Genomic DNA, 144,179 nt, shown 5'->3' with positions numbered 1-144,179 from the left:
ATATTACATATTATATTATTATAATATGTTATATTTGTTATTATGTCATTATAATATATTATAGTTATTATTATGTTATAATATATTGATATTATATTATAAATATATATGAATTATATAAATATACACATTATGTTGTTGTAGTATATTAATATTATAAGCATAAATATATTATATAAATTATATATAAATGTAAATTTAAATATGTATAACAATATATTATGTTATATATCTTATATTATAATAAAGAATTAGAGAATTAGCACATGTGATTATGGAGGCTAATAAGTAACAAGCCCTGATATCTTGCAATTGCAATCTGAAGAAATAATAGTGTAGTTCAGGCCTGAAGGCTGGCAGGCTTGAGACCCAAGAAGAGCTAGCATTTCAGTTCAAGGGCAAAAGCAAACAAAACAAAAAGGTAACAAAAATAAAAGTGAAACAATGACCCAGATGAAAGGCATTCATTTACCACCAGGCTGAGTGACTTCGCAAACACAAGTCCCTGGTGATCTGGGTGAAGTTGTGTTCCTCACAGAAGACATGTTGAAGCCTTGACCCCCAGTACGTCCAAATATGACCTGATTTGGAGCCCAGTAACTGCAGATGAAATTCGTTACGTTGAGGTCATCCTGCCAAGGAAGGGCCCTGAGCCAGGATGACTGATTTCCTTATGAAAAAAGTAATAATACAATGCTATGCAAAGAGACAAAGGCACAGGGAAAGGCCATGTGAAGATGGGAGATTGGAAAGAGACATCTGGAAGCCAAAGAACGCTAAATATTGCCAGCATGCCACCAGGAGCTAGGACAAGGCAGGAAAGGATTCCCCTCCTCCCCACCTCTTTGTTTCAGACTCCCAGACTCCCAGGCCCTGAAACTGCACAACAATACATTTCTGTTGTTTCAAGACACCCGGTATGTGACACTTTACTACAGTAGCTCTAGGAAACTAATACATTGTCTTAAAAACATTTACTGACTTTCCATGTTGCATAGGCTTAAGTCCACTTAATAGTGTAACCTTCAAGGTCTCCTAACTGTGGGACACTATCTTCCATGGACAGACTTTTCCCCTCGAGCCAGTCAAGGCTTAGCTATGGAAGGCCCTTCACAGTTGCTGAAATGGGCCCTGAGTTGTCCTGGCTTCTGTCCTGATCATACCCTTCAACTGGCAAGGAGTCTATTCCATCTTCTTCCTTCTCACTGTCATGGCAGCTCACCTGTCAGAATCTTATTCGTTCTCCACAGCTGAAGTCAAATAAAATCATCTCTAGGAAAAGTTCCTGTCTGCCTCTGACTTCTTAAGAAGTAACCAGTCCTTCCACTGGTAGTTCTAAAGAAAATTGCCATTGCCTTTGATTAGTACTCATTTCTTCCTACTTTGTTTTATTCAGGTATGTAGTTACTACAGCATCAAGCAGAGTATGTAGTGCTTGGTAAGTGCCCACATATTTATTCGACAAATAGTACCGAACACAATGTTCTAGGCATTGTTCCAAGACAGCAGAGTCTAGGTTCATGCAGAACTTATACAGACTAGTGGAGGGCGGGGTACAGAGAGTAAATAAGTGGATACACGAATACATGAATTTTGGGCATGGAGAAGAAGCACAGAAATATGAAAGAAGGCTTTGTGGCAGAAAGTGGACGATGTGAGTGAGGCTTGGGGACAGCTCGTGGGGGGAAGAAGGTTAAGGACTTCCTCACTCCAGAGGCATTTCTGAGTGGAGACCTACATGACAAAGGAAGGGCAGCATTTGCAGACCCACTGGAGAGGTCCCCAGAAAACCATGGTGTGTGTGTGGGGGGAAGGGGATGAAGAGAAGAGTGGTGCAGAACTAACTTTGAGTGGGTAATGGTCACTCACGGATCTAGGAGGGTTTCTTTGTGAAATGGAATGAGAATGGAGAAACTTCAACTCATTTCTGGAGAAAATACAGAATTGGGAGGTAATCAGAAATTTCTTACTAGCGTTTTATCTGTGTTTCTTTTGCAAGTCACTGCAACATGTTTTCAGTATAACTGACTTCCTCTTTGTTAACCCCTGTCATTTAGACCCAAGCAAGTGCCAACTGAGCTTCTGTAATAAGCCTCAAGTGGTCTTGGTTAACCGTCACACTGCCCAAGATATGTCTTCTCACGTTGTGTGGGCCGGGTAGATCTTGTTCCTGTACAGAAACCGAAACACCCTGTGTCTTCATACAACTGAGGTGGCTCGTGTGTGTTTGCTCCTGCTCATGCTTCTTGCCCATCAGAAAGTGGGAAAGGCTCTATTCTACTCCTGCACCCAAGAGGTGAGGTTCCTGCTTCAGAACAGGCCTGTCCTCCACTTTGGGAAGGAGAAACACCAGGGAGTCACACTTGCTTGTCACAGTGTCAGTGTAGAGCTTGTCATGCAGGTGGGACTCACCTGCCTCAGGAAACGTCAGGGAGCAAAAAACTAGTGGGTGAGCATTACCATCTCTGCCCCGCATACTCATTTTCAAAACAAGTTGATGGGAGTCCTTGGTGGTTCAATGCCTCATTCAAAGTCACAACCCACAAATGTATCCTACCCTGTCTTGACTCTCTCTCTCTCTTTCTGTATACACACATGCATACATTTCTCTCTCATGGATGCTGTATGTGTATAATGTGTAAGTGTGTGTATATATATATGTGTGTGTGATGTACATATTATTATGTGTATTGTATATATTTACGCATATTTAAGAATTCTGGCAAGTGCCAATATCTGTCTTGTGAACAAGGGAATTAATCTACTTTAAAGGTCATCTTTAAGAAAGTTCACTAAGACAAACAAATGAAATCCCAACCTAAAAAAAAGTGAATGATTACTGTATTTGAATGCTGATCTTTAGTTTTTCTTTATTTTTTTCTTTTTCCTAATTTACTGTATTGTGTTTTCTTCGTATATAAAACTTAGAATAAGAACAAAAATAGTAAAGCTATTTTCATTAAAAATTAAAAATTAAGAGCTCTTTGAAGTCTACTAGCCATGAGTAATTCCTGCTTTGGGCTGCAGGCAGCTGAGCACTCATCAGTAATTACACCATGGCTACAGGGCCACGTTGCTATCTTCTTCCTGGTTAGAATGAAAACAGAGCGTGTACATGAATGCCTCACTTAATACCCACCTTTCCTTTATGCAATCATGAAAGTCTTTCATTTTCTCCCTCTACTTTGTTTCATCACACATGTTGTTACTCTTACGTTATATTCTTGTTTTACCTTGTTCACCTCTCAATGGAAGGTAAGTTTCATGACAGTAGGATACTACTTTTTTTTTTTTTTTTTTTTTTTTTGTCTGTGGTCTCTCATATAGCTGGAAGTTACTCGGTAAATATTGTGGAATGAATGGATGACAGAAAGAAGAAACTCAGTGTCCAATGAATAATAACTAAGATGTGTTAGATGGTCTGAATATGTCCTACATTTAGTCCTTTCCATTATGCAAGGACAGAGGTATGACTGTCTTCAGTTTATAGATGAGGAAAAAGATGATCAGGAGGGTAGTTTTCAAGGCAGGGGTGCCGTCTATCTGCTCTGCTGGACTAGGAGGTCCACAATATTTCTGTATTTGCACAATACCTTAGCTTACTCTGTCATGAGACTCGCTGCCATTCTCCACCCCATCTCCCCAGATTCTTAGAGCTGAATCATGGCTTTCCATAACAGTCTCCCACCTTAGCCCCCAAGTCTTAGCCCCCAAAACACTTGAGAGACTTTAATACTGCTTCCCTGTGATAGCTCTCCCTGCTGCAGACTATCCCCATGTCCCTCCCCTCCATTCCCCTTCCTTTGCCATGTGATCCCTGCTTGGTCCTCCAACATCTGCTAATCCACCCACAATGATTTCACACACTCCCAGCAATGCTAAAGACATCTGATCCCTTCTAGTCCAGACCTGAGACTGGCAAGATAATAAAAAATATGGCTAAGGAGGGAAGTCATAAAAATGACACACACATGCAAATACGTATACTATAAGCATTTTAATTATATGTTCTTTGGCCAATACTTTTTTTATTTAATACCATGGTCTGTTATTTGAACTTGAATATTGTGATGGACATTCTGTTTATTCTATCTTGAAAAAAACACACTCATAATGAATTTTTTCCAACTTGCAACTCCCATTCCTTTCAAGTATGTTGTACATACTTGCAAATCGATCTGTGAGCAGGGTTTAATGTTTGTAATTTCCTTCCAATCTTTAGCTTCCTCGCACTACATTCAATATGAATATTTTTAGTGAGTCATCTTTGATAAGTTCTTCAACTGAATTTTCAAGGAAAAAACATTTTCTTTTTATATTTATTTATACCTGTTTAAATAACATTTTATTAAATTTTGAAATTAACACAGAAGTCCAATTATCATAGATAGTTTAGGGAACAAGTACTTAGAACTCCTAGGAAGCATATAATTCAAGGAGTTAAGCAAAATAATATGATGTACTAGACAGTTGTCTCATTGCTTAACATTAGTGTACCACGGCTATCAGATATCATGTTTTTCAAAAGGTATCAGGACCTAGGTTTATAAAAGTGTCTACTGGAGTGGATTTTGCCTGCCTGACTGTATTTCTTCCCAAGCCATGTTGCTGACCATTATCCCCAGCTCTCCATACACCAGCTCCTCTACTAACATGTCAACTGTCTTGAGACATTTCTCTGCGGACTTCTAAATCTTTGCAGGTACCCTATCACCAATGTCTTGTTAGACTCCTGGCTCACTCTGATTTTCCAGAAATCTCAGGACATATTTTTCACAGAATCCTATCTGAAATGCACAAAGAGTGTCGCACACTAATTCCCATCCTAGTTGAGCATGCTGAACCTTGAAGAGAGAAAGCACATTTAATTCAGATAAATACATAGCTCACTCTCCCGCCTCCACCCAATCAGGCAATTACAGCACCAGGCCAGAATTTTCTTCCACATTTTGCACATAAAACATAATTCTGCCACCAGCTGCTCACCAACATTTTGTTGTCTCCTCAACAGACAACAAAATGACAAAACAGATCAGCAAAGGGTGATCTGCCAGCATAACCAATGAGATGCAACCCCCCTCCAGCCAGCCTGTCATTAGGAAGCCGTTTTCTGTTTCTAAAATAAACCCTCTGAAATCATTGCCTTTCTGCATCTGTGTTTCCACCTAGGAAAGAGAGATGTTCTCCTAGCTCACAGGTTCTGGAATGTGTGGAGGGAGGTCGAGGGAGCGCTCTATATCAGCAGGAAGGGCATGGGGCTGTGATCCAGGTAGAGAGTTCAGGGCTTACATTCTCATATGCACAGAATGAAGACCATTTTGATATTAGATATCAGGAGTGTTTAGTAATATGACCACCTGATCTGGTAACTTATCTTCTGTCACATCAGCTCTCAATAACATTTTTCCATGTTATTGATTTTCCTTCCGACTTGACCATACCCTCCATCCACATGTTCCTATCTTCCCCCTCAGCCATCTCTTCTAATATTCATCCAGGACCTACCCAGTGTAATATGCTCTACATGTGTAAAAGAAGGGCTAGGAAGGAGGCAATGTTTCAAACCAAAAGCAGAAGTTGTTGCTTCTGTCCTGCAAGGAGGTGGCGTAGTAGTGGGGATGCAAGTATTAGTGTCCCCTTCCTTGGCAGGGAAAAAAGGGCAGAGAAAAGGGAAGGGTATGTGGAGTCCTTGCCAGATCTACTGTGCCTCCAAAGTGCAAGCCTAGGGCAAGGTGGTCCACCACATCCTGGAGCTTATTAAAGAGAAGAAGAAATTAGGTTTTTGGGGACCATGGGCAGTGGGGGCCAAGTGCCTTTACCAGGGCATAGACAATAGCTGAAGTTCTGGATAATCCATCTGGTTCTGCTCCAAAATTCAATAAAGTCAACAGGCATCCACAAACCTTGCTGAGCCAAAATTTGTTGGGGGCTCAAAAGAAAAGGGCTGGATTTTACTGTGTGGCATGTGTCAACATGAAAGAGACTATAAGGTTATGGGTGAACATAACTCATTTAATGTGGTTTTAGGAACAAAGGTGACCCAGAAATTGTTTGTCTACTTACTCTCACTGCGTCCCAAGTAAGTCACGGGAAGTCTGAATCATGCATGCATGGATGTGTTGTAATGCCTGGCATGGGGTCAAGCAAATCTCATCTGAATATTTAAGGACTGGACACCACACCTGACATCTGTGCATACTCAAGAATGTCTAGAGCAGCTTTCTGATCCTGATTTGGCAGGTGGCAAAGCTAAGACTTAAGGAAAATGTTGTTATTAGCTCAAGGTCACAAAATTAAAAGCAAAGCTGTAGGGAAGCCAGGCATTTCTATTTCTACAGTGCCAAGATTTGTTAAGAAGATCTGAATATCAAAAATATTGCGGGCTCTTTAATATATATAATTATTATACCATACCACTACCTTCATTTTACCGATTAAAATATGTGTGTGTGTGTGTATATATATATACATATATATATATATATATATATATAATTAAGTGTGATTAAGCACTTTACTACATGCCATTTTTTTCCTATGATTTTAATCCATTTCTTCCTCATTACTAAACCCTGCATCCTTCAAGATGAGGGATAACTATGGCTGTGCTCTGCTTGTCTGGGGTCCATGTTCTAGAAAGAAGGCCCTTTTAAGGGAGGTTATAAGGTTTAAAAGTAAAGAAGACAGGTAAAATGAACTGTACTCTGAGAGACAGAAAAAGAAAACTAGAAATCCAAAAGGTGTCACAGTTCATCTCCAAAAGAAGTCAGGGACCTCAGAGAGGAAAACATAAAAGAGAGGACTTTGTGATTTTTTGAACCATTTTCCTCTCTCTCTTGTGATTATAAAGTCTATATGCTTATTTGCATGATTAAAAATGTTTATGAGAAAGTAAAAATGGTCCATGTTGTCCTATTACAGAGCAGTGTTAAAGTCTTTATGACATTATTCCATTATCCAGCAAGACACAGAAGGGAAAGAACTCACACAGATAGTATAGGTGGTGTCAGCGTCAAAGAGCAAAGAAAAACAAGACAAGAACTGGGAATTGCAGCATAGGAGAAGGATGGCACAGTCCTGGAGAGTGGTCCTTGGGGTGAAGGAAGGGACGTACACGCTTCCCTGGTATGAATATCTATCCCTTCCCCCTGTTTTCTGTAAGTCAATGCATATAAACAAAATTTGTAACTCTAAGTCCTCTTAATAAATGGCCTTGGAGTTCCTCTTGGAAGGAAATACCATTATTTAGCAAATGAGTAGATAGTTGACCACTTAGATGTGAAAACACGGGATTCAGAGTAGAATCTAAAGGAGGGCCAAATTGTTATGCCCAAGAAATTGGACAGGATTTGAAATGTTGTTGGATTCCCATAGGACAGTTGGCATGAGGGGAGGGGATGCAGCATTGGCTGGCACAGCTTGGCTATGGGGATTCCTTGGTCAGGGAAACCCGGAGATCTCCACTGGGTGGCTAGGAAGAGGTGGTCCTACTACTCAGTGTCCACTGTGACACTGGCTTCTGAATCCCTCTCTTGCCAAATTCTCAGTAGAGCTGGCTTTCTACAAAGAGGCCTTAAGAAAGTCATTTGAGTTGCTTCATAGTTACCAAAATCCAGAGTCAAATTAGCACTGCCTACCTAGAAACTTTAATATAGACAAGATAAGAACATTCACCGTGGTAAAAGGCACACACGAAGGCCTTCAGGGAGTGTATGAACACAGAGGCGTGTATGAACTTGAGTAGTTCAGCACCCTGGATTTTGCAGACATTCATTTGAAGGGAGGGCACTGGACTTTCCACATGTCATGAAATCAAGTGTTCGAATCTGATTTTTTAAAAAGATTTTATTTATTTATTTGCAAGAGAGAGGAGAAGGAGAGAAAAAGAGTATAAGTACAAGTGGGGGGAGGAGCAGAGGGACAAGCAGACTCTCCTCTGAGCACAAAGCCCAACATGAGGGCTCAATCTTGGGACCCTAAGAACATGACCTGAGCCAGAGTCAGAGGTTTAGCCATCTGAGTCACCCACGTGCTCTGAGGCCAATCATTACTTAGCTCCTAAGAGATTGGATCATTTTAGCTGACATTAGGATTATATAGATTTGAAATACCCCAAATCATTTCACAGACTTTTTTTTTGAATGTAAAGTGTATGTATTATTAAAACAAATATGTAAGATGAACAAAAAGTGTATTATTAAAATAAATTATGGCATGTTTATAGAATGGTGTGCCATTAAAGTTTAGGAAGGATGTTACTGGGATCTTCCTCTAAGTTGCCTTAGCTTGTGGCCAAGAAGAAGCAATACCCAGTAGTGTCAGGGGATTGTGCTCAGTTCTGTTTTTTTTTTTGTTTGTTTGTTTGTTTTGTTTTGTTTTTTTAAAGATTTCATTTATTTATTTGACAGACAGAGACCACAAGTAGGAAGAGAGGCAGGCAGAGAGAGAGAGAGGAGGAAACAGGCTCCCTGCCAAGCAGAGAGCCCCATGCGGGGCTCGATCCCAGGACCCTGGGATCATGACCTGAGCGAAAGGCAGAGGCTTTAACCCACTGAGCCACCCAGGCGCCCCCTCAGTTCTGTTTTGACTCCTTGCCTCACTGCATCAGAAATTCTATCAGTTCACCTAGAACCCTGTACCTGGAGTTGGTGAACAAACTCCCATGGTCATCCTTGAGCATTCCACCCAGGTGGAGAGGACCTTGAACTGAGCTAACTCACGGATACAGAACCAGAGCACATTCTGTGAGGCTTCTACTATATACATAGATCAATCTATTTATCATCTTAATGAAAACAATTCATTTGGTAGTGGACTTTGAAAGGATATTTATTTTATCTTTTGGTTACTCTATATCATGTTGTCTCTCTACAATTATTTACTTTTGCATTTTGAGATGCATCAACATATGTTATTTTTAGTGTTGTTTTGGGGTTCTGTGTTACTGGGTGGTCGTTAGACTCTGAAGGAAACAAAGAACGTGGTGAGTGTGGTGGAGTGACATCAGTGTATGTGTCCCTATGGCCTGCCTGTCACTATTGCCATTTGTCAAACAGAGCAATGTATCCAAATCTTTCCTAAAACAGTTATTCCAAAACATAAATCTGCCATCAGAAAATCACAGTTGCATTTCCATTTCTGAAAGAGAAAAGGAATTTTATGCCTAAATGTTCAGGCTGGGCATACCAAGGGAAGCCCAACACATGAATTATGAGCCATTTCCCATGATACAATACAACATGAATCTCCTGGAATATACAGACTTCAGAATTACTTGTGAGTTATATGGTCACTTGCAACTCACAGAAATAAATAGTTTCATTCTAATATCTATATTGTCACCCTGTCTCCTTCATAAAGCTGGCCAGTCTAGCTATAAATTTGACAGTCAATACATTTCTAAAGATTATATGGACTTCCAAGATTTGTTTTGAACAATCTTTAGCATTTTTTCCCCTCCTCAGGTTGAGTCAAAGTAAGTGTCATTTGCACTGCAGGAAACAGAGACCCAAATTAAAGTAAATAAGTTGAGAACTCATCAACCCATCCACTCATAGATCATTCATTCACCCATCCACCTACTGAAGACTATTTCTGAAAATGAACACCACCTCTTCAATTTACTTACAATATGCCAAAGACACTTTAGGTAGACCATCTGAAAATGTAGCTTATATGTCCATATAAAGGATAACTCCTAGGTCACATGTTATTCTGGGCTTTGAACTTTCCAGTGGCATAGTTGTTCCTTACTCCAGTTGCAAACCCTGCAGACAGCATTCTGCATACCAGGATCACCTGAGGTGCCAACTGCAGGGACTACTTGTCCCCTCTGCTTCTGAGCCTGTTGGGCCCAGATACTGCCCTGTTGTGTTGGCAGCCCCTCTGATTCCAAAAGGAGAGAGATGGGACCCCCCTGCTGCTTCCATCCACACCTGCCACCAGTTTTTGTTTTTGTTTTTGTTTTTTTAGCAAAGAGCACAATGTCTCTTAAGGTTATAAATAGTTTTATATGTGCACCAACATATGATTTTCCATGCTGTTACTTTTCCCATTGAATATAGTCTTTTTCTTTTTCTTGTTTTCAGTATTCAGTGCAGTGACATTAAAAAACAGATGTGACTGAGAGACTATGGACTCTGAAAAACAACCAGAGGGTTTTGAAGGGGCGGGGGGGTGGGAGGTTGAGGAACCAGGTGGTGGGTAATAGGGAGGACACGTACTGCATGGAGCACTGGGTGTGGTGCAAAAACAATGAACACTGTTATGCTGAAAATAAACAAACAAAAAAAAAAGAAAAAAGAAAAAAAAAGAAACACAAAATGCTAAAAGAGAAATATAAAATAATAAAAGAAAAATCTAACCAAAAAAAAAACTCAGATGTGACTAAAATTTAATCCAATAGGCTTTGAGAAGATTGCCTTCCATAATGTAGGTGGGCCTATCCAATCAGTCAAAGGCCTGATAGAACAAAAAAAAAATCAAAAACAAAAACAAAAACAAAAAAAAGACTTCCTGTGAGCAAGAGGGAATTCTGTCAGCAGATGGCCTTCAGACTTAAACTATAACACTGGCTCTTCCTTGGTTTCTACCCTTCTGGTTCACCCTCCAGATTTTGGGCTTGTCAGCCTTCATAATTGCATAAGCCAATTTTTAAGATAAATCTCTTTCTCTCTATATATACTTTCTGTGTTTTGCTGCAGAGCCTGACTAATACAGCGGGTTGGTCCCATCAAAAGAAGAATGCCAGGTAGATTTATGGCATCACCACACTGGAATAATAGTGCATCCAACCTATTTCAAAGGATCCTGAGCATAAGTAAATGCATTTGGAAAGGGAGGCAGTCTTTGAATTTTGATCCTATGACTCAGCCACATAGCTCTGCCACAGACTGTGATCTTGAGTAGGCTAGTCTCTTTGAGTCTCAGTCTTAACATCTATAAAATGGAGATGACAACAGTGCTCACCACATAGGTTTTGATGAAGATTAATGACATAGTAAATGTAACACCCTGGTAACACAGCCTAGCACTTAATAAGCACTCAGTAAATGTGAGCTTTACAAAAGAATATTTTTATAAGGAATAGAATATCTCATTCCCAGGATGCTTGCTGGATGTTCAGTCTCATGCTTAGTGCTATATGTGTATTTATTCATATAATCAACCTTCATAACCATTTCCTCTTTTATTGCTAACAACGAGGTGATGTTACCTGCCCTTGATTATATAGTTAATAAAGGACAGAGCCCAATGCCAAACAAGTTTTATCTTCCTCCAGAGACTATATCCATTTTTAAAAGTTTTTTTTTTATTATTGTGAGAGAGAGAGATAAAGCGAGAGAGCATGAGAGGGGGGAGTGTTAGAGGGAGATGCTGACTCCCCCCGAGCAGGGAGCTTGATGTGGGACTCGATCTTGAGACTCCAGGATCATGACCTGAGCAGAAGGCTGTTGCTTAACCAACTGAACCACCCAGGCACCCAGAGACTGTATCCACTTATGCCACACTACCTAAGCTAGTATGTGTAAAACCCTTAGCTCAATGTTTAGGACACAGTTGGTATTCATTAAATGCTTCCTAGAATTGCCATTATAATTTACTGGCTTGAGATTTATTTTCATGTTTCTTGAGAAAAAAGAGTCATTACATTATGGAAAACTATTTGTGAATCTAACTGGGGCCATGTTTTCCTAAGACAAAATAAGGACATACTGTTTGATCAAGATGTACTATTATTATCATTATTGTTGTTACTGTGGTTAAGTATGGATGTTTATATAGGGAAAAATTACCAAGTTGTAAAAGTAATATTGCATGGTATTTATGGGACAACAACAAAGACATGTGTTAAATTCAGTACAAATGGATCATTTTAATATAATATGTGTAGTTGACATTATAGTAATGAAAACCTGAAATACAGTTAGGAAATAATAAAGAGAGCCGTACTCAGTGTAAATCAGAAAACATTCTGTTTATTATCAAGGACCCTAGCCAGAGTAAAACAGGGAATGCAGATGTGATGAAGCCAAAACCAAGGTCCTTCACCTTCAGAAACCGTTTATAAGCCAAGTGAAACCTTAGGCAAGAGAAGACCTCTAATTTCATTGGTTCAACAAACAGTTTCCTGAAATACTCAGAGCTGAAGCTTCTGTGGCAGTTTTAAACATGCTGTTGATATTCCTCCTGTTGAGAGAGGACTACATATTCTTCCCTTTTCATCTGGGACAACTTTAATGACTAACCTGAAGCCAACCGAATGCAGCAGATGTGGTGGTGTGTAACTTCCATGGTGGAGTCATAAAATGTAATCCAGCCTTGGTCTGGTTTCCAGCTTATTTGCTTCTGGCTCCCAAAGTCCCATGTCAGGGGTCTCACTACTCTGAGTACCCCATGCTGTGAGCCACACAGAGAGGCTGAGGGCACAGTGAAAGTCTCAGCCAGTGCTGAGTAGGTAAAATCACCACCCTATGACTCCAGACCCAACCACTGAGTCACCTCTGAAGCTGAATTTCTGAGCTGCAGCTCAGGATGTCACTGAAGCCAGCCATTCCTGTTATGCTCTTCCCAGATTCCCAACTCATGCAATCAAAGGACATATGGGGATGGTGGCTGAAGTGGCTAGGTTGTTGAGTAACTTGTAAAAAACCTGAACAGCACCCTTCTCATCACATGGTCCAAAAGACTTCCCTGTAGAAATTGTCTAGAGAAGTAGAACAATGCCCTGGGACAAAGTGAACTCAGATCATTAGTTTGATCTTCAGTTTCTGATGTGAAATGTCTGTATTATCTGGAACCTTTCTAAGGCATTTTCAAATAAATGTCTCAGTTTCAATAGTTTTCAAGTATTGTTATTTTTTTTTCCCCTTTTTATTTATTTATTTATTTTTTCAGCGTAACAGTATTCATTCTTTTTGAACAACACCCAGTGCTCCATGCAAAACGTGCACTCCCCATCACCCACCACCTGTTCCCCCAACCTCCCACCCCTGACCCTTCAAAACCCTCAGGTTGTTTTTCAGAGTCCATAGTCTCTTATGGTTCACCTCCCCTCCCCAATGTCCATAGCCCGCTCCCCCTCTCCCAATCCCACCTCCCCCCAGCAACCCCCAGTTTGTTTTGTGAGATTAAGAGTCATTTATGGTTTGTCTCCCTCCCAATTCCATCTTGTTTCATTTATTCTTCTCCTATCCCCCTACCCCCCCATGTTGCTTCTCCATGTCCTCATATCAGGGAGATCATATGATAGTTGTCTTTCTCCGATTGACTTATTTCACTAAGCATGATACGCTCTAGTTCCATCCACGTCGTCGCAAATGGCAAGATTTCATTTCTTTTGATGGCTGCATAGTATTCCATTGTGTATATATACCACATCTTCTTGATCCATTCATCTGTTGATGGACATCTAGGTTCTTTCCATAGTCTGGCTATTGTAGACATTGCTGCTATAAACATTCGGGTACACGTGCCCCTTCGGATCACTATGTTTGTATCTTTAGGGTAAATACCCAGTAGTGCAATTGCTGGGTCATAGGGTAGTTCTATTTTCAACATTTTGAGGAACCTCCATGCTGTTTTCCAGAGTGGTTGCACCAGCTTGCATTCCCACCAACAGTGGAGGAGGGTTCCCCTTTCTCCACATCCTCGCCAGCATCTGTCATTTCCTGACTTGTTAATTTTAGCCATTCTGACTGGTGTGAGGTGATATCTCATTGTGGTTTTGATTTGTATTTCCCTGATGCCGAGTGACGTGGAGCACTTTTTCATGTGTCTGTTGGCCATCTGGATGTCTTCTTTACAGAAATGTCTGTTCATGTCCTCTGCCCATTTCTTGATTGGATTGTTTGTTCTTTGGGTGTTGAGTTTGCTAAGTTCCTTATAGATTTTGGATACTAGCCCTTTATCTGATATGTCGTTTGCAAATATCTTCTCCCATTCTGTCAGCTGTCTTTTGGTTTTGTTAACTGTTTCCTTTGCTGTGCAAAAGCTTTTGATCTTGATGAAATCCCAATAGTTCATTTTCGCCCTTGCTTCCCTTGCCTTTGCCGTTGTTCCTAGGAAGATGTTGCTGCGGCTGAGGTCGAAGAGGTTGCTGCCTGCGTTCTCCTCAAGGATTTTGATGGATTCCTTTCTCACATTGAGGTCCTTCATCCATTTGGAGTCTATTTTTGTGTGTGGTGTAAGGAAGTGGTCCAATTTCATTTTTCTGCATGTGGCTGTCCAATTTTCCCAGCACCATTTATTGAAGAGGCTGTCTTTTTTCCATTGGACATTCTTTCCTGCTTTGTCGAAGATTAGTTGACCATAGAGTTGAGGGTCGATTTCTGGGCTCTCTATTCTGTTCCACTGGTCTATGTGTCTGTTTTTGTGCCAGTACCATGCTGTCTTGATGATGACAGCTTTGTAATAGAGCTTGAAGTCCGGAATTGTGATGCCACCAACTTTGGCTTTGTTCTTCAATATTCCTTTGGCTATTCGAGGTCTTTTCTGGTTCCATATAAATTTGAGGATTATTTGTTCCATTTCTTTGAAAAAAATGGATGGTATTTTGATAGGGATTGCATTAAATGTGTAGATTGCTTTAGGTAGCATAGACATTTTCACAATATTTATTCTTCTAATCCAGGAGCATGGAACATTTTTCCATTTTTTTGTGTCTTCCTCAATTTCTTTCATGAGTACTTTATAATTTTCTGTGTATAGATTCTTAGTCTCTTTGGTTAGGTTTATTCCTAGGAGAAAAACTGAAAGCTTTTCCATTAAGGTCAGGAACACGGCAGGGATGTCCATTATTACCACTGCTATTCAACATAGTATTAGAAGTCCTAGCCTCAGCAATCAGACAACAAAAAGAAATTAAAGGCATCCAAATTGGTAAAGAAGAAGTCAAACTATCACTCTTCGCAGATGATATGATACTATATGTGGAAAACCCAAAAGACTCCACTCCAAAACTGCTAGAACTTGTACAGGAATTCAGTAAAGTGTCAGGATATAAAATCAATGCACAGAAATCAGTTGCATTTCTGTACACCAACAACAAGACTGAAGAAAGAGAAATTAAGGAGTCAATCCCATTCACAATAGTATTGTTATTTTTTAAGATTTTTTGTTTTTCATCCACGTCGTCGCAAATGGCAAGATTTCATTTCTTTTGATGGCTGCATAGTATTCCATTGTGTATATATACCACATCTTCTTGATCCATTCATCTGTTGATGGACATCTAGGTTCTTTCCATAGTCTGGCTATTGTAGACATTGCTGCTATAAACATTCGGGTACACGTGCCCCTTCGGATCACTATGTTTGTATCTTTAGGGTAAATACCCAGTAGTGCAATTGCTGGGTCATAGGGTAGTTCTATTTTCAACATTTTGAGGAACCTCCATGCTGTTTTCCAGAGTGGTTGCACCAGCTTGCATTCCCACCAACAGTGGAGGAGGGTTCCCCTTTCTCCACATCCTCGCCAGCATCTGTCATTTCCTGACTTGTTAATTTTAGCCATTCTGACTGGTGTGAGGTGATATCTCATTGTGGTTTTGATTTGTATTTCCCTGATGCCGAGTGACGTGGGGCACTTTTTCATGTGTCTGTTGGCCATCTGGATGTCTTCTTTGCAGAAATGTCTGTTCATGTCCTCTGCCCATTTCTTTTTTTTTTTTTTTTTTTTTTTTTTTTTATTTATTTTTTTTCAGCGTAACAGTATTCATTCTTTTTGCACAACACCCAGTGCTCCATGCAAAACGTGCCCTCCCCATCACCCACCACCTGTTCCCCCAGCCTCCCACCCCTGACCCTTCAAAACCCTCAGGTTGTTTTTCAGAGTCCATAGTCTCTTATGGTTCGCCTCCCCTCCCCAATGTCCATAGCCCCCTCCCCCTCTCCCAATCCCACCTCCCCCCAGCAACCCCCAGTTTGTTTTGTGAGATTAAGAGTCATTTATGGTTTGTCTCCCTCCCAATCCCATCTTGTTTCATGTATTCTTCTCCTATCCCCCTACCCCCCCCATGTTGCTTCTCCATGTCCTCATATCAGGGAGATCATATGATAGTTGTCTTTCTCCGATTGACTTATTTCACTAAGCATGATACGCTCTAGTTCCATCCACGTCGTCGCAAATGGCAAGATTTCATTTCTCTGCCCATTTCTTGATTGGATTGTTTGTTCTTTGGGTGTTGAGTTTGCTAAGTTCCTTATAGATTTTGGATACTAGCTCTTTATCTGATATGTCGTTTGCAAATATCTTCTCCCATTCTGTCAGCTGTCTTTTGGTTTTGTTAACTGTTTCCTTTGCTGTGCAAAAGCTTTTGATCTTGATGAAATCCCAATAGTTCATTTTTGCCCTTGCTTCCCTTGCCTTTGCCGTTGTTCCTAGGAAGATGTTGCTGCGGCTGACGTGGATGGAACTAGAGCGTATCATGCTTAGTGAAATAAGTCAATCGGAGAAAGACAACTATCATATGATCTCCCTGATATGAGGACATGGAGAAGCAACATGGGGGGGTAGGGGGATAGAAGAAGAATAAATGAAACAAGATGGGATTGGGAGGGAGACAAACCATAAATGACTCTTAATCTCACAAAACAAACTGGGGGTTGCTGGGGGGAGGTGGGATTGGGAGAGGGGGAGCGGGCTATGGACATTGGGGAGGGGAGGCGAACCATAAGAGACTATGGACTCTGAAAAACAACCTGAGGGTTTTGAAGGGTCAGGGGTGGGAGGTTGGGGGAACAGGTGGTGGGTGATGGGGAGGGCACGTTTTGCATGGAGCACTGGGTGTTGTGCAAAAAGAATGAATACTGTTACGCTGAAAAAATAAATAAAAAGGGAAAAAAAAAAAAGATTTTTTGTTTTTCATAATTCCAAACCTGCTTTCTACCAGGCATTGAACTCGGCTCTCAGACATTTGGCCTCTGTCCTTACAAAAAGCTTGTGAGGCAGGTACGATTGTTCAGGTTAGCAGATAGAGAAACTGGACACTTATAGTTAATATTTATGGAAGCCCTACTATGTGTCATGCAGTCTCTAAGTACTTTGTGTGGAATTTCTCATTGTATCTTCACAACAGCTCTGTAAGATAGCTACTGTCTATGCCACCCCCCCCCCATTTTATCATTGAGGAAGTCAAAACACACAACAGTTACATACCTGAGTTTACCCAGTCAAGAGGTGGTCGTTCGGGGCAGCTTGGGTGTTAGCCAGTTCAGACGGCTAGAACAAAACACCACAGACTGCGTGATGTAAACAGACATTTATTTCTCACAGTTCTGGAGGCTGGAAGTCCAAGGTCAAGGAGCCAGCCAGTTCTGCTCCTGATGTGAGCCTCTTCCTGACTTGTACATGGCCTTTTTCTTGTGGTATGCTTGTAGGCCGGACAGAGGGAGACAGTTTTGGTCTCTTCCTCTTTGGGGGGCTTGACCCTCATGACCTCATTCAGAGCTACCTCTCATAGTCTTTGTTACATGAGGGGTTAGGTCTTCAGTATATGATTTTGGGGGAAATAAACCTTCAGTCTGTAATAGTCTGCCTTCAGAAAGTACACTCCTAACAACTGTGTTGCATTCATTGAAAATACACCACAGAACACATGGAAAATGCATTTTAAAAATGTGTTAAAAAATCACAACATTATATATCCTCTCTGATTAAAAAGTAATGTTTGGAAGTATGCATAGGAAAAAGCAGAAAGGAGATATCAAAAAGAAACAAGTGAGATTATTCATATATTCTAATCTTACTTCCTTTCTTTAATCTTTATTTAAGATTTTCTGTCATTCTGTTATCTCTACAACACATAAATAAATCTCATTATAGTAATTTTATAGGCCTTACCTCAAGAGTTTACACATAAAAGACAAATCACTGTTTTTTGAGCAAGAAGATGACATTCCGTACTTCCATGGCACCATTCATGTTTGATCACTTGCTGTATACATGCTGCTTTCTTGAAAGGTCAGAAGGGTACATTCCACCTGCATGCAGTAAAGCAGAGGACTTCCACAGCCACTAGTATTTTGACATAGGCAAGGAAGGTCACATTCTGGACAGTGACAAGGACCAAGCATGGACCCTGGGCTCCTTACGGATCAACATGTCCATGTTTTTCTCTGAATCTTTCCAATTTCACGACCCAAGGAAAGAGAACAAAGAAGAAGGAAGATGAGACATCTCTCCAGACTCATGGCAGAATTTGGTGCTCAGGCATTTGTCCGAGATTTCACAGACCAGTGAGGCAGGGCGGTATTAAGAGAGAGGGGTGGTGGAAATGAGCCACGGTACCTAAAAAGCAAGCCCCACCCACAGAGCCTCGCTTTACTCCCATCTCCCAGTTTGAGTATCTGTGCATTTTGAGATGTGGGAGCTGGAGGTGGAAACCAGACTCTGTGGCTCAAGGTCATCTGGGAAAGAAGAGGAAGGTCCTGTATTCGAATTCAAGTCTGTGTGGCACTTTAGGCTTTGTCCAGGGCAGCACAGAAATGCTCTGTAGAACAGTCACAACATCTGAATTCCAGGCCTCCTCCTAATGTAAATTAGAGATATGAGGTGGTGGGCAAGGGATTTTACCTTTTGATACCAAAGGACATCAGGAAGTCACTAGAAAGAATGATTTCTTCTCGTCTAGAGAATGTTTTTGAGAACCAAACAAGATGATGTCTTGGGGTAAGAATAGAAACTTTGAAAGAAAAGCATACTTCTCTTAATTTAATTTTTAGCTTCCCTGACCTGACCTGACTTGACCCTAAAAGGGAGTTAGTGTATCGCCTTCAGGTATTACATGAAGTATGAATTTCCATGGGTTTTTTATAACAGAAATATTAGTGTGTTTATGTACTATGGTCCCAGCCCCTGCTGGCTGAGCTGCACAATGTTGGAAGTCACAAAATCCAGAAGTCCTAACGCATATTTAGCTCTTCTGCTTTAAGAGAAGGTATTGTGGACATCTATTTATTTCCTTTTTAGAGCGGGGTGCAGGGAGAGGGAGAGAGAGAAACGTAAGCAGCCCTCACACTCAGCATGAAGCCGTCATTGGGCTCCATCTCATAACCCTGAGATCACAGACCTGAGCCAGACTCAAAGGTCAGATGCTCAACTGATAAGCCATTCAGGCTCTCGGACTGTGATCATCTATTGCTTTCATTTATATATCATTTCTTTCTCTCTCCTGGCCATATGGCAAATGTGGCAAGGTTTTTATTTACTGAAACTAGTTTTTGACTGTGGCATTTAACAGGGATTTTTCAGGGAATACTGTGTGCTCAGTATCCAAAGAGCATCATTCTCCACTAAAGGAAGAGATGGAAGAGAAGGATTCTTAACCTTCCCCTCAGAGAGGTGGTTTGGACAGTGGTTCTCAGGAGCTACATGTGATTACAACTATCTTCAGGACAACAGAACATGAGAAGATACGAAATAAAAGATTTAGGAACTAAAAACAAACAAAAGAACAAAACGAACCCCTTGTTTCGGGATGAAAGAAGAACAAGCAACAGTTTGTGAAACATCCAGATGCTGTCATCATACAGACTTGGGTTCAAAACCTCCCTCTGCTCTTTTATCCTGGGCAATAGAGTTCAGCACCTCTAAATTTGTTTCCCTAGCCTTTAAATGGGAATAGCAATATGTTCCCTAAGGATTAAATAGAATAAATGAGTCTTAGCATAGTGTCTGGCATTTTAACTACCTGTAAAAATAGACATCATTTTAATTAAATGCACATGTTGATGTTATGTTTACTGTGAAGTCTTGCTGCCACAAGCTGTTTGTGGCAATTACAACCCTTACCAATGAGTCAATTTCCATGTTTGACTCATTAACTTACTCAAAGTGGCTGGAAGTCTGACAGCCATGATTTTTAAACTTCTCAGACCATAGGTTCAGAGCTGCAAGTTTATTTTCCAATGTTTTGTCAAACATCAAGCATTACTGAAGACTCTTCCACCAAAGATCTGTGATGAGAGGGGAGTGGTCTGCTGCTGATATCATGATTTATAGTGGCAGTATCTGGGCCAGATGACAGGAAGGTGAGATTATGGCTGCTCTTCAAGGAAATATCATCTGTAATGTGACTCCTGAGCCAGGAATGTATTTAATAGCTCAGAGCCCAAAGCAGCTGAGCTGGAGCATCTGGCTGTGTTTAGAAGTTCTTCTCCCTCCTTTTTCTAATGGATGCTTATCACAGAGGCAGAAGGCCTATTAACCCAGGACTCAGAGCCTGCTACTGTAAATTCACCACAAAATCCCGTTGACAGTGGTTGACTGTCATCGACATAAAACTGTCAGTGGCCACATTTTCAATTATAAAGGACAATTACTCTGTGCATGTCAGTGCATGCACACCATAGCTTATGTGTGGGAATCATCCCATTTTCAGGCATGAGGCAACTAGTGGTTGTGTCTTCACATGATGAGCTGGGGGTTTGAATTGGTCCAAGCAACTCTCCAACCCCGCCTATTTGTTAGTACCAGGGAAGAAGAAAATATACTGTGGTCTGTTTCAGTAGTGTTCTCGGCTTTCCTCTGCTGTAGCATATCTGAGTGTATTGGAACTGTCTTTTTGTTTATTAGTCTCCCATACTAGTCATTTAAGGTCATAATTGTGCCTCTTACTTGTTTTAATTTTCAAAATCTAAAATAGCACCTTCTATATAGATGTGTTCTAAAAATACCTTAACACAACTCCATGACCTCAGTACTTAAGAAAATGAAGCTGAGTGTGCTTCTATGCCTACACCATGTTCTGTCCTTGAGAACCTTGATCTGCCGAGCAGATACTTTAAAATGGGTATGCTGAGCCTCATTCTCCCTGAGCCACAGTCAAATGATCTAATTCTGATTGAAGCCAAGGCCAACATTCAAGGTGAGTTCTTACCAGTTTGCTTGGGTCCCTTGCCAAAGACATCAGACTACTCTATGCCATTCTAAATCCTGTCCCTGCAGGTTGACAGACATATCTCCAGCAGCTTATCCTCCTGACACAGACAGATATGTCCTGCTAAGAACCTTGCACAAAATGTTGATTTTCCAAACTTCAGGTGAACATCATTTATTCTAGCATTTGAGACCTATTATCTCATCCCTCCCAACAAGTTCTGATGTGTTTTCTGGTACAGGTGCACTCAGTGAGGCTTGTAGCTTCACTGAGTCTGTACAACCTATCAGATCTAAGGAGGTAGACAGATCTTCACCGTAGGCTCTGCCAATCCTAACCATGACTTGGAGAGATCAGAGAATCTCAGTGAGCCTCGCTTCCGTTATCTGTAAAATAGCAAATAAACGAGGTTACCTGTGGAGTCCCAGGAAGGGTTAAATGAGACATGGAATGCAAAGTGTCTGATGAGTTGCAGTGTAAAATAAACACTAGTTCTTTTCCTATAAACATAATTGTTCTCACATATTAATTCTTTAGTGCGACCTGAAATAATTTTCCCATAATCTCTTACTATCCAAATCCTACCAGGAACATTGGAATCACAGTGCATTACAATGCATGTTGCCAAGACTGTTCACTGCACCCCCAATACCTGTGCTCACCTATAAAACATAGAAGTTTTAACTAGGTGGGAAGATTACATATCTTGGTCTCCCTTGCAGTTCATCTGATTCTTTGAGTAAGTTCTGGCTAATGGTTGTATAAACAAACTGAAGATTGCAACCTAAAGAAAAAAAGTCTGCGCTTTTGACTTTGAAAAGTCTGTCCTTTTCTGCACTTCGTGCAAAAGCTGAAGCTTGCGGGGGAGGAGTCAAGATGGCGGAGAAGTAGCAGCCTGAGACTACATCAGGTAGCAGGAGATCAGCTCGATAGCTTATCTAAACATTGCAAACACCTACAAATCCAACGGGAGAGCGAAGAGAAGAAGAACAGCAACTCTAGAAACAGAAAATCAACCACTTTCTGAAAGGTAGGACTGGCGGAAAAGTGAATCTAAAACGACGGGAAGATAGACCGCGGGGGGAGGGGCCGGCTCCCGGCAAGCGGCGGAGGAACGGAGCACAAAATCAGGATTTTAAAAGTCTGTTCCACTGAGGGACATTGCTCCAGGGGCTAAACCGGGGTGAAGCCCACGCGGGGCCAGCGTGGCCCCAGGCCCCGCAGGGTCACAGAAGGATCGGGGGTGTCGGAGTGTCGGAGAGCTCGCAGCTATTAGAACGGAGAAGCCGGCTGCCAAGACAGAGCCGAGGACTGAACTCTCAGCTCGGGGTTACCTTGAACTGGTCGCGGGCTGGGTGAGCTCCGAGCGCGGCTAGAGGCTGGGGATACGGGAGTGATTGGGTGCTGTCCTCTGGGGGCGCACTGAGGAGTGGGGCCCCAGGCTCTCGGCTCCTCCGGGCCGGAGACTGGGAGGCCGCCATTTTCATTCCCGTCCTCCGGAACTCTACGGAAAGCGTTCAGGGAACAGAAGCTCCCAAAAGCGAACCCGAGCCGATTACTTAGTCCGGCCGCCGGTAAGGGCGGTGCAATCCCGCCTCGGGCAAAGACACTTGAGAGTCACTACAACAGGCCCCTCCCCCAGAAGATCAACAAAATATCCAGCCAGAACGAATTTCATCTATCAAGGAGAAAGCAGATTCAATTCCTAAGACAGCAGAGCAATTCCAGAGGAGGAGAAAGCAAAGCACGGAACTCATGGCTTTCTCCCCATGATTCTTTAGTCTTGCGGCTACTTCAATTTTTTTTTCTTTTTTCAATTTTTTTTTCTTTTTTCAATTTTTTTTTCTTTTTTCTTTTTTCTTCTTCTGCTAAATTTTTTAAAACTTTTACCCTTTTCTTTTTTAACATTTTTTGACTAGTTCATCTAAATATATATACTTTTTCTTTCTTTTTTGTATTTTTTTATTTGTTTTATTTTTTAAATTCTTTTCTTTCTTTTTTTTTTTTCTTTTTTTTTCAGAAGCTGTTTTATCCCCTTTCTCCCCCCCACAATTTGGGGTCTCTTCTCATTTGGTTACAGCGCATTTTTCCGGGGTCTTTGCCACCCTTTTAGTAGTTTATTTGCTCCTTCATATCCTCTTATCTGGACAAAATGACAAGGCGGAAAAAATCACCACAAACAAAAGAACAAGAGACAGTACCGAAGGCTAGGGACCTAATCAACACAGACATGGGTAATATGTCAGATCAAGAGTTCAGAATGACGATTCTGAACATTCTAGCCGGGCTCGAAAAAGGCATGGAAGATATTAGAGAAACCCTCTCTGGAGATATTAAAGCCCTTTCTGGAGAAATTAAAGAACTAAAATCTAACCAAGTTGAAATCAAAAAAGCTATTAATGAGGTGCAATCAAAAATGGAGGCTCTCACTGCTAGGATCAATGAGGCAGAAGAAAGAATTAGTGATATAGAAGACCAAATGACAGAGAATAAGGAAACCGAGCAAAAGAGGGACAAACAGCTACTGGACCATGAGGGGAGAATTCGAGAGATAAGTGACACCATAAGACGAAACAACATTAGAATAATTGGGATTCCAGAAGAAGAAGAAACAGAGAGGGGAGCAGAAGGTCTATTGGAGAGAATCATTGGAGAGAATTTCCCTAATATGGCAAAGGGAACAAGCATCAAAATCCAGGAGATGCAGAGAACCCCCCTCAAAGTCAACAAGAATAGATCCACACCCCGTCACCTAATAGTAAAATTTACAAGTCTTAGTGACAAAGAGAAAATCCTGAAAGCAGCCCGAGAAAAGAAGTCTGTAACATACAATGGTAAAAATATTAGATTGGCAGCAGACTTATCCACAGAGACCTGGCAGGCCAGAAAGAGCTGGCATGATATATTCAGAGCACTCAACGAGAAAAACATGCAGCCAAGAATACTCTATCCAGCTAGGCTATCATTGAAAATAGAAGGAGGGATAAAAAGCTTCCAGGACAAACAAAAACTGAAAGAATTTGCAAACACCAAACCAGCTCTCCAGGAAATATTGAAAGGGGTCCTCTAAGCAAAGAGAGAGCCTAAAAGTAGTAGATCAGAAAGGTACAGAGACAATATACAGTAACAGTCACCTTACAGGCTAATAATGGCACTAAATTCATATCTCTCAATAGTTACCCTGAATGTTAATGGGCTAAATGCCCCAATCAAAAGACACAGGGTATCAGAATGGATAAAAAAACAAAACCCATCAGTATGTTGCCTACAAGAAACTCATTTTAGACGCGAAGACACCTCCAGATTTAAAGTGAGGGGTTGGAAAACAATTTACCATGCTAATGGGCATCAGAAGAAAGCTGGAGTGGCAATCCTTATATCAGATCAATTAGATTTTAAGCCAAAGACTATAATAAGAGATGAGGAAGGACACTATATCCTACTCAAAGGGTCTGTCCAACAAGAAGATCTAACCATTTTAAATATCTATGCCCCTAACGTGGGAGCAGCCAACTATATCAACCAATTAATAACAAAATCAAAGAAACACATCAATAATAATACAATAATAGTAGGGGACTTGAACACTCCCCTCACTGAAATGGACAGATCATCCAAGCAAAAGATCAACAAGGAAATAAAGGCCTTAAATGACACACTGGACCAGATGGACATCACAGATATATTCAGAACATTTCATCCCAAAGCAACAGAATACACATTCTTCTCTAGTGCACATGGAACCTTCTCCAGAATAGATCACATCCTGGGTCACAAATCAGGTCTCAACCGGTATCAAAAGATTAGGATCATTCCCTGCATATTTTCAGACCACAATGCTCTGAAGCTAGAACTCAATCACAAGAGGAAAGCTGGAAAGAACCCAAATACATGGAGACTAAACAGCATCCTTCTAAAGAATGAATGGGTTAACCAGGAAATTAAAGAAGAATTGAAAAAATTCATGGAAACAAATGATAATGAAAACACAACAGTTCAAAATCTGTGGGACACAGCAAAGGCAGTCCTGAGAGGAAAATATATAGCGGTACAAGCCTTTCTCAAGAAACAAGAAAGGTCTCAAGTACACAACCTAACCCTACACGTAAAGGAGCTGGAGAAAGAACAAGAAAGAAACCCTAAACCCAGCAGGAGAAGAGAAATCATAAAGATCAGAGCAGAAATCAATGAAATAGAAACCAAAAAAACAATAGAAAAAATCAATGAAACTAGGAGCTGGTTCTTTGAAAGAATCAATAAGATTGATAAACCCCTGGCCAGACTCATCCAAAAGAAAAGAGAAAGGACCCAAATCAATAAAATCATGAATGAAAGAGGAGAGATCACAACTAACACCAAAGAAATACAGACAATTATAAGAACATACTATGAGCAACTCTACGCCAACAAATTGGACAATCTGGAAGAAATGGATGCATTCCTAGAGACATATAAACTACCACAACTGAACCAGGAAGAAATAGAAAACCTGAACAGGCCCATAACCAGTAAGGAGATTGAAACAGTCATCAAAAATCTCCAAACAAACAAAAGCCCAGGGCCAGACGGCTTCCCAGGGGAATTCTACCAAACATTTAAAGAAGAACTCATTCCTATTCTCCTGAAACTGTTCCAAAAAATAGAAATGGAAGGAAAACTTCCAAACTCATTTTATGAGGCCAGCATCACCTTGATCCCAAAACCAGACAAGGATCCCACCAAAAAAGAGAACTACAGACCAATATCCTTGATGAACACAGACGCAAAAATTCTCGCCAAAATACTAGCCAATAGGATTCAACAGTACATTAAAAGGATTATTCACCACGATCAAGTGGGATTTATTCCAGGGCTGCAGGGTTGGTTCAACATCCGCAAATCAATCAATGTGATAGAACACATTAATAAAAGAAAGAACAAGAACCATATGATACTCTCAATAGATGCTGAAAAAGCATTTGACAAAGTACAGCATCCCTTCCTGATCAAAACTCTTCAAAGTGTGGGGATAGAGGGCACATACCTCAATATTATCAAAGCCATCTATGAAAAACCCACCGCAAATATCATTCTCAATGGAGAAAATCTGAAAGCTTTTCCGTTAAGGTCAGGAACACGGCAGGGATGTCCATTATCACCACTGCTATTCAACATAGTACTAGAAGTCCTAGCCTCAGCAATCAGACAACAAAAAGAAATTAAAGGCATCCAAATTGGTAAAGAAGAAGTCAAACTATCACTCTTCGCAGATGATATGATACTATATGTGGAAAACCCAAAAGACTCCACTCCAAAACTGCTAGAACTTGTTCAGGAATTCAGTAAAGTGTCAGGATATAAAATCAATGCACAGAAATCAGTTGCATTTCTGTACACCAACAACAAGACTGAAGAAAGAGAAATTAAGGAGTCAATCCCATTTACAATTGTACCCAAAACTATAAGATACCTAGGAATAAACCTAACCAAAGAGACTAAGAATCTATACACAGAAAATTATAAAGTACTCATGAAAGAAATTGAGGAAGACACAAAAAAATGGAAAAATGTTCCATGCTCCTGGATTGGAAGAATAAATATTGTGAAAATGTCTATGCTACCTAAAGCAATCTACACATTTAATGCAATCCCTATCAAAATACCATCCATTTTTTTCAAAGAAATGGAACAAATAATCCTCAAATTTATATGGAACCAGAAAAGACCTCGAATAGCCAAAGGAATATTGAAGAACAAAGCCAAAGTTGGTGGCATCACAATTCCGGACTTCAAGCTCTATTACAAAGCTGTCATCATCAAGACAGCATGGTACTGGCACAAAAACAGACACATAGATCAGTGGAACAGAATAGAGAGCCCAGAAATCGACCCTCAACTCTATGGTCAACTAATCTTCGACAAAGCAGGAAAGAATGTCCAATGGAAAAAAGACAGCCTCTTCAATAAATGGTGCTGGGAAAATTGGACAGCCACATGCAGAAAAATGAAATTGGACCACTTCCTTACACCACACACGAAAATAGACTCCAAATGGATGAAGGACCTCAATGTGAGAAAGGAATCCATCAAAATCCTTGAGGAGAATGCAGGCAGCAACCTCTTTGACCTCAGCCGTAGCAACATCTTCCTAGGAACAACGGCAAAGGCAAGGGAAGCAAGGGCAAAAATGAACTGTTGGGATTTCATCAAGATCAAAAGCTTTTGCACAGCAAAGGAAACAGTTAACAAAACCAAAAGACAACTGACAGAATGGGAGAAGATATTTGCAAACGACATATCAGATAAAGGGCTAGTATCCAAAATCTATAAGGAACTTAGCAAACTCAACACCCAAAGAACAAACAATCCAATCAAGAAATGGGCAGAGGACATGAACAGACATTTCTGCAAAGAAGACATCCAGATGGCCAACAGACACATGAAAAAATGCTCCACGTCACTCGCCATCAGGGAAATACAAATCAAAACCACAATGAGATATCACCTCACACCAGTCAGAATGGCTAAAATGAACAAGTCAGGAAATGACAGATGCTGGAGAGGATGTGGAGAAAGGGGAACCCTCCTCCACTGTTGGTGGGAATGCAAGCTGGTGCAACCACTCTGGAAAACAGCATGGAGGTTCCTCAAAATGTTGAAAATAGAACTACCCTATGACCCAGCAATTGCACTACTGGGTATTTACCCTAAAGATACAAACATAGTGATCCGAAGGGGCACGTGTACCCGAATGTTTATAGCAGCAATGTCTACAATAGCCAGACTATGGAAAGAACCTAGATGTCCATCAACAGATGAATGGATCAAGAAGATGTGGTATATATACACAATGGAATACTATGCAGCCATCAAAAGAAATGAAATCTTGCCATTTGCGACGACGTGGATGGAACTAGAGCGTATCATGCTTAGTGAAATAAGTCAATCGGAGAAAGACAACTATCATATGATCTCCCTGATATGAGGACATGGAGAAGCAACATGGGGGGGGTAGGAGATAGGAGAAGAATAAATGAAACAAGATGGGATTGGGAGGGAGACAAAGCATAAATGACTCTTAATCTCACAAAACAAACTGGGGGTTGCTGCGGGGAGGTGGGATTGGGGGAGGGGGAGCGGGCTACGGACATTGGGGAGGGGAAGCGAACCATAAGAGACTATGGACTCTGAAAAACAACCTGAGGGTTTTGAAGGGTCAGGGGTGGGAGGTTGGGGCAACCTGAGGGTTTTGAAGGGTCAGGGGTGGGAGGTTGGGGGAACAGGTGGTGGGTAATGGGGAGGGCACGTTTTGCATGGAGCACTGGTTGTTGTGCAAAAAGAATGAATACTGTTACGCTGAAAAAATAAATAAAATGAGAAAAAAAAAAAAAAAAAAAAGCTGAAGCTTGCTCCTTTTTCACAATAGGGAAGCCTTGGGTAAGTTCATCGTACCACAAAGCCAATATTTCAGCCTGGACAGCTGGTGCCCATGCATTGCGACAGTTAGAAATACTTTAAAGTCATTGAAATTGACATCCTAACTAATAAAATATGCTAAAAGTGAATAAATTAGTGTAGGTGGCAGTCAGTCCCATGTTATGTTCTAGTTAGGTTCTAGTTCTAAGTTCTGTGTTAAGTTCTAATACCTCCACACCCAACAGGACACCTTGTTGACCATACTGGTACTATACAGTATAATTTCTGTCTTATCTTTTAGATGAAAAATTTAACAGGGATTCAATACACTACTTTATTAGGGTGTTGATATCCAAGTAGATCTCAGATTATTTGCCCTGATAATCAGACAGCTGTGTTTTTATTTTTTCTTTTACTTTTTCTTATTATATGTATTGGTCTTATCAACTAGGAAAACTGAAATCCTCTTGAAGATAAAGCTATTCTATATATGTAAGTGTTTCTATAGAGCAGTGGTTCTCAAAATATGGTCTCTAGAATAAGCATCACTTGGGAATTGCAAGAAATGCAAATTTTTGGCCTCCACTGCAGACTTGTTGAATTGGAAACTCCAGGGTGGACTCCAGGAATTGGTGTTTTAACAAGTCTTCAAGAGGATTCTGAAGACAGTTTACACATGAGAATCAGCAAGACTGTGCCAGTAACTCTTGAACTTCAGGAGTTTCAGAAGAAGTGACTTTCTGAGGAACTACTGGAGGTAGGAGATGTAGGGACAGGAGGATTTAAAATCACATTAGGCAGGAAGTGCCACAAGGGTTCCCAAAAGAAGGGGCTTCAAGATGCCCCTGTCCATAGTGAAGGACAAAATGTTTCCATGAAAAGATTTAAGAGCACTACATTGCCATAGAGAGATAGTAGATCATGACAAGCTAATAGAGAAAAGTTCTTCTGAAAGGGAGGGTGAGGATGTTATTGGGATGGTAGAGATGGCAGAGATAGACTTCTTATATGGTCTGGGTTACTGGTAAACTCTTCAAGGAAGAATCAGGCTCCCAACAGAGAACAAAAAGATGAAAACATGATCAGAACTGACAATAAAATATTGACATGGGAGAGTTCAAATAGGTTTCATGGAGAAAGGAGATCATATGAGCAATAAATTTGGAAATTTAGGGGTTTAAAATAGTTAAACATCTTCTCTATTGCAATTCTGCTAACCAGCTGTTTGAATTTCCAACAAGGGGTTAATTTAACTGGAAGCATTTCCCAAAATTATTTGACTACCTCACCCCAGGTAAATTGATGAATTGAATGCTCTTTGAAACACATTTTGAGAACGTGTGTTAGGAACAAAATTTGTACAAATTCCAATTCATGAGTTTTGAATAGAAGGAAGGAATTGGAAGGAGTGAAGACTCAGATCAAAGAAGGGGATTCTTGAGTTATTTCTGTGTTTATAATTCACATCTGTAACTTGGTAAGCTTATGGTTAAGTTCATTCTTGAACTCTACAAGGTGATTGATAATTATTGTATTTTATGTGTGTCTTGTCTTATGAGATAAATTCTATCTCATAGTCAAAAAACTGTTGACTTTTCTGATGTAGTTCCATTGGTTACATTAGCACCAAAAGGTGCATGAAGTAAGTGAAATGTGGCATCAAGTTCTTTGAAATCAATAAAGCTTAAAAGAGACAACTGTGGAGATAAGACTTCTAGATGGTTTGGTGAGTCTTGTTCAGATGCAGTCCATTGCTGAGGATAGTGAGTCTTGATCAAACTTAGTCATCAAATCGGGGGAATGTCAAAAGTGAACTTGGTCCAAGATGGAGCTCAGCCAGGTAATGATATTTGGATACAGATGGGAGCCAAAGCACCTAGGAGGGAAATGGCAAAGATCTAGGTCTCATGGGAAAATGGCTGTGGCCATTTTGGCCATGATGGGAATATATGTTCAACCAAGGGACCTTGAGACTAGCTCCAAAGAAACAGCTTAAACAAAAACCCTAAGGCCCAATGAGTTCACTCTATGTGGTAACTGAAAGTAGTCAGTATAACTGGATAGTGCCAAAAAGGGGGCTGGGAGATGAGGCTGGAGAGATTTGCAGGGTCAAGATCAGCAGCCTATAATTTCATATATCAAAGAGAAAAAAATCAGATTTGCATTTTAGAAGCAGTGCCTGGGGCAGAAGTGCTTGAGAGAGACAAACCTCTAAGCAGAGACAGGAGGCACTGAAACATCATGGACTTATTGATCATTACCATTGGACGAACCCAGTTGAACCCCAGTTCAGCCCCTTACCAATAGGGTGATCCCAGATATCTTGCCTGCCCTCACTAACTGGCAATTTCACATCTGAAAATAAGAGTCACAATAGTACATGCTTTGTGGGGTTATTTTGAGAAAAAAGTAATACAAGGTTTACGTGGCAGGTTCACAAAACTGGTTCCTATTACAGCTCAGATATGCAGAGCAAATGGAAATGAGAAAAACATAGTCTGGGCTTCTTCCCCAGCCTTCAAACACCAGGTAGTAGGGAAAATGACAACAACAACAAAACACTCTTTGTTCACATTAATTTAGAGAGCTTATAGTAGCTTTCTGTTGCTACCATAATAAATTACCGTAGACTTAGTGGCTTGTATCAAGCTTGATTTGTTATCTTGGAATCCCTAGGGGTAAGACATCCAGTGCAGGTCTCACTGGACTAAAGTCAAGGATATGGCAGGACTGCATTCATCTCTGGTGGCTCTAGGGGAACATCTGTTTCCTGCTCACTCAGGTGGTTGGCAGAATTCACTTTCTTGCTGTTGTTGTTTAGGCTAAGATCCCCCATTTTCTTGCTAGCCATCCACTGAGGAACATTTCTACCTTCTAGAGGGTTCTGCATGGCTTGATGTGAGGCCTCTTCCCACGAGTTTCAAATCATACCATCTATTTCACACCATGCCTCTCTGACTCCATCATCAATCTCTCTTTCTGACCAGTCTAAGGTTCTCTCCCTTTAAGTAATCGTGATTAGATTGGGCCCACTCAGACAATCCAGGTTAATCTCCCAATCTTAAAGTCTGCGTCCTTAATCACATATGTTGAAGTCTTCCTTGCCAAGTAAGGTGATATATTCATGAGTTCTGGGTATTAGGAGATGGGCATCTTTGTGGGAGCCATTATTCTGCCTACCACATGATTCTTCCTAGTGATGCCTAGTCTTATTTGTGTAAAAACGATGACTGTTATGGATCATCTAACTAATCTATTTCTTGTTTTGTTTTGTTTTGTTTATCTTGGCAAAAGCACCCTTGTATATGTGGAATAGGTGGGGACATGTGGTTGGGGGACCCCTGAGGTCAACTGCTGTCAAACATGTAGTCTTCTCTACCCCACCACAGTGGATCTCATTTATGTTCTATGACTCCTTGGCACTCACATTGATTTCAATGAAAGTTGGAGTCCTAAGACATTGTTGTGACTCCCATCTATCCTCTAGTCCAGGGAGTTGCTTTCTGTAGGCTTTGTTTGGAGGTTTACTCTGTTCCTGTTAAGGAGTCTCTCTGGAAATTTCACTAGCCAGAACTCTCAGAGACTATCATCCTTCTTCTTCTGGGCCTTTAGGAACTTCTTGATCCTTTCATATCACATAAGAATCTGGAAAGTTAAACTCAGGCCCTCCTTTGCCCAGCTACCTCTCACCAACACATGTACCCTGTGTGACTGCCCCTCTTCCCACCCAACATGGGGAGTGAAGGCAGAGAAGACAGTTTGCCAGGCAACCTCCTTCAGAGGGCTCAAAGGAGCAAAGAGGCAGGAACATTTTATTTTCCCAAAGTATTTACCTAAAAATAGTACAACACAGTAAGTCTTCTTTCAGGGATTTGGACACTGGAGGTAGAGCAATCAAAGCACCTTGCAGTTCTTGCCTTTCACCTAGTGCTTTCCCATATGTAATCAGATTATCCTCTCCAGGTATATGAGGGACTATTACTCTGAACCTCTTTTTATTTAGGTAGGGACTTATTACTATTTTTGGACAATGAAATAGGAGCAAAGTGACTTCTTCACTATGCCAGGGAAACATCCCTGCAGGATTCTTCAATTTATTTCTCCTCTACCATGAGTGGTCATGGACAACTCATGAGGATGGTGGAGTCATGAGAAAGAAGCATCCCCGTTCACTGTCTTGCATAAAGGAAACTGCCTGGTGAGCCACCAGACTGTAGGGACTCTCTATGACTCAGAATTAAATGGAGATTATTTGAGACTTATTGTTAGTGTAGAATATGACGACACAGCCTACTATTACCCTCTTTCTCTTTGCACTGGACCCGGAGCCAGAATGGGCTTGTTTCTTCCTTCTTGGTATTTGTATCTGTATCAAAGAGGCTCAGTAGTATAGGAATTAAATGGGTAGAGTGTTAAACAGCCATTTGACTTTGGGGAGGTCACTAACCTCTTACACCTCAGTTTCCTATGTGAAAACAGAAATATTAAATTCTTTATCTCATAAGATTCTTAAAGGTGTATGTGAGTTTTACACACAGAGTGCCTAGAATAGTAGTTGGTATGTGGAATGTGTTAACTATAACTATTCCTACATTCTTAATATGGAAACCTTTATTCTGGTCTTCTACTCCTGGCTTTCAAGCTTATTGCTTTGCTAAGGGGGCCAAGTCTCTGCCACCCTCTGTCTGGGAAAATAAAACTTTAGGATTAGAGAAAACAAGGAAGTTAAAATGCATCAGTTTGATTTTTTTTTCAAATACTGTCATTATTATCAATGTAAAAGTATCTGCCATAAAAGCATGATAGGCAAATTCCAGCTTTTACTGATGCTATTTTAGATCCTGCCTTCCTGCTGGTATCACCCTATGGCTCCCCAGATTGATGACAGTTGACCCAGACACTGGCTAAGGGTGCATCTGTAGGTGAAAAACCTCTGTATATGCTGCTGAGAGGAAATTAAGGTAACTCAGAGATTCTGTGATATTCCCAAATTCCCCTGCTTGCATAGATGGTTCTGGGACCATTCTGTCTCTTAAGTTGTCTTTCTACTAAGTAGAGCCAGGTCTAAGCAAAAATGAGGCTAATAAGGCAGTCACCTTAAGGACAAAAATTAAGGGAAATCCAAATAATGCCATAATCAAGATAAATAATATGATACACAATATTTTAAAAAGCAAAAGATTCCACAATGAACAACATATCAAAAATTTAAATAAAGGATTGACAGCATATTTGGGTGACTCAGTTGTTAAGTTGCTGCCTTTGGCTCAGGTCATGATTCCAGGGTCCTGGGATAGAGCCCCACGTCAGGCTCCCTGCTCTGCTGGGAAGCCTTCTTCTCCCTCTCCCACTCCCCTTGCTTGTGTTCCCTCTCTCACTGTCTCTCTCTCTTTGTCAAATAAATAAATAAAATCCAAATAAATAAATAAATAAAGGCTTGATATACTGAGGAATACTGTAGCCTGAGGCAAAAGAAAAAATGCTGGGATGCCTGGATGGCTCAGTCATTCAGCGTCTGCTTTAGGCTCAGGTCATGATCCAAGGGTCCTGCGATGGAGCCCAACATTAGGCTCCTGCTCAAGGTAATTCTACTTCTCCCTCTCCCATTCCCCCTACTTGTGTCCTCTCTCCCTGTCTCTCTTCTCTGGCAAATAAATAAATAAAATTAAAAAAAAAAAAAGGAAAAATGGCATTGACATTTTGCTCATCATAGACTCTTGGACTTAATTTTGACTTTTTCCCCCCAATATTACTTTAAAATATATTTACTTTGATTACTGAGGTTTTGGGCATTTTCTTTCATTTTACATCCAGACTTGTGCCTTACCTCTCCCTAATCTCTGTCCTTCCACTGAATCCTCTTTCACTGTGATTATATAGATTCTTGCCTCTTAGAAATCATGTTTGGTTTAAACCAAGTCACATAAAGAAATCTGTTTCTGTCCTCAAGTCATACAGTTGGAGAGAAAAGTAGAAAAGAAAGAAAAGGATGAGTCCTCTCTCATGTTGTTATTTTAGAACATGCTGTGGAGGCCAAGAAAATTAAGGCCATCCCACCTCAAGTTTAGCATTAGCACAATTACAGCCATCTTAGCTTTGGCAGCCATCTCAGGCCCCTGTGACCAAGGGCTGAACTTTCCCCACTTTACTTTAGTTCCAGGGACCCCCACCCTGCTTTAGTTCCAAGAAAGTACCCCACCCTGCAACACCCCTGCAACAGCTAATCAGCTTACTGCAGAAAAGTCTGAAACTTCTCTTCCCTCCCCCCACCCCACCCCACCAGGCCTCTTGTAATGACCCATAAAAACCCCTGCCTTAACTAACCTTGGGGTCCAAGTTCCTACTCCACTGCATCGGGTATACTTGGGCCCAAGCTTAATTAAGCATGTCACCTCGGAGTCCAAGTCCCTACTCCGCTGTGTCAGGTGTACTTGGGGCCAAGCTTAAGCTTGTAAAATAAACCCTCGTGTGATTGCATCAGTGTTGGCTCCTTGGTGGGCTCTCAGACGCGAAAACTTGGGCATTACAGATGCCAAGTAAGTTTTCAGGACAAAAGATTATATCATTTCTTGAACTTCCAAGCAGATTGGATAACTGGATGCTCATTCCCCATCAAAATAAAAAGAAAATACAGCTCTCCTTGCATTTGGAGAGGCATACTGAAAACATAACAGTCATGATTGATCTCTCCCTGTATTTCACTATTGTGAACAGACTGATACAGCCTCATAAGCTGTAACCAAGCTATAAATTAACTCATGGAGCCACAGGGAGAGTCATTTAAGGTCTATAATCTTTGGGTTTTGCTGTAGGAAGTGTCTGGGGCTGGAGTGAAGGGTTCTGCCTTTCATCTCTAATGTGGAGGCCTGGAAAATGGGGAGAACATGTGAAGAAGGTAATTTCAGGCCCTCTCGTAATTGAAATCACAATGATTCTTAGCTCTTAAACATCACCTAAGGATGGGGTTTCCACACACTAGCCATGTTGATTATCTCTGCCCAGGCAATGTCTTGGAGTGGGTATGGAGCTACTAAAACCTCGTTCACTGTGAGCATGAGGCAGCACAGATTTGAATCAGTTACTTCCTGGGTCTAGGAAAAAACACAGAGAACAAAGGAACTTGAAAGAGGCTGCAGAGGAATGACATCTATGTTGCTAATACAATCCCTGTTTCATAATTTCACATGTGTATATGAATTCATTCAACACAATTGCTCAGAGCTTGCTCTCATCAAAGCACTGTGCTCAATACTGAGAATACAGCACTCAGCAGAACCCTAAAGCCCTACTTTCACAAAGCCTAGAATCTACTAGGCTGAAAGATGATAATAAAATAATCACAGGAGGTGGAAGAAAAATTACAAAAGGAATGGCCTCCAATACCACAAGAATAGGTAATGCACCCTGTCCTAGGCCAAGAGGTGGCATCTGAGCAATATAAAGGATAAGGAAGGGAGATAATGGGGTCATTTCAGGGCAAAAGGAGAAGCCTGCAACTATCATGGTGATTAAGATGAGAGACTCTCAAAACAAGCTACTTGAGTACCAGCCTATCATACAGAAAGAAGGGAAATAGAATCAGCAAGATGAAATATTTCTGTTTGGTTAGTAAATGGTACAGATCTGTTTCAACCCTTTGTTTGCTTCATTGGAAAGCCAGTGATCTTTCTGCTCTTTCTTACTTTGAACAATGGGTCATTAGGAAAACATTCTGAGTGCAGAAGCTGGCAACAGTATCAGCTGTTAAGGATGAGGAAATCCACCTAGAATTCTTACTGTTTTTTACTGCTGTTATTTTATTACTGTTATTTATTTTATAGTGCTTCAGGAGATCTGTCGTTACCAGAAATCCACTGAGCTTCTGATCTGGAAACTGCCTTGGCAGAGGTTGTTGAGGGAGATAGCCCTGGATTTCAAAACTGATCTGAGGTTTTAGAGTACTGTCATTGGCGTGCTTCAGGAGGCCAGTGAAGCATACCTGGTGAGTTTATTTGAAGATACTAATCTGTGTGCCACCCATGTAAGAGAGTCACCATAATGCCCAAAGACATCCAGTTGGCTCACCAGATATGGGGAAAGAGAGCTTAAGTGAAGGCAGCTTTTATGGTGTTTTGTAGTAAATTCTGTAAAATACTTTGGTTTAATTTGTGACTTTTTTGGTAAGAAATTGTTTATAATATGTTGCATTTGTACTTAAGTCATTCCATCTTTCACTCAGGATGAATACAAAAAGTGACTGTTCACAGACCTCAGTGATGTGAGCATTGTTGCTCAGGAGCCACAAGTTGCTAATATGCAGAAGAGATGGGTGATATTTATTCTCATGATGCATGTTTCTGTATATTAATGACTTGTTGGGTAGATATTAAGGTCCCAGAATTGATAAATGTGTACAGGGCCCTTTTGCAATAAAACTGGTTATGACTTGAAAAAAAAATCCACTCTGAAAATCCACACTGAAAGCCCCACCTCCCTAGCTGATTGTGTAAAAATTCCAATATCCAAAAACGTTGACATTCTGAACCTCTACCTATACCCAACCTTACAATGGTGAAATAAGATAATGTCCTTCCATGTTGATGTCAAGAATTCTTGTCATCAAAATTAGAAATGTGGTGTGTAACTCAAAATAAATTCTACCCATATTACAACCTGTCTTCTCAGGCATGGCTGGATCTCTGTCTCTGCTATTACCACTGCTCTGGGTTTTTCTGAACTCATCTCCTGGGATACATTTCTGGATAGAATGTATATTTCTGTGTCTGGATCACAGGTATCATCTTAAATCTATTTTTTAAGATCTCTGTTGAGGACCTTCTGACCTCTTATATAATGAGTAATGAACACTTTCACACTAAAATACTTGTTAATGGAGTTTACATCAGATATTAAAGCAAGTGCTGGAGCAAATGGCTCTTATCCTAATAGAAAAGAGACATAATGGGGAGGGCACGTTTTGCATGGAGCACTGGGTGTTGTGCAAAAAGAATGAATACTGTTACCCTGAAAAAATAAATAAAATGAAAAAAAAAAAAGAGACAGGTTAGCATAAAATGGTTCAATAGAACATGTTAGCTTTGGAGCCAGACCTAACTGGCTTAAAATTCTAAATTTTACCTTCTTTATGTATTTATTTATTCCTTCAATAACAATTTATCAAATCCCTATCACATACCAGGTGCTGTCAATAGCACTGAAAATATAGCAGGAAACAAAAGAAATGAAAATCCCTGATTTCATGAAGCTGGTGTTATTATACAGAGACAGAAAGCAAACAAACAAATGAATGTGTTTTGTGTGTATAATATGTGTCAATTAGATGGTGATAACAGACATGCATCACTATCATGATAAATCTTACAACTCTGTAACATTGGTACATTATTTTCCTCAAGGTACAGATGAGGGAAAATTAAGTCCCCAAAGATTATGACATGGATGAGGCAGTTTTTTCCCTAAGAATGCTAAGGTGGTAGGAGAGCATCTCACCGAGAACGTAACATTTCAGCACAGTTCGGAAGGATGGTAGGGAGATATCCATGTAGTTCTTAAGGAGAGAAGCTTTAAAGCATTTTTGAGGAAGAGGAAATGGCAGAAGGAAATCAGCTGACAGGATTGCAGAAAAAGCAGAATGGTCACTGTGGTTAATAGGAAAAGCATTGCAGGGCACAATTTGAGCATTCATGGGTGGGTAGTCTGTTTAAAAAGTGCTCAGTAAGTGTAATTTCACTCTCTCTTGTTTTGAAAGAAATAATAATAAAATAACAAAGAAACCTAACTAACCACACCAAAAACAACAACAGTTTTAGTGTACTAGTCTCTGGTTTCAATTTTTTTTTAAGGTTTATTTATTTGACAGATCACAAGTAGGTAGAGAGACAGGCAGAGAGAGAGAGGAGGAAGCAGGCTCCCCGCTGAGCAGAGAGCCTGATGGGGCTCAATCCCAGGACCCTGGGGTCATGACCCGAGCCAAAGGCAGAGGCTTAACCCACTGAGCCATCCAGGCATCCCTCTCATTCCAAATTTAATGTTCTTTCCTTTATCCTAAATTGTCCCTCTACTCCTATCCACATGATATCACTCTACTGAGGCAGCCAAGGCCCTAAGGTGAGCAAATGGATTTAGGCAATTCATGTTTCTGTGGGAATAGGGGGATATTTCCATCCACATTGCTCTGTCCTACATTCTTGGACATGGTCAGCCCAATGCATGATGTGAATAGTGTTAAATAAATAAAGGGACTAAACCACTAAGGATAATGCAGGAGTGAGGCAGTCTCTTTGATCTGTCCTGAGTACCTACTCTTTCCATAACCACCAAGCAAAATATTATAGGCTTAAGAATTACAGAAACATAAAACCATTTATAATATGTATTACATATATATAAATTTCAGCTTCATCAAGGTAATAATTGATATTTAAAATTGTAAGATATCTAAAGTGTGCATCATGGTGATTTGATATGCAAATGCACTGTGAAAGGATCTCTCTCCTTGCCATTCAATTAATTAGCACATCCATCACTTCAGGTATTTATCTTTTTTTGGGTGGAGGTGAGTACATTTAGTTCTCTTGTCTTAGCAAATTTTAATATACTACATAGAATTATAACTATAGTCACCCTGTTTTACATGAGATCCTCAGATCTTATTTATCTGATAGCTGAGTTTGCATCCTTTTACCAAACATTCTCTATCTCCTTCAGCCTATTATTATCTATTACCTATCTATCTATCTATCTATCTATATATATATATATAATCTATCTATTATTAATAGCCTATCTATTACCAGCCTCTGGTAACCACTTTTCTGCCCTGTTTCTGACTTTGATTTCTTCTTCTTTATAAGATTCCACCTATAAGTGCACTATATGAATTTTGTATATATTTCTTTTTTTTAAGATTTTATTTATTTATTTGACAGAGAGAGATCACAAATAGGCAGAGAGGCAGGCAGAGAGAGAAGAGCAAGCAGGCCTCCTGCTGAGCAGAGAGCCCCACATGGGGCTCAAACCAAGCACCCTGGGATCATGAACCTGAGCCTAAGGCAGAGACTTTAACCCACTGGGCCACCCAGGAGCCCCACCATATGTACTTCTTATCTTTGTAATTTATGTTCATTCAGAGTGTTAAAAAACAAAATTCACAGAGATAACAGGTAGAGCTCAGGGAATGCAGTCAGTGGTGGTGTAATAGTGTTATGTGGTAGGTAACAGATGGCAGCTACACTTGTGGTGAGGAGAGCATAACATATAGTTATATCACAATGTTGTACACAGGAAACTAATGGAACATTGTTTGTCAACTGTGCTTCAATTAAAAAAAAAAAGGAAAAAATCAACTGATTCTTATTGGCTTTATTCAATGATTTATGCATCAGGCGAAGTCTAATCTAGTAGATGGAAAGGAGTTCTGAGGAGCCATACAAACTGAAAGACTTACAGGCAGAAGGGAGTGGGAACAAGGAAATTATAATAAGCAAAACAGCAGATTGGTTATTGGAAGGTTACTTTCCTTTAGGGGATGGCAGGTGTATATGAGACAGATTACTTAACTAGTGCTAGTCAGGTGATTTCTGATTGATTGGTTTAAGATTCCATTTCTGGGAAAGACAAAATTGTAATTAAGTCTTGGTTTGATGATGTGGGACTTAGCATAATCAACTTGATTTAGGGCCCGTTGCATTAATTTTAACCAGAAATGTGAAAGTGAGTGCAAAACTAAAAAAAAAAAAAAAATTCATATTTTGATGGTACCTGTCCTAAACTATTATTTGTTGATGAAGTTAAAATTATGAATCCATTGGGAAGTAATCACAGAAAAATTATGATCAGAATATCATCATTTCTAGGATGCTTATGTTGGATGTGACTTAATCGTGGCAGAATGACAGAATGACATTTTCTAATCCTTTGCTTAAAATTTATTTGGCATGTCCTACCTAAGGTCAGCTGTTATGAATTGCAGCATCACACCAACTGATCCTACAAACTAGGAAAAGAAATGGTTCTCATTCTGGCACACGGCTACCTCGGTGCAGAACCAGAGGTAGATTCATTAAGTCCAAGGGCATTCCATTTTCTCAATTTCACCAAACAGATAACTTATCTGGGGCAGAAAGATGAATAGGTTTTTTTGTTGTTGTTGTTTGTTTTTGTTTTTGTTTTTTTACCAGTACTTCCCAGAGAGTATTTCCATTTTATGACCAAGTAATAGTAAGAGGAAAGGTAAAAAATGATTTCTTGTAAGGTCATGTTTGGGGATCTAAATTTTCAGAAGTGTGTGCATGTATATGTGTGCATGTGTGTGTGTGTATATACTCATTTTGTGGCACCTTGTGAGTTTATTCCAGCATCAGCAAATACACTTCTGTATATGTACATGCATGCATATATAAACATAAATGATACATAATGGGGGCATAACCTTAGTATTTTAAGTTATTAAAAGCCTTAAAAGTCAGCCAGTCCAATATTATTTGAGCAATACTGGGATTCTCCTAAAAATGTCTCTGCCCTGGAGTGCATAGAACTGTTTCTCATTTTCATCCTCTTTAAAAATTGTTGAAACATTTTACTTTGTCATTTAAACATATGGCTCTTGATTTTACTTCTTTAGCCCCCCACAGAACAACTGACTTTCCATATGACAATCCATTAGAACTTAAAAAAAAAAAATTCTACAATCTTCTCTTATCTAGACTCTAAAAATTCCTAGATTCTTCAACATAATTCTTGCCAAGAATAACCAATTAATACCCACCCTTTTGATCTCTAATAGGTGAAAGGGAGAATATAATAGAGAGCTCTTCAATTAAGAAATAACCTCATGCTCTCTCTCTCTCAGAGAAAAGGTTCAAGTTATCTTAGAAAGTGACTTCTTATTGTCCCTTCACAAGCCAATCTCCTTACTAATGAGGTCTCATTAATGGTATAAAAATATCTTTTTTGCACAATTTCTTTCATTAAGTATAGAAATTAAATTAAATGCACTCATTAATGTCACTGGGAGTATGAGGATATTTCTCATACTAAATTTATGTGGACCTGGGACATAATGTGCACGAGTTTAGGATAAATGGGTGTAAGGGGAAACAGCAATCCCCAAGCCCCCAAACTGAATGATAATTTATCTTATAAATGATGTGATATCCAATTAATAAGGCAAATTTATTTAGATCAAGCCTGGGATCCAGTCTTCAGTAGTATAACTTTATGTGGGACACAGGCAAACTAGAGCCTACTACTGAGAAAAAAAATTAAGTGGGATTTCAAAGAGATTTGAATTCAGGTTCTTGGTCTGGTTCAGTGTCATGTCCTTACTGTCTAGCACATTGCCCAAGACATAGCAGATACTCAATAGATAGAAACCACTGAATGAAGAGCACTTGAATTCCTTTAACCTGAGATAAATCAAATAAGTTGAGAAAATTGTCTTTGGTGAGAGAAGATTTGGAGAGAACATGATTAAGGGTCTTTATGTAACTAAAGTGTTGTCCTTTGGGAAGGAGATTATTTATCTCAGTCAAAATACACTCAGGAAATGTTTTAACAAGGACTCTCATGTGATAAACACTGTGGTTGGTGAAATATACATGACACCATATTTGTATATACACATATATAACATAAATATTTATATACCATATGTATATTTATATGCATTTGAATGAAATATAAATATATGTGTGTATATATGTTTCACATGTATAGATGTATATTTATGTCATACATATCTCACCAACTGCAGTGTTTGTGATGCGAAATCCAAATTCCATTCAAGTATATATATTTACACACACACATTTATATATATTTGGATGAAAAATGTTCTTTGTCCTCTAAAGGTAGTAGAGAAGATTTATTGGATTTTGTCTGGTTGATTTCAACTACTGAAACCAACACTAAAGAGTAGAAGCTACAGAGAATGAGGTGAAAACTTCATGAAAAGATAAACTGTCATTTCTCCATAACTTTTCTTCTGTTTGAATACAAGGCTGTTCATGGTCATCTTTTTTCCTCAGACCAATCCCTATTTCATCCATCTGTCTGGAAAAATACTACTTTTTCATGACTCCAAGTGATGGTCACCTCTTCTGAAAAGCCTTCTCTTTCTAGGAAGATCACCGAGATCCCAGTTACCTTACACACTTCCTTCCTTACATACCATCTTGGGTCTTCATTGTTTGGATGTCTCCTTCTCTAACCAGCCAGAGCTTCTGGGACCTGATCATACAGCCTGAGCCTGTCAAGGCACTGGTTAAAAGCAATGCTCAATAGCGTATCTGTTGCCTAAATGAAGAACTGAATGGATAGCTGCTTGAAAGAGATGGTGGTGGACAATTGAAAAGAGGGTATATGTGGGAGAATGGTGATGGGGCACTGGCTGCAAGGCTTCTTAAAACCTGTCCTTGGCAGGTCACGTTGACCTCTGACCTGGATTCTATTGCTCACACGATAGTCACCAGACTAACTGGATTCTAGGTGTGAGGACCACAAAAAGTATGAGTGACTGCTAAAGACATGAGCCACTGGAGGACCTGGTTCAGAGGCAAGTTATCACATTTTTATCCTCTGTAATTGAAAGAATTGTAGCAGATGGTCTGATAGCATTTTTTTTCTTGCTTCCAAAATTGTCTTAACTCATCTAGAGGATTATAAGAACTTTTCCCCTTTTATCTACATATTTTCCTTGATCTTTCATTGATGATCTGCATTTTCCCTATCTTAGTCAAAGAAAATATTTAGTTCAGCAGTCAGCAAACCTTTTTTTCTTCCCCCCATGAAGGGTCAAACAGAAAGTAAATAAATATTTTAGGTTTTGTGGGCCACCAGGTCGCTGTTGCAGTTTTTAAGTGTACAACCTGTAGAACAAAACCAGTGTAGACAATGTATAAATGAACAGGCATGGTCATCTTCCAGTAAAGTTTTATATATAAAACATGTGCGGGACTGCATTTAGTCCACAGGGGGCAGTTTTCCAATCTCTGAAATAGTCTTCCATGTAGTAGCTTCCACTTAAAAGCCAAGAGACATATTTTTCTACCTGTCACAACAACAAAATCCTCATAGAAGAAAACAAAAGCAACAAAACTTTTCCCAATGCCAATTGATGACAATTCACTCTTGTAAAATATGACTTTTATATACAAAATCTTAACTGTTATAAGCACAAAGTCAAAGGCACTGCTGATAATGGATATTTTGTGCTGAGATGCACTATAAATAATAGGATAATGATGACATTATTTCATATCCACTATTCCTCCACTATTTTCTGTTCCTAATTTATCTTCCATAAGATTTGAAGATAGAGTCAAAGTGCTATCTGAAAGTGACATGATCATAGGAGTGTTGCCAGCTGCCATGCCAGCTCACAGTGCCTTTAGCAACTTGGAGCCCCAGATTTTTAGGGGATATATAAAAGCAATTTTTTTTATGAGATAGAAGCTCTACACCCTATAAATCAATTTTAATGAAATATACATTTGTTTTCTTCAGGTTCTAATCTTGAAAAAGGTTCAGATACTGGGCTAGGAGGAAGACAGATTGGATGCACTAACAGCACAAGGTCAGTATGAAATCTTTTCCACTTGAGCTCCTTCTGGGGCTTGATGACTTGAAGGATTTTGGTATTTCTTCTCTCTATCATGTTGTCTGACTAGACCCGCAGTGCAGACCTGTGATTTTCTGAGGACATTTGAAATGTAATAAGCATTTTGTGACATAGGGTATCTATGGGCACATAGAGAAATTGGTACTATTTCCTGAAAAATGGTTCTATAACCTGATATACCTAACTCTTAGGATAATATGTTGAGTGTCCTAAATCTTGCCAATGCAGAGTTAAAGAAGGAACAAATTGTTGGATTTTGGAAAAGCTACTTTTTTTTTTTTTTCTGGATGATCTTGTTGGCCTACTTCACTAGATCTTATATGCAGGGAGCTTAGACTTAGATGTCTACATATAACTACATAGACAAAAAAACAAAACAAAACAAAATTATAATACAATTCTATAAAAAATAAATAACATTCATCTTCACATTCATGGAGAACATGAGCAATGATGGGAACAGTGTATCTGGAGAGGCCATACCCCATCCTAGGAGGGTGGGAACCACCATTACTTAATTTGGCCAATCCTACCTTATGCCAAGTGTAGACCCAGTGATTACATTTCCCCTGAGGCTGAAAAAGAAACTGTAGATTCCAATTTTAATGTAAAAGCTTCCAAATGTTAAATGAATATTTTAAAAAGTAACTTGTGGGCCAAATGTTACATTTTTGTGGGCCAGACTTACACCCTGGGCCATCAATTTGGGGCAGCAGTTGAAGCTCTACGAGAAGAAGTGTCTCATTTTGTATTTTGATTGTTTGTTTTTGTTTATTTGTTTTATTGCTGCATCATTGCAATTATCATAATGAATAGAACATGGAAGATTTTCAATAAATACTTACTGAATGAATAATCAGGCAAGTAAATTGTGATTGTGATGGGACACCTATATAAAATTTGATCTAAGTGGAGTCAAAATATTGATTTCCATATCAGTTAGTATTTGCTGCATAACAAAATATTCCAAACCTTGATGGTTTAAACAAATAAGTATTTGTTCATAATTCTGTGAGATAACAGATTAGTCATGGTTCAGCTGGAACAGTTTATTTCAGCTCCATGAATATTGGATGGGATCATTCATGCCTTTTTCATCATATGGCAGGTTGTCTGAGAGCTAGATGTTCCTGGGTGCCCTCACTTACATGGTTGGGACTATTAGCTGCCAGACATCCATGCGGACTTCCCAACATATTACAACTTCTTTATGATGTCTGGTTCCAAAACTGCAAATTCTAATGTAAAAGCATTTATCTAGCTTTTATTGGTATCACATGTGTTGCTCTCCACATGGGTCAAAGCAAATCATGTGATTAAGCACTGAATCAATGTGGGAGAGGATTATATAAGATGTGAGTAACAGGAAATGTGATTAGTTGGGGATAATTAATATATCAACCTACTATAGCATGCAAGTGTTTTTTTAAAAAATATTTTTTAATGTAGCCATCAGAAAGGATGAATACCCAACTTTTGTATCAACATGGATGGGACTGGAGGAGATTACGCTGAGTGAAATAAGTCAAGCAGAGAAAGTCAATTATCATATGGTTTCACTTACTTGTGCAGCATAAAGAATAACATGGAGGACATTAGGAGAAGGACGGGAAAAGTAAAGTGGGGTAAATGGAAGGGGGAGATGAATCATGAGAGACTGTGGACTCTGAGAAACAAACTGAGGGTTTTGGAGGGGAAGGAGGTGGGATGGTGGATAAGCCTGGTGGTTGGTATTAAGGAGGGCATGTATTGCATGGAGCACTGGGTGTGGTGCATAAACAATGACTCTTGGAACACTGAAGAAATAAAATTAAATTTAAAAAAGAAAAGGCATCTCATATTAAAAAAAAGCTTATTATTATGTATACAATAAATATATTGTGTAGGAATAAACAGCACAATTTCTTCCTAGGCTAAAAAGAAACACAACTTAAATGTCAGCTTCACTACTCCCAGCTCTGAGATGACTCAAATCTGATGGTCAGGAAGCAAATATTTGGTCTATCTGCTTTTCTCCTCCAAACAGAGCATCAACACTGTCTCCATTTTGGTTGTCATATGTGATTTTGGTATCAATGTGTTTTTCATTTAATCTAAGACATGGTGCCTATAAACAGAGATAAGACCTCCAACTTATTTTACATAGGTCACTGAACAAGGATACAATAGTAATGACTTATTGCTGTCCTCATGAGAGAGGATTTGAGCCAATTAACTACAGGTGAAGGGTTCTCTATCCCATTAGCCTAGGGAATAGTTCATTCCTCTTGGAGAAGACTTGAGTTCTAAGGAGTATCTGTCACCTGACATCAGCCACACTAAATACATGAAGAAGAAGACTGTAAGTGTTCCCTTTTCCCAGCACATTGAAGAACCCAGTGTTGAGCTGATGATAGGACAAATTAACCCTGAAACAGAAGGGTTATGAGAAGTAAGGACAATGACTATCACATATTTATGTGTGCCAGTTATTCAATATACACTTATTGACTGTGTTGGATGCTAACAATACATGAACAGGAATGCATGGTTCACATCTTCAGTTGTATTGAATCTGTAGTTACATGAAGAAGCAGATTATAGAGAACAGGATAGTCATTCTTGGGTTTGGAATAAGGCAATCTGGGTTCTATGACTGGCTTCATCAGTAAATAACTGTTTGGCTCTGATTGATTAATTTTGCTTTTTGAGAACATTGGGTTCTTTACCTGCAAAAGGGCATTTATTAAATACCTACCATATCTTACATATGTTCTAAGTCAATTTCACAATATTCTTATAAGAATGACAGTTTTATTTCTGCCTCATAGGTAATAAACGGAGGCTCACAAATATTTAAAATTTGATATGATAACACTCAACCAATAAGTGGCAAAAGCTAATGTTTGAAATTAGATTTGGTCTGGCTCTGATGCCTATTATTCATTACACCACCATGTCTCTTCTCCATTGGTTAAAGATTTTCCTAGGATACCACTATGTTTGACTTGGTCTCATCAGTCCTCTAACTTGTTTCATGGTCAACACAAATTGTCATGTCTGATCTAGCTCCTCCTTGGAACCACCGCTCTTCTACAAAGGTAACAGAATGAGAAATTTCTCATTTCAAACTAATACCACAATGCTAACCAGTATAGGGTAGGTGATGTGTCATTAAAATTAATCTCTCCCCTATAATCTCAGTGCCTTAATACTATAAAAGTTGATTTTTTGCTCACATCACATGATCCGCATGGGTTGATGATGGCATCCATTATCTTATATAGAACCTATGGCTTTTTCAGTTAGAGAAAGAGAATAGAGAATTATGCAAATGCTCTTCTTGGGCTCTGCTTAGAAGTGACACGTTCATTTATGATCATATTTTATTCACTAGAATTGTTCTCATGTTCTAACCAGCTGCAAGGTAGCTGAGAAATACTATCCTCTTTGTGCCTAGAAGGAGAAACAAAATAAATGCTGGGGAATAATCCTATTAGAATTCTAGTCCATCAGTTCCTTTGACTCTAAGACTTTAACAGCACTTAGTGCTCAATGTGGGGACATTCATCTGTCTGCTGGCTTCCTTTCTAATCATGGTTCATCTTTCTTCCCAGGGCAGGAGCCCTGTAAACAGAACCTTGCTCTGTGTACCAATCCAACTATGCACCTTTCTTACAAATTAGACCCGTTTCTATTTACCATGTCTTATTTTCAAGATTAAATTATTGGAAGTAATTATGCTATCTCTGGCCTTAACACTATCTTTACTCTATTATAATTGGTTATCTGAAAAACTGAGGTCTCTTTACCTCAGTATATACTATACCAATGAAGAGAAGATGTTTTTTGGTTGACGGTGATGGGTAACAAGACTTTTTAAAAAATTTTTATTTATATTTTAAATTTCTTTTCAGTGTCTCAGAATTCATTGTTTATGCACCACACCCAGTGCTCCATGCAACATGTGCCCTCCATAATACCCACCACCAGGCTCACCCAACCTCCCACTCCCTGCCCCTCCAAAACCTTCAGATTGTTTAGGCTGTCTTTTTTCTTTCTTTCTTTTTTTTTCTTTAAATGACATTTCTTAACTTAACAAATCGCAGAAAAGTAGATGTGGCTCCAAGTGTGGTGGGATAAAGGGACTTAAATAATGCAATTCTGGATTTGTTACTCTCTCTCCATTTCTTAGCTTTCTTTCCTTTTGAGGTTGCAAGATGGCTGCCAGAAAGAAGCATTTAAGGCAATGTGCATCTAAGTTCAACCCCAGTGAGAAATGGTAAATCTTTTCTCAGTTTGCTTCTGTGAAGATCTTTAAATTAATTCTCTTTGGATGACATATATCATTTTATAAGAAAGACACTATACTTGGCTTATCAGCCCACATTCTCATTCTTGAATCTCTTCCCTCTTCCACAATACAGGCTGAAAAACAGAAGCTGGCATGGGTTGGATATATAAAACTGGCATTCAGCATCTATTCTCACCTCCTTTTATTGTGTCTTTTTAAAAAAATCCTATAGTCTGAAAAAGTAGAAACTACATTTCCAAGATTCTCTCACAGCTGGGATTCTCAATGCAAGTTAGAGCTTTACCAATCACCTGTACATATCCAACTCTTGGAAGGCAAAAGTTAACTAGAGGCTATTTTTTTCTACTGCTCCAGGCTGTTTTCTGGAGGTATGTTCCCCCCACCCCCCACCGCCCCTGCAGTATCCTTGCTTTCAGTATCCTACTTTGCAGCTATCAAGAAAACTTTGCAAAAGGCAGTGGTCAGATTTCACAATCTGATGCCCCACGACCAGCTTTCTATCTGTGATAAGGCAATTGTAATGATGGTCACAGTTGTGATTGATTCTGGATTTCTGACTAAGTTTTTGTGACTTGGATGATTTGTGTTTTAATGTATGGTTCCAGTGGACACATGCAAATTCTATATGGGCCAATATATAGTCCCTATAGTCACAGGTAACAGCAAACGAATTTTACAAATGACTGTATGAAGGAAGGGCAGCATTTCTTCATGTAACACAGTGACTAAGTACATAGGTTTAATAATACAGATTCCAGTTCAAATCCCAGGTCCACCATTAAACTGTATACATGTGTTAAGTTACTGAAAATTTATCAATTTTAGTTTCCTTCCCTGGGAAAAAAAAATAAACATAGTGCTATAAATGCTGGAAAGATGTAGAAAAAATGAAATAAAAAAATGCATGTGATATACTGTCCTCTTTGTCAACTGAAGAAACAAAACAAAACAGAACAAAACAAAACAGAACAAAACAAAACAAAACAAAACAAAACAAAACAAAACTTACTTATATACTCTTCCCCAGATGTCTCACCTGTGGCCAGGTAACACAAGGTACTATCTCAACTGCAAGGGAGGACTTTCCCTTGCTGTCCTGGCTCCCTTCCCCACTCAGGGGTTTTTCCCTTTCCCCTTGGTGCCATATTGCTGCTTTCCCATTCTAGAGTCTCATTTGGACAGTGTTTTCCTGCAAACACTTCATGGAATCAGAAATATCTTTCTTTTAAGTGACATTTTCAGGAACAGAATTACTGGGAGGGGTAATTCAGGAGAATTTGGACATTCCTGTAATTTGGAGCTATTGTCCACCCTTCATGAAATGGTGGGCTATTTTCAGAGCTGGTTATTTTCAGAGGGGGAAACCTGTTTATCCCATGATTCCAGAGCACTCTGGCTTGCTGGTTCTGAGGATAATTCTTTCCTGGTCAGCTCATCCCCAGCCCTTAGCTCTGCACTAGGCAATCACATTTTGTTACCTTTATTCATTTGGAAGTTTCTTGCTATTTCAATTTATTTGAGCCTATTTAAACAACAGTAAAAATGGAAAATTCTTCCATATAAATTTAATTCCAATTACTCTGACTCCTTTGCCATCTTATGGCTATAATTTAAAGCCTTTTCCAAATGGCAAGTTTAAAAGGTGATAATTCACTTGACAGCTGGAGAAACTGGGATCATTAAAGGCAGACATAATTAACATTATTTTTAATGCGCCCTGGCTATTCTCTGTTTTTCCAGAATGCTATCAGTGCTCTTTTGACGTCTTTCAGTGTCCCTTCCTTGCTGCACAGCTGAAGATTTTATTTAGTTATTCATTTATTCAATAAATACTCACTGGGCATCTACTATTTTCCAGACCGATCCTGTGCTAAGTATTGGGGACAAAAATATGAATAAGATATGGTGTGACCTCTCTTTTCTCTTCTTATATCCAGGTTAGATGTAAGAACACAGAAGGAAAGGAAGGAAAGGATGAAAAAGAGAGATTGTGCAATTAGAAAGAGAGGGAATAACAAGGGGAAATGGTGAAAAAGTAAGACAAGAATTAAAGGGGTTTGGAGAATCAGAAGAGAGAAATACTGAAGAGAGAAGAGGAAAATAAAAAACAAGTAAAAGAAGTGGCAGCAGAAAAAAGAAAAATTTTTAAAATGTGGTAGCATGGAAATTTATAGACTGTTATTCTCATATGCATGCCTGTAATTTTCTGTATTTTCTGTAACTCAAGCAACTTGGTAATAAGCCCTCTGGTTCCACTTATGTCAGCAAAAAATTGCAATCTTATCATTTTAAGGTTATCTGTCTCTTCCAGTTTAAATCATAGACTCTCTTCAGGTTAATTCTGTCTATTCATGACTTTTTCTACCTCCCTCCTCTTTTGTCTTCTCCCAGAGTAGGAAACTTATATGACATCATGGGCACGTATCTCTTATCTGAATCCCTGTTTCTGGGCATCTTCTGGCTCTGCTGGTGATATAAGTTGGATCTTGTCCTAGTAATGGCTTCTAGCTTTACAGTCCCCTGTGATAGACAAAGCAATGGCCCCCCAAAGATGTCTACCTCTTAATGCTCAGAAACTCTATGTTGTCTGACATGGCGACAGGACTTCAGATCACACATGGATTCAAGACTGCTAGTTAGCTGACCTTGAAATGCTGGAGAGGATTCTCCTGAATTACTTAGATAGGCTTGATATAACCAGGAGGGTCTTTAAAATGGAAGAAGGTGGCAGAAGAGGGGAGCTGCGGGAGGTGTGATCATGGAAGACAGGTAAAAGTAAAGCAGTGGAGTTAGCTTTGAAGATGGAAGAAGAGAACCACTAAGTAAAGGAATGGGAGGACTCCAGAAGCTGAAAATATCAAGAAAACAGATTTGACCTTAGAGAAAGAAGTGCAGTTATGTTGACACCTTGGTAGTAGCCCACTGAGACCACTATCATCTCTATATCCCTTCCTTGGGGTGGGCAAGAAATCTTGGATCTTTGAGTGCATATTAGACAAGCCATGGGAAACTGGGAGAATAACCTTAGTCTTCTTTTTGTCTAAACATAGTACTGCATCATTCCAACTTTCCCAAAGCTATTCCATGTAAGCACAGGACATTGACTAATTGTTCCCCGAGCATTTCAAAAGAGAAGAGGGTATAATCCTACTCTCCTTCCAGAGTATTTCTCAAAGCAAGGTTTCTGGACATCTTAGGTAAGGCACAAAATTTATTGGTAGTGAGCCCATCTCAGGGAGCAGGCATCTTCCCTCTAGCTGTGGACCCTCCAACTCTGCAAACATGCCCACCAAGCCCAAAAGGGGTGTTACTCTTCTGTGTAAAGGGAATTTGCCTTGTAGGGAATCTTCCATCTGTCCTATTCTATGGTAAAGCATGTTTTTCATTAGCCAGCCGGTGGTCCCTGAAATTTAAAAGAAAGCTTCTGAGTTTTAGAAAACTCTATTGTCTTTCACAAAAGTCTGACTCTTTCAAGAAAAGACTTTGTTTGCACAGTGTTGGTCTTTGAATGCATTTCAAGAACTTATTTTTAAAAGCAAAACACTAAATATTTTCCCCTTTCATGTCTTAGTTTGTTGCTTTCCCTGAAACAATGATCACCTCTGTTTCAATAGAAGGGGGCTGAGGAATAGCAAGACTTTCTAAGACTAAAAATCACACTTAATCATATTTTAAAATGTTACCATAAGAGATATGATATATATATACCATATATATATATATATATATATATATATATACCATAAGAGATACAAATAAAATATTACCATAAGAGAAGAAACTAAAAGAACAATGAGGTGAAGCACAAGGAAGCACGAAAGTAAAGGAAATGAAGGATAAAAGGGAAGGAAAGGAAAAGTAAGGCAGTGTGGGAAAAAATAACAAACAAGATTAATTTTCCTGAAATTTCTTTGCAAAAAGGATCAACCCTACTCTGAAAGTGACAGACCCTCACTTCCACCTCAGACAGTCCCTAAAAGGGACTCTCCTGAACATTTAGAATTTTGCACTCTTTGCCCCCTTTCCTTTTTCACAGAGCTTCCTGTCTCTGGAGACTCAGGTCTGTCCTCCAGTTCAGGGAAGCTTTACTGTCTCTGTCCTTCTGATGAGCTGAGCCCAGGCAGTCCACCTGTGCATCCAGAAATTGCAGCACTCACCCCATGGTTCAGTAATATTGTGCTAGCAGCTAATTTACTTACTTTCTTTGAGACTTGGGTTTTCCATCTGCAAAGTGGGGTTATGTTAGAGATAAAATTCACGGTTTATAAACAGGTCCACAGTAGCTGATGATATCCTGTTTACCTTCTGTATTCCTTTTGGAAGGGAGCTTGCATAAACATTCCCTCTGTAACAGCAAGCTTCACAATACCTTCCCTCCTGGCCTCAAGACTTAGGCTGCACACTTCTGACTCTGCCCTGGTCCTCGCATTACAATCTTTCTGGGGACAAATTTTTACAAATTAAAAAAGAAAATAATAAATACATAAAATGAACAGTCACCAAGCTGTCCCAGGTAAATGATGCTCCAGAGTTAATAGGCCAGAGTGATGGAAACTTCCAGGCTCTTCTGCCAGAGAGAACCACACCATATTTTCTCCTCACTTTTGTCATTCTGCAGTCAACGGAAGTGATTTCACATTACTTTTCACCAAGTGTGCCCAACTGCGTATTTTCTCTCTCCCTCTCTCCACTGTTCCTTTCTGCACCTGCAGGAACGCACTCGCACATAGTGCCAAGCGCATAAGCTAAGTCTCAGGCACTCCATTCTCTGCCACCCCTTTTCTTTCTCTTGGTGAAATATGTAAGGATTTTTGCATGTCTCTTCTCATCTGCTTTCTAAAACCCCACCCGTAGCTCTTCTCCCTTTCTCTGTGTCCTCTTCCTGCTCTCCCTTCTCTTCTGCCCCTGCCTCTCGGCTGATGACCTCTGTGAACAGTGACACATGCGTAGTTAGAAGTGCCGCACATGATGGGAGGCAGACTTTTTGAGACTTCAGCTAGGAAGTCCGCATTTTATCCTGGGTATTGAGGAGATTCTGTAAATGGAATGTAAACAGAGGGGTAAGCTGATTAGGTTTGCATTTCATAAGATCATTTTGTCAGCTGGCAGGCTCATGGACCGAAATGGGGATGTTATTGGAGTTAGGGAGACCAAGATTGATTTAACAATGATGAAGACCAATCTCAAATCTGGATGGTAGCTGTGGAGAAGCTAGTTTGGGGACTGAGTTAAGGGATGCAAGAGAGATAATAATCTCTGTTCCATCATGGTGACAAAGCAGATAAGATAGGTGTGTGAGCACAAACAGTACATAATTGTAAGTATGAGAAACTTGCTGTGTTAAGTGTTCCTGGGACTTAAGTAGGTTGACTTTCCAGGATAATTGCTGCAAGGCTGAAAATTAGGTGTGTGTAGCTGATAAAGCTGCAAATAGAAAACAACAATGATGGATTGTGAGCTCAGATTTTCAATCTGGCTGTGAAGAGTTTTACTTTTTTTTTCTTTCTTATATCTGACCAAAACTATTATTCTGAAGATGAAAAGCACCCATCAGTATATTGAGGAGAAGGATCTCCCTGAGAATTCTGGAACATTCTTAGATGAAGTTTCTCCAGATCAACTAAATATGCACGGTAACTTCAAGATGTGGAAGAGCATGGATATAGGAAAAGTGAAGGTTATGTTATAAAAACAATAGAAATAATGATTGACATAAAAATTCTCATTAAGCTAATAGGTAAATACCTTTTAACCTCAGGTGGTGGGTGTCGAGGTGTTTCAAAAAACAGAAAACAGGTAGAAATTTAGTAGTAGCTTTCTGCCTGAATGGTCATGTTGGTCTGAACATCACAAGAAAGTACTTCAATGTCACCATTGTTATCAGAATAGCAAATTTTCAGGGGTGCCTTCAGCTCAGGTCATGATCCCAGGGTCCTGGGATCGAACCCTCCATCAGGCTCTCTGCTCAGCAGGGAGCTATTTCCCCCTCTCTCTCTTTGCCTGCTTCTCTGCCTAGTTGTGATCTCTGTCTGTCAAATAAATAAGTAAAATCTTAAAAAAAAAAAAAAAGAATAGCAAACTTTCAGAGATTAGACTAAAAATTCCCTATGGTTTAAACCTCCCTATTTAGCACCAGTTTATATAACAATGAGGGATACAAATAGAACAGTAGATATTCAGTTATGTTTGTGTACAGAAATTAATCTCTGCATTCTTCAAAGAGAGAAATCTGTGAGTGGTATACAGGGACATAAAGAACTCTGATCACAGCATGGCCAGGACCCTGTCTAAAGAAGGAAGAGAAGGTCTCAGACAAGGTGGTCACTCCCTGAGACTCTTGGTTAATGTCTCCAGTGCCCAGATGAGGAGGGACTGGGAGTTAATCAGACTCCTGAGTTGTAGTTACACATGTGAAGAATTCATATGCTGAGGCACGTGGATCTAAGGGGACTATGATTTTCATAGCTATACATCATCAGTATTATGTTGAATATATTTGGGTTTAAGAGCAATGATAGAACATGTGGATTAGCAGTGACGGTCTGTAGCATGCTTGTTCTGACAACAGCCCATTGTGCATTATTCTACCCAAATTGGTAGCTTGAAATTGTCCATGGTGAAAGAATTTTACCACTGAGATTTTCAAGTTGTATGAATCAGGGCTTCTTCTGTTTTGTTTTGTTTTGTTTTGTTTTAAGTGCTGGTTGTTAAACATTTATCAGCACACCAATGCATATTGATGTTTCTCAACAAAACAATCTCTCTGAATCCCTAACACCTAGAACAAAGCCTAGTTTTCTGCATGTGTATTGAATAAATGGACAGGGAAGAGGAGGAGAGGAGATTTATAAGAACAGAGAGAGACTCTTCAATACAGTGTTTTAGGGAGGGAAACCTGAGTTTTGTGGAATGCACAGGAAAAGTACAGTTGGGAATGGAAGGTGAGAGATGTCTTCCAGGAAGAAAGAAGGCTTGTTTAGAGAAATGAATAACATAAGGAATTAGAAGTACCATAAAAGAGTTGAAAATAGCTTGAAAACAGAATGTACGTGTACCCATGAACAATCACCACAATCAAGGTTCTAAACCCAAATGTTCATAGCAGCAAGGTCCACAATAGCCAATCTGTGGAAAGAACCAAGATGCCCTGCAACAGACAAACAAATAAGGAAGGTGTGGTCCATATATACAATGGAACATTACTTAGCCATCACAAAGAATGAATGAATACCCAACTTTTGCATCAACATGGATGGGACCAGATGAGATTATGCTGTTAAATAAGTTAAGCAGAGAAAGTCAATTATCATATGATTTCACTTACTTGTGGAACATAAAGAATAGCATGGAAGATATTAGGAGAAGGAAGGGGGAAATGGGGTGGGGGTATCTGAGGCAGAGACCAACCATGAGAGTCTATGGACTTCCAGAAACAAACTGAAGGTTTTAGAGAGGAGGAGGTAAGGGGATGGGCTAGCCTGGTGATGGGTATTGAGGAGGGCATATATTGCATGGAGCACTGGGTATTATACACAAACAATGAATCATGGAACAATACATCAAAATCTAATGATGCACTGTATAGTGGCTAACATAACAATAAAAAAATAGCAAGCCAAAAATAAATAAATAAACAAACAAACGTATACATCACCTCCAGAAATGTCCCTGCTTCCTCTTGTGTTTTTTGTAATTATATGGGTGGTAAGAACACTTACCATGAGATCTATTCTCTTGACACATCTTAAAGTATACAATATTGTATTGTTAACTATAAGTACCTTGATGAATAGCAGATTTCTATAACTTTTTCAGCTTGCATATCTCAAACTTTATACACAGTAAGCCATTAATTCCTCATTTCCTCTTCTCCACAGCCCCTGGCAATCATTATTCTATCCTCTGCTTCTAAAAGTTTGACTATTTGAGATATTTCATATAAATGGAATCATGAAGTACTTGTCCTTTTGCGACTGGCTTAGTCACTTAGCCTAATATCCTCTCGGTTTATTGATACTATCTACTACTAATGTGTTTCAGTGAGGGGCACCTGGTAGCTCAGTCAGTTAAGCATCTGACTTCAACTCAGGTCATAATTCTGGAGTACTGGGATCAAGCCCTGTGTCAGGTTCCCTGCTCAGCGGGGAGTCTTCTTCTCTTTCTCTCTCTCCCTTTGTGCACTTTCTCTCTCTTTCTCAAATAAATAAATAAAATCTTTTAAAAACTGGAAGGGGAGATGAACCATGAGAGACTATGGACTCTGAAAAACAACCAGAGGGTTATGAAGGGGCGGCGGGGGTGGGGGGGTGGGGGGGTGGGGGGGTGGGATGTTGAGGAACCAGGTGGTGGGTAATAAGGAGGGCACGTACAGCATGGAGCACTGGGTGTGATGCCAAAACAATGAACACTGTTATGCTGTAAATAAAAAAATAAAAATAAATAAATAAATTTTAAAAAATTAAATTAAAAAAAAAAGTACATTGCAGTGAACATGGGGTCCAGATATCTCTACAAGATCCTGATTTCAATGCTTTCAAAGAAACCTTTTTGTGTGTGTGTGAAAAGAAATGTAAAGACAATTTTAGAAGTCTTCTGTTCCAAATTTAGTAGTCACAAAATAACTTGACACTATTCAGAGTATTGTGAGCTATATACCCAGGAAATAATTTTTCTTCTTTTCCAGGTTTTCAAGTAAGCTGCTCAGGAGCCACTCCTAGAGACTAATATCTGATATGCAGCTACCCCAGACATGTGAGTTGATGGAACCTTGTCCTTGATATTCTGGTGTTTCAGTCAAAAATTGTGGATGTCATACTGGCTTCTGTTAAACTGTTAAAGAAAATGAGCATATCCCCAAAGTGTTGTGGATGATGGAACCTTGAGGGGTGAGGCAAAAATGAAGAAAAAAATCGTCTAACTAAGACTCATAACACTAGAGATCTTCTCATTCAACTCCCTGTTTAATACAATGGAGGAAAATGGAGATCAAAAAAGCAATTTCATTGGAGACATTTCCTAAATTGAGATCTTTTGTGCCACACCACACACTGGCCCCATTTTGATTGTCTTATACATCTGGAATGAAGTGCAGTGAAATCAATTGGATAGTGAGTAATGATAGCCTTTGGTGTCATAACTACCTGAATTTGAGCTTCCACTTCATATCCTAGCTAGATAACACTGTGGAAATTTTATGACTTTGCTGAGCCTTAGTCTCCTCACTTACAAAATAAAATGAGGGATAACAGGGTCTACTTAACAGCATTGATATAAAAATTAAATGAGATCAATAGGAAGAAAACTTAGTATAGTCTAGAGTACATGACAGAAACTCAGTGTATGTTAACTTTTCTGTTGCTATAAGATGATGATAATGACAATGACTTTATCTTTTTTTTAAAGATTTAATTTATTTATTTGACAGACAGAGACACAACAAGAGAGAGAACACAAGCAAGGGGAGTGGGAGTGGGAAAAGCAGGCTTCCTGCTGAGCAGGGAGCCCAATGCAGGGCTCAATCCCAGGACCCTGCATGACTTGAGCCAAAGGCAGACACTTAATGACTGAGCCACCCAGGTTCCTCAACAATGATTTCATCTTAATCTTTGGATAATGATGTCTTAACAATTGAAAAGTTTTGGCAGTTGACAACCATTTTTAAAAATATTTTGCAATATATATAACTTATAAGATCACAGGAGATAATGTGCTTTCAATTTATTTCAACTGATGTTTGAGAGTCTTGACACTAAGTCATTAGCTTCTCTTTGAAGAAGCACTAAAATTTGATGAATAGCTTCAGGTTTTTAACCAAGTCCTCTCTGTCATTGGACTCAGGTGAAGTTTTATGGGAGGGGATGACACAAAGGGTTGCAATAAAATCTAACAAGAGTCACCTGATAATTAAAAAGATTAATCACTTTGACCACTAAAGCAGTTCACACCATGACTACAGAGCATTAAGACTTAGCAACTCATGATTAAAAGTCAGGAAGGGCATAAAAATCAGTATCTGTGAATGTCCCAAAGAAGACTCACTCAGGTCTGTAGTATGGACCTCCTCAAGGGTTCTGGAGTATAGTCATCCAACACATGTTCCTCACATGTCCTGCAGGAAGGAGCCACGGGAATTATTCCATAGAAACCATGTGGATGACAAATGTCTTGAGATGTCAAACTCCAGATCTGAGGCTGCTATTCATGCCCATTAACTAATGGGCCTCCCTCTTTACACTTTTGGCTATCTCTTAATCCATTCTCCACACAGGGGCCAGAGGAGTATTTTAAAAATATGAGTAGGTCTCGTTATTCACCTGCTTACAGCCATCTAATGAACTTCCATTATGATTTAAAGTGAATACAAACCCTTTACATTTACCCTTCTAGGCCCAGCAGGATCTGTCTCTGCTCACCTCTCCAACCTCATTTCAGACCTCCCCACTGTTATCTCTGCCTTCCAGGCACTGATCATTCTTTCAGAGCCTCAGACCCAGCTCTTCCTCTCCCACTTCAAAACTCACAGTCTATCCTAGATTGTTCTGCCCTGCATCTTCGTGTGACTGGCTCCTGCTCATTCTTCAGATCTCAGCTTAAATGTCATACTCTTGGTAAGACTCAGGTGACCGTTCTCCTGGGTATTCCTCATCCCCGTTTCTTTGCTTCATGGCAACTCACATTTTTAAAGGACTTTTAAATGATCTGTTTCCTTGTTTATTATCTGCTGGTGACAACTCTATGAGGAAGGGACTTGGTCGGTTTTGCTTATCAAAATACACTCAAGGTATTTCAATGCTTGATAGTTATTAGAAAATAAAAAAAATAATAATATCCATTAGTCCTAATGCTATCATTAACATGCACTGAATATTTGCAAATGGGACAGGAATTGAACTAAGCTGTGTGCATGGATGTTCTCATTTATTCTTCAGTTTAAGGCTAGGAAGACTGATAATATCATGCCCATTCTTTGACGAGGAGACCGAGGCAAAGAATATGTATTTAACCTGGAGTCACAGACCTAGTGATAGAAGAGCAGGATTCAAGCTCAGGCAGAGTTTAGAATCTTAATCTTTACCCTGGTTTTGAAGGAGTGACTGCGAGATCTTTGGCCACAGCTGATCAGCTGACACTCTCTGGGTGTCACACAGTGGGACCCCTCCACTCAGTCTGAAATGGCGCCACCATTTCATTCATATTTGTTACCTTAAATTCATTTCAAACCAAGTCTTTCTCACAGTATTTTGATATTGGATGATTACCTGTCTCCCCCCTACAACATCTAGAATTCATTCTAGTGGAGACTGTCACTTTTATTCCCTTTTTCCTCCATTTATCCTTCGTACAATAAATAAATATTGAGCTAAGTCTATCTAAATTTTATTTTGTCTGGAATATGACAGTGGACACGGTAGATAAATTCTTTACCTTATGGAACTTAACAATTGCAGAGGTAGGGGGACAAATACTAATTATGTAAACTAACAAATAAAATAGTTTTAGATAGTGATAACTTTTATGAAAATGAAGCAAAATAAAAAAAAAACAACAATAGAATGAGATACAGAGAGACCTGGAAAGAGGGTGCTGATGTAGACACAGTGGTCAGGGAGTGCCTCTCTAAGGAAGTGACGTTTTGGGGATTTGGGGGAATAATCTTCCCATGGTAAGACACAATTAATGTCCTATGTGTACGATACAGTGTAGAAGTCCTGAGGAGAGAATGGGTCAATGCCAAGAACAGAAAGCAGATATACTGGACTCAGGCTGTAAGTTTCCCCAGATCTGTTGAGCCTCCCCTTTCCTTGAATGCAATGGTTAATTTTAAGTGTCCACTTGACTAGGCCACAAGATGCTGAGGTATCTGGTTCAATGTTAGCTCTGGATTTCCCCAAGAGTTTAGTCTTTGAATCAGTGGACTCAAGAAAGCAGATTGCCCTCCCCATGTGGGTGGATATAATCTAATCTGCTGACTTTGAATCTTCTCTCTACTTGTCTGCCCCTCTCTCTGTCTTTCCCTGAGCACTCCTGTTTTCCAGGCCCTCAGAATGGGACCAGGATCTATATCATCAGCTCTCTGGCTCTCAGGTCTACGCCACTTGCCTTCCAGGGCCTTCAGTTTGCAAATGGCATCTGGTGGGACCTCTCATCCTCCAAGTGCTATGAACCAACATCTTATAAAAATCTCCTCCTGGACCTGTTGGTTCTGTTTCTCTGGAGAACCCCAAATAATATCAGGCTTTACCATGATGTGGCTTTGTGGTCAGCTTGGTCATATGCCCTTTTAAGTTGTTCTTTCTTTTCCACTTCATGGCCCATGTTTTTTTTCACTCTTGCTTCCCTGGGAGATCACACTAAAATGAATCTTTCCTGCGTAAGATTTTATCTGACTTTCTTGTCTGTGGAGCTAGAACTGAGTCCAAAAGCCAGCCTAGCAAGAACATAGTGAAAGAGGGAGACTGAGGTAAGAGATAAAGTTAAATAGATGGCTAGGTTGTATCCTATGAAGATCACATTGGCTACTCTGTGGATAATAGTCTTTCAGTAGCAGAGCTCATGTTGTGCATTAGGCACTCAATATATTTTTGTTGATTAATTGCACACATGCATGTTCTCAATAATGGGTTTTATTTTCCTAGTTATTCTGGGTCAAACCATTTGTCTCATGCAATGACCCATTCATTAATAAGTGTTTGTGGTGAAGACTGAAACAGAGTATAAAGATTTTTATTTTATGTAGCTGCTTTTCTTTCATCCCATAAATCCTTCTCTCCTATAGCTTCCCATTCTGTCTCCTTAGGCACCATTTTTATTGAATGTGGGGTAAGAGTCTACACTCTTATGTTAAATTTAAGTTATTTAAGAAGTGATTTAGTAAGAGCATTTCTTAAATTGTTCTGTAGCTGAATTGAAAAAAGGAATGTTCCCTTTGTCAAGTAATTAAACTTTGAATATTTTTATGAGGTAGTCTCTTAACATTATCTCTGTTTACATGCAATGTGAAGTAGAAATGTGGCCACTTATAATGGGAGAGCTAAGAACTTAAGGCTTTCCATATAAGCCTCTAGGCCTTTTCTTTCTGTTGAAGATAACTGTGCATGCTGGAAGTTGTCAGTCTCAGAGAAGGACATTATTAATCTATGAGAGCCTGAGTTCAGCCATGGGTTGGTTGGGAGTGGTGAGGAGTGGCCAGCCAGTAGAAGGCAAGGGACCAATTGTTCCTTCCCCACAAAGGTTGTATCATTCCCTCAAATTCTTGGTAAAGTCTTTTATAAATATTTAGAGCCAAAACAGAAAGAATGAATAATTTCATAGATTTTATGTTGTTATGTTCTTTAGCTGATTATTCATATGATCCTGCATAATTGTGATACATTGCACAATATCTTTCCTTCCAGCTATCTAAACCCCTGCCTACTACTCCTCCCTCAATATTGTGAGATGAGGCAGGCCAGACAAGAATCACTCACCATTAGAAACTGCAGTGCCTGCTAGCAAGGTCCTTAAGCCTTAAAAGGTTAGTAGAATTAAGGAAAATATAAAATAAAAGATTAATATTTGCATGAATATGACTGCAATTAAACTCAATAAGTACAGGCAAATGTAAATATTTGCATTGTCAACTCCATGTCTATGTCTGGGACTTCCTTTGTAGGGCTTCTCCAAACTCTCTGTCATTCTTTTTGATGCCCAATATAGAGTCTCCAAGAGACTCGGCAGAGTCTCATTAATGCTCCGTATTTGAAATTTAGTGTGGAGTATTTGAAAGAGCGAAAGATCTATATAAGACCTGAGTTCAAGTCTTAACTAGTTTCTTCACTATGTCTGGAGCACTTCTTCTTTCCTATATTGATTTTTTTTTAAATCATGTATCACTTGTTTTATTTATTTATTTTTAATTTATTTATTTTTTTCAGCGTAACAGTATTCATTGTTTTTGCACAACACCCAGTGCTCCATGCAATACATGCCCTCCCTATTACCCACCACCTGGTTTCCCCAACCTCCCACCCCCGCCCCTTCAAAACCCTCAGGTTGTTTTTCAGAGTCCATAGTCTCTTATGGTTCGCCTCCACTTCCAATTTTGTTTTTTTATAAACATATAATGTATTTTTATCCCCAGGGGTACAGGTCTGTGAATCGCCAGGTTTACACACTTCACAGCACTCACCATAGCACATACCCTCCCCAATGTCCATAACCCCCTCCCCCTCTCCCAACCCCACCTCCCCCCAGCAACCCCTAGTTTGTTTTGTGAGATTAAGAGTCATTTATGGTTTGTCTCCCTCCCAATCCCATCTTGTTTCATTTATTCTTCTCCTATCCCCCTAACCCCCATGTTGCATCTCCAGGTCCTCATATCAGGGAGATCATATGATAGTTGTCTTTCTCCAATTGACTTATTTCACTAAGCATGATACCCTCTAGTTCCATCCACGTCGTCGCAAATGGCAAGATTTCATTTCTTTTGATGGCTGCATAGTATCCCATTGTGTATATATACCACATCTTCTTTATCCATTCATCTGTTGATGGACATCTAGGTTCTTTCCATAGTTTGGCTATTGTAGACATTGCTGCTATAAACATTGGGGTACACGTGCCCCTTCGGATCACTGCATTTGTATCTTTAGGGTAAATACCCAGTAGTGCAATTGCTGGGTCATAGGGTAGTTCTATTTTCAACATTTTGAGGAACCTCCATGCTGTTTTCCAGAGTGGTTGCACCAGCTTGCATTCCTACCAACAGTGTAGGAGGGTTCCCCTTTTAGCCAAAGGAATATTGAAAAAGAAAGCCAAAGTGGGTGGCATCACAATTCCGGACTTCAAGCTCTATTACAAAGCTGTCATCATCAAGACAGCATGGTACTGGCACAAAAACAGACACATAGATCAATGGAACAGAATAGAGAGCCCAGAAATAGACCCTCAACTCTATAGTCAACTAATCTTCGACAAAGCAGGAAAGAATGTCCAATGGAAAAAAGACAGCCTCTTCAATAAATGGTGCTGGGAAAATTGGACAGCCACATGCAGAAAAATGAAATTGGACCACTTCCTTACACCACACATGAAAATAGACTCAAAATGGATGAAGGACCTCAATGTGAGAAAGGAATCCATCAAAATCCTCGAAGAGAACGCAGGCAGCAGCCTCTTCGACCTCAGCCACAGCAACATCTTCCTAGGAACATCGGCAAAGGCAAGGGAAGTAAGGGCAAAAATGAACTATTGGGATTTCATCAAGATCAAAAGCTTTTGCACAGCAAAGGAAACAGTTAACAAAACCAAAAGACAACTGACAGAATGGGAGAAGATATTTGCAAACGGCATATCAGATAAAGGGCTAGTATCCAAAATTTATAAGGAACTTAGCAAACTCAACACCCAAAGAACAAACAATCCTATATTGATTTTTAAATTCCGAATTGAGCATCATTTTATGCCTAAGATCCCAGGAACCCAGCATTAAATGATTTTATGAGTCAGACTTTGGCTGGGAAAAAAGAAATGACTGTAGGTATTTCAAGGAAGAGAAACATAATATGATTACATTTTTGGAAGGTCTGGAGGATTGAAAAAAAGGCAGGATTGGTGATGGTGGTGATATTCTTCCCCAGAACTCATAAACTGCAGGAAGCTTTTCTCATTGTAGCAGGGTACAGACCCTAATTTGCTGCTGCTGCTGCAAGAAACCACACAGCCGCATACCTGCTGCAAATGCCCACTGTCTTCTGATGCTTCTCCCACAAAACCACTACTGTTGTTACAGAATCCAGCACTTAGAAGACCTCAGTGTCTGCTGTGACTGCTCTTCCACACACAGAGCAACTTACTCTTCTCTCTTAGTTTTTAATAACAGAGCCTCATATTTTAGCAGTACTAAAACCAGAACCAGGCTGGCAAGAAAATGCAGAAAGTGCACTTTTCAGTCTTCCAGTCCTAATGATATGAGAGAGTGTAGAAAGCACCACGTGTGGTTCCAAGTTTTTAGTAGAATAGATTGCACTGCTAAGGAACCAGTCTTAAACTTCGTAGAGAACAAGGCAGAACCCAATGGAATATAAACAGATAATGAAATGTAAAGTTATCCCTAACTAAATTCTTTTTTTTGTAAGATTTTATTTATTTACCTGACAGAAAGAGATCACAAGTAGGCAGAGAGGCAGGCAGAGAGAGAGAGAGAGAGAGCGCAAAGCAGGCCCTCTGCTGAACAGAGAGCCCGATGTGGGATTCGATACCAGGACCCTGAGATAGTGACCTGAGCCGAAGGCAGCGGCTTAACCCACTGAGCCACCTAGGCACCCCCTAACTAAATTCTTATACTCTGACTATCCAAATATTGGCTAGGAGACCTTGCGGGTTTAAATGTGAATTTCACCATTCAACCTAAAACAGCAAGCAAAACCTGTATGTGTGTGCCAGTGAAAATATTTAATTCATATGTAAATCCTGACAATAGAATGTGAATCACGCTGCAGTAATATCTCAAGTGTCCTCTTAAGAGGATATAATTTAGGGGTGCCTGGGTGGCTCAGTTGGTTAAGCATCCAACTCTTGATTTCAGCTCAGGTTATGATCTCAGGGTCATGAGCTCAAGCCCTACATCAGGCTTTGCACAGAGGATAGAGCCTGCATAAGATTCTCTTTCTTCCTCTCCCTCTGACCCTCCCCCTTCTACTTGGTCTCATGTTGGCTCCCTCTAAAATAAAAAATAATAATAATAATAGTAAAAGGATATAATTTAATGTTCATGGTATTTAAACATAAGGTGAATTATACTATTGTTTTCCCAAATTATTAAATGAAAATATTTTCCAAGAAGCTGGAAGAGGAAAAACATAATGAAATACTCAAGACCAGAGCTTCTAAAAGAAATTATAGAATATTTGGACGCAGTGATTGTTCTAAATAGCATCATTAGCACATAGGCAGCAAAACCATGGTAAAAATCACAAATATTAAGTCCAATATCTTGCTCTTATTAGCTGCATAACTATAAGCAAAAGGAACACAATAAAAGCTTACATATAGATTTCCTTATTATTCTCCTTGCTGGTTCTATGATTTTGGACATTAATTTACAGATGTCTATCTACTTCATGATTACAAACTCCAAGAAAAAATAAGAGGCTTTCCATCAGTTCTTCAAATTTGGATATGGGCAAATCTGAGGCATTTGCTGTACTACTCAATCTTTCACCAGCTCTATCCCCTCCTTTTTAGTATTATCTAACAGCAACAGTGACCACAGCCTCTATCTACCTTTACTCATCAGCAAACCTCACTTGGACAATACTTCAATGGACAGGTAATGCTTTTTTTGCATGTTTTTTGCTTTTGTTTTGCTAAGTGTTTTTTTTTTTTTTTGATCATGCATTTAACATTGTGTGGCTTGTTTTTCATTAGAGTATGCATTGGCTGCAATGAAGGAGGAAAATGTAATTTTATTTGATACATGCAGTATCAATGCACATTACACCTGTAATAGTAAGTGATGGGCTAGATACTAACAACATCTGCCATGAGATAGGAAGACATGATTCTTCTTCCAGTTTAAAAAAAGTTAAATGTGGACTAGAGCTATCTCAAAATTTCTCATCTAACAATTTTAGGGACAGATTAAATTTCCATAATGAGGGATGCTTTTTTAAATTTTTTAAATTTATTTATTTTTTTCAGCATAACAGTATCCCAGTGCTCCATGAAATACATGCCCTCCCTATTACCCACCACCTGGTTAGAGAAATAATTGTTCAGGATCTGAGGGGTTTTTTGTTTGTTTGTTTGTTTTTGTTTTTTAAAGATTTATTTATTTATTTGACAGATGATCACAAGCAGGCAGAGAAGCAGGTAGAGAGAGAGGGGGAAGCAGGCCTCCTGCTGAGCAGAGACCCTGAGGTGGGGCTCGATCCCAGGACCCTGGAATCATAACCTGAGCCGAAGGTAGAGGCTTTAACCCATTGAGCCACCCTTAAAATTTTAAAAAAAAATTTATTAACATATAATGTACTACTAGCCCCAGGGGTACAGGTCTGTGAATCGCCAGGTTTATACACTTGAGCGATGTTTTTAATATCAAAAATGCTTATTGGCTATTTAGATAGGGAGACACAAAGTTTTGAAGAAGGGAGTCAAACTATTTGAATTAAGACCTGAAAGATAATCATAGCATATTGGTAAAAGAAAGAAGGGAGCTTGGCATAGGGAACAGTTAAGAAAGAGACACATTCTTCCAGGTAGAAGAAACAGTAGGTAACAAGACCATAAGCAAGAGAATGTTTTCTGTTCCAAGTTATAAAGAAGGGTAGCAACTACCACATCCACAAGTAGGATGTGGAATAGGAGAGGAAGGGCAGCAAGGAGAAAGGCTGTGCAGAGTTGGACAGATTGAAAGTATTTTATTTGTTATGTTGAAGAACTTGAACTTTATACTAGGGGAAAGGGAATGAGCTGAAGGATTTAAATAGGAGAATAATATGTCAGTTTGAATTCTGGAAAGATTGCTTTATGTGCTCTGTGGAATGTATATTGGAGGATATAATTCTTCAGTGAGGAGAACTCTTAACAAGTCTTTGCAATAACTTTCCCAAAACTTGATTTTCCCTTAAGTGAGAGTCATACTTCTTCCCCAAGTTTCATTTGTAGTCAACACCTTTCCCTCTTTAGTCTTTGGTAAGTTCAGTGTTATTTATTTTCATTTATATGTGATCAGCAAATTAAATTGTTGATATTTCAACCTTACAAATATTTACTGTTTTACATAAGTATAGATGTATGGTTTCCTGGAGTTCTTAGTTTTCCTGGCCTAAAATTATGCATGTTAATAATAATAATAATAATAATTATGCATGCTAAAATATATGCCAACATATATTGGGCACCTGCTAGTACAAGGCCTAGTGCTAAGTGCTTGGAATATAGTTTCTCATTTAATCCTCATATAATTCTCATGCTCTTTTTATGGATGATAGGTTTGAGGCTTAGTGGTTGCAGCATTTGGTCAAGTTCATAGGATTAGTTTTTCATGGAGCCAGACTCCAACCCAAGTCTGTTAGATACTAGGGCCAATTCTTTTACCCACCAACTGGTATGTTGACCTTGCACTGTTCTTTTTTCTATGAGTCATCCAACATGGGGACATCAGAAGAACATGGGTCAGTTAGGTCCCAGAAAGAGCACAGACTTGGGAAATGAGTAGCAATTCTATGAAAATATGTTCCAGTTCCTCTAACAATGATCTGAGTAGCCAGAAACATTCTACTGAGTGTAGATCTTCATTTTTTCTTTCTAACTCATCATTTTCAGTTAAAGAAACTAAGATCTAAAGAACTAACTAAATTTGATTAAGCTTATTCATGTAGTCTGTAGTGGAAGTGACATTCGGGTTATCAGATATCCAACTCTGTCCACTTTGTTCATTTGGAGATGGAGAAGTTCAAGTAAGTTTAGAGCCCTAGTACTTTTTTTTTTTTTTTTTGCAAAGGGCCTTTTATTTTATTTTTTTTAATTTAATTTAAATTAATTTTTCAATATTCCAAGATCCATTGTTTCTAAAACTACTTGGGGTGGTCCCCCAGTACAGAGATACATAGGGGAGGTTCCAACTTGATGAACTCATAGTCCTACCATGTTCATGTGTACACTTTTCTTCTGCTCATCTTTTGCTTTTTCATTCTCCTTTTCTCTTCTCTCTCTGCAGCAATTGCTACTCTTGGTGATATAGGTTTTGAGGCTTTCAGGACTTTGAAGGAGTTCAAAGCCTTTGAAAATTATTCACATCATTTTGTCTGAAAGCTGAGTCATTCCTTATGGAAGTATATTGAAATGGATGGAAAGTGCATTATTTTAGTCATCTAACCAAATAAATTCAAGCAAGCAGAACTGCCAGTATCTCCTGGAGAATACAAGACTAAATATTAATTTATATTTCACAGTAACCCAAGATGAGGAGATAATCCCCTAAATTCCCTGGTAATCTTTTGGGAAGGGTAGGGGTTTGTGAAGGGCTCAGAGAGCCTTTGCACAGATTGCCATGTTCCTTTCCCCCATGAATTTGTCTCCAATTCACAGCAGGAGAAATAAAGATTTTAAATTACAAGCAAAAAGATTATAACCAATACTCTCTAACTTTGCGTTCTTTCACTCTCTAACTTGTTCTTTCACTCTCTAACTAACATTTAATGATTAGTGTGTCATTAGGTGGAGTTGCAGGTGATAACAACCATTCCTGCAACCTTAGGTGAGCTTGATGTGACTCCTAAATGGCCTTTGACCCAGATGGCATGCTTCTTTTATTGGGTATTTTAAGGAATTTAAAACAATTAGGACTCTATTTAGACTTACTAATTGTGTTTTTATATGCAGGTGTTTAGGGAGAAAAGTTAACTAAATGAAATAGAATGAAAGGGTTATTATCAATCATCTAGTCTAATTTTTTTTTAATTTTTTGAATGTGTTCAAAGGACATTGATATTCATGCCTTTATTAATTAGAATGGCAAGTATAGACTTCTGGATATCATCCATTGAAATACAGAAAAGAAAATGAATACTTACACCTAAATTCTTCTTACACCAATGATATAAGGATAAATTTTGCCTTTATGTTATAAACAGATGTCAAGTGGGTTAATCTATTGACTAATGATCAAACTTATCAAAACAGTGAGATAAGAAAGTCAGCTATTTGGACATAATTCGCATAAAATATCATAAGCAACCATAACAACAGTGAATGTGGTTTGTGAACAAAGCAATGACATAGTAACTGCACATATATTTTCTCTAATCTCTTAAGTTATGCTTCGAGGTAAATATTAGGCTCTCTCAAGACAGAAATAAATCAAATCTCAGAAAAGCCAGATCACATGCCCAAGATCACACTACCCTGGTGAAACCAAAATGGCATCAGGTCCCTTTGACTTCAAAGCCAACAATCTTTCAACAAACTAGTGCTGCCATATTAAATAGTAGGTTTGCTGCCCAGTTGATAGCATCATTTAAAAAACAAACAAACAAATAAAACAAACAAACAACAAAAAACAATGACTGGGTCCCTAAGTATCTGCCTTGGGCTCAGGTCATGATCCCAGGGTCCTGGGATCGAGCCCCATGTCAGGTTTCCTGCTCAGTGAGGAGCCTGCTTCTCCCTCTCCCTCTGCTTCTCCCTCTGCTCCAGCTCTCTCTCTCTCAAATAAATTAATATATATTTTTTAAAGCAGGGCAACATATATACTATTCCCTATCCAGGGTTTTTTTTATCCATCTGTGACATGTACAAATTCTAGCTGATTTCCTATGAATATAAACTGGGACTATTTTAATTCCCTGTTTTCTTCAGTGGTTCATTTTTCACATTCCAAGAATTTGAAGCCTGAGGAGAAGAGACAAAAAGACTCCAGTGTTGGTGAAGTGGAAGAAGAACTGCATGGAGAGGGGAGATTGGAGTTCTGGTGCAGCTCATCACCCACCTGAGTGAGCCTGAGCAAACACCTAGATCCTTTGAGGAGCACATCTTCTCTGGGAGTCAGAAGGAGATCTTGCCCTAACCTAATGGCTAAGATTGTCAAGGAAATCAAGTGAGGCAATGGATGAGAAAGTACTTTGCATATTGTGAAGCACTGTATCAGCTATAATGGTTCACGAGTCCAGAATACTGCAAAATGAGATGGAAAGTGCATCAGACACATTCTGTGCCCCCAACCATTCTGTTGAGCCACATAATTTAGGTAAAGCTCTCATGGGCTTCCTAAGTGTCCCTCCTGCACCAATATCTGTCTTTTTAGCCATATAGTTCCCTCTGCAGTTTGTAGGGTTTCTTATCCCAGGGATAGGTGCACCCTGGGAGTATGGAAGTAATCATTGCTCACACCCATAGTGGACAGAAGTGGAAGAATAAGTGTTCCAGCTCCTTGTGCTTCAGAGAAACAATTCTGAGGCACATTCCACAAGATTCCTTAGATGGTTCCTGTGGGGTTGAGCCCCAACTGCAAACCTCAGTGTCCATCTCAATCTTCCGGCTTTATTGACTATTATTCTTCCAGGATATCAAGTCCTCTCTCCCTGTCTTTACTTCACTGAAATCTCCTTCATGATGGTTAATTTTATGTGTCAGCTTGACTTGTCCACAGGTTGACAATATATTTGGTTAAGTATTATTTCTGGATATGTCTATGAGGGTTTCTGAATGAGATTAACATCTGAAGCAGTAGACTGAGTAAAGCAGATTGTGTTTTCCAGTGTGGGTGGGCCTCATCAAATCTACGAAAGGCTGAATAAAAAAGAATTCTTTCTCTGGTTGACTGTCTTCAAGCAGGTACATTGGTGTTCTCCTGATGTTGGACTTGGATTCTGACTGGAACTCATACAATCAGCTCTGATGGTTCTCCAGTTTGCTAACTGCAGATCTTGGATTTCTCCGCCTTCATAATTAAATGAGCCAAATCATTCTTTAATAAATCCCAACCTATGTATCTATCTATTATGTATCATCTATTCATCTACCTCATCTCCTATTGGTTCAGTTTCTCTGACAACTGAGACAAATATACCACCCAAATCAATTGTCTCTACCCAAATCATTTTCTCAGGCTCTACTTCAGGGAGATATGGAACGAAGACAGATGAGTAGATTTGTAAGCCTTTTCCATCTGATCCACTGATCCCTTTTATTTCTGAAAAAGCTTATAGAACTTCTACTGGGTGTCAGGCACTGTGCTGGGGGATAGGGAAATATGACAGGCTCATGACCTTGGGGGAATTTACAGACTAGTGAGAGTGACAGACATTGAAATGGATGATTGCTGTGCAAAGCAGTGAGGCCAGAGGGTAGGTAAGCATCCCTGCCTCCTGGCCCCATCTATTCATCACTAGATCAGCATCCATGTTTGGCTGCAGCTCCATTTATTGAATTTCTGGTCGTGCTTCCTCAATATAGACCCCTTCCCCCAGGCTTGGCACAGACTCCCAGCCAAGACGTCTCCCTTAATGATATTTCTGGGCTTGTGCGTCTGATGCAATGACAGCTGTGAAGAATGCTCCATCTCAGAAAGGTCAGGGAACGGCGTAATCCACAGACTAGCAGCCACTTTGCACAAAGCCCATTGCTGAAACACAGATTTTAACCTTTTGATTTTGCTAAGGCAGTATTCAGCTATTGTACCCTGCCGGGGGCTGGCAGTGATGGGGAGAGGCAAAGGTGGGATTCATTACAGCAGGCCCCTACACCAAACTCCACATCCTGCCTTGCCAATCTATGCAAAGGCTGCATCTGGGGCTGTGTACCTGGGCTTCTTGGACAACAAATGCCTCAATGAAAGTGGCAACACTGAAAATGTCAAAAACTGGAGCATGGATATGCCACCCATGCCTTCATGCTGTGGACCCAGACGAAAATATTCACCTGCTGTGGACCAGCCTCTCTAGGGCAACAAATCCCGTTTCTTTTGTTTTTTCCACATGTTAAATGGCTGCTCTGACCTGGATTCTTTATGGGCACTGAGGATCTGAAGGTATTGAGACTGCATCTACTGTCCTGAGGTTCCTGTGGTTCAGCAGGGAAGTCTGATACAACACAGGGCTGTAAGACCTCAAGGTCTTCCTCTGTGATCTCTTTTAGAGGAAGGTGAAATGGTTTAGAGAGGCACGTTTAGTGCCAGGCATACCCATGTTTGAATCCCATCTCCAACCCTTAGTAGCTTCTAAGTGTGGGCAAGTGACTTCACTTCTCTGGACTTTCAATTCTTAATATGAATGTAGGAGAACAGCTGCACACATCTCTCCCATCCCCTTCCTCAGCCCCCGAGAAATGGTTATTACCTGAGGCGATACAGGTATTACCTATCTACAAAGGCAATCATATTAGAATATATAAATGTATCAAATCAATGTGTTATATACCTTAAATTTATACAATGTCATATGTCAAATGTATTTCAATTAAAACATTTGAAAAGGAAAAATGGAACAACAGCTTATGGGGATGGTGCAGTTGTGGGAAGAATTTGTGGGAGGGATGATACATCAGGGATATCCAGGAGGAAGGGAATGTTGCTACTTCCATTTCTTGCCCTCCTTGCCTGCCAGTATACCCAGAGCCTCTCTCCATGTCTCTCCTCCCGTGCTTCATCTGTGAACCTGTGATATCCTGTTTTGCCCTCTCCCGTCCTGATTGTAATCTTCAACAGAAATTAAGTCATTTAAACTCTTCTGATTCTAGGTTTCCTATCTGTGAAATGGGAATGAAATCAAACCACCAGGTCTGTGAATCTCATTGAATTATTGAGTGGCAAACGAGTCAATTGCTGTGCCAGTACTTGCTAAACTGGGAAGGCCTCATTATCCATGTGAGATGATCCTCAAGAGCAAAGTCAAAGGAAATTTCCCTGGGTTGTAGGGATGCCCATCCCTCCTATTTAAGTTACATAACTTGGGAGGTCTCATATATTTTTCTTTAAAGCTTTATTCATATTATAAAAGCAATGTGTCTCCATGGTGTTGCATTTAAAAACACAAGAAAAAAGTTGAGAAGAAAACGAAAGTCAACCTTTATCCCACTCCATACAGATCTTGCTTGTTAACAGATTTCTTTATTCCCTTCCATAATATCTGCAGATTTTGTTTTGACCTGGCTTGGATTTCCAATTGAAAAGCCCTCTACTGGTCTGTTCTGGAGAGCCTGGAAACCAGCTGAGAGAGGCTGAGGAGTGGGAAGTCAGAGAAGGGATGTGGGGGAACCTACAGCTCCTGGCATTTAGGCAAACATAAATGATGCTTACGTTTGAGTCCATGGTCCGAATATTAAAGGAGAGAACTGCAAAAGGGGAGAATATATGTCCTTCTTCCTCAAAGTGTTTCCAAACAAACAGGAACAGGGTTCCAAGGCTTCCAGCTCAAGTGTCTCAACAGTACTTCAGCAGGCATAAACTTGGTGGCCAGAACAGAGGGCCAAGATAGCCTGGGTACCCTGGAGAACGGACAATGCATAATGCATATACGAATGTGTGTGTGTGTGTGTGTGTGTGTGTGTGTGTGTGTGTGTGAGAGAGAGAGAGAGAGAGAGAGAAAGAAAGAGAGAAAGAGAGAGAGAGAGAAAGGTGGGGGAGATTGAATTCTGGGACTTCAAGAGAACATAGTAAAAAAAAAAAATCACAATGGGCCTCAGGGATAAGGGAGAGAATGTTTATCTGTAGGAAGATTCAGAGGAAACAAAATAAGAGCAGGTGAGATTAGAAAAGCCCCTGGAGCAGCCTTAGAGGAGGATTAAAAGCAAAGGATTTCTGGAGCAGAAGTTGACTCCAGGCCCTTGGGAGTTTGTGGACTTGAACATCCTACCTTCTCCTTAGCTCAAGGGCCTTAACCCGAGGTCCAAAAAACTCCACAGACCACAAACCACAACAGCATAGGAGAAGCTGTGGCTAGGTCACTAATGAAAATTGCAGATCTTCTCATTACATTATAGTTGTTTCAAATTGAAAGTGTACAATACTACCACTATTTCATTACAGGAGTTATTAAATCCACCAGTAGGTTGTGTTACTTAATATATTAATAAAGACACACATATATTACCATGTCAGGGTTTGTTATGTTTAGTATTTTGATAACTAGAATTTAGTAATTGATTTTACTTGTGATTCTTTGTATTGTATTTAATGTAATAAAGATATTTCTTGTGAAAAGAGTCCAAAAAATAAAGCATTATCTATGGGTGTAGGGATCTAGGGATCTATGACATAAAAAGGTGAAGACCTCATGCTATAGTAAATAGAGCAGACCTAGTGAGATGCTCACAGGGTTGTCTAGAGGCAGAACAGAGTAGTTCAGATGCTTTTGGTTGCAAGAGCAGAATACCAGACTCTGATTTAGCCACAAAGGTTCCTATTATCCCAGATAATTTTAAATCCAGACCTAGGGGTGGGTTGATTCAGTAGATCACAAATGACATGAGTGGCCCAGCTTCTATCAGTGTCTCTGTTCTGCTATCCACAGTGTGAGCTTGGTGGTAAGATGGTTCCCTCAAGTTCATGACTTGGCTGCAGCCATTGGGCTACTGGCTACCTAGTAGGAGTCAGAAAAAACACCCTTTTCCTTGATGTTCTCTTTTACAAGTAAGGGAAAAATATTAAAATGTCTAGCAACTTCTCCTGGTGAGTCATTGGGCAAAATTGGGTCACAATTTTATTCATCAATCAGTAATAAAAAAAGAATGGTGTGATTAGAAGACATGACTTGAGTTAATCAGAAAAATCTGCCCCCACCCTACCCAGTTCAAGAGTTAATTCCCCAAACTGTATATTGTAGCTATATGATGGGGAAAGAGAGGAAATCCTGTGTGGCCCACCACAGTATCTGCATCTTTGTGATCATCGTGTTCTTGGTCTACAGACTAATGTGTTGGGGATACAGGGTTTGGTTGTTTAAACATCTTTTATAACATCCTTCTTTGAATCTTTACATGCAGAAGCATCAGGCGGGACTGTGGGTGGATGAGCAAGGTGATAGGTGTGGACTCAGGGGAAGTAATGTGTGATATTCCTCTTACAGAGAAGAAGTAAAGTTTTGTGCCATTTTCTAATTGATGTATCCAAAATCAGTTATAGATAAGCAGAGCCATTGAACCCTTTAACTATCAAGGTCACTGGACAAGGTCAAGGCCAGCTGAAGTCCCAAGATGACTGCCTCTAACCAAGAGCAAACTCCTCTATTTCCTGCAATGTGCCTTATAATTGTGCATCACATTTTATGTGCATGCCAGGATCAAGACAGGGAAGTACTGACTTTGTAACTGGGAACACTTTAGAGCAAGACAGCTTTGCTTCACGTTTGAGCTCTCCTAGCTCTGTAGCTTCTCTGTACCTTGACTTCACACACAGATCCATATTTATTCCTAAAATAAAATAGATAATCTATGGTCTGATGGAGAAGTCTGGGCTCCCTACCAGTATACACATGGTCCTACTCCACATGGTCTCTCCTGCTTAGGTGTTGTGCCCTGCTAGTGAGTCACAGATGACTAACTATACAAAAGGGAAGGGAGGAAGACAGATTGGTGGTTCAAGGAAAAATTCAAAATGACAGTTGCATCAGGCAGCAAGAGAAGTAGTTATAGGAGAAGCCATATTGTTTTCCTGCTAAGAGTGCTATGTATAAGGAATAAATTGGCAAGTGTTGATGGATTAACGATGGTGGCATCTGCTAGAAACAGGTGGTGGTTCACAGGGGCCATGAAGATGCTCCTAAAATTAGGAAACACCCCCTGCCCCACACATGCTTGGGCTTGCATTTCCTATTTTCTCGTCAGAGTGCATGAGATTCAGACACTGCACACAACCCAAAAAGGAATGGGCTGAGTGTGGTGTTAGCTGTGACATGTTTGACACACATCTTCTCCTTAATTCAATCTCTATTCCTGTATTTTCCTGTATTATGAGTATGCCAGTATTAGAGAAAAGAAATGGGCTGGCCTGTTCTATGTAATACACATTTCTGAGATAGTAAAAGAAATGCAAGATGATACAACATCTCCTGAAGCTATTAGCCTGGGAAGCTCAGACAAGGCAAAGAAAGTATTTCCATTGAAAGCAAGGCTGGGATCCCCTTGACTTCAACAGATGGCTTTGCTCTTGACTGATTTTAAAACAACAACAGACACTTCTCCAAAAAAGACTTAAAAATGACTAACAGACACATGAAAAAATGTTCATTATCACTAGCCATCAGGGAAATTAAAATCAAAACCACATTGAGATACCACCTTACAACAGTTAGAATGGCCAAAATCAACAAGACAGTAAACAACAAGTGTTGGAGAGGATGTGGAGAAAGGGGAATCCTATTACACTGTTTGTGGGAATGCAAGCTGGTGCAGCCACTTTGGAAAACAGTGTAGAGGGGCGCCTGGGTGGCTCAGTGGATTAAGCCGCTGCCTTCAGCTCAGGTCATGATCTCAGGGTCCTGGGATCGAGCCCCACATCGGGCTCTCTGCTCTGCGGGGAGCCTGCTTCCTCCTCTCTCTCTGCCTACTTGTGATCTCTCTCTCTGTCGGATAGATAAATAAAATCTCTAAAAAAAAAAAAAAAACAGTGTAGAGATTCCTCAAAAAATTAAAAATAGAGCTACCCTATGACCCTGAAATTGCATTTCTGGGTATTTACCCCGAAGATACAGATATAATGAAAAGAAGGGCCATATGCTCCCCAATGTTCATAACAGTAATGTCCACAATTGCCAAACTGTGGAAAGAGCTGAGATGCCCTTCAACAGAAGAAGGAATAAAGAAGATATGGTCTATATATACAATGGAATACCATGAAGGCATCAAAAGAAATGAAATCTTGCCATTTACGATGATGTGGATGGACCTAGAGGGTATTATGCTTAGCGAAATAAGTCAATCAGAGGAAGACAATTATTATATGATCTCCCTGATATGAGGAAGCTGAGAGGGAACTTGGGGGGTTTGGGAGTAGGAAAAGAATAAATGAAATAAGATGGGATCAGGAGGGAGACAAACCATAAGAGATTCTTAATCTCACAAAACAAACTAAGGGTTGCCAGGGGGAGGGGTTTAGGGAGAGGGTGGTGGGGTTATGGATATTGGGTAAGGTATATGCTATGAAGTGTGTAAACCTGGTGTTTCACAGATCTGTACCCCTGGGCTAATAATACATTATATGTTAATAAAAAAAATAAAAATTAAAAAAAAAGATGTGGTCTATATGTACAATGGAATATTACTCAGCCATCAGAAAGGATGAATATCCAACTTTTGTATCAACATGGGTGGGACAGGAGGAGATTATGCTGAGTGAAATAAGTTAAGCAGAGAAAGTCAATTATCATATGGTTTCATTTACTTGTGGAGCATAAGGGATAACATGGAGGACATTAGGAGAAGGAAAGGAAAAGCTAATTGGGGGAAATTGGAAGGAGAGATGAAGCATGAGAGACTGTGGAATTTTAGAAACAAACTAAGGGTTTTAGAGGGGCAGGGGTGGAGGGATGGGTGAGCCTGGTGGTAGGTATTAAGGAGGGCATGTATTGCATGGAGCATTGGGTGTGGTGCATAAACAACAAATCTTGGAAGACTGAAAAAAATTAAATTAAGATGTAAAGAAACAAATAGACAAACAACAGCAACAACAACAACAAATAATGGCAGTTTGGAATCCTTCGTCTTTCTCTCTCCCTGGAAGGCTAGCTTAAAGGGTGTTTTCCAGAAAGCTGAATAGTGTTAGCAGGTCATAGATCCTGGGATAATACTCCTATTGAGTTAAGTGTGAAATGAAGTGACCTGTCTGTTTACTGAGATATTAAGGAAGGAAACAGGTTATTCAAAACTTTAGGCTCTACTAAGAAATGGTATGTGTTTGTGTGGATGTGTTTTATGTGTATGTATCTTCAGTGTCCCCCCATCCCCATCCTTCACTAACATGGAATGACCCCTTGCAGTTTTTTCTGTGGGTCCTATTATCTTACCACCTTGCAGTGCCTACTGCTGATGCCCGCTGTGGGACTTCTGTCCTGCTGAATATAGCTGGTGATCTCTGCTCTGCTGATCACTGCTTTATCTCAACCTGGCCCTGGAGGAGTGGATCAGAATGCTAACATGTCTGCTTATGAAAATGTACAGAAATTGTCCAACCTTCCTGAGTTTTTGTATCCTCACCTCTAAAGCATAGGAAACATTAATGGGTAACATTTATTGAACACTCATTTTATGCAGGTATTTTCCCAAGCATTTTGCATTAATCCTTCTCTTAGAGTTGTGGTAAAGATTAAGCAAATGCATAGATATAAATGCTTAGGACATTATTTGGAATGTAGTAAATGTTTCTGCTACTATTTCTATGACAATTGCAGCTCATTTTATGGTTACTGTATCAGGTTGGTAAGGTTGTCATAACAAAATATCATAGACTGGCACCTTAAACAACAGCAGTTTCATTCTGGAAACTATTGTATCTCTGTCCTAATCTCCTCTTCTTATAAGAACAGCAGTCATATTGGATTAGAGACCACACATATGACTTCATTTTACCTTAATACCTTTTTAATGGCCAATTTCCAAGTATAGTCACATTCTTAGTTCTTGTGGGTTAGGACTTCTATATATGAATTGGGGGGTGAGTAGGGCACAGTTCAGTCCTTAACAATTAGAGTACATGTCTTTGCCTTTCGTACCTACTGTGAAGTTCTGGAGATGACTTCACAAAAAGACTTTCATGGAAATTGAGTTTGAAAATAAGAGAAAGATGAAGAAAGAGAATATAGAAAAATGACTTAAGACTATAATCTACTGTGACCGGGTTTAACAACCTCAGGTCACCTTTAAGAGCACTGGAATGCTGACTCCCTTACAGCTTACATCCTTACAGCTCATTGTCATCTCGTCTTTCCCAGAGAGTGCATTCAGTAGCAGGTCCATTCCAATGGAAGTCTCCTTCTGACCAAGTCCATGAGGCAACAGAAGAGAAGGGAAGTAGTCACGTCTTATGTTATTCTAAGATCATCTTCTCCAGTTAAGACTTATTGACTCAGGATGTGCAATTTCCCAGGATAAATGTCCATTTCCTTCATAAAGAAATCCCATCCATCCTCATGGGTCTTGCTCTTTGGCTCTGGCAAAGCAATCACAGTAAAACTTAATAGGTCATCTGAAATATTCTTTAATTGAAAAATAGTGTCAAAGAGATACAGTCTCTGAAATTTATTTTATATTTTGATATTACATTTTGGCAAATAATTTTACGTTACTTTTTTCTATTTTTTATATGTGACTGAGTGAAGCCTATCCTCTGTCTTTGGCCTTGTTTTCAGTCATGTTTATTTAATTTTGTTCATGTTGAAATTGTTATTTCAAAAATGACTCTCAACTCCCCAGTGGTTTTATTTTTCTCTTCCTTTTTTCTTTTACTTATCTATTCTCAATTCTGCAGCATTATCAGTTTCAGTTTCTTCTCATTTATCTCTATGGTTTATCCTTTGAGCTTTTTTTTTTCCCAGAAAAACTTTTTGATTGTCTGTGATATCTGATTCTTTCTCATTTTCTAGAGTAATTCTGATAAAGTTTAGGTATTTTATTGCTTAATCTTTTTCAGCAACACTATTACCATATATATATATATATATATATATATATATATATATTTATTTGTTTGTTTTTTCAGTGTTCTAAGAGTCATTGTTTATGCACCACACCCAGTGCTCCATGCAATACGTGCCCTCGTTAATACCCACCCCAGGCTGACCCATCTCCCTCACCTCCTCCACTCGTAAACCCTGTTTGTTTCTCAGAGTCCACAGTCTTTCATGCTTTGTCTCTCTAATCGTAGAGCCTGTGCAAAAGTTCTGAACCACTTCCTTTCTGTTACACAAGTCTGAAGCTTGGAGAGGACCATTTCTTCTGAGTTAGCTATTTGATCCCAGCAGTGGGATAGCTGGCACAAAACACAGGGCTGAGAAAGTCAACACCTTACATTTTGATTAATCATCTCAATCTTTCTTAAATCAATGTCCTCTGGCTGAAGGACATGTTCCTCTAGTATTCAAAAGGCTTTAAGGCTAATAGACAACTTCTGAAAATCTTAGGTGCTGTGTGCTTCTTTCTGTCTGCTTTTCTTCCCTCCTTCGAGATTACCCCTAGGTGGCTGTCTCACTAATATTATTGCTAATAAAGTTGACATGTGTTCATGGGTCTTCCTTCTGCTCCATTTCTTAAGTGGTCTCAAGGCTCTCTGAGGATATATTCTCTTCTATCTACCCAGTCTTCCTATATACCTTCATCTAGTAGAAGGTAATTGGATGGGTCTTGCAACACTGTGACAGTTATTTTAGAGAAATATACATCTATACATAAATTTAAAGAGGCTGTCATTATCCTTATTTTAAAATACCTTATTTCAGACATTCTAGATAGATAGATAGATAGATAGATAGATAGATATTCGTATATACAATTTCTTTGTTTTAAGACATTTCCCCAAATATATTTATATTAATGTGATTATGTAAAATAACTCCCCCTAAGCATTTAGCATATTCATAATTAATGGTTTATAAGTAATAATGTAAGATATGGAAAATCAAGGACCTTGTATTTTAGGGAGCACCAAGACAAGGCAAGATTTTTTTCCTAGTCATCTTTCTAGGATAAAATGAAAACTACAAGATTCATGAAGGCTCGGCTGTTTTATTACCTGCAATAGCACATTGCTTATGCTAGTGCATGGAACAGAGTAAATCTCAATAAATTTATGTTGAATGAATGAACAAAGTCCATGCCTACAGATCTTTACTGCTGTTTTTATAATCTCAGCTCTACATTGACTACGAACAAACCCTCAAAGAGAAAAAACAAAGGCAATTCACAAGAAAAAAATTAGGACCTTAGATTAACCTAAAACCACACAGAAAAATAAATATATTTTGGTCCAAAAAAACCACCCTTATTTCCAAAGTCTATATTCTTCTAAAATAAAAAGAGATATCCAATTTATATGAGCAGTAAGGACACACCTTCTGATTCTATTAGGTTAATTCTGGCCCCAGTATGTGTCCTCTAGTCACCCAAAAGAGTGAGAATTTTTCAATTTTCCTCACATCCAAGTGGTAAGGGTTATTTTACTTTCTTCAGGAACAATAACAACAACAACAACAACAACAAAAGATTTGTTCCAAACTAAACTTAATTTATCTCCAATTACAGGACAGAAACTGCTTACCATTTTTAGGTGACAAAATTTGCCAGCTTCTATTCCCACTAAAGTTAAAGAAAATAGTTGAGGCATAGGTATTTTATCATGGGTATTTTTAAAGTAAATAACTGTTGAGGTTGGAGTCAATGCAGAGGGTGATGACTGGGGGAATGGTAGTTAAAATGTGTAGGCTGTGTATCATAGAATACTGTATTATATGAGCTACAGGACAAGTGTATCCACAGCATGGCTACATCTTCAAAACTTAATGTTAAATGAGAATACAAAAGAAACAAAATAAGGTCTAGAGCAAATACCATAAAATATAAATCAAATATTCACAACAAACATATCCATATTCTACAAGGATATATACAAATAAAAGGGCAGAAGTAAAGAGAAAAACACTGAATGGTCTTTTTGGAAGAGGAGAGGGATAAAAGTGGGTGATGAGGATACAGTGTAATACATACATACATACACACACATGCATACATACAACTAGACAGGTGCCTTGTAGGAATTGATAGCAAATTAAGGAGTATGACAGACTCAACCTAATGCAACATGAAGTTTAAAAATACACATTTGCAGGATATAAGAAGGAATGTGATGAAAACTTTGTGATGTGATGAATTGAGTGCTTCTGTATTAAAGAGGAAATATGACATGGGGTGTGAAAGAGAATAGAGAGTAGAAATAACCTCAAAGTTTATGCCTAGAGAGATGTATAAAAAGAAAAACAACTAGTAATGCTCATTTCAAGGTCATCTCTTAATTCTCTAGTATTGCTCTGCATTGGAATGAGCCACATTGATGTCCCTATCATCCTGAACAGATCTGTAATACTAAGGTAGAAGAAAGTTGTCAATGGTGTGGGCAGAGCTACAGGGATGCAGGAGGTCACTGTTACTAACTTGTGGGACTAGGTATGGAGAATTCTGAGCTTTATCTCTCAAGGTACTGAGGCAGGATTGTCATCTTGAGGAGAAGAGTAATAGCAAGGACAGGTATGCAGACACATCCAATCACAGAATGCAAAGCAGAAGGTAAGTAAAGTCTCACCACAGGAGCCAGTTAATGGGGTTGTGGTTGCATAGCATCTGTATACCGAGAGGCAAGGAGGAAGTAGCATATTTTTCCCTCAAATGTATCAGTGTTAAAGATTTTCTTTAACTTAATAAAAATAGTTTTTATTTAATTTTTACTTTAAGAGTAGCAACAGTTTATTGTAGAATGTTTTGGAAACAAAAGCAGAGAGAAGGAAAAAATGTTCATAGTCCAATGAAGTAGTATGATTATTTCAATGTATTTCCTTTAGGTGTTTTCCAGATATAATGTTACTTTGTAACTTTGGTATACATAACTCTAATTATACTTATTTTCTCACTTATCATCATAATTCAAGCAATTTGTTAAGTTACTACACACTTTTCCCATTCATTTTAATGCCTTTAATAATGTTACATTGAGGTAGGTTAGCTACAATTGATATAAGTATCCCCATCTATGGTCTCTCTTTTTTCCCTCATAATATAAGGTAATGACTATTCTCTATATTTAATGCTTTATGTTCTCCATATTTCACAACAGTTTCTCAAAACAAAACAAAACAAAACAAAACAAAACAAAAACACCACAGAGGCACTTGGGTGGCTCAGTCAGTTACGTGTCTGACTTTTGGTTTCAGCTCAGGTCGTGATCTCATGGTCAAGAAATCGACTCCCTCATGGGGTTCCAAGCTCAGTGGGGAATCTGCTTGAGATTCTCTCCCTCTCCCCCTAACTGTCCCACTTGTGTTCTCTCTCTCCTTCTCTCTAAAACAAATAAATAAATCTTAAAAAAAGAAAGATCCCCACAATAAAATTACTAACAATAAATCATGAACATTTTAAGGATCTTGACACATGTGGTTAAGTTGCTTTCAAGAAAGGTTGTGCCAAGGCATGCCATCACCAGGAAAGAATGAAAGTCCCAAGCTCATGTTTGTAGCTGTTACTGCCTAAGACCAGAGGCTGCTAAACTTTGCTGTTTGTAAAAATCATATGAGCAGCTTGTTAAACTCCAGGTTCCAGATGCCACTCATAAATATCCTGATCCAGTAGGTCTGAACTCTGCATCTTTAACAAGCAACTCAGTGTAACTAACATAAGAATTATAATGAATACATGTTGCAAATACCATTTTGAGATATCACTGGAGGTTCCTTTTACACAGAATTGTTTTCTATAGCTAAATGAGATGTCATAAATCCAGAAATTCCTTGTTTTCAATAAAACATGGCAACCTTGTGATTCTGACAATTCTATCTTGTATCTTACCCTGTTACTGTACTTTTAACTTTTTCTGGATGAGCCCAAACCAGGTGACCCTTGATTAAATGACAATTTTATGAACATTAAGTAGAAATACTTCTCTCACCTTTGCATTACTTGCCAAGAAGAAAGAAATACTAGTGAAGTTGGGTTGTTAAGAGCCAAAATTTTTGATAGAAAATAAACATCTATAGGGAAAAATAATGAGTCTTGAGGCATGTGGGACTTCAGCATGTTCTGCTTCTAGGCAATGTTTTCCTCCAAATATGCCTACTATTATCTCTTAGCCTGATTCAATCTCAATACACTGGGCCTCTGTGGAGGAGGAGCATGTGTGTCTATTGATCTATGTGAGCCCTCCTCCACTATCACAGAATGATCTATTCTGCCTTGTTTCTTTGTCCTTGTTTTGCTGGTGCAAGGGAGACATGGGACCCTGGCTAGCCAATTAGAGTCCTTTCCACCAATTTTGAACATGAGACTCAGAGTCATAGTGTTCTCCCATTGGATAATGAAGCTCTTGATGCATGGGAGCTGTCTATGGTCCTGTCTGTAGTAAGGGAGAAGAAAGGTAGCATGGAGAGTAAGAAACAGGCTTAGGAATAAAAGAAGTAGCTTTAATGGCATTAAATTCTTAATTCTAGATGTTTTTAGGTATACCAGCTTCCTTGTCCTTTTGACAGCTTAACTGTCCCACAGGATATGCCAATACCCCATGAATAATTTCCCTGTTATTCATAAGGTTATTGGAGTTGGATTTTTATTACTTGCAGGTATAATAACCCTCATTCATTCAATTCAGAATTTTTAATAAACACATTCTTGTTTCCTGAGCCTAACAACACCACCTTTAGGCCTTGCCAAAGAAGAATCAGGAGGCAAGGATAGCATGGAGGGGGCTCAATACTGTTGTTAGTAGAAAGTGCTAAATTTCTTTTTTTTTTTTTTAATATGATGGATGTATAACAGTGCATTAGTTTCAGGAGTACAACATAATGGTTGTACATATGTACATATATGATCACCATAAGTTTAGCTAATATCCATCACCTCATATAGTAACATTTTTTTCCTTGATAAGAACTTTTAAGATCTACTCTGTCAGCAACTTTCAAATATACAAAACAGTATTTTTAATTTCAGTCAGTCAGCATGCTTTACATTTATCCCAGAACTTATTTACCTTATAACTGGAAGTTTGGATCTTCTGACCCCTTTTACCCATTTGCCTCATCTCCCATCCACTAGCCTTGCCAACCACCAATCTGTTCTCTGTGTCTATTAGTTTATTTTTCTTAGATTCTATGTATAATTGAGATTATACAGTGTTTGTCTTTCTATGTCTGACTTTTTTACTTAGCATAATGCTCTCAAGGTCCATCTATATTAAGCAAATAGCAAGAATTCCTTCTTTCCCATGGCTGAGTAATATTCATGTATTCTCTTTATTTGTCCATTGGTGGACATCTAGATTATTCCCATGTCTTGACTGTTGTAAATAATAGTTTAATGACCATAAGGGTGCAGATATCTCTTCAGAACCATGATATCATTTCCTTTGGCTGTATGCCCAGAGGTGGAATTGCTGGATCTTTTGAAGAATATGCATGCCATTTTCCATAGTGGCTATACAATTTAGTTTCGTATCCACAGTGCAAAAGGGCTCCCCTTTTTCCACCCCTTTCTCCACATCCTCACCAACAACTCTTCCCTATTGTCTTTCTGGTGATAGCGACTTTAAAAGTGTGAAGTTATATCTCATAGTAGTTTTGATTTGCTTTTCCCTGACAATTAGCACACTGAGCAACTTTTCATGTATCTGTTGACATTTGCATATCTTTTTTTGAGGGAAAAAAAATGGCCATTCAGTTCCTATACCCATTTTTAATGGGATTTTCTTTTCTTTTCTTTCTTTCTTTCTTTTTTTTTTTTTTTTTTTTTTTTTGCTATTGAGTAGTCTAAGTTCTTTATATATTTTGGATATTAATCCCCTATTAGATATATGATTTAAAAATATCTTTTCCCATCCTATAAGTTGCCTTTTCACTTTGTTAATGGTTTCCTTTGCTGGGAAGAACTCTTTAGTTTGATGTCATCCTTCTTGTTTATTTTTGCTTTTGTTCCCCTCGCTTTCGGTATGTGCTAAACTTTTTGAGCCATACAGATACAGATTCAATCCTAATGCTCCTAACTCTTAAATATATGACCTTGGATGAGTTGCAAACCTCTCTCAGCCTCTATTTCCTCCACTTATCAAATTGGGCTGTTTTTTCCTCACATAATTATGGGGCTTGGTGAAATTTTACATAAACGTCCTTTATATGGATCCTTGTGCATAACAGATGCCCCATATTCCCCACTCTGAGTTGTAGCTAGAGAATATTCCTTGAAAATGACAGCTTTGAAGTTTTATTTCTTCTGGTTCTATAAACTCTGCCTTACCCAGAACCTCTGCAGTCAAAAGTTTCTTATTTCTTCATTTCATAACAAGGACCAGGATTTAATGGAGTGAAAATGAAGTGATTTAGTTTTTGAAATAGCTTTGGAGAATTTTCCCAATAATTGCCTTTGGGTGTGACCCTCAGACAAGTCAAGTTTACCTTTAGATAAAATGATTATAAATAATTCTCCAAGAAAGAGTCTTTTGTTTTGTACCACATTTTCATTCTGCACAGTTTCCTATTCATCATCTCTCCCAAGTTTCAGTTAAGGCAAATACTATCATCCTATAAACAGGAGTCAAAACTGAATCTCTCCATCCTTTAATTCAGTCAACATTTACTGGATCAGGTATTGTTTTGGATTCTGTGTATAAATGAAGAGAGTAATAAGATGTGGTCTCAGCCATCTAAGTCAGGGTGGAGAATAGACAAGCTAATGGTTAGTGTCCAAAAGTTGGGAGAAGAGGCAAGCTTCATTCTGCAGATGAGCAGAGAAACCAGATCTGAAAGAGGTGACTTTGCTTCAGGACCAGAACTAAAGCTAAAAATGTAAAGGGATGGCTCTTTCTGATATTCAGTAATTGTTACATCATGGGAGACAGATTAGATAGTGTGTGTTCTGGTTAATCTAATATTCTACTTATTTGTGAATGCTGTCTCTAGTGACAATAGATTGAAGTTTTTAGAAAAAAGAAAATAGGGACAAATGTAATATGGCAACTCTTGACTCTGGCCTTCAGGGATGCTATTCTAAATATCAGTTTGCATCATAATATAAATTTGAAAGTAAATAAGGTGTGGTGATTAAAAGTGAAGGTTATGAAGTTCACACTGCATGTCTTAACACCCTAGATCTCTCACAAAGCAGGAAAAAAATGCTAAAATACTCTGTAACTCAGTCTTCTCATTTTTAATGGAAGCAGTGATGATGCCTACTTCATAAGTTTCTTCTCAGGGGAAGAAGGTAGCCAACTCATAGCCTTAGCAGAGTGCCTGGCACATTGCAAGAACTTAATAATGTTTTATTGCTAGAAGATAGCACAGTTCAGGATGGAAAAAGGCCCTCCCAGAGTCTAGAACAGGGTAGTCCCAGACTGCTCATCATTCTTCCTCAGAACTTTGCTTGGTTTTGCTATTCAAAGGGTGAGGAAGACTCAAGCCTGCATTATCATACGGGCAATAAAGAAGGAAAGAATCAAGATGGGAGGAATGAAGTAATTTCTTTCATTCTTATCTTCCTTCCAAAGAAGGCTCTGTGGCGCCAAGGCTGAGAATTTAACTTCTCTGGTCTTATAAGTGGGAGCTCCATAGCCAAGAACTGTGGTTCAGACATGGCTTCACAAAATTTTATTAAATTCTTATCTCGTTAAGGTTGGATAACCAAGTAGTCCACCAAAAAGTTTGGAAACCATCTTGCTCTCTTACTTATTTTGATGAGGAACTTAATTTAAGAGTCACCTCATTCATATTAATAGCTCTCAAATATTAATTAGTAGAACTGATTTGTAGGCAAATTTAATGATCCAAGATGAAAAAGTTGAAATTCAGTTTTTCAGCTAGATCTTGCCTAAATGACTCATGTACATATTGGAAAAATCTCATTACTCCTTACTAACCACCGTTATCAATATAAGTACTCATTTTAATGCTCTCTACATTATCTAACACTTCATAAAAAAACAAGAGTGTAAAATCTACTTATGGAACCCTTTCCCACACACCATGATACTTATCTCTGAGTACCCAAGACCACATAAATCTCCTTGAGTCATAATTATCAAGCTAATGGCAATTAGAAATACTTGAGAATTTTTTTTCAGGTTTAATTTTTATCTTTCAGAGGAAAAATGCATATCACATTTATATTTTAATTTGCACACAAAATCCATCTGTAAATATTTTGTTAATCTAAAGGTGTTTTTGTTTGTATGTATACAGCATTCTCTTTACTGGAAAACGTATCTTGGAACTTGGATTCTCAATCAAAATTATTTCCCTTGAAACACAAGTTAAAAGATCACTTTTCCTTGTTATTCATGGCCTTATAGGGAGTATCAACTTGTATATTTTTACTTCTTGATAAAATATTTATGAAGGGAAGACATTCCCTTATCTATCAAATTATATACTCTAATTCAGCAAATGCTTTGTCTTCTGCAACATAACTTTAATTGGCAAATATGGGCATGTTCAATTCTCGCAAGATTATTTCAGATTAAGATCTCTGAGGTTTTTTGCTTTTATGCCAATCTCTGCAAGAAAAAAAAAATCTGTTCTAACTTCTCCCAAAGTGTTTTGACTTTTTGCAAGCTGTATAACAATGGTTTTATTCAAATTGATGCAAATTTGGAAAGCCCCTGACATTTTCCCTTAACCAGGCATTAAAAAAAAATAAAAACCCACAAAATCCAAGTAGCAGGTGTTGACTTTTATGCAACCAGCCATCAAATGAACTTATTTTTTTTCTTTCTTAAGTTTCCAGAAAACTCTGAACCTACGCTAGAGTTTGAAGAAATAGGTCATTGATCCAGCAGCAAATAAAACCCACTGAGTTTTTGCCCTGCAGTAGAGTATTTGGCAGATGTTTCTGTGGTGATTTGAGGAGCATCTTAAAACAGATTGTCAAGGACACTTTGGTACAAGGACAACCGTAAATCAAATCCTTCCCTCACTTCCCCTCTCCTGCTCACTTTCATCTATTTACTGTGAAATAATGACAAGTGAAACTTTTTTGCCAATACCAGGAGTGCCATGAGGACTCACATTTACTACAAAGCCCATAAAACTCCAACCTTGTGTTTAATAAAGTGAGTGGAGAAGAAGGGGGAGAAGTCTCACCAAGTTAAGAGTTTATGAAATTCATTATTGGAAAATTCCCCTGTGTGAAGTTTATAGACTTGTGATTTGATGCCTGGTGCCTTTAAGTGTCTGGGTGGTTTATTTGCTTTTTGGTTTTCTTTTTAATTGTTTTTGCTTTTTGTGTTGGTGGTGGTGTTGATTTTGGTTTTTCCTCAATATTTTAGATCAAAGACTTTACTTTCTGTCTTATCTCACCGTTAAAGGTCAAAATATGACTGCCTTCTCATTGTTCAATGTAATCACCTTGAAAATTCCTAACTACTTTCTTTCATCTGATCTTTGAAGATTTAGAGAAGTCAAAAACTCTGGTTTGAGGATATGATACTTGCTTTGGATTGATATTTTGTGCCAGTTCATTTTTTTTTTCAGGCTCAGAAAGCACTCTACTTTCTCTCAGGCATTAGAGTCCTTCTGAAATCCAACCTTTAAGGTCCTGGCCATATTTTATTTTATTTTTTTTATTTTTTTTTATTTTTTTTTTATTTAATATTTTTTATTTATTTGACAGAGAGAAATCACAACTAGGCAGAGAGGCAGGCAGAGAGAGAGGAGGAAGCAGTCTCCCTGCAGAGCAGAGAGCCTGATGTGGGGCTCGATCCCAGGACTCTGGGATCATGACCTGAGCTGAAGGCAGAGGCTTTAACCCACTGAGCCACCCAGGCGCCCCCTGGCCATATTTTAACTTTTTTTTCTCTTTAAGTTCCCAGTGTACTTGATTTATATAGCTCTTTAACACTTCCATTTCTGGGAGATGGCAATAGTTTTGGGAGGCAGTTTTGGGAAATAATTTGGAATTTGGAATTTGGAATATGGTATCAAGCAGACCCACTCTTACTTCCTGAGAATCACATCATCCCTATAATAATAACACCTAGCCGGTGCTATTATTACCCCCACTTTACTAGTGTGGAGGCATGAAGCCCAGAGAGTAATAACATCACCAGTTTCGTGAGGGTGTTGCAAGAACTAATGAAAATTCATCATAAAATATGACATACAGCACACTGCAGATAAATGGTCACTCTTAGCTGAGCTCTTGTTTATCTTCATAGCTAACCAATATCTCCTCCAGAATAAAGGCAATGTCTTCATTCTTCTACCCTTTTCAGGCCAGAAGAGTACCTTGTATATAATCCACAAACAACAGATAGTTGTTGAGTGAACAAGTGATTGATCCGAAATCCCACTGTCAATTGCTTCACTTAACAACTACCTGACTCAGAAAGACAATTAGTCTGTTCAATCTACACACATGTCAACTCCCTCATTCGCTGTTGTACACACCGTTCAAGAATCAATGCCTGCAGATCAGCCTTCCTGACATGTCAGCCTACCATTACTCTTCTTAACTCTGGACTTGACAGGCCTCTGTCTACCACCTATGTTATGCCAGAGTCATTTCTTCATAAGGAAAAGGTGTAACATTCCCCAACTCAGTTACCTTTAGCCAGCAGGTCTCTCTCTTCATCAGGATGGAGTCCACCATCCTCTTTGTGAGATACAAGACTTCTTCCATCCTCTGGTCACCATCTACCTCTGTAGCTGCCTCATATGCTATGACTCTGCTCATATTCTTCCAACTTTCTTCTATTAAAACAAACCAACAAACAAACAAACAAAAAACCCTCAAATTATTTTTCTCCCCCTGAACACATTCCTGGTGCTTGTCATTCCACCACCCACACTTTCAAAGACTATCTCTCTCAGATACTCCAGGCACATGTCTTCTAGGCTACCAGGCTATAAAACCCACTCCTTAAAAAGTGTTTTACCAAGAGCAATCTCTTTCAGTTTGGTGGCTTGTTAATCAGCACATTTTCATGAATTGCTCAATAATAACTTGAGTGTAAAAGATGATCAGAGATGATCACATTACCCTTTATAGTGGCCTGAAATTACTGCAGTCTGGTTTGCTGGATAAATGGGAAGCCTGCCACCATTCAGAAATCAGAGCAATGAATCAAAATGCTGGTTGAGGACGCTGATGTGCCAAGCCTCATGTAGGTGTCAAAACCATAAATGTATTCAATACTGTCACTGCCCACCAGGAACTCACATTCTGATAGGGGCAAAGCACACATGTAAATGCCTTTCTACCCTGTGCCCCCTAAAATAAATGTTAATGTTTAAAAATATGCTCAATATTCATCTTCATTGCCAAGGTTTTTGTTTTTGTTTTGTTTTTTTTGTTTTTGTTTTTGTTTTTGTTTTGAGAGCAGCCAGAGGGAATGACTCAGGCTCTCACTTTGTACTTTCCTTCTTAAAATTGAATGTCTTGCCATGAATTGTTTACGTTTGCATTTAAGACACTGTTCAGAGGCACCTGGGTGGCTCAGTGGGTTAAAGCCTCTGCCTTCAGCTCAGGTCATGATCGCAGGGTCCTGGGATCGAGTCCCGCATCGGGCTCTCTGCTCCTCAGGGAGCCTGCTTCCTCCTCTCTCTCTGCCTGCCTCTCTGCCTGCTTGTGATCTGTCTCTTAATAAATAAATAAAATCTTTAAAAAAAAAGACACTGTTCAGTCTAGGGTGCCACAAACAGAAGGAAGAGCAATATATAGCAAAGTGTAGATACAAGGAACTACTTTCTGGGGGAGATGCTGTCTGACTGGAATATAAGAGAATAAAGGAAAGGATTTCTAGTAGAGGGAACACCATGAGCAGAGACAGCAGTTCTAATGCAGCCCAATGATAGGACGCTGTCAACTGTGAAGGAAGGAGAGGTGGAGGGGAGGCTGGAGTAGGAGGCAGTGGCCAGGGCTGGGGGTAGGATGACCTGCCAGGATACAGCCCAAGAATGCTGATGGGAGGGAGTTCCACAGGAAAGTGAAAACATCAGATTTATATTTTAGAAGATTAACTTTGGCTTTAATGTGTTGAAGGGATTGGTGTTAGAAAAGACTGGAAGTGAGGAGACAAAATTGGGGAGCCATAGCAATAATTCCAGAGTGAGATGATAAAGAGCCTGTTTAAAGCAATGACTGTTACTTAAAACAAAACAAAATGCAAAATCTCTTACTAGTGATTCAAAGAAATGAAACTTCTTGGCCACTTGTCCTTCTTTCATAATTGTTCAATATCTTCTCATGCATAGGCACTTGCCTACTGGTCTAGCATCTCCCACCTTAGCCCCTCAACTCATTACCATATGGCCAAATGAAGCAGGAAAGTACTTTTACATACAGGTAAGAATTTGAGTGATCTGGGAATGAGAGTCTTAAGGGAAAATTGCTAAGGAGACATAAATGGTTTAAATAAATGCATATTTTAAATGTCAAAGATGCTGTGTGAAAAATTGAAATGCAACAACCTCATAAAGTATTTGCCATAGAAGTGCAAAAAGAAAATATCATTAGTGTCCAAACAGCTCATAAAAATCAATTAGAAAACCACTTAACCTCAAGAAAATCAATGTCCAAAGAACTTGAGCAGAACGCTACAGAAGAAAATATAGTTAATAAATGAAAGGATCGTATTAAAGTTTACCAGTGTAACAAAAATGGAAACTGAAGAATCATGTAAAAGAGGTTTCTATGTCAAATCGTTGTAGCTGTTTTTTTGTTTGTTTCTTTTTGTAGCTGTTTTAAAGCCTTTTGTCCTCTATTAATGTTGATGGAGAAGGGGACCAAGAATATGCCCACAGTGAGCATAACAAATAACATGGAGGACATGGGGAGATGGAGAGGAGAGGGAGTTGAGGGAAACTGGAAGGGGAGATGAACCATGAGAGACTATGGACTCTGAAAAACAACCAGAGGGTTTTGAAGGGGCGGGGTGGGGGGTGGGAGGTTGAGGAACCAGGTGGTGGGTAATAGGGAGGGCATGTACTGCATGGAGCACTGGGTGTGATGCCAAAACAATGAACACTGTTATGCTGTAAATAAACAAAAAAAAAAATTTTTTTTCAAAAAAAAAAAAAAAGAATATGCCCACAGTGGACTCAAGGATAGAGGAGAGATATTTGCACAATAATTCTAGGAAGGAATTTGACTCCTAGATGGATAAATAGATAAATATATATCTTATATATTTATAAATATACATATAGAGAGGAACATACACATACACATACACATACATGGAGAAAGGAAAAAGTTTTAAAGTATTTAAAATATTTATACCTCTTGAACCATTAATCTCATTGCTAAGAATCTATCCTAAGGAAATATGAAAGATACAATGAGCATTTATTTACAACAATGTACATTCCAACACTATTTACAGTAGCCCAAATCTAAACATTCAAAATATCTTCCAATACATTGTTGTGTAAATGAGTAATCCCTTAATGACAGGATCACCACTATGCAGTTTTAAAAGCTTGAGTTTTCAATTAATTTTATCAAGAAAATTGTTCTGTCATGGTCACAAAGGGGAAAAAAAAAGACATAGAAGTACATATCTATTACCAATTCTATTTATGCATACCTGTGTATGTGTGTTTAAAAATGTGTATAAATGATAGTAGATATTTGTGGATATGTGAACCCCAAGATCACATCCATATTAATAAGTGATGCTGCTGAATGAAGAATGGCAGAATAATCCGTTTTGCAGAATTTACTAAACCTACCTAACATTCCCGATCACAAAGTTTTGCTTTTGTTAACTTATTGGGCAAAGCAGCAACTTTGAAAACGAATGGGTTTATTTCTCTGAAAAAAAAAAAAAAGTTATCACCCAGCGAAGTCCAAAAAAAAAAAAATAGTAAAATTTAAAAGGTGGCTAAATTTCTTAGGAGAAGAATTCTATGAAATATGTGATTTGCAGCAGAAATGTGATTGTGGAAAACCTCAGTAACTTTAATTACAAATTTGGTGTCTACTGATTACCTGTCTGAAATAAACTGGAGTAAGAGCACCCAAATGCTAACAGTGGTGATATATGGGTCAGGAGACAGAGAATTTCTTTTTACTTCTCTGATTCTGAATTTTCTTTGAGCATGCACTGCCTTGAAAATAGGAAAAGCATATAGTGGTAAAGTCATAAAAATTAAAGTCACACTCTACTGACCCGTTCACACCTCCAGAGCTTCTGGAAGGAGACAAGGGAAAAGCAGGACATGCAATTAGGCTCACACCATGATTCGGTTTTACTGTCTAGTCTGTGCCATTAGAAAGCTTGGAAAAGATTTCATTTTCAATCAGAGAGAACTCAGCAAGTCATTTTCCCTCCCATTAAAAACTTTCCGCTCCTGCTACCACTTCCCCAGTGTCTCTCCAATCCCATACAACTTCCAATCCAACCCATCAGCAGTGACTCCAGCCGGCCAAGAATCTACTTCCTGAAACTGCTCATCTTCTCCAGCCCTCCCTAGCAGGGCTGTCTCACTGCATGCCTCGTTAATTGAACCAGCTCCCTGCACTTGGTATCTCTGTCTGCAGACCCTGATTATGCAGCACCTCACCAATAACCCGAGTCAGGATGTCCTCCCTGCAGTCTCCCAGCCAGGCCTGTGATATTACTTGATCTTTTCTCACAGCACGTCTGTAAAAGTTTGGAATTTGCAAGCAATAATCCACCAGCCAGGGTGAACTGAGGACATCCCTGACACCAGGATGGCTATACAGAACAGAAAAACACCCTCCTCCCCTTCTGTTCTGTACAGAACAGAAAAAAAAAAATTACAGATCAGAGAATACATCCCCTGGAAACAAAAAATGATGATGGGAAAATCATCCGTAGATTTGTAGTGATTCTACTATGTGCCAGATACTAATTGCTATGACATCACTGAATAGAAAGGATTATGGCTAATTATCACAACAACAGAGTGGAATAGATACAATTAGGCCCCTGCTTTATTGGTTAGAAAATTGAGGTGCAAAGAGTTTAAATAGCTTTGCCAAAGTCATAGAACCAGGAATTAAAGCCAGGTCTCCTGACTGCATATGCATGTTTTGTTCCAGATAGTAAATTTCTATAGGCAGAAAGCAAGGCCCTGAGTTAATGGAACGCAGAGTTGAACTTGATGAAAAGGAACCACAGACTCTGAAGGAAGAACAGCCAGTGGTCCCTTGTCCCAGATGCCAAAGAGATGTGGGGAAAGAGAAAAGGCCAGGAAAGTATGCTCAGATGGGTGTGCGAATGGACCACTGGGCTGGGCATCACAGAACTGCTCCTTGTTTGTTCCAAAACATCGAAGTGAACTGAGGTGAATCCCTTTTCCTGGGTCCCAGTATTTGTCCCAGTGTCCAGCTCAAACCTTACAAATGTACTCCTATTCAATTCTTACTTTTGCAAAATTTTAGCTCTTCCTATCTAGAAAACCTGTAGGCTGTGTTGTACATGCCAAATATATCCAGATTCTAACTCCTTTTCACTTTATTATTGCTTCTAATTTGATCAAAATCACCATCATTTACCTGGATTGTTATGATAGCTCCTCAATGGTATCTCACCATTTGTCCTTACTTGCCTTGAGTCCATTCTGACTAGAAACTAGAGTGATCTTCAGAAAAATCTAATTGAGATCATATAATTCCTTTGTAAGGGATCTCCATTTCCATCAAAGTAAAAGACAAAACTACTTAATGGTGTAGAAGTCCATATATCAGGGATTGATATTCTTCCTGTAAGGGCTATAAAGTATATAAATAACTGAGACCTTATGGGCCATGTGATGTCTATCCCAACTACTCACTATCCCATTTTAGTATGAATGTACCATAGACAGTATGTAAACAAGTAGATGTGGCTGTGTTCTAATACAATTTTACTTATAAAAGCAAGAAGTGGGCCTGATTTGACCCATGGGCCATAGTTTGCTAATCTCTATCCTATAAGATCTAGCCCCTATTTCCTCATTCCTTTTTCTGACCTCATTTCTTAGGACTCTTTCTCTTCCTTACTGCACTCCAACCACAAAGCCATTTTTTCGTCCCTCAAACACCCTATGCAATTTCCCATTCTCCTTACCCCCACAGACTTCTGTCTTCACAGAATACTCCAGATACCCAAGTATCTCCATGACTAACTCTCTCACTTCCTCCAAATTTGGACAATTCTTACCATCTCAGTGAGCCTAATCTAGCCTTCTTCTGCACCATTACCTAGCCCCTTACCTTGCTCTGGTTTTCTTTTTCTCCATAATATTTATAACTTTTAAACAAACTATAATTTGCTTATTTATCACATGTATTTTTCACTCTTTATCCACCTCTCCCAAAGGAATGGGGAGACTCTCCATATGGGCAGTGGGTTGATATGTATTATTCATTCACATAAACCAAGCACCTAGAAGGACATCTGGGACATAAGAGATCCTCAGTACACATCTGTGGAATCAAGCTGAAGACAAATCTAAAGCTGCAGAAGTTATAGAAAGCTGTAGATTACCTTGCTAGGATCAACTAACCTCCCCCTCAGCTTATCTGAACTGAATAGTAGGAATGCAAGTAGATTGCATTAGACCCATGAGTTGTCCTTTGAAAACAATGTGGCATTTTCCTTCCTCTCCCTGTGTTTACTGGATGAAAACTGAGTAAAGAATGTTCGAAGAAACTACTAGTAGAAATTGGGAAATGTATTTCAGTACTGCAAAAATGGCCTGACTTATCTCTGCTGTACCCTTTAAAAGTGATTTAGCAGCTCCCATCAAGAAGTAAAACCCATTCCCTGACCTTTGAATATGGATGGCTTTGTGATTAGTTTTGACCAATATAATCTGAGGGAATGACATTGCACCAAGTCTCAAAAGACTTTACAGTCTTCCAAGTTGTCATCTGGTTCATTCCCAGACATCATGTGAATTACCTCAAGCTAATCCATTGGAGAATGAGACATACAGAGCAGAGCTGAGTCAGCCCTTGTCTCAGTTAGATGTGGGAAACCCCAAATAAACAGCAAAACTTTTAACCTACCCATAGCTGACCACAGATGAATGAGGGAACTTTGACAATACCAGAGGAACTGCCTAGCTAAGTCCACTCAAAATTGCTACCTGAAGAACTGTGAGCTAAATCAAAATTTAATTAAGTCGCCAAATGTGGTGGTTGTTTGTTAGATGAGAAAAACTGTATGGCCAGTTTTCCATATTTTATTTTCCAATTGTATGTACAATAAACACACTAGCCTGAAATGAGTGGGAAATTTGTTTAAAGGAGGAAGAAATTAAGATTCTGACTGTGGGGATTACTTAGATTATCTAGAGGTAATCAGTAGATGACAGAAAAAGCCTAGCTGAAGGGGAGAGCCAGTATGGGGGGGGTCAGTGATGCACAACAAAAGGACATTCATGCTTGAGCCTGAGGGAAGGGAATAAATATGTATAGAAAGGCAGATAGTTGTGTGCCTGACTGTGTAAGAGAGGATGAGAAAGAGGTCATTTATAGTTTTATACCTCAATAAACTAGGGGGAAGACCATTTTACATGGGCAGTGGTTATTAACTGAGTCAATATTCTAGAAAATGATGATGATTTGGAGATTCTGGGAGTAGAGCTTGATGAGAGAACCTGGCTAGGGTGGAGGATGATGACCATTGTCATGTTTTCCATCATGCACTCTGATGTTCTTTTTTTTTTTTTTTTTTTTTTTTTTTTTTAACAGGAAACATAACTGTTTATTTATTTTTTTTCAGCGTAACAGTATTCATTCTTTTTGCACAACACCCAGTGCTCCATGCAAAACGTGCCCTCCCCATCACCCACCACCTGTTCCCCCAACCTCCCACCCCTGACCCTTCAAAACCCTCAGGTTGTTTTTCAGAGTCCATAGTCTCTTATGGTTCGCCTCCCCTCCCCAATGTCCACTCTGATGTTCTTAATGTTTCTTTTAACTCTGAATTTTAAGAAAAAACAACATGGAAACAAACAAACAAACAGACACAGACCTGGGATACTGTTGGGTAAGTGTGGCAGAAGATAGGATGTCATGGAGTTGACATTGTTTAAAAAAAAAAAAAAGAGTGACTTAGATGACCAAAAATTATGTCAAGTTTGTTCAGGAAACTCTAAACTTAGGAGAACCTTACAGACTGAACAAAGTAGAGGGATGGAAAAGCTAAAAGACTGTTTGAGTCAAGGAACAGAAATGGTGAGTATAAAAATGTGAGGAAGTTGTAAGGCATGGAGACTGAATGAAATTTTTAAGTTTGAGATTTCAGAAGTGAAGTCATTCTGTATCTTGACATAGCTTGAGGTATAATCATATATTATAAAATTATATATATAATCATATAATATAAAATTATATTAATATTAAAAATATTAAAGAGGCCTTTTGAAAGGAAGGTGAAACTAAATTCACTTGTGCTGAGAAGGTGGAGATACTCAAATTCTAGAGTGTTTTAAAGGAAATTTTATAGATAGGCAAATAAGGAAAAGGAAAGGCACTTACTGTGTGATATACCTGTGATCCTGACTAAGCTCTCAACTCTTGGATTGCAGGTGATACAATCTAGTAGCACAGGGTATAGAAAACATTTCCTATAAATGCATGCCAAATGACGGCAAGGGACTTCTTTTTCTCTCCCAGCTTCTCAGTAGCAGTGGAACTTAATGAACTAGGTATCTGATAAATGTTGAGAGGGCAGAGGGAAGAGCTGTGAGTCTGGGTGCCTCTAAACAAACCTCAGGATAACAAACAGGACACATGTCCCCGAAAAGAAGATTGCTTATAGCTGGATAAGCACTTAAGGAAGTTCTTCTCTGACCCTCTCAGCTCCTGGCTGCCCATGTTCTAGGAGTATGAACAATCTACTGCTCCAGACAGAAGGTCCCAGAGAGAGGTGTGTGATGGGGATTTCGGGAAACAATATTCTTCTCCAGGACAAATTAACTTCCCACAGAGTGCTTTGCATAGGTCTGAGGCAGAACCATAGTCCGCTTCATCCTACACTGGAAGCATTTTTAAATACCCAAGCATAAATTACCTAACCTACCCTCATTTTGAAGATGAGGTCATTGAGATCATTAGCTTTATAATCAGATAGGGTAGGTGTCTCGGCTCCCATACATAGTGTCTATAACCATGGTCATGTCAATCTTTTCCTAACATCAGTTTCCTCTTCCAAAAACTGAAAATATTGCTGCCAAGCTGATGGCTATATTGAAGATTAAACAAGATAAAGCACAGCCCACAACATAGCTAGGGTAACCATTATCAGCAATATATTAATATCAATATGCCATTAATATTATTTTCATAAACTCTACAGACAGCTGATAGCACATCAAGGAAGGGGATGAGAGAGCTAGACTCTTTACGTTAGGATGGCTACCCCTCCAATCCATGAAACACTGAGGAATATAATCCCTTTATTTCCAGTGAATGAAAAATGTCACACTTTGTCCATGGCAAAGCAAGCTCAATTTGATGTCAAAGGCTAAATGCATTCTACGACATAGTTGAAACGCTCCCCCGCAAAAAGCAGTCACTTGCTGAATGGATTTGTTAATATGTTCTACATTTCTGATTCTATATGACCAGCAGGCATATACAATAGAGTTTCATTTTCCTAGATCTGTGTTTAAGGAACCAGTCACTTAAATATTTGATGTCTCATTTGAGGAGACCTGTTCTGAAGTCATGAGATGGTCGTATAGTCACCAACACCAGTCTTGCATGGATGGTATTCTATTAACATCTCAATATATACGTAATTATTATAGTAAAACATCATTATATTTTTGTTCCCCTGTCAAAGCAACTGTTCTGTTTTCTGTGCTTTCTTAGGGCAGATGTCACAATTTTTAAGAAGTCATTTAATGATATAAATTGAGGTTTCTGTCTATTTTCATAAACTAGGCATGTATCAGAAATGTATCAGAAATACATTAGATCACAGCATGATCAACGTCTAAGGGCTCATTTATTTTCCTTTCATTTTATACTGATGGAATTGAGAACAAAGCGAAAGGAAAGAGGAGGGACCCTCTGTCAGAATTAGAAATCTTGTCAACGCATCTCAAATAAGGTTGTCACTTTGGTTTTAGGAAAAGGAATTATTACTTGGCTGTGAAGGTTGATCTCAGTGGAGGTAAAATAGATTTTAAGTCAACAAATAAGATCTCCCAGAATAAACATGAGCCTGTTGTAGCCTGTTTACCTAACAACTTAACATCAAACGCTCTAGTTAATGGAGAAAAGTTCTACATCTCCCCAAGAAGGCCATGTGACCTTGGTCAGTTTCTTAAAGCTTCTGTCTCTTAATCACTGTATCTATAATATGGAACTTACAATACCTATTTGGAAGGATCATAGAGCCATTAAAATAGAACCTATATAAAAGTTTCTAGCAGTGTGACTGACATGATAGGCATTTTTAGAAATGTTATTTCCTTAGCAAGAAGTGCAGAGAAACATATCCAACAGGCTTCCTGCTTTTACAAAGAGAGATTTAGGGCCTGGAAGAACCAAGCATCTTTTTACTAGTTCTCACAACAATGCAATATACTACTAAGCTTCACCAGTGAAAAAGTGAGGGTAATTACCTTTGCTCTGAGATACTCCTAGAATTAATACGTGGAAATCAATTGAAGATTTGATGCAATATGTGCTAAATGTAATTCACTCCTATTAGTTTTCATTCATTATTCTTCCAATAAGCATTTTTGAGATCCAGCTATGAGTCAGGTATCAAGATAGCTGTTAGGTGAGCAAAATGGTTCTTGCACTCATGGAATCCCACCTAAAACATTAAATATTTTCACAAACAAGCATCAAATTTGGGCAAAACACTGTGTAAAGAAGAGCCGCATGCTATGGGCATGGAGAAGTTGGCCTCATTGAGGGGCCAGGAAAGGCTTCCTAGGAGAGTGATAGCTGAGCTGAATCTAAAGGAGGATTGGATTTATGTCAGAGGGAAAAAAAGAGAGAACAACAAGCACAAATGTCCTATATCAGGGAGCAGCAAGGTAGGCAGCAGAAACAGCGAGAATGCCAGTGCTCCTGGTGCTTACAGATCAAGAAGATGGCAGAAGATGAGGGTGAGAGGTAGATGTGGCCTTAGAAGTCACAGGAAGGAGTGCTGGCTTTATCTTCTGAGTTATAAGGTAGATATCTGAAAGTCTTTACCTGGGTAGCCAGGGAATGTGAGCAGATACAAGTTTTTAAATGTTCACACAGTTGCAGCTGGGTTTCTAGGGATGGATGGATGGTAGTAAGCAAGGTAGGAGCTGTTGGTAATGGCATTTCATTAACTTGAGCTAGTGGGGTGCTTTGTGCAGTACTGAGGAGGAAATTTTGACAGTATTTGGTGATGGATTATCTATGAGACTTAGAGACAGAAGGCAGTGTCAGGAGGACTCCTAGATTTCTGGATTTCTTAATTCAATAGGTGGTTATGTTTTATAATGAAATAAAGAACAGTAAAAGAGGTCCATGTTTGTTGGGGATTAATGAAGTAGTTCATTTTGGACCATACGATTGAGGCACATTTAAAAAATGCAAAAATAAATGTTGAGTAAACATTTAGGTATGCAGGTCATGATTTGAAAAGGGGGCTCTGTACTTTGAAATACACATTAGTGAATTGCCCGAGTATAGCCACAGGTGGGGGATGGGCAGGATCTAAGTCTGCTAAGAGACAATATTGAGAAACAACTGGTGAAATAGAAGAAAAGAAACAAAGCAAAAGGGCAGAGAAGAAATAGAAAAGGCTGTACGCAATCCCAAAGAACACCTCAGAGGGTACGAGCTGAGATTTTATATAAAAGGCACAGTCCACAAGGTCAAATGATGTTGTAAGGTTAGGTGAGAAGAAGACTTTAAAGCAGCACCATTTTATGTCCAGAAAGCAACTAATAACAGACCGTATTTAGAGAGAAAAGGACTGAAGCCAGCAAAGATTTTATTAGATCAATTTCTATACTAAACTCTACTTCCATCACATACACACATGAAATGACCACCCATTCATCAAACAATGTGCACAGTCTCTAGCAATAGGGTCCAAAAATCAAAAATTCAGATAAAGATCCATCACAATTCTCCCTGGGACAATACAGGTATATTCTACTTTCGAAGTCAGCATTAGGCCACTTCATTTTATGAAAGACCTACGTTAGTACCTGCTTTCGCTAACCAAAAGAAATTCAAAGAGGAATTTCTCTTTTCTGAAAAAAAGGCACAAAACAAAAATAGTGTTCAGTGTTTGTTGTAGAGTGCAATGAGCCCATAGAGAGTCAGTGTGCACCTCCATGGGTCAGAGAGAATGCCCTATCCCCAGCTCCTTCCCCTGGAACACAGTATCTCCTCATCAAGCCACTAGAGCTCTGAGGCTGTGTCTGTGAGCCTCTGAGCTTTCTTTCCATTTGTTGTGTGCATCCATTAGCAAGATGTGTCTGTCCTAAGGCATCAGGAAAGTCTACAAGAGGTAATTTTGGGAGGTCTGGAAACACTCAAAAAATGTCTTCAAATAAGTTAGTGGTAATTACCTCTTTGCTTGATGCCATTTTAGCTTATGAAAGGTTCACAAGAATTCTCTGCTTTTTTGGATGGAGAGGGGAAACTGTACTATATTTCCTTTATACTAAAATAATCATTGAGCCAAAAAACATGTTGAACAACAAAATGAATCACTGAAGGAAAAGAGAAGAGGGCATATGTAGATCAGTGCCCATGGTCAGGGATGACATAACAATTCCATGCCAGAGAAGACCAGAGACTTGCTGGCCACCAACTGTCTCCTCGGTCACCAGCCAAGCTCAGCTCCCACTTTTGCCAGTAGACAGAAAGGCACTGAGACATTTTTACTCATTTTTCCCCCACCAAAGTGGTCTGACAAACACTGTTACTTTTCTTCTATTTGTTTTACTTGCCTTTTCTCAACTCTTAAATCCTATTTGTTTGTTTTTCCCCTAATGCTTACTAATAATCTCTCATTTCCTTGGCTCAACTTATAAAGCTCATTTGACCCTTATATGAGACATTATCATTAGCAAAACTTCCTCAATATCAGCCCTCCTGGACTAAGCAGCTGATCTGAATCTGAATTCATATCTCCCAAATACCACTAATTATAATGGAAATCTAGTCCCAAAGGTGGCTCCACATGATTTTTTTTATATAATTAAAGTCTGTACTCCTCTGACTTTGAGGCTCACAGGGTTATTACTGTGCACGCATCTTCAGAAGCTGTGGTTAAAAGAGGTGAAGGAGGGGAGCCTTGATGGTTTTTCAGGTACTTTCTCTGTTTTGAGTATCAGAGAAAGCTGGACCCTGAAAGAAAACAGTAAGAAGAGCAGATAATAAAGCACAGTGGAAAGAGATATGTATGAGATAAAAGGTGATGGCAAAGCCAAGTGCAAAATTAAATTCTATCTTGGATATAATAATTAACAGAACTGACACTGCATTAATGTCAAATTATTGCAGAGCAGTAAGGATTGAAAATGATCTGCCAGAATAAAACAAAAGAACAAAGGATGAAAATCATGGCAAGGAAAATTAGAAGTTTGGAGAGGAGAGAATAGAAACCTGACCAAAGAGAGAATATTAGTGGAACATAGAAGCTGTCTTAAGATCAATGAGAAATTAAAGTTCCCTTGGAAAAATAATACCTGAGAATAGAAAGCTAAGAGCTCATTACATTCTAAGGAAACACAATGAATAGACCACTTTCTGATCAGATTAAAGAATAATTTAAAAAACCAAGAAAAATTCCATAACCCTCCAGGGTAGATAAATGTAGGTTACTTCCAGAAAAATTAAATCGATGTCTCAGTCTTATCATCTCAACAGTAGAGAAGAGAAAACAGCAGAGCAACAGCTGGTGAATTTTTAGGGAAAATGGCCATGACCCAAGAATCCTTCATCTTAACAAGTAGTCTTTTATGAAAGAAGCACAAAAAAATCAATCTTCTATAAGAAGATGACTCTCTGACACATTCTTGAAAAAAAAAAGTGATTTAAGTAGTACTTTCAACAAGTACAGAAAACAAAATTATGAAATGGTTGTTGTATAAAATGATATTCACTTTTTTTAAAGAAATCAGATATTTGCACATATATTTTCTGCCCCAAATGAGGCTTTTATAACAGAATGAAAATGGAAAAATCTATCATATTAGGAAAATTCATGAGTAGAATTGGAGTTATTAAATATCATGTTTTGAAAGATCCTAATGCCATGGGAAAATACATATAATGATATGTCAAGAAAATATGAATACACAGGGCCTAAACATATATAAGCAGTGTGATTTTGACTATAGAAACAAGGAAAAGCAGATAAGACAGACATGTATGTCTCTGATGCAGGAGGAGCAAGACCAGGGTAGATGGAAAATAGAAGTAAGGAAGAGTTCCAGTTGCAACATTGAACACTGTTGGTGGGAATGAAAATTCTACAGCAATTATAGAAAACAGCAGGGAGTTTCCTCAGCAATGAAACAATAGAACTATGATATAATCCAGCAGTCCCATTTCTGGATCTATATCCTACAGAACTGGACTCGGGATATCTCAATACTTTCTTCTTTGGGTGTTCAGTCTACTCCTTTAATTAATAGAGGAATATAGGAATTCTAGAATGAGAAATCACTGAAAACAGAGGAGGGGAAATTATTTAAGGAATAAAAGAACATAGTTTACAAGGACTGAATGACATGGCATTTCCCATTAGAAGAAGCCTCTAATCACTAAATGTAGTGAGGGAAAACAGCAAATGACTCTCATTTGAAGCAGCACTGTGATATGTACAAACACGAGGATACAAAGATGCTGAAAGTTACCTGAAGAGAAACATGACTGACATCAGCTTTTGTTGAGCAAGAGTGAATACTTAAAGGCCACAAAAAAAGTAATACTTCCCCAATTCTCTTGAGTTCTCTTGTGAAGTCTACCATATTTCAATGTATCTAATACACCATTAACTTCAGGAAGCTGTGTTATTTTATATACCTATAAAAAGTGCAAAAATAAGAACATTGGTAAAATTGTAAAATATCATTGTTTTATAAAAAACATCACAATTTTGGATATTAAAATATGAAAAGATGAAATTTAGAATCAGCACAATTCGATAGTTAAGTGCTGTCTCTGAAAACCCCTTAAACTGCCTTTCAAAGCTCAGTATGAACAGACACTTCTCCAACGAAGACATACAAATGGCTATCAGACACATGAAAAAATGTTCATCATCACTAGCCATCAGGGAGATTCAAATTAAAACCACATTGAGATACCACCTGACACCAGTTAGAATGGCCAAAATTAGCAAGACAGGAAACAACGTGTGTTGGAGAGGATGTCAGAAAGGGGAACCCTCTTACACTGTTGGTGGGAATGCAAGTTAGTGCAGCCACTTTGGAGAACAGTGTGGAGATTCCTGAAGAAATTAAGAATAGAGCTTCCCTATGACCCTGCAATCGCACTGCTGGGTATTTACCCCAACGATACAGATGTAGTGAAAAGAAGGGCCATCTGTACCCCAATGTTTATTGCAGCAATGGCTACGGTCGCCAAACTGTGGAAAGAACCAAGATGCCCTTCAACGGATGAATGGATAAAGAAGATGTGGTCCATATACACAATGGAGTATTATGCCTCCATCAGAAAGGATGAATACCCAACTTTTGTAGCAACATGGACGGGACTGGAAGAGATTATGCTGAGCGAAATAAGTCAAGCAGAGAGAGTCAAGTATCATATGGTCTCACTTATTTGTGGAGCATAACAAAGAACATGGAGGACATGGGGAGATGGAGAGGAGAGGGAGTTGAGGGAAACTGGAAGGGGAGATGAACCATGAGAGACTATGGACTCTGAAAAACAACCAGAGGGTTTTGAAGGGGCGGGAGGGTGGGAGGTTGAGGAACCAGGTGGTGGGTAATAAGGAGGGCATGTACTGCATGGAGCACTGGGTGTGATGCCAAAAGAATGAACGCTGTTATGCTGCAAATAAATAAATTAAAAAAAAAAAAGAGCAAAAAAAAAAAAAAAGCTCAGTACATAGTTTTGTATATTTATCCTGCAGGGTAGTTCTTATGTACTCTTTATGCACTCTCAAGTTTGAGATCCACAAAGCTAGAATACATAGAAGCAATAAAAATAGAAATTTATAAGCAGATATCTGGGCTTTAGTAATTTTTTTTAAGGATTTTATTTATTTGAGAGAGAGTGTGGGAGTGAGCATGAGTCCAGACTTGTGGGGGAGTGACAGAGGGAGGAGAAGTAGATTCCACTGAACAGGGAGCCCTACATGATGTGGTCCCCGGGATCAGACCTGAGCCACAGGAAGAGGCTTAACCAAATGAGCCACCCAGGTGCCCTGATGTCTAGGCTTTAAAATGATTTATCCTTTAGGGGCAGCTGAGTGGTTCCATCCAGTGGTTCCATCATTAAGGATCTGCCTTGGCTCAAGTCATGATCCAGGGTCCTAAGATTGAGTCCCACATTGAGCTCCTTGCTCATCAGGAAGCCTGCTTCTCCCTCTGCCTGCTGCTTCCCCTGCTTGTGTACTCTCTCTCTCTCTGTCAAATATATAAATAAAATCTTTAAAAAATGACTTATCCTTTAATATAATTATGGAGACTAGATGAAGACTTCTGATATTCTTCTGCTTTCCTGCAGAGTATATCCCATTCTACTTTAAATAGGAAGCACATATAACCTTACTGATATTAATGTGTTTGTTGTTCAGAGAGTTAAGGAGATGAACCCTGGAAGGACAATGGTTGTTGGCGTCTGAAGTGAACATACACTACAATGTGGATTTGATGCGGCAGCTTACTACCCAAACTAACATTTATTTCAGCAGGTAGCAACAAGTGAGATACTTTTTCAGACATAAGAAGACTCTAAAATTTGACCTCCTTTAAACCATTTTTGCTAAAATACTTGAAAACACATTCTAATGAAACCAATAAGAACAGGATAGAGAAACCAAATTGGAAGAGCAAGTGAAAAAAATCCTAAAAATACAGCTATGGAAGAGGAATTGGGGCCTTTTGGTGTTTGTTATATAAAAACGGGGGAGGGTATTTGTGGTAGGAAGCCCACTAGAAAAAAGAGAGGTCCTAAAAGAACAGATGATACTATGATTGAATCAACCAAAAACCAGAGGGTTATGTTTAAGACCAGTAGTTTATGAAAGAAAAATAAATAAATAGACCAAAGTAAGCTGTGAAGTGTAGTAAAACAGTGACCAAGAAAGGAAATAAGCTATAGTTTATTGACTCTGTAATATTTATGTAGTCATAATTATGGAAATTATCTATTGTTAACATTTAGAATCAACATATGGAAGAGGAAAGGAAGGTGGTTACAGATTAGGATGTAGGTATTGCATTTTGACATTGAAAAAATAAAGATAATGGAAGTTGGAAGGTGGGAGCAAGGAGAGGGTGGAAGAGAGGGGAGGGATGTTGGTAATCTTATGCAAATGGCGAGTCCAGAGGCACGTTTATATCTGGTGAATGAGAAAAAAATTCAAGTGCATTCATAAATTGAGGGGAAAAAAAAGGACAAAGTGAAAATTGGGAGGAGGGGGTGAGAGAAGTAGATGGGGTTAAAGGAGCTAGACACATCAACCATGGCAGAATATACCTCCATCAGAGAAGCCAGGAGAGAGCAATATAAAGTCAGCAACTAGCTTTGCACATCTGCAAGGTGGGCTTAGAAGTAAGGATGTGTAGGGTAAGAACCCTTGCATTGCATTATAAGCCCTATTTTACTTTTTTGTCTTCATTTTTAAGCCATGAATATATATTACCAGAGGAAATTTATTTTTTGATGAACTTCAACATGTTGAGATCATTCAGGCTCCATGTTGAGAAGGTAGTTCTGCAGTAAGGGGCAATGTAGGAGGGTCTGAATGGCTATCTAGTGCTCCTTGTTGAAGATCAGGGAAGGCGGAGCACAGAATTGAGAACACCATCACTTTGAGGAAGGTACAGAGAAGCAAAAACAAGATGCAAAACGGGAAATGAGAGATTTGTGCCTTGAATCAAATGTATGAGGTTTTGAGGGTACTTTAGTCTTGGAGCACTATTTTTTTAAATTTTTTTCACTGTATTGTATACCTGACACTAATGTTATGCTGTATATTAAGTAACTGGAATTTATTTATTTATTTTTTTGTTAACATATAGTGCATTATTTGTTTCAGGGGCACAGGTCTGTGATTCATCAGCCTTACACGATTCACAGCACACCCCATAGCACATACTTTCCCCAATGTCCATCACTCAGTCACCTCATCTCTCCCACCCGCATCCCCTCTGCTGTTTTTTTAAAAACATCTCCATGGACCTGTTGTTCATGAGCACAAAAAGAGAAATTGTAGGATCATCCAGGGATCTCTAGAGAAAGAAGACCTCAAGGAACTCACTGATCAGGGCTAGCTTTATCCCGTGTGAATCTCGGAGCTCTTGGTGATCCAAGGGGCCCAGAGTCTGCTGATGGTGCAGACAGAACCTGGCCAGGTTCTGTAACCAAGCGACACCACGGGCAGTATTCAACAGGTCACAGTTGTGAATATGTGCTTCGGTAAAGACAATTTCTCCCACATGTTCTACTGACATACCTCCTGTGGTTCTGTCCATAGCAACTACTTCTTCAATAGCTCTTTAGTTCCTCTGATCCTTGGAGAAGAATAAGGTGACCAACTGTCCCAGTTTTCTCAGAACTCTCACAGGGTTTTAGCAATGAAAGTCCTGGGTCTAGGAAAATGCCTCAGTTTCAGGAAAATGAGGAAGGTTTGCACTTGTAAGAAGAATTCCAGGTAACTCATTATGTAAAGACTAATGCCAGAGGGTGAAAATTTCTATCATAGAAAATACTTTTTGTTCCTTATAATTTTATCTGATCCTGATAAGCCTGTGCAGCAGACACGACATGGTTTATGTTCACCTCCATCTTATATAAGGGTAAGTTGGGGCCAAAGAGATTGATCATCTGGGAATAACCACAGTTAGAATTTAGTTGACATAGCATTTTACTGAATGCTTCTTGATCCATATCCCACACACTGTCCTATATATAAAGTTGTAGTGTTGAAATCAGTTCTCTAGTAATAATGGTAATAATAGCGTTTAATTATCTCATCATCTCATCAATAGAAGCCATTATTAGCCTCATGTTTAAAAGATAAGGAAATCAAGATTCAGAAAAATTAAGAATCTCATTTGGAAACACACAATGAATAGGTCATAGTAAGTGCTGGAACCCATATAGCACCAATAGTATGCCCTGGCTACCTGATCAAAGATGTGGTTCTCTTTATCTTCAAGAATCCTTAATCTAACTTCCAAGAACCCCAAACTATTTTTCCACCTGTGTCCCTCACTAGATCTTTTCATGGATTCTCTGTGCCTGCTAAGCTGAACTGCTTTCTGATTCTACAATATGTGTGCTCCTCCTGACTGAGGACTTTTTCTTGATCTTTCTCATGTCTAGGATGGAATCATCCAGACACTCAATGTAGGATATGCCAGCTATATTCAGCTGTGCACTTATCAGGCAATATTGCCACCTGTTAGCCTGGGGATCTTTAACAGGTTTCCCAAACTTTTCTGAGCCTTCCTTTCCTACATCCCCATATAGGTTGGAGACAATTGGGAATCATGCAAAAGAGTTTAGGATTAGTAAGCATGTCTCATCAATCATCTAACACTACACATAGCTCCCAATCTATGCACTCCACTGCCAGGCAGAGGGTAAAAGCACAGTTCTGACTCCTGTATACATGGGGAATGGCTGACAATTTTGAAGGAAATCATGCATTCTATGCACAGACCTGTATTTGTTTATAGATGTGTGTTTGGTAACAATTATGCATGCTGTTTGATGGAGAGCTCTGTTTCTTAGACAGCTATGCATGGAGAACTATGAATCTTTTTGTATGGATATTAATGGCATTTTGTAGAGTCCAGCACTATATACAGTGCATTTGAGAACATCTGAGCATTGTGCAGAGTCACACATTACATAGATATCAGTGCATTTGCTAGGTAGCCATGAATTTGGGGAAGACTTGTCCATTTTGAACCCACCTGGTGGGATGAGCCTTATTATCACTCTGGTTTTAAGTCCATCTTTAATGCCCTTCAACAGACAAATGGATAAGGAAGATGTGGTACATATACATGATGGAGTATTATGCCTCCATCAGGAAAGATGAATACCCAACTTTTGTAGCAACATGGACGGGACTGGAAGAGATTATGCTGAGTGAAATAAGTCAAGCAGAGAGAGTCAAGTATCATATGGTTTCACTTATTTGTGGAGCATAACAAAGAACATGGAGGACATGGGGAGATGGAGAGGAGAAGGGAGTTGTGGGAGATTGGAAGGGGAGATGAACCATGGGAGACTATGGACTCTGAAAAACAACCTGAGGGTTTTGAAGGGGCGGGGGGTGGGAGGTCGGGGAACCAGGTGGAGGGTAATATAGAAGGCACGTATTGCATGGAGCACTGGGAGTGGTGCAAAAACAATGAGTACTGTTATGCTGAAAATAAATAAATAAATAAATAAAATGAGGAATCTGAGTCTACACTAAATTGAATAATTTACAAAGATCCCAAATCAGCACCTAAGAGCAATGAATTGACCTCAATATTAACAGACTAGTAGGTTGCCAACGTAGAAAGTGAAAAGACTTTCTAGACCATCTACTAAACACAATTGGAGAGTTTAACAACATTGCTAGAAACAATGCCCTTATATGCCAAATTAACCAATTAGGAGAACAATGCCATTTTCAATAGCAATACAAATTATAAAGTATCTAAAATTAATCTAACATAATATGTGCAAATTTTGTAGAAAATGTGAAAAATTATTGATATAAATTTTATTATTTTTATTTTTGTAAGATTTTTTTTAATTTATTTGAGAGAGAGAGAACAAGAGCCCGGGAGGGGTGGAAGGAAAGGGAGAAGGAGACCCCTTGCTGAGCAGGGTGCCTGGTGAGAGGCTCCATCCCAGGACCCCTGAGATCAGGACCTGAGCCAAAGACAGACACTTACCCACTGAGCCACCCAGATGACCCTGATATATATTTTCAAGATTAGTTTGTTCTTGAACAATCTAAACCAATACCCATACTTTCCAATACACATTGCAGTTTAAGAGAGAAAATGGGAGACAGAAACAGAGACAGAGGCTGAGAGGAAAGCAGAAACATGGTCCCTGTGTGATCACACAACACTGATAATCAGGTGAGTTATTGCAAGGTTCAACACTTCTGACCTAAGGCCAGAAGAGTGAGGATGGAGTGCAGGACACATGTATGTAATGTGCATAGTTGGGGCTACTTAGATGGAAAAGGTCCTCTTCAGAACCCAAGGGGCAAGTAGAAATCAAGTAAATTATTCATAAAAATGAAGCTAGCTAACTTTATACCAGGACCAAGCACTGTACCATGTCTCCTTCATAGTCAAGGCTCTTGCCACTTAATTGGCACATGGGGAAGACCGAGGTCCCCAGAGTCCCCCAGACCAATAGTCAAATGGAAGATCTCTAGAGCCACACCCCACTTTCAAAGCAGGTGCTCCTTCTGGGGAAGTGAGTTCATTTCCTGTATATACCATGGAAACCATGATAAGAGGTAAGCTGAGACTATGGAGAGAGTATCTAAGCAGTGGGGTCCTGTGATTATTCTCTCCTTAGCACCAAACAAGATAGTCCTCTGCACCATATGGCTCTGTGAATGGCTCTTCCAGCTCTGCTTCCCTGAGGCTACACTCCTATCTTGGTCCACATAGAAAAGCTCATCCATTTTCTTTTTTTTAATTTTTTTTTTTATTTGACACAGAGAGAGAGAACACAAGTAGGCAGAGTGGCAGGCAGAAGGAGAGGGAGAAGCAGGCTCTCTGATGAGTAAGGAGCTGGAGGCAGGGCTCAATCCCAGGACCCTGAGATCATGACCTGAGCTGAAGGCAGCTGATTAACTGACTGTGTCACCCAGGAGCCCCGAAAGGGTCTTCCATTTTGCAGAGAAAACATGCACACAGGACATCTCAGGGGTGAGTGGATGAGGTCTTCTGAGGTTTGTAGGATTGCCACATGACCCCTCTGTGTTCAGGAGCATATCATTTGAAGGTATTCAAAACAGACTCTCTGGAAAATCCAGCTGCCAGCAGGCCTTCAGGAAAGCCCTGGGCTCTATGCAACTGGCTACAATATCCTGCTCTGGCCACACTGACATACTCTTCTCAAGAATTCTAGTCATGAACAATTTGAATATCCTAATATCCAAAAGGAAATGCATGGACCCTGTGAATCATGGAAGGTTCTAGACGCAGAAAGCCCTGAATTTACCCCCTGGCTTTGCCCTCAATGGTTGGATGACAAAGGGAAGCTGCCTAATTCTTATAGCCTCAGTGTCTTCAATTTTCAAAAGCAAAGCATTGGATTTATTTCAAACTATTGTCAAGGAGGTAAGATATTGTGTGTAAAAGGATTTCATTTATATCTTTACTCTGATATTTATAGTATTTGCTCAGGTTTTAGATTTTTAATCCTGGATCCTTGCAGAATGCATTTTACCTCACTGACCCTCAGTTTATTCATCTGAATAAATGGGATTAATGTCTTCTTTCTCATAGTAGTGGATGTAAAAATAAATTCAAATAGTGTCATATAAAGGACTGAAAAATGAACACTGTTGCTGTCAGCATTGGATTATAGATTTATTCTTAATATCCCTCCTTGAGAACTGAGTCACCTTCCTGACCCATGCAAATCAGTCAAGAAAAGCAAATTGCCCCTCCCTGGCTCCTGCCTGTTCAAATTTTGAGGAAAAAAGAGATTGAAACTAGCCTGGAGATTCCTTAACAAACTTTTAGAAGTCTGATGTTTTCCAATTTTCTTAGATGAAATACAGCAAAGTCAGCGTTTAAAAAATTAAAACTTCCTGTGCCTTCTTCATAATGGAGATGCTATAATGAAATCTGAACAAATTACTTTTTAACTGGCAAACCAATAAATTAGTGGAGATGTATTATTTCTATATTACTGGATGGCTCTATTGGATCTGGAAATGAATCACCTTGTAGGGCATTGGTTTGACTTTTCTTATTGACATTCTTCTTTTTCACAAATTTATAGAGATAGAAACACTAAAGGTGAGGAAAAATATAAAGTCTAGTGTGAATCCTAGAATAATGATTTGCCTTTGGATCAGATAAGGAAATCCCAGAGCTTTAATTCAACCTAGGATTGAAGAATTTCAGAAATAGTTTTCAATATCCATATATATATATATATATATATATATAAGACCTGGTGGTATTTTGGTCATAACTAAAGCCTCAAAGGGCCAATCAAGGATTACAGACAGTATTCGTATGTGCCTGGGTTATGAAGTACTATGACAAGATTATGTCATATTCATTCTGAATATTTGTGTAGTACTTTATGTCTTATGAGTCATACTCCCATTTATCATCTAATTTGATCCTTCCAACAACCTCAAGGGGTTGAAGGAAAATATTGCCATTCTCATTTTACAGATAAGGAGAGCAAGGCACAGATAATTTTCATGACTTGTTCAAGTATATACAGCCTAGAAAGTGGAACAGTTGAGATTGAAGTTAGGTTCCATCTGACTCCAATGTCCAAGGAGAAAACTTTGACCAAGTTCTTCTATTTTTCAGAGAAAACATGTTCAGAAGACCTTACAGTATCAGGTAACTGCATGAGATATTTTAAAACAGAATTCAGTATTCCAAAGAGAACATGATAATATTGATCTTAAAGACTCAACATGAATGAAGCCATGTCCAAATCATCCAAGTACCAGTATATAATATTAGGAAAGAACTAACACTTTGGTTCAAGAACATTTGAAGAACAAAATGATTGGGGACCGAAGTAACACATAGTCATGAAAGCATAGGCTTTGCAAGACAAATTAATCAGAATTTGCTGCACATGCTTTCAGCACATTACTTAACTTTTCTGTAGTAAAATGAGAATACTGATTTCTACCTCATCTGTAAGATGAGGAAACTGATTTCTATCTCATGGAGTTGCTGGGAGGATCATATGAGTTAATGTGGGCATGCACTTAGAGTTTGGATCATCCACATGAAGTAAGCCTGATAAGTCACCTTTTCTGTATAACATAAGCATGTGAAGCCATCAGCTTGGCCTTTAAACTCTTCTTCTCAATGTATTCAGTGACAGGGAGCAGTGGCATCTGCCTACATACAACTGAAAGGACTGTAGATTGCAGAGTCTAAGACACCTTACTAGAAATACAGGCAGTTCAGATGGAAAGGTCAGTTAGTGCTATGTGGTGGAGATCTTGGTGTCAGACCATGAATTGGGCTCTACTCTGCAGATAGTGGCAAGCTACTGAAGGTTTTGGAATGGGGATGATATTCTCCAAGCTATGCTTGAAGAACAACCATTAAGTAGCCTCCTTTGGAGGGAGAAGAACCCACTGAAAATTCATTAAGAGACTTCACCCTATTTAAAAAGAAGAAGGAGGAGGAGGAGGAGGAGGAGGAGGAGGAGGAGGAGGAGGAGGAGGAGGAGGAGGAGGAGGAGGAGGAGGAGGAGGAGGAGGAGGAGGAGGAGGAGGAGGAGGAGGAGGAGGAGGAGGAGGAGGAGGAGGAGGAGGAGGAGGAGGAGGAGGAGGAGGAGGAAAGAAGAAAGAAGAGACTATGGGGTGTCTGGGTGGCTCAGTGGGTTAAAGCCTCTGCCTTTGGCTCAATTCATGATCTCAGGGTCCTGGGATTGAGCCCCGCATTGGGATCTCTGCTCATCGGGGAGCCTGCTTCCCGCTCTCTGCCTGCCTCCCTGCCTACTTGTGATCTCTGCCTGCCAAAAAATTAAATAAAATCTTCCAAAAAAAAAAAAAAAGAAAAGAAAAGAAACTACAGGCCCCAAATGGAGTAATTTGTCCCCCAATCCCCACAACAGCAAACTAAGACTTAATTACAGTATTAACCTATCCCAAGAAGGTGACCTTTTAAAAGTCAATCTGAAATGTCCTGATCGGCATTAGTGAGGTCATCTGCATGTTATAAACTCTGCCCTTGACTTCCCTCAAAAAGATGACCTGGTCTCAAACAAATCTTTCATTTCTTTTGTTAATAATGTCCTTGCCCCACCCTCCTGCCTATAAAAACATTTTATTTCCAACAACACCTCATAGCATCTCTCTACTTGCTGGATGAGATGTTGCCTGGCTCATGATTCACTTAAAGTCAATCAGATCTTCAAAATTGGTTAATTTTTTTTTCTTAATACATTCTGAGGAAGAGAAGGAGAAGTCAACCATATAGACTTAGATTTATTACTTACAGGGATTACTAGGGATCATGGAGCACTCAGGGTTGGATACACATCAAAGCTGTACTTACTTTAAGAATTTTATTTTAGGGGCGCCTGGGTGGCTCAGTGGGTTAAAGCCTCTGCCTTCGGCTCAGGTCATGATCCCAGGGTCCTGAGATCGAGCCCCACATCGGGCTCTCTGCTCAGCAGGGAGCCTGCTTCCCTTCCTTTCTCTCTGCCTGCTTGTGATCTCTGTCTGTCAAATAAATACATAAAATCTTTAAAAAAAAAGAATTTTATTTTATTTTTTAAAGAATTTTATTTTTTTTTAAACAGTTGTTTGCTTAGTATTCAGCCCTTCCCACCAAGGGCTATACACAATCAGGAACTTCACATAAGTTTGTGATTGTTTTCAGATATTGACTTTTAATACTTGCTCTTGTTCTTTGTGTCTATCTGCAGGTGATTAAAAGGTGATTAAAATCCTATTTGGTTTCTCTGGGACTCACACATCAATACCTTATCAACACAGCTCTCTCCTGGCATCACTGGCTTTCACAGAGTTGGTCTTCCTTTTGTATCTGAAAGGTAATCATGAGGGACTCCATCTTCCTCACCCTTGCTCTCTGTCTTTGATCCCCCAGTCCATGCATGCCCAGATTCTTTTTTTTTTTAACTCTCTTAGCTCAAGACCTGTTTTTTTTTGTTTTGTTTTGTTTTGTTTATTTACAGCATAACAGTGTTCATTGTTTTGGCATCACACCCAGTGCCTGTTTTTTTTGCATCCTGTTTGGCTCTCTTGCTATTCCAGGATTTCTTTTCACTCCTCTGTATTCACGCTGACCTTTTTTTTTTTTTTTTTTCCTTTTTCCTTGTGTAGTTATTGCTTGCTCAAATTCATTACCTCTGGGTATAGAGTCATTTATCCACTATGCATCTTTTCTTCCCTGTTGAAGTTCACTCAATGTTACCTTTATTTCTCCCTGATTCCGCTCTGCTCCAATCTGACTTTCCATTATTATTCTTATCAGCAGTCTGTTATTTATAGAGTGAAGAAATAAGATAAGCTCCTAATATAGATGGGACACAAGCAATGTAGCTGGGAATAAGAAATATAAAAAGGAAGACTGAGCTACAAAACGCAGAGCTCCAGGGGCATTCTGATTGCCTCATGAAAAGCGGATCCTGGAGAGGATCTGGGGTAGAAAAGTGGGACTGCGGCAGGCATAGCTCTCTTCACGGCAAGGGGGAGAGAAAATGATAATTGTAGATCGTCTGCTCAGTGCTGAGTGCCCTGTGGAATCTCATGAACGCATCCTCTCATTTATTCTTTACTCAGGACTGTGCAGTGGCATTAGCTGGTCTTTATAGGCAAGAGAGTGAGATGGGAAGGGGTTGAGTTATTTCCCATCTGGAGCAGAGTCTGTACACAAGCCCAGAGATTGTAAAGATGCAAAACATTCATAGACAGCTATTTGGCTATATCTCAAAAGGGTTAAAAGCTTACATCCATGGGGACGCCTGGGTGGCTCAGTGGGTTAAAGCCACTGCCTTCAGCTCAGGTCATGATTTCGGGGTCCTGGGATCGAGTCCCGCATCCGGCTCTCTGCTCAGCGGGGAGCCTGCTTCCTCCTCTCTCTCTGCCTGTCTCTCTGCCTACTTATAATCTCTGTCTGTCAAATAAATAAATACATAATCTAAAAAAAAAAAAAAAAAGCTTACATCCATGAATCCCATATACTTATATCTGGGAGTTTGTCATAAAGAAATATTCTGAGATACAGGCAAATATTTAGGTAAAAACTGTTCATGGGAGTGCTGTCTGCAAGGGGGAAAAGGCTATCATAGCCACATGTCTGGAGCAACGGAAAAGTAAATAATGGCATATCCATACAGAGAAGTGCTATGAAGAACTTCAAATGACATTTCAATGCTGGTATTAAAAATTGGAAAATCCTTATTTGAAAGTATAAAAATTAGACATACATATGTATTTGCAATTAAAAAAATAAAAACTTATAAATGAAATGTTAATATTTTTCATCTCAAATTTCCTTTCTTAGGCTATAATAAATCAAATATCTTCCTTCATTTTAAAGAAATACATACTTATCCCAGGAACTTGGAAAATACATCAAAGTAAACAGGGTGGATGGAAATGACAGCTCTAACCTTGCCATTTAATTTTCTTTAATCTTCATAAGATAGACAAATGAATATATGTATCACTTTCTGATTTTCTGATTCTCAGTTTGCATATTTTGGGAAACAAATTCAAGGGGAAGAGGAGAGAAAAATGTATCAAAATTTTAATATGTAGAGATGACCTCATTAGCCTTTCACAGTGTTCCTAATAACTGTTCATTGCATCCTTTTCCATGGCAGAAATCTGGCTCCCTATCCTGATGGTTTAGCAAGAGAAAAAAATGAAAAATCAACACAGGATTAGCAATAAAAGACTGGTACTCTGAAGATATGTGTGCTTACCTCTAACCTGTTCTCTTATTACAATTGCCAGAATAACATCTATCTCATGTACTGGACTATATAAATATACATATTTTACTCACAGATGTAGACTTAAAGTCTAGAGAAATACCTGGCATTTAGTAGGCAATCAAAGCATACAGTAAAACAGTGAATGACATAGGAGAATTTGTTCCTGTATGGATTATTTATCTTCAGATTTTTTTGTGACTCAATTAATTCAAATATGTTCCATAGTTATGGGAAATTATTTTCCCATTTCCTTGATAATGAAAATGTCCATATGCAACACAATGCTACCTGTTTTAGTGAGAGAGAAAAGCAAAAATAAAACATGGTCTGGGGGGTGGCTGGGTGTCTCAGTCTTCAAGTGTCTGCCTTTGGCTGGGGTCATGGTCCCAGGGTCCTGGGATCAAGCCCTGTTCTAGACTCCCTCTGAGTGGGAAGCCTGCTTCTCCCTCTCCCATTCTCCCTGCTTATGTTCATCCTCTCGCTGTCTCTCTCTCTGTCAAATAAATTAATACTATCTTAAAAAAATAAATAAAACATGGTCTGTTTGACAATTTTTCTGGCAATTTTTCTGTATCCCAAACAGTTGGCCACAATAGAGAAGACAGTATCAATAATTTTTAAATGATATGAAGCACATCAAGAGTAAATCTTGTTTATTAAGGAATACGGTCACTCACATTGTTGAAAGACAAAAGCAAAAAGGGTCAAGGTTTTCCCCAAGGGAGGAACACTCTACATAATATATGACCTTGATTATTATAGAATTTGGGGTATATATGAAGGGAAGGTCCACAAGTTTTTTAAAACCACAACTTTTCCGTGATGGTATTTTATTTTTCTTTCCAGCTTTATTGAGTTATAATTGGAAAATAAATTGTAAAATACTTAAATTGTACAATGTGATAATTTGGTTTGTGTATGTATTTTGAAAGAATCCCCCCTCCATAAGGTTTATTAACATATCCATCACCTGACATATTTACTTCCTTTTTTTGTGTGTGGTGAGAACATTTAAATTACAGTTTCTTAGCAAATTTCAATGTATAATACAGTATTACTGTCTATAGTCTCCTTGTTCTGCATTAAATTCTCAGAACATATACATCTTTTTTTTAAAAAAGATTTTATTTTAACAGAGTCACCCAAACACCACAGAACTTATTTATCTTATAACTGTACCCTTTCACCAACATCACCCCATTTCTCCCACACCTCAGATTCTGGTGACCACTTTCTACTCTCTATTTCTATTTTATTTTTACTTTTTCGTATTCCACATATAAGTGATAGCATGCAGTATTTGACTTTCCTGTCTGGCTTATTTCACCTGGTATGACATCCTTCAAGATTATCCATGTTGTCACAAATAACAGGATTTCTTTCCTTTTTTTTGCATTTTATTTCATTTTCTTTATTTTTTATTATGTTCAGTTAGCCATTGTATAGTACATCACTAGATTTTGAGGTAGTGTTCAATGATTCATCAGTTATGTGTAATACCCAGTGCATAACACATGCCCTCCTTAATACCTGTTATCCTCTCCTCCCACCGCCTCTTTTCTGAGACCCTTAGTTTCTCTCCCAGGATCCAAATGTTTGTGAGGATCTGAAGAAAGAGGAACCATCTGATGCTGTTGGTGGGAATGCAAGCTGGAATAGCCACTCTGGAAAATAGTATGGAGGTTCCCCAAAATGTTAGAAATAGAGCTACCCTACAATCCAGCAATTGCATTAATAGGTATTTACCCCAAAGATACAGATCTAGTGAAAAGATGGGTCACATGCACCCCAGTGTTCATAGCAGCAATGTCCACAATAGCCAAACTGTGGAAAGAGCCAAGATGCTCAACAGATGAATGGATAAAGAAGATGTGGTCCATATATATAATGGAATATTACTCAGCCATCAGAAATGATGAATACTCACCATTTGCATCGACATAGTTGGAACTGGAGGGGATTATGCTAAGTGACATAAGGCAAGTAGAGAAAGACAGTTATATGGTTTCACTCATATGTGGAACATAAACAATAGCACAGAGGAACATAGGGAAAGGGAGAGAAATCTGAAGAAGGAGAAGTCAGACAGAGAGAAATGAACTATGAGAGACTAGGGACCCTGGGATTTCCTTTTTATTTATTTATTTATTTATTTATTTTTTTCAGCATAACAATATTCATTGTTTTTGCACACCCTGTGCTCCATGCAATACGTGCCCTCCCTATTACCCACCACCTGGTTCCTCCAACATACCACCCCCGCCCATTCAAAACCTTCAGGTTGTTTTTCAGAGTCCATAGTCTCTTATGGTTCACCTCCCCTTCCAATTTCCCTCAACTTCCTTCTCCTCTCCATCTACCAATGTCCTCCATGACATTTATTATGCTCCATGAATAAGTGAAACCATATGATACTTGACTCTCTCTGCTTCACTTATTTCACTCAGCATAATCACTTCCAGTCCCGTCCATATTGCTACAAAAGTTGGGTATTCATCCTTTCTTTCTTTTTTTTTTTTATAAACATATAATGTATTTTTATCCCCAGGGGTACAGGTCGGTGAATCACCAGGTTTACACACTTCACAGCACTCACGATAGCACATACCCTCCCCAATGTCCATAACCCCCTCCCCCTCTCCCAACCCCACCTCCCCCCAGCAACCCCTAGTTTGTTTTGTGAGATTAAGCATCATTTATGGTTTGTCTACCTCCCAATTCCATCTTGTTTCATTTATTCTTCTCCTATCCCCCTAACACCCATGTTGCATCTCCATGTCCTCATATCAGGGAGATCATATGATAGTTGTCTCTCCCCGATTGACTTATTTCACTAAGCATGATACCCTCTAGTTCCATCTACATCGTCGTAAATGGCAAGATTTCATTTCTTTTGATGGCTGCATAGTATTCCATTGTGTATATATACCACCTCTTCTTTATCCATTCATCTGTTGATGGACATCTAGGTTCTTTCCATAGTTTGGCTATTGTAGACATTGCTGCTATAAACATTTGGGTACACATGCCCCTTCGGATCACTGCGTTTGTATCTTTAGGGTAAATACCCAGTAGTGCAATTGCTGGGTCATAGGGTAGTTCTATTTTCAACATTTTGAGGAACCTCCATGCTGTTTTCCAGAGTGGTTGCACCAGATTGCATTCCCGCCAACACCAACAGTGTAGGAGGGTTCCCTTTTCTCCGCATCCTCGCCAGCATCTGTCATTTCCTGACTTGTTAATTTTAGCCATTCTGACTGGTGTGAGGTGATATCTCATTGTGGTTTTGATTTGTATTTCCCTGATGCCCAGTGACGTGGAGCACTTTTTCATGTGTCTGTTGGCCATCTGGATGTCTTCTTTGCAGAAATGTCTGTTCATGTCCTCTGCCCATTTCTTGATTGGATTGTTTGTTCTTTGGGTGTTGAGTTTGCTAAGTTCCTGACAGATTTTGGATACTAGCCCTTTATCTGATATGTCATTTGCAAATATCTTCTCCCATTCTGTCAGTTGTCTTTTGTTTTGTTAACTGTTTCCTTTTCTGTGCAAAAGCTTTGATCTTGATGAAGTCCCAATAGTTCATTTTTGCCCTTGCTTTCCTTGCCTTTACCGATGTTCCTAGGAAGATGTTGCTACGGCTGAGGTCGAAGAGGTTGCTGCCTGCATTCTCCTCGAGGATTTTGATGGATTCCTTTCTCACATTGAGGTCCTTCATCCATTTTGAGTCTATTTTCATGTGTGATGTAAGGAAGTGGTCCAATTTCATTTTTCTGCATGTGGCTGTCCAATTTTCCCAGCACCATTTATTGAAGCGGCTGTCTTTTTTCCATTGGACATTCTTTCCTGCTTTGTCGAAGATTAGTTGACCATAGAGTTGAGGGTCGATTTCTGGGCTCTCTATTCTGTTCCACTGATCTATGTGTCTGTTTTTGTGCCAGTACCATGCTGTCTTGATGATGACAGCTTTGTAATAGAGCTTGAAGTCCGGAATTGTGATGCCACCAACTTTGGCTTTCTTTTTCAATATTCCTTTGGCTATTCGAGGTCTTTTCTGGTTCCATATAAATTTTAGGATTATTTATCCCATTTCTTTGAAAAAAATGGATGGTATTTTGATAGGGATTGCATTAAATGTGTAGATTGCTTTAGGTAGCATAGACATTTTCACAATATTTATTCTTCCAATCCAGGATCAGGGAACATTTTTCCATTTTTTGTGTCTTCCTCAATTTCTTTCATAAGTACTTTATAGTTTTCTGCATATAGATTTTTAGCTTCTTTGGTTAGGTTTATTCCTAGGTATCTTATAGTTTTGGGTGCAATTGTAAATGGGATTGACTCCTTAATTTCTCTTTCTTCTGTCTTGTTGTTGGTGTACAGAAATGCAACTGATTTCTGTGCATTGATTTTATATCCTGACACTTTACTGAATTCCTGTACAAGTTCTAGCAGTTTTGGAGTGGAGTCTTTTGGGTTTCCACATATAGTATCATATCATCTGCGAAGAGTGATAGTTTGACTTCCTCTTTGCCGATTTGGATGCCTGTAATTTCTTTTTGTTTTCTGATTGCTGAGGCTAGGACTTCTAGTACTCTGTTGAATAGCAGTGGTGATAATGGACATCCCTGCCGTGTTCCTGACCTTAACGGAAAAGCTTTCAGTTTTTCTCCATTGAGAATGATATTTGCGGTGGGTTTTTCATAGATGGCTTTGATAATATTGAGGTATGTGCCCTCTATCCCTACACTTTTAAGAGTATTGATCAGGAAGGGATGCTGTACTTTGTCAAATGCTTTATCAGCATCTATCGAGAGTATCATATGGTTCTTGTTCTTTCTTTTATTAATGTGTTCTATCACATTGATTGATTTGCAGATGGTGAACCAAACTTGCAACCCTGGAATAAATCCCACTTGATCATGGTGAATAATCCTCTTGATGTATTGTTGAATCCTATTGGCTAGTATTTTGGTGAGAATTTTTGTGTCTGTGTTCATCAAGGATATTGGTCTGTAGTTCTCTTTTTTGGTGGGATCCTTGTCTGGTTTTGGGATCAAGGTGATGCTAGCCTCATAAAATGACTTTGGAAGTTTTCCTTCCATTTCTATTTTTTGGAACAGTTTCAGGAGAATAGGAATTAGTTCTTCTTTAAATGTTTGGTAGAATTCCCCTGCGAAGCCATCTGGCCCTGGGCTTTTGTTTGTTTGGAGATTTTTGATGACTGTTTCAATCTCCTTACTGGTTATGGGCCTGTTCAGGTTTTCTATTTCTTCCTGGTTCAGTTGTGGTAGTTTATATGTCTCTAGGAATGCATCCATTTCTTCCAGATTGTCAAATTTGTTGGCATAGAGTTGCTCATGATATGTTCTTATAATTGTTTGTATTTCTTTGGTGTTTGTTGTGATCTCTGCTCTTTCATTCATGATTTTATTTATTTGGGTCCTTTCTCTTTTCTTTTTAATAAGTCTGGCCAGGGGTTTATCAATCTTATTGATTCTTTCAAAGAACCAGCTCCTAGTTTCATTGATTTGTTCTATTGGATTTTTGGTTTCTATTTCATTGATTTCTGCTCTGATCTTTATGATTTCTCTTCTCCTGCTGGGTTTAGGGTTTCTTTCTTGTTCTTTCTCCAGCTCCTTTACGTGTAGGGTTAGGTTGTGTACTTGAGACCTTTCTTGTTTCTTGAGAAAGGCTTGTACCGCTATATATTTTCCTCTCAGGACTGCCTTTGCTGTGTCCCACAGATTTTGAACTGTTGTGTTTTCATTATCATTGGTTTCCATGAATTTTTTCAATTCTTCTTTAATTTCCTGGTTGACCCATTCATTCTTTAGAAGGATGCTGTTTAGTCTCCATGTATTTGGGTTCTTTCCAGCTTTCCTCTTGTGATTGAGTTCTAGCTTCAGAGCATTGTGGTCTGAAAATATGCAGGGAATGATCCTAATCTTTTGATACCGGTTGAGACCTGATTTGTGACTCAGGATGTGATCTATTCTGGAGAATGTTCCATGTGCACTTGAGCAGGAAGAATGTGTATTCTGTTGCTTTGGGATGAAATGTTCTGAATATATCTGGGATGTCCATCTGGTCCAGTGTGTCATTTAAGGCCTTTATGTCCTTGTTGATCTTTTGCTTGTATGATCTGTCCATTTCAGTGAGGGGAGTGTTAAAGTCCCCTACTATTATTGTACTATTATTGATGTGTTTCTTTGATTTTGTTATTAATTGTTTTATATAGTTGGCTGCTCCCATGTTAGGGGCATAGATATTTAAAATTGTTAGATCTTCTTGTTGGACAGACCCTTTTAGAAGGATATAGTGTCCTTCCTCATCTCTTATTATAGTCTTTGGCTTAAAATCTAATTGATCTGATATAAGGATTGCCACCCCAGCTTTCTTCTGATGCCCATTAGCATGGTAAATTGTTTTCCACCCCCTCGCTTTAAATCTGGAGGTGTCTTCGCGTCTAAAATGAGTTTCTTGTAGGCAACATATAGATGGGTTTTGTTTTTTTATCCATTCTGATACCCTGTGTCTTTTGGTTGGGGCATTTAGCCCATTAACATTCAGGGTAACTATTGAGAGATATGAATTTAGTGCCATTATTAGCCTGTAAGGTGACTGTTACTGTATATTGTCTCTGTACCTTTCTGATCTACTACTTTTAGGCTCTCTCTTTGCTTAGAGGACCCCTTTCAATATTTCCTGTAGAGCTGGTTTGGTGTTTGCAAATTCTTTCAGTTTTTGTTTGTCCTGGAAGCTTTTTATCCCTCCTTCTATTTTCAATGATAGCCTAGCTGGATAGAGTATTCTTGGCTGCATGTTTTTCTTGTTTAGTGAACTGATATATCATGCCAGCTCTTTCTGGCCTGCCAGGTCTCTGTGGATAAGTCTGCTGCCAATCTAATATTTTTACCATTGTATGTTACAGACTTCTTTTCCCGGGCTGCTTTCAGGATTTTCTCTTTGTCACTAAGACTTGTAAATTTTACTATTAGGTGACGGGGTGTGGACCTATTCTTGTTGACTTTGAGGGGGGTCCTCTGCACCTCCTGGATTTTGATGCTTGTTCCCATTGCCATATTAGGAAAATTCTCTCCAATAATTCTCTCCAATAGACTTTCTGCTCGCCTCTATCTTTCTTCTTCTTCTGGAATCCCAATTATTCTAATGTTGTTTCGTCTTATGGTGTCACAAATCTCTCGAATTCTCCCCTTGTGGTCCAGTAGTTGTTTGTCCCTCTTTTGCTCGGCTTCCTTATTCTCTGTCATTTGGTCTTCTATATCACTCATTCTTTCTTCTGCCTCATTTATCCTAGCAGGGAGAGCCTCCATTTTTGGAGCTCCTCATTAATAGCTTTTTTGATTTCAACTTGGTTAGATTTTAGTTCTTTAATTTCTCCAGAAAGGGCTTTTATCTCTCCAGAGAGGGTTTCTCTAATATCTTCCATGCCTTTTTCGAGCCCAGCTAGAACGTTCAGAATCGTCATTCTGAACTCTTGATCTGACATATTGCCCATGTCTGTGTTGATTAGGTCCCTAGCCTTCAGTACTGCCTCTTGTTCTTTTGTTTGTAGTGATTTTTTCCACCTTGTCATTTTGTCCAGATAAGAGGATATGAAGGATCAAATAAAATACTAAAAGGGTGGCAAAGACCCCAGAAAAATGCGCTGTAACCAAATCAGAAGAGACTCCAAATTGTGGGGTGGGGGGAGAAAGGGGATAAAAAGAGGTTCAGAAAAAAAAGAAAAAAAATTAAAAAATAAAACAAATAAAGAAAAAATATAAAAAAGAAAGAAAAAAATATATATTTTAGATAAACTATTCAAAAAAAGTTAAAAAAGAAAAGGGTAAAACTTTTAAAAAATTTAGCAGAAGAAGAAAAAAGAAAGAAAAAAAAAATTGAATTAACTGCAAGACTAAAGAATCATGGGGAGAAAGCCATGAGTTCCGTGCTTTGCTTTCTCCTCCTCTGGAATTCCGCTGGTCTTAGGTATTGAACCTGTTTTCCTTGATAGATGAACTTCGTCCTGGCTGGATAGTTTGTTGATCTTCTGGGGGAGGGGCCTGTTGTAGTGACTCTCAAGTGTCTTTGCCCGAGGCGGGATTGCACCGCCCTTACCGGGGGCCGGACTAAGTAATCCGCTCGTGTTCGCTTTTGGGAACTTCTGTTCCCTGAACGCTTTCCGTAAAGTTCCGGAGGACGGGAATGAAAATGGCGGCCTCCTAGTCTCCGGCCCGGAGAAGCCGAGAGCCCGGGGCCCCATTCCTCATTGTGCCCCCAGAGGACAGCACCCAATCACTCCCTTATCCCCAGCCTCCAGCCGCGCTCCGAGCTCACCCATCCCGCGACCAGTTCAAGGTAACTCCGAGCTGAGAGTTCAGTCCTCGGCTGTGTCTCTTTAGCCGGCTTCTCCATTCGAACACCTGCGAGCTCTGTGACACTCCGACACCCCTGATCCTTCTGTGACCCTGCGGGACCTGGGGCCACACTGACCCCGCGTGGGCTTCACCCCGGTTTAGCCTCTGGAGAAATGTCCTTCAGTGGAACAGACTTTTAAAAGTCCTGATTTTGTGCTCTGTTGCTCCGCCACTTGCCAGGAGCCAGCCCCTCCACCTGTGGTCTATCTTCCCGTCATTTTAGATTCACTTCTCTGCCAGTCCTACCTTTCAGAAAGTGGTTGATTTTCTTTTTCTAGAATTGCTGCTCTTCTTCTCTTCGATATCCCGTTGGATTTGTAGGTGTTTGCAATGTTTAGATAAACTATCGAGCTGATCTCCTGCTACCTGATGTAGTCTCAGCCTGCTACTTCTCTGCCATCTTGACTCCTCCTGGGATTTCCTTTTTTAAAGGCTGAATAATATTCTACTGTGTGTATGTATGTGTGTGTATACACACACACACACACGTATATAGAGAAATATATGTTATAAATATATAAACATACAAATGTATATCTATATACACATTTCTATATATACATTTCTTCATAAATTTATACATGTGTGTATGAAATATACATTATAAATATATATAAACATACAAATATATTTCTATATATACATATTTCTTTATAAATCCATACACCAATGGACACTTATGTTGTGTCTATACCATTATGCTGGGTTTTTTAAATATTTTTTTTTAATTTTTTAAGACTTTATTTATTTATTTTACAGAGAGAGAGAGATCACAAGTAGGCAGAGAGGCATGCAGAGAGAGAGGGAGAAGTAGGTTCCCCACCAAGCAGAAAGCCTGACACAGGGCTCTGTCCCAGGACCCTGAGATCATGACTCAAGCTGAAGGCAGAGGCTTAACCCACTGAGCCACCCAGGCACCCCACATTTTGCTGTTTCTAATTTTGATTTATCTCTCCACCAATTTAGGCAAATCATTAAAGTACTTTTTTTTTTCCATTTTATTTATTTTTTCAGCGTAACAGTATTCATTGTTTTTGCACAACACCCAGTGCTCCATGCAATACGGGCCCTCCCTATTACCCACCACCTGTTCCCCCAACCTCCCACTAAAGTACTTTTTAAAGTAATTTTTATCATGTATTTTTGAATCTTTGCACAATAATATTTTCATGTTATTTGAAAATTTATCTATTGTTTTCCAAAATGAATGACGTCTTGGGTGATACAACATTCTTGGGAAATCTTATATTTTCTCCAAAATTTTGAAGGCTTATTCCTTTGTCTGCTAACATTTAATCATGTAGAAAAGTCTAAGAATACTCAATTCTTTCTAACAGTGGCTATTAATTCTTGAGGAGTTGTAGGGTTTTGTTTTAGTTTTTTTTTGTTTGTTTGTTTTTGCTTTAACCATATAGCTCTAGTAGTCCCCAGGATATGGCTGGTGTGTGTCTTTTTATTTGTTTGTTTGTTTGTTTTTTAAAGATTTTATTTATTTATCAGATAGAGATCACAAGTAGGCAAAGAGGCAGGCAGAGTGAGAGGGGGCAGCAGGCTCCCCCCTGAGCAGAGAACCCATGGGGGACTCAAACCCAGGACCCTGGGATTATGACCTGAGCTGAAGGCAGAGGCTTTAGCTCACTGAGCCACCCAGGCGCCCCTTTTATTTGTTTTATATTAACATTTTCAAGCTCTACATTTAGGGTCCTTTAACCTAAGGATCTTGAAAAGAAATGCATCATTGATTTTTCTTCTTTTTAATTGATCTTATTTTTTCCCCCAAAAGAGTATTTATAACTTTTAGGTTGATTTCCATTATTTATTTTCCATATTTAGAATTTTCTCTGTGTCTTACTTTACATGGAAATAAAATATTTCATATCCCAACCATCACCCTTTAATTCTACCATATGGTTTTTTTCATCTCTTATGATTTGTTGTTTTTATTTCAGAGGATGTATTCTGGTGGAAATCTGCTTCACTGAATTCCAAAACTAATTACTCAACTAAAAATATAAAAATAGTTCCTTCATAAGTAATTTTCAGAGATTATTCACAAATCTTGATGAAAATATTTTCTTTACTTTGTTCTACAGTATATTTTTTTCATGATCCTTAAATGGGTATTCCAATCGTTGCACATTTTCTATTTTATTACAATTGTCCAAATTTTTTGAAGAATTTATTTTAGTCATTTTTGAAACAGTGATATCCATCCAGGCACAACCTTTGCCAAAATAAATCATGGGCCTCCTGCCTTCGGTTCTAACCACTTCTGGTTGGGTGCTAATCATATTCCCTTCTCAGATCAAGAAAAAGTTATCTGGGGCACCTGGGTGGCTCAGTGGGTTAAGCCTCTGCCTTCGGGTCAGGTCAGGATCTCAGGGTCCTGGGATCAAAGCCCGCATCGGGCTCTCTGCTCTGCAGGGAGACTGCTTCTCTGTCTCTCTCTGCCTACCTCTCTGCCTACTTGTGTTCTCTCTCTGTCAAATAAATAAATAAAATCTAAAAAAAAAAAAAGAACAAGTTATCTTATTACTTAGTCTTATAAATAGCATCTAAATGATTTTCACCCAGAAAATCTTGTTGGATGAAATATAACTATTTCCTCCCCTCCTACTCCTTTTTAGATGTAATCTACTACTGCCAGAAACATACAAATCTTATCCCGATTTCTAAATGCATTTCTGCCTTTTATTTTCTGAATAAGGAGATGCCAATTGGAAAACATGGTGAGAAACCACAGAACAGTGACAATAAACTGGTTTCCTGATTGTTACAAAACAAACCACACTTCTGATAGGTCTTTTTAGCTCTTTTAAGGAAGCTGTTACATAGCAACATTTTTTTTCCTTTCTGATTTATGAATCAGTGGAAATTTGACACCAAATCCAAGCATACTGAGATTAAAACTCAGTTCTTTTTTTTTTTTTAAAGATTTTATTTATTTATTTGACAGAGAGATCACAAGTAGGCAGAGAGGCAGGCAGAGAGAGAGGAGGAAGCAGGCTCCCTGCGGATCAGAGAGCCCGATGTGGGGCTCGATCCCAGGACCCTGAGATCATGACCTGAGCCGAAGGCAGTGGCTTAATCCACTGAGCCACCCAGGCGCCCCAAAACTCAGTTCTTTTATAATAGAATTGGAAGAGAATTTGTACTTCGGCTTGCAGCCAAGTGGGCTTGCTATTATTTTACCCTGAATTTGACATACCTATCCAGTTCCCTGAGGGGAGGACAAACTTAAGGCTTCACCTGTTGGTGCCATCTCCATAAGACCTAAGGCAGATTGATAAAAGGAGAGAGCTTGTTCTTCCAACGTGGAGGACTGAAGAAGGGGAACTTGGAGTGTAACATTCTGAAGATAACTCCTCCTAGAAACAGAAGGACAGTAGGATAAATGTTCCCGTCTGAACAGGGAGACATTTTGCAACTGGTACCACAGAAGTAAATGGAACACAATTTGCACACTTTAATTCAGTTCAACAGGTTAAATGGTGGATGGAATTTTCTCTCAGATTCCAAGATAGGATTGGTAAGTTTCTGAAACAACATGTCATCTTTCTCCTCTGCCTAGGATAATTTATTAGGAATTTAGGAAGTTTATTGACAGGGAAACTAGCCTGGCTCTATTTTTTTTTCTTTCATACCTCTTATTTTCCCAGATTTTCTGTAAGAAGCATATTGACTAGAATCAGAAAATAATAACAATTAACAAACAAGTAATACATAAATATAGCATTTACTCTTAAGTTTAATAAGTTCCCCTGTATTCAGTATGCTATTTTTAGATGTATTTGTCTACTTAGGCTGTCAGAACACTACATCCTGGGTGGCTTAAACAATATACATTTATTTTCTCACATTTCAGGAGGTTAGAAATCCATATCCAGGAGTTAGTGAGAGCTATTTTACTTGTTGTAATAAGCCACCTTCTTGCTGTGTTCTCTCCTGGCATCTCCTCTGTATTCATATAGAGGCAGAGAGATCTCTAGCATCTATCCTTTTTCTTGTAAGAACACCAGTCCTTAGGTTGACTAGGGCTGCACCTTTATGATCTCATTTAACCTTAATTATCTTCCTAAAAACCCTACTTTCAAATAGTCATACTGTGGATTAGGGCTTAATGTATGAATTTTGGGGGGAAGCAATAAAGTCCATAACATTGAAATACTAATTTATTCTGAGATCACTGTGAAGCAAAAGCTTTACCAAGTAAGTATTCTGCCCAGTCTTCTGTAAGCAAACATAAATTTCCCCCATTATCCAAATTATTGTTTTTCTTAAATTTACACATTCTATGACCAAAAAACAAATTCTTAAAATTATCAGATACAGGGGTGCCTGGGTGACTCTGTTGGTTGAGCATCAGACTCTTGGTTTTAGCTCATGTCATGACCTCAGGGTTGTGAGATCAAGCCCTGCATCAGGCTCCACATAGTGTGGAGTCTACTTCAGAATCTTTCTCTCCCTCTCCCTTGACCTTGTCCCCTCTTGCTCTCTCTCTATCTAATAAGTAAATCTTTCAAAAAAAAAAAAAAAAAGAGTTAAATACATTATAGAAGTCCTGTGTCCTTTGCCAGATCCTGTCTTTAGAATAAAAGTAGTGGTAGTCAGGTAGTTTATCCCACAAATATTGATGGCCATTCATTATTAAATATTTTAATAACTGTCAATGAAGTTTGACATTTTTTTTCTCTAAATATTTCTGGATATAAGATTCATTAACCCTTCAGTAAAAGCCAAAGCTATCAATACAGAGATAATCTTGAATAGTTAGGGGGGAAAAACAACTATAAAATTAAGTATTTAAAACTATAGAAGCCATTGAACAAAACAGAATTTGAAAAGTGTGATATTTTAAGCAAAATTTATGGGTATGGTCTTGGAGTTCAACAGCTATGAACCCCATGCATTTATTTATTTTTTATTTTTTATTTTTTAGAATTTATTTATTCATTTGACAGACAGAGATCACAGGTAGGCAGAGAGGCAGGCAGAGAGAGAGGAGGAAGCAGGCTCCCCGCCAGGCAGAGAGCGCAATGCAGGGCTTGATCCCAGAACCCTGGGATCATGACCTGAGCCAAAGGCAGAGGCTTTAACTCACTGAGCCACCCAGGCACCCCAACCCCATGCCTTTAAATAAAAGGGATCCCTGCAATCTTTTGGACAAGATAGGGACACATAAAGAAAAGACTTTTTCCAACTTAACATAACTGCTGAGCATTTCTTAAAAAGATTCAGATAAGAGAGAGAAAGAGATTCAGATATGTTGAAATTGAGAAATAAGAGTGTAGTGAATAAATGTGAGAGCATGACATGAGAAAGGACAAGTAAATAAAGAAGCAAGTTTGGCAGAGATTGAGCCAGAATAATTTAAAGTGTATGAAGGGAACCAAAAAGAACATCATGAGTGCCAGAGAAAGAGATAACGGCAAAAGGATCTTGTCAAACTAGGAAATCACTGGCTTAGACAACTGGCAAAGCATGAGAATTCTTGTAAGAAAGAGTTTATATACCCTGAATGGTAATGAAGCCACATCCAGAAGTTAAGAAAGAAATGCATGAGATAACTGAGGTCATAAATATAAATTGCCTTGTAAGAAGTTTGTTAATGAAGGAAAGGAGGAGGGAGACATATAACCTAACTGTAAACTGACAGAAAGCAGCCCTCCTGAATATGTTGAAGCTTAGATCTCTCATCGAACAGCCCCTTGTATTTTCTGCATTTGTATTTTTTGGATAAAATTTGTTGGTATCTTATTGAGAAAATTTTTGAGAGTAACAAAGAGAAAGACATGCACCCATTTAAGATAATGAAAAATTGATGCCATATTTTTACACACCATGATTCAACAGATATGGTGCTCATCAATGTAATTTGTGGCCAGGAATCTGCCAAAGCCACAAAAGACTTATTTCTTACAGAGATGAGCCCTTTCTTATTTTTTATCAATCATTTTAAATTTTACTCCTAATGTTTTCTGTCACAGTCCAACAAGGAAAGTTGGTCTCATGTATGACATAACATGACTTTTCTTGATCTCTCTTTTGAACCAAATTATTCTGAGCCATGGGGACTGAGCTTATTTTATCTCCATTATCTGTCCAGGATGAGCAAAGTAAATGAGTTTCATTTGACAGAGAGCAGGAATATAAGACACAAATAGAACCACACTAAAGAGGGATATTAGCCATTTTGTTGATCTCGTTATTTTTCAAATGAGTTGTCCTGGCGGTAGCATCGCGAGAGAACTGCAGTGTGCTCTTGAACTTGAGCTATTGTTTGGTGTAAGCACATAACTGTAACAGATGTTTTCCATGTATTTACTGTTGAATTCAATACTTCCAATACCAATTTTCTCCCATTTGACTGGTGTAGTTTAAGTAAAATATCCAAGCATTCGAAGGTAGTGAATAGAACAATTAGGATTGAAGCTGAATTTGTTCAGAATGAAAGCCTTCTCATTACATCTTATTTTTTCCCCCCAAAGGAGAAATGCCTTTTAAAGGTTCATGGATCATTTAAGGACAATTTTTGCTGTGTTAATAAACTTTCCTGAATATCTTTATGAGGAACTATGAAGGGTTTTATTAAAATAGGAATTTTCATTATAATTGAACACATGCCTTGAAGCTACTGGGAAATACTTCGTCAGTTCTCTAGGAACTGCAGAGGTTCTATTTTGAAGTAAGTATAATACTATTCTATTTTTCTTTATTTGTTTAATTTTGTGATTGCCAGTGTCTAAAATGCCTTACATTAAGAAACTGAAAATTATCAGTAGTTTGTAGCTATGCCAGTAAGTTCTTACCATTTATTGAAGAGTGGACCTTTTCATGGTGGCTTCCATATGTTGGCAATCTTGTTGAGACTGTGTACCTGATTGGTGAAGAAAAAATAATCCCTCCACAGGACATTCCTGTTATTACTTTTGTTCTGAGTCTGCAGTCTGCTCACAATGTTCAAGCAGGTTTCTTTCTCTGATTACCCTAGTAGAAATTCCTGGAGTTAGCCATAACACCACCTGCGTTGGGTCCCAACTCCAGCCCCTCACCCCCATCTACTTCATAATACCCAGGAGAGTACATGATGTGTGGACTGTGTGCTTGATATTGAAGTGAACTGAAGCAACGTAATGTTAAAAAAGACAGGTACGTACACAGGCAATACAAGAATTCATCAGAAAGTAAGTCACACTAAACTTAACCTCTGACCCACTTACTAGAAACACTATTCATTTTACATTTAGGCTTATAATTTCCTGCTTTCATATCTTTTTTATTTATTTTATTTATTCCTTCATTTTATTTATACCTTTCTCCCCATTTCCCCCTTTCTTTCATTTTCCTTTTCTTTCCTTCTTTTATTACCACTCTTCATTTCATCTTTGAATAATGTAAAATTTCTCACCTTAATACTGAACACTCATTTTATTAATTTAATGTCATTCCCATTACATTCCCATTCCCTTTGAAATATGAGCTTTGATGATGAGGATACCTTTCTCCAACATTTAAGTAGCTTACTCAAGTTTACATAGCTCATTAGTGACAGGGTCATTTAAACCCTGAATCAAAGTCATATTTCCAGAGATATAAAAGAATATGAAAGTGTTTTCTTTCCCCCATAAAATTGGCTGAATGCTGATCTCTGCTAGTGTGGGCTCTCTGAGTTTCTTTATAGCTTCAGGCTATTCCTTCTCTATTTTCCTATTTAGTTGAGTAACACTGCTAGGCCACAAAGACTGAAAATTTCCCTCTGGCTCATTAGGTATGAAGAATAAAAACAGATCATGGATGTTTTTCCCCCTTGGCACAAATACATCAATATAAACATGTTCCCATAGAAATGCTAAGGACCCACAGTAAAATAATCATAAGGAATATTGTTTTGTCTTTGCTTTATTATTCCTTTTGTATGAAATGGCTGGTGGATGGAATTCTGCATCCAGTTGGCAGATATTCTGACCTTTAAATTCATCTCCAAGACTGAAATGGAGCTATGGCTTTATGACTAATTAATGCAATAAATACTTATTATGTGCCATATTATTCTCTGTTTTCTATTCATTTTCACTAAAATTGTCTGGAAGAAGATTAAGTCTTGCCAAATAATGTGGAAATGTATATATAAAAATGGTGATCCCGCAAAACTTCAAATACTTCAATAGTTTTATAAGCCTCTAAATCTTTGTTTTAAATAATGTTTTGTTTAAAATTCCTAGAGTGATTTGTATTCTCCTGTTCAAACTCTGACTGATTGAATGTATGGTGCCAGAAATATGGAGTTGCCTAAGAAAATATACCTCTTTGAGGCTATGTCTTGGTGGATGGAAAGGATATGGATGTTCTGGAGCTGGAAAGATCGTGAACATACTTCATTGTGACAAACTAACTTGTTCTAAGGGATGAACTCGTAACACAGAATATTAGCTATGTGTGTTTATAGTTATTGACCTTGTAAAGTATTTAAAAGTTAAATTAATTTGGGAAAGGATCAGCTGAAATGTAAGCATAAATAAAAAAGAACAGTCTAGAAATTTAAGACCTTGAGTTGGGGGCGGGGGAAGCCAACTGCTAGACTTAAAACAGCAGGGAACAAAGATAAAAAGGCTTTGAACAACAAAGACCAAGTAGAATCCAGTGTTCCAAAAGGTCATACGAAGGGTGTAGTCTTTTCACTAGATGTTGATAGTTTTACGTTACCATTTAGTTTAGAGGGAGAGAGAGGTGAAGGGGCAGGAAGCTATGGATGAAGAGGAAGAGTCAAAGTAAGTTTAAAACACTATGCTTAGGAGAATAGATGTGCTTCTCAGTCCATGGAGCCAACTAAAAGTCTTCCCCCATGCACTTTTTTATTGACCAATCCATGTGGATTACAAAGGAAGAAAACAATAAACTTGTATGAAATTAACCCACTGACATTTGGGATTTTTTCATTAAATAAGTTAGACTATCATAACTAAACAGTAGGAGGAAAGTATTTTTATTGTTTTTTCTGTAAAGATAATTTCTGGAGTAAGTTTTATGATATTAAAAGGAGAATATTATGTATACACACCAGTCCATTCCATTCCTGAACTCAAGCAAAAATGAAAACTAACGCTTGCTTCTAAGGTGATGAATACATCAATACAACAAATGAATAAATCAAGCAAGGTCATGATATACTCATTTTCTGGACCTGTATATACATCTGCCAAGGGGAAAGTAATATATATGTTGGCGAAACATATCATGCAATTGAAAATGTGTGAAGATCATTACCTTTAGCAACAAATAGACTCAAACTTAAAGCCTGATTCCAAAACATACTTGGTGTCTGACCTTGGCAAATTTAGTTAACCTCTTTTTCCTTTTTGTCATCTTGTAAATGTGCATAATACTCAGAATGCAGAACAGTTGTGAGAACATAATGCCATGGAAAATAAGAAGCCCACTTTATTCTTGTCCCTTAGTAGGTGGTCAATACCTGCTAGATCTCTTCCTTTCCCTCCTTTATCTTTATGTATCATAAAATGTGAAACTGGTAATGGAGGGCATCAATTAGGTAGGACTTCTTCAGGACATTACGAATAGGAGTCATATTCCAAAACAGTAGGCCTTTGAGGTTTGCAACTATTTGCTGAAGCTGTCCCTACTTTATTTTTTAAGACAGTGACTTCAAATAATCTTCGACAAAACAGGGAAAAAATATACAATGGAAAAGAAACAGTCTCTTCAATAAATGGTGCTGGAAAAACTGGACAGCGATATGTAGAAGAATGAAACTCGACCATTCTCTTACACCGTACACAAAGATAAACTCGAAATGGATAAAAGAACTCAACATGAGACAGGAATCCATCAGAATCCTAGAGGAGAACATAGGCAGTAACCTCTTCGATATCAGCAACAGGAACTTCTTTCAAGATACGTCTCCAAAGGCAAAGGAAACAAAAGCAAAAATGAACTTCTGGGACTTCATCAAGATCAAAAGCTTCTGCACAGTAAAGGAAACAGTCAACAAAACAAAGAGGCAACCCACGGAATGGGAGAAGATATTTGCAAATGACAGTACAGACAAAAGGTTGATATCCAGGATTTATAAAGAACTCCTCAAACTCAACACACACAAAACAGATAATCATATCAAAAAATGGGCAGAAGATATGAACAGACACTTCTCCAGTGAAGACATACAAATGGCTATCAGACACATGAAAAAATGCTCATCTTCACTAGCCATCAGGGAGATTCAAATTAAAACCACATTGAGATACCAACTTAAACAAGTTAGAATGGCCAGAATTAGCAAGACAGGAAACAACATGTGTTGGAGAGGATGTGGAGAAAGGGGGACCCTCTTACATTGTTGGTGGGAATGCAAGTTGGTGCAGCAACTTTGGAGAACAGTGTGGAGATTCCTGAAGAAATTAAGAATAGAGCTTCCCTATGACCCTGCAATTGCACTACTGGGTATTTACCCCAAATATACAGATGTAGTGAAAAGAAGGGCCATCTGTACCCTAATGTTTATTGCAGCAATGGCCATGGTCGCCAAACTGTGGAAAGAACCAAGATGCCCTTCAATGGACGAATGGATAAGGAAGACGTGGTACATATACATGATGGAGTATTATGCCTCCATCAGAAAGGATGAATACCCAACTTTTGTAGCAACATGGACGGGACTGAAAGAGATTATGCTGAGTGAAATAAGTCAAGCAGAGAGAGTCAAGTATCATATGGTTTCACTTATTTGTGGAGCATAACAAAGAACATGGAGGACATGGGGAGATGGAGAGGAGAGGGAGCTGAGGGAAACTGGAAGGGGAGATGAACCATGAGAGACTATGGACTCTGAAAAACAACCTGAGGGTTTTTAAGGGGTGGGGGGTGGGAGGTTGGGGAAGCAGGTGGTGGGTAATAGAGAGGGTACGTATTGCATGGAGCACTGGGTGTGGTGCAAAAAAAATGAATACTGTTACGCTGAAAATAAACAAATAAAAAAATGTAAAAAAAAAAAAAAAGACAGTAAAGGACCTGTACTCGAGGAACTACAGAACACTCATGAAAGAAATTGAAGAAGACACAAAAAGATGGAAGACTGTTCCATGCTCTTGGATTGGAAGAATAAACATTGTTAAAATGTCTATACTGTCTAGAGCAATCTATACTTTTAATGCCATTCTGATCAAAATTCCACCGGTATTTTTCAAAGAGCTGGAGCAAATAATCCTAAAATTGTATGGAATCAGAAGAGACCCCGAATTGCTAAGGAAATGTTGAAAAACAAAAACAAAACTGGCAGCATCACGTTACCCGATTTCAAGCTTTACCAGAAAGCTGTGATCACCAAGACAGCATGGTACTGGCATAAAAACAGACATATAGACTAGTGGAACAGAGTGGAGAGCCCAGATATGGACCCTCAACTCTATGGTGAAATAATCTTCAACAAAACAGGAAAAAATATTCAATGGAAAAGAAACAGTCTCTTCAATAAATAGTGCTGGGAAAACTGGACAGCGATATGCAGAAGAATGAAACTCGACCATTCCCTTACACTGTACACAAAGATAAACTCGAAATGGATAAAAGACCTCAACGTGAGACAGGAATCTATTAGAATCCTAGAGGAGAACATAGGCAATAACCTCTTCGCTATCAGCCACAGCAACTTCTTTCAAGATATGTCTCCAAAGGCAAAGGAAACAAAAGCAAAAATGAACTTCTCGGACTTCATCAAGATCAAAAGCTTCTGCACAGTAAAGGAAACAGTCAACAAAACAAAAAGGCAACCCACGGAATGGGAGAAGATATTTGCAAATGACAGTACAGACAAAAGGTTGATATCCAGGATCTATAAAGAACTTCTCAAACTCAACACGCAAAAACCAGATAATCATATCAAAAAATGGGCAGAAGATATGAACAGACACTTCTCCAGTGAAGACATACAAATGGCTATCAGACACATGAAAAAATGCTCATCATCACTAGCCATCAGGGAGATTCAAATTAAAACAACATTGAGATACCACCTGACACCAGTTAGAATGGCAAAAATTAGCAAGACAGGAAACAACGTGTGTTGGAGAGGATGTGGAGAAAGGGGAACCCTCTTACACTGTTGGTGGGAATGCAAGTTAGTGCAGCCACTTTGGAGAACAGTGTGGAGATTCCTGAAGAAATTAAGAATAGAGCTTCCCTATGACCCTGCAATTGTACTGCTGGGTATTTACCCCAAAGATACAGATGTAGTGAAAAGAAGGGCCATCTGTACCCCAATGTTTATTGCAGCAATGGCTACGGTCGCCAAACTGTGGAAAGAACCAAGATGCCCTTCAACGGATGAATGGATAAGGAAGATGTGGTCCATATACACAATGGAGTATTATGCCTCCATCAGAAAGGATGAATACCCAACTTTTGTAGCAACATGGACAGGACTGGAAGAGATTATGCTGAGCGAAATAAGTCAAGCAGAGAGAGTCAAGTATCATATGGTCTCACTTATTTGTGGAGCATAACAAATAACATGGAGGACATGGGGAGATGGAGAGGAGAGGGAGTTGAGGGAAACTGGAAGGGGAGATGAACCATGAGAGACTATGGACTCTGAAAAACAACCAGAGGGTTTTGAAGGGGCGGGGGGGGTGGGAGGTTGAGGAACCAGGTGGTGGGTAATAAGGAGGGCATGTACTGCATGGAGCACTGGGTGTGATGCCAAAACAATGAACGTTGTTATGCTGTAAATAAACAAACAAACAAACAAAAAGACAGTGACTTCAGAGCTTTCTAACATAACAAAGATTGTATTTACTTTGAAATTCATGCAGTGCTTTGATTGTAAAAGCAAGCTGACAAAATTGTGCATTTGGAATAATTACATCTTTACAAAATCCTCCAAAGTCCTTTGTGTCCATGTGTTTCTAACTAGAAAGTAAAAATTCTGTGAACCCTTAGTAGTGTGTGTGTGTGTGTGTGTGTGTGTGTCTGCTTAAAATTATTCAGGACCTGAACAAGAGCTGAAAATAAGTTTGCAGCATAACAACTTTGGGATTTAATGAACATTTGCCTCTCGCTCTCTCCATACATACTGTGCTCACTCAACCTTTATTCTTCTTGTACTGAGGACTCTTTTTTGCCTCCCCCTGTCCCCCTCTTTTCTCACAGTTTCCTACCCATTTTTCAGACTAGGTTTGTTTTTCTCCTTCTACAAGCCTCCTATTATGATTTCTACCTTTATTAACTGCATTTGGTCCACCTGTTGCTGCAGCGTGACACACAACTGGCCTCTACGTGTGTAGTTTGGATCCTGATGGTCCACATCCATAGCAGAAAATCCTACCCTATAGGGGATGTCGATATGGAGAGGGACAAATGAAAACCATAGGAGAAAGGTGAACTGCAATACCATGGAAGGGGGCTATACACATCAATTTTGAAGGTTCAAGGTGTGAGTTTGAAGTTGGAGTCAAAAGCAAACAAATGAATATATAAAGATACAGAAATTCTTTTGTAATGTTGGAGGGTGAAAAACTCCTGATTGGGCAAACTGCCTTAGACTGTCCTACAGAGACTATGTTCTTTTTGTAAGACTCTACTGTATCTATTCATAGATTAATTAGGATGTCAGCCTACATGGTCTGAAGAATTATATGTTGGTGGCTGCAGAACAATGTTCTAGGTCTTGCTTCACAATTTATTAGCTGTATTATCTTACTCATGCTACTGAACGGTTTCTAAGCCTCAGCTTAATAAGAGTACAGGAGGTCAAGTAATGCTCATCTCATGGAAGGGCAGGAAATTCAGTGAGATAATGAATTAGGAAATGTTTGCAAACTCAAAAGTGCAAAAAAACAAAAAACAGAGAATGCCATCTGTAATATAAAATTGAACACCAATAGAATGTTTTTATTAGCTCTGCTATAGATATGAAATGCTAATTTTTCAACCTATAATAAATAAAGCTTTCGATGGGAAGATTTCATATAGCATGTTCCTAAGTAATGCTTTAAAGTATAGGTCCAGGTTTACATTAAATATTCAACACATCTGATGTTCAACAAATGATTATTTTTCTCTCTGCTCAAATTTACTAACTCTTCATGCTCTTACGTCTCTTAAAAGAAGCAGAAACCTTCATAGTCATTTTTCAAAACAATGCTAACTTAACAAGGTAAATGATGTGATTTATGAATCATTTATTAATTTTCTGAAATGAAACCCTGGCCTTGTCACTGGCAAAAATTTAGAATAAGTTGCCTACCTCCTCTATAGCTCAGTTTCATCATCTGTAGAATGGGGGTCAGAGTAGGTTGCTTAAAGGGTGTTCAAAAAATCAAATTAATTAAGCTACATAAAAAAAGTAACAGCACTTTTTGTAGCACAAAATCAGTGATGAATACATGCTGTCTTCTGTCTTTTGCAGGGTCATTCCTTCCTGGAAGGATGGGCACATGGGTGCCCTCACTATCCAGTTTTTGATGTGCTGTATTTTCTGTGACCATCTCAGATTTTAAGGATTATAGATATAGAGGAGGTATTTCACAGTGCGTAGCTGAAGAAGAAGGATTTTTTTTCTTTTTTTTTTTAAGTTAATATATTTTATAAGAACAATAGCCCTGGTTTTCCCTGCTTGATAATTCTTTCACCACCAGCCTGCCTACAGATGAAAGGGCTTTCTCTATTTCATAGCAAGAAGAAGGCTGTTTGATGTCATTTTTGAAAAGTTTTAAAGAAGAAGATGGAAGGAAATCTAGAAATAAAATAACAGAAACTGGCTCTTAGGAACTTCAGGGTAGAACAATACTGTATTTCTGTTCACAGGAAACTTCACCATTCAAATGTATTCACTTTTCATAAAGCACCTCCTCAATTTCAGCCCAAACACTGAAAACTGAGCCTATTAAATCAGAACAAAAACACTTTTGAAAACATCTTTGGAAAAATACAATTTTGGCACAAAGAGATGAGAATCAAGAGGGATGAAAAAATCAAAATGGAATTCAGTCTGAGAGAGGCAAGCTCTCAGGTGGCTAGTTATTTGTGAAACTTGCAAAGCAGCAATCAAAGGGGGAAGACTACACCCATCAGCACCCATTGTTCTGGAGTGGCCCTGATTCACTCTTTCAAACATTTAAAGAGGCAAGCAATTATAGGGGCCATGGATCCTATTTTATAGACATGGGAGGACATGGACTTGACTATCATTAAGGTATTTATAGAAGTCTTTCTTCATTCCTCTTAACTTTTTCAAGTCCTCCCCCTTCTTTGTGGTCTTTTCGCATGTCTTGTTGCATCTGTAAAACATTTCCTGACCACTCTGCCTGATATGTTTCCTCCCTCTTCCAGTCTGAAAAGAGGGGCTCCTTCCTCCTTTTAAGGCTAGAATATTGGTGAATCTTGGAATACTACATCAAAATCTACTGATCTACTGCATGGTGATTAACATAAAATAATAATAATAATAATAATAATAATAATAATAATAATAATAATAAGAAGAAGAAGAAGAAGAAGAAGAAGAAGAAGAAGAAGAAGAAGTTGTTAGAATATTGGCTCTGGAAGCCACACTGCCCAGAGTGAATCTTACTTCTGGCACTCACTACATATATATTCTTAGGCAAGTTATTTAAATTCTCTGTGAGTGCTTTTTATCATCTATAAAAGAGGGTTATTGCCAGCATAAATACTACCTAATTTATAAGGGTTAAATGAGTTAAGGACTGCAACACACTTCAAAGAGTGCTAGAAATGTGGTTCATATTCTGTACAAGCTAGTTATTGTTGATTAACATGACCATTGCCCATCATTAATTTGAAACTGGAAGCTGAGAAATCTTTCAAAATGCAAATATGTTTTAGCCACCTTAATGCCTTCAGTGATTCAGAAGAAAACCCAGACTTCTTAGCATGATGTGGTGTGAAGAATAACACACACTTTACTGCAAAGACATCTATACCATCACACTGGAGCCTGTAAATACGTTACCTTACATGACAAAAGGGGGTCTGCAGATGTGATCATGGGGATAGACCCTGAGATTATTCTGGATTATTCAATCCCAGCAAGGGTGTCCTTGAAAGTGAACAACATTTCCCAGCTAAGGATAGACAGAGAGAAAGAGAGAGAGATAGACTCTGACTGACAGTGGAAGAGGGGTCAGAGAGGAGAAACACTGAGGGCTACAAGAGTAAAGGAAATGGGACTGTGAACCCAGAAGCACAGGTTGCATCTAGAAGGTGGAGAAGACAAGAAACAGATTCTCCCATACAGTTTCCAGAAAGGCATGCCACCCTGCGAACATCTTGCATTTAGCTCTGTGAACCTCCCAACAATCTTCTGGTCTAAAGAATTGTAAGATAAATTTTTGTGTTGTTTTGAGCCACTACATTTGTAATAATTTGTTATGGCTGACATAGGAAACCAGTACACATGACATGCAAAACCTTCTGGCTTGGCTTTGCCTCCCTCTAACCCTACCTTCAGGTCCTGAAGACTAATGTGGGGTGGAGGGTTCAAGGCCAGTCACCAACTTCTATGGGTAGGGGCAAGATTCATGTGTTATACTGGTATTTTTCCAAGAAAGAAACAAAGTGATTTTCAGAAGAATGGGTAGATGTTTGAAGAGAAGAGTGAAAGGAAGTGAAGGAAAAGTGAAGGCTGGTGGACAGTATGATAGACAGAATTCTAAGAAGTCTATCCATATCCCTAACCCATTGTAAAATACCCAGGGCTGTGACTCCCATAGTTATGGTTCAGTTATGGCAAAAGCGATTTACAGATGTAATTAAGCTCTAAAATCAGCTGACCTCAATATAGGGAGATTATAGGAGTGGACCTGACTTTATTACATGAGGCCTGTGAATATGGATCAAGGGTCAGAAAAAGAGAAGATCGGAGATCCAATCTGTGAGAAGAATTTGAAGTAAGATTACTGCCTTTGAAGATGGAGGCTGTCACATGGAAGGACTGTGGGCAGACTCTAGGCTGTGAAAGTAGCCCCCAGCTAACAAACAGCTAGGAAATGAAGGCCCCAGTCCTGCAACTGCAACAAATCTTTCAACCACCTGAAGGAGCTCAGAAACGCTTCTTCCCCAGAACCTCCAGGAAGGAAGGCAGGCCAGTCAATGCCTTGATGTCAGCCTGGTGATACACTGAACACACCCCAGCTGTGCTGGGACTCCCATCTACAGAACTGGGAACACCCAGGTCAAATTACAGGCTTAGTTCTTGACTACCTTTGTGATCTTGGAAAAATGATTCAGCTTCTCTAAGCCTCAGCCTTCTCGTTTTGGTAAGGATTAAATGAGATGCACATATAAAGACTGGCATGGTACCTGGCCCATATCAAGAGATCAGTCAAAGATTTTTATGCTAGGTCTTCTTTCTCTTATTATTTTAATCTCCCAGCTCCCCCTAGGAACTTCCAGTATAACTGGAAAGAGAATAAGCCAGTTATCTAGGAAGATGATCAGGGGAACTGATTACAGAGAGGCTTAAATACAAAGCTAAAATAATGGTATTTTGTCTAAGAGGCAATGGAAAAAATTGCCAATGATACAGAACACAGAAATTACTTTAAAATTCTATTTGCTACCCTACAATAGTTATGCAATCTGTGTGCTTTCATTTCTTCAACTGTAACAGGAATACATGAGGATATAACTCAGAAGATTAAATGAATTAATACATGTGACATTCATAGAAAATTGCCTTACATGCAAAAGATTCTCTAAGTGCTATTTTTTTACTCAGTTTTTATTCATTTACTCATTGTCCAATGTTTATAAAGAGCCTACTGGTGTTAGGCTATGTTCTAGAAGTTGAGAATATATTAGGAGTAAAATAAAATAAAATCCGTGAAGCTGACATGGTAGCAGGGGCATTCAGATAATAAACAAAAATAAATAAAATAAATATATTTTGGAAAACAGTATGGAAAAACAATTTGTCAAAAAGTTAAAACCAGAACTACCCTATGACCCAGAAGTTATACTTTTAGGTATTTATCCAAAGGATACAAACATAGTGATTTGAAGGGGCATATGCACCCTGATATTTATTGGAAAAAGACAAGATACCATTGATAGATGGATAAAGAAGATCTCTCTCTCTCTCTCTCACACACACAATGGAAAATTACTCAACCATCAAAAATAATGAAATCTTGCCATTTACAATGACATGGATGAAACTAGAGGATATTATGATAAGCAAAATAAATCAATCAGAGAAAGATGAATACCACATGATTTCACTCACATGTGGAATTTAAGAAAAAAAAAACAGATGAACATAGGGGAAGGGAAGGAAATATATAATAAGATGAAAACAGAGGGAGGAAAGCCACAAGAGACTCTGAACTCTAGGAAACAGAACTGAGGGTTACTGGAGGGTAGGTAGATGGGGGGATGGGGTAACTGGGTGGTGGGAATTAAGGAAGTAGTGGGCTTGATGTAATGAGTGCTGGGTGTTAGATGCAGCTGATGAATCACTAAATTCTATCCCTGAAACTAATAATGCACTATATATTAACTAACTTGAATTTAAATAACATAATATATATATTTTAAAATGTGTGTGTGTGTGGGTGTGTGTGTGTG

Source organism: Meles meles, chromosome 2 (assembly GCF_922984935.1).
Source record: "Meles meles chromosome 2, mMelMel3.1 paternal haplotype, whole genome shotgun sequence".
NCBI lineage: Eukaryota > Metazoa > Chordata > Mammalia > Carnivora > Mustelidae > Meles > Meles meles.
The sequence above is the reverse complement of the archived record's forward strand: the minus strand, read 5'-3'. Positions refer to the sequence as shown.